At 44.9% G+C, this 110,559-nt stretch overlaps 1 protein-coding gene across 3 annotated transcripts; it reads right to left on the bottom strand.

Moving 5' to 3' along the window:
- Window positions 1-10,872: 10,872 nt before the first annotated feature.
- Window positions 10,873-98,702, bottom strand: CCDC88C (coiled-coil domain containing 88C). 3 transcript variants are annotated; one of them, XM_069736801.1, is made up of 31 exons: window positions 98,327-98,702; window positions 94,112-94,212; window positions 89,540-89,648; window positions 67,961-68,030; window positions 65,834-65,892; window positions 65,346-65,429; window positions 64,908-65,048; window positions 63,230-63,414; window positions 63,051-63,132; window positions 62,641-62,799; window positions 61,868-62,014; window positions 61,614-61,758; window positions 60,297-60,478; window positions 59,998-60,135; window positions 58,225-59,295; window positions 57,495-57,622; window positions 57,097-57,238; window positions 56,475-56,645; window positions 55,724-55,885; window positions 55,346-55,623; window positions 54,571-54,714; window positions 51,252-51,438; window positions 50,408-50,553; window positions 50,226-50,315; window positions 39,277-39,509; window positions 36,373-36,561; window positions 34,650-34,718; window positions 34,302-34,355; window positions 15,204-15,502; window positions 14,509-14,730; window positions 10,873-13,143 (listed from the first exon to the last, which is right to left on the bottom strand). In XM_069736801.1, the coding sequence occupies exons 1-31, from the start codon at window positions 98,384-98,386 to the stop codon at window positions 12,238-12,240; spliced, it is 6,153 nt and encodes a 2,050-aa protein (XP_069592902.1). In that variant the 5' UTR covers window positions 98,387-98,702; the 3' UTR covers window positions 10,873-12,237. The 3 variants fall into 3 exon arrangements, with proteins under 3 accessions (XP_069592902.1, XP_069592913.1, XP_069592921.1); XM_069736812.1 differs by lacking the exon at window positions 14,509-14,730; XM_069736820.1 differs by lacking the exons at window positions 10,873-13,143; window positions 14,509-14,730; window positions 15,204-15,502; ... (1 more) ...; window positions 34,650-34,718; window positions 36,373-36,561 and adding an exon at window positions 38,255-38,552.
- Between the last annotated feature and the right edge of the window lie 11,857 nt (window positions 98,703-110,559).

Here is a 110,559-nt window from a genome sequence, read left to right on the forward strand (position 1 = left end):
TTTGGATGGTTGGATGTAATCTGTAATAGACATGAATGTATATATCACAAATATATGGACACTATGCTGGATCTATGGTGCATGTTACATCAGCCTTGGACATACTGTAGTTGGTCCAAGGAAAAACGTTGCAGCATGCACAAGTTTGATCCGATATTCATGCAAGTTAGTGAGTGCATGGAAACCATCGGACTGAACTCAGCCCAATTTTCACAGACTGACAGAATGGAGAATTTTTTTCTCCATCTTCTCCTCATCCGAGACAGTCGGATCACACTCTGATCAGAGTGTGATTAGCATAATCGCACCTGATTCTCTCAGGTGAGAGAATATATGAGCATGTAATCCTAGCCTAAATCTAAGTTTCTGCGTCACTAGTCTAGAGGGGTTGATAGTTTTATGTTCCATTGATTGATTTTGGGAATAAACACTGATACTGTGGGTACACGATAATGACGCTGACAATGGGGGTACAGGTTAATGATAACGATTTTGGTCCTGAAAAGTCTGACGAGTGTCATGCGATTCTCATGCGAGTACAATCCAATTTTAACACCTAGCATCCAGTTTTCCAATTAAATAGTTTTCAAGATATATATATATAGATATAAATACAAGTGCTTCTCACAAAATTAGAATATCATCAAAACGTTAATTTCAGTATTCATATTATATAAAGTCATTACAGAGTGATCTATTTCAAGTGTTTATTTATGTTAATGTTGATGATTATGGCTTACAGCCAATGGAAACCCAAAAGTCAGTATCTCAGTAAATTAGAATAATTAACAAAAAACACCTGCAAAGACTTCCTAAGCGTTTAAAAAGGTCCTTTATTCTGTTTCAGTAGGCACCACAATCATGGGGAAGACTGCTGACTTGACAGATGTCCAGGAGTCAGTCATTGACACACTCCACAAGGAGGGTAAGCCACAAAAGGTCATTGCTAAAGAAGCTGGCTGTTCACAGAGTGCTGTATCCAAGCATATTAATGGAAAGTTTAGTGGAAGGAAAAAGTGTGGTAGAAAAAGGTGCACAAGCAACTACGTTAACCTCAATCTTGAAAGCATTGTTAAGATAAGGCTATTCAAAAATTTGGGGGAGATCCACAAGTAGTGCACTGCTGCTGGAGTCATTGCTTCAAGAGTAACCACACACAGACATATCTAGGACATGGGCTACAAGTGTCGCATTCCTTGTGTCAAGCCACTCATGACCAATAGACAACCCCATATGTGTCTTACCTGGGCCAAGGAGAAGAACTGGACTGTTGCTCAGTGGTCCAAGGTATTGTTTTCAGATGAAAGTAAATTTTGCATTTTATTTGGAAATCAAGGTCCCAGAGTCTGGAGGAAGAGTGGAGAGACCACAATCCAAGCTGCATGAGGTATAGTGTGAAGTTTCCACAATCTGCGATGGTTTGGGGATCCATGTCATCTGCTGTGGTAGGTCCACTGTGTTTTATCAAGACCAAAGTCCGCACAGCAGTCTACCAGGACATTTTAGAGCACTTCATACTTCCTTCTGCCAACAAACTTTTTGGAGATGGAAATTTAATTCTCCCACAGGACTTGGCACCTGTCCACACTGCCAAAAGTACCAATACCTGGTTTACAAACAACAGTATCACTGTGCTTGATTGACCAGCAAACTCGCCTGACCTTACCCCCGTAGAGAAACTATGGGGTATTGTCAAGAGGAAGATGAGAGACACCAGACCCAACAATGCAGGCGAGCTAAAAGCTGCAAAAAGCAACATTTTGGATTTTAAAATAATTTTTCAAGCTGGTGTCAAAGTATTTTAACCCCTTAGTGACTGAGCCAAATTTTTGAAATCTGACCAGTGTTACTTTATATGGTAATAACTCTGTGGTGCTTCAACAAATCCCAGTGATTTTGAGACTGTTTTTTCGTGACACATTATACTTTATGATAATAGTAAATTTAGGTCAATATGTTTTGTGTTTATTTATACAGAATATCAAAAATTTTAGAAAAATGTAAAAAAAATGTGCAATTTTCAATGTTTGAATGATTATCCCTTTAATCCAGATGGTCATACCACAGCAAACCATTAATAAATAACATTTCCCTCATGTCGGCCTTACATCAGGACCATTTGTAAAATGTTCTTTTATTTTGTCAGCATTTTAGGAGGTTTAAAAATGTAGCAGCAATTTTTAATTTTTTGCAAGGAAATTTACAACATTTATTTTTTTTAGGGAACTATCTATGTTTGAAGTGACTTTAGGGGTCCCATATATTGGGAAACCTCCAAACGTGATACCATTTTAAAAACAGAACCCCTTGACATATTGAAAGCTGCTTTCAGGTAGTTTATTAACCCTTCAGGTGCTTTACAGGAATTAATGCAAAGTGGTATGACAGAAATGAAAATGTGTATTTTTACCACCTAAATGCCTCTAACTTCTGAACAGATTACTACAGCCAACAGACTCTAAGGCCGCTATTTGGCCGTGAATTATCATCGCAAACATCAGGACCACACAATCATGATGTGAGGGCACCGATTGGTATAAAGTGGAAGCCCCCACACTCTGTTAACCATTTATAATGATGTAGTCACTATTGACAGCAGCATCTAAAGGGTTAAACAGGTATGGACGGTGCAAACACTGATCGTGGCTGATACAGCAAGTTGTCAGCTATAGTGTACAGCTGACGGCTGCTGGATTGTCACCTGTATGGGGAGGCTATTCTCTTATATCTCAGGTCAGTTAAAATACGTATTGGCTGTCATTAAGGGGTTAATTTACTGAGATGACTTTTGGGTTTTCATTGGCTGTAAGCCATAATCATCAACATTAACAGAAATAAACACTTGAAATAGATCACTCTCTTTGTAACGACTCTATATAATATAGAAGTTTCACTTTTTGTATTGAAGAACTGAAATAACTTAACTTTTTCATGATATTCTAATTGTGTGAGAAGCACCTGTATGTGAGTGAAAAATATGCTTTTTGTGTGTAGTTAAACCCCTTCACCCCGAAGCCTGTTTTCACTTTCCTGACCAGGCCAATTTTTACAATTCTGTCCACTGTCACTTCATGAGGTCACAACTCTGGAAAGTTTCAATAGATCTCAGTGATTCTGTTTGTACTTCTTAATAGTGGTAACATTTCTATGAAATAACTTGTTTATTTGTGAAAAAAAAAATTGGCAATTTTCAAACCTTCAATTTTTTATGCCCTTAAGTCAGAGAGTCATATTGCACAAAATAGTTAATAAATAACATTTACCACATATATGACAAACCACTCCATAACACTCTGCTCCCTATAATAGGGGAAGTGAACGGAAAAAGCACATATAATTACAAATAAAATTAAAATAATATTTTTATTACAAATTTCTTAAAGTAAATCCAAAAGTTAAAATACAAATCAAGACCTCAGATGTGAGAGACACCTGGCTAAAGAATCCATTATACACATAAAATCGAATATCCTTTTGCTGTATAGCATTACAGAAAGTCACTGAGAGAAAAGAAACCAAATGACTCCCTAAAGCCCCTTAGCTGATAATATGTCTAGAACCTTCCTGTATAGTTAGGCTATGTATCAGAGCAACTTGTGAATGAGTTTGGTCAATAGATGTCCTTATCACGCCTGATATGCCTCTATCAATGATCACTGACTTGGCTAATACATGAACAATTTCTAAATATGCAAAAATCCCTCCTCAATGACTGACTGGATGTGTGGATTCGATGCCATGTCCCTCCACCCCGACGCGCGTTTCGTACACACTTCTTCGGGGGCGTGTGTCACATGTCTACTTTACATCTGCACAAATTTTGAAACACATTTTTTTTTTGTTAGAAAGTTATAAGGGTTAAAAGTTGACCGTCGATTTCTCATTTTTACAACAAAATTTGCAAAACCATTTTTTTTAGAGACCACCTCACATTTGAAGTGACTTTGAGGAGCCTATATGACAGAAAAATACCCAAAATTGACACATTCTAAAAACTGCACCCCTTAAGGTGCTCAAAACCACATTCAAGAAGTTTATTAACCCTTCAGGTGCTTCACAGGAATTTTTGTAATGTGGAAGGAAAAAATAAACATTTACTTTTCGTTCACGAAAATTTTCCTTTTGACCTATTTTTTTAGTTTTACAAGGGTAACAATAGAAAATAAACCAATTTGTTGTGCAATTTCTACTGAGCATGCAGATACCCCATATGTGGGGGAAATCTTCTGTTTGCGCACACAGCAGGGCTTGGAAGGGAAGAAGAGCCATTTCACTTTTTGAATGTAACATTTTTTGTAATAATTCGCGGATGGCATGTCGCATTTGGAGAGCCCCTAATTTGCCTAAACAGACCCCTTAGGAAACTTATCTAGATGTGTATTGAGCACTTTGAAAGAAGAGGTTTCACAGGTACCCATTCAGATGAAGACGTTTATTCTCAGCTAGGAAAGGCAAGTTTAGGACCTGGTATAAGAGAGATGCCGTAAAGTGGCTACCAGGTACACATAAAATTGGCCATTTTTATGCGCTAAACGCTCTCATTTTTCATATTTCTAGTGCAGTAATGCAGTTCAATTTTCGTGTTTCATGTTTGCATGTTTTAGCGCTGCAGTGTGCTGCCTTATTTATTTGACTATATATGAGTTGGCGACACTAGGTTCAGCACCTGTTCACACTTAGTCTATGTTTGGATGTGACGGTCAGTCTTTTGAAAGCTATACAGAGAGACTTGGGATGGCCGAAGGGCTATTTGCTTCCTGGAACACAGATTTTCCTAGACTAGTTAGAAAAGCAGAATCCCCCCTCGTGTGACCCCATTTTGGAAATTATACCCCTTTGGGAATTATCTACAGATGTAGTGACGATTTTGACTCCATGGGTGTTTTCCAGAAACAAACAGCAGTGGATATTGCGGAGTGAAAATTGCAAACTACGGCTGTAGTGACCAATATGTTGTAGTTACCAGTACATTATGCCTAGCTCGTGCTCCTGGAGACACGCACCTGTAAATTAGGACAGTTCTCCTCACTACAGAAATGCAAAATGTGGGCACTAAGTGTGGTTTAGGCACACTGGGGCCCAGTAGGGAAGGGGGGGGGATTTGGAAGCATAGAATTTCTTTTGGAGGGCGAGGAGCCATTTCGCTTTTCCAGTGCCTTTGTGCTACCAGTAACATGGAGGCCCCCTATATTTCCGTTAACAGATTACACACCTGAGTGGGGACTTGCTTTTTTCTGTGGATTGTCTGTGACATCTTTATATCAATTATATATGTATATTTCTATTCTATCTATTCTGTCTGGTCACACTGTGGTTTTACTGTGTACAGCAGATGAATTGTTGGCTTTTCAAAGGACATTGGTGTGTAAAAATAGGACAGCATTTGCATGGTCCGAGTGCTGTACGATTGTTATATTTATCACACCCATTGACTTGCATTGGAGAGTCCAAGATATAAGGACAATCGCAGCATGGTGCAATTTTTTTTTTCTCAGTCTGATTTCAGCTGAGAAAAAAAATTGTAGAAGAGCTATGATTCATAAATCACCATTTGTCATAGTGCAATCTGATTTTTTTTAATCAGATTTCACTCGTTTTCTCGCAGATGAGTATGAGCCCAAATTCTTGGAGTACTGGATACTGATGTTGACACTTGTGGTATGGAACAGTGTCATGATACCATCCCATGCCAAGATAATGGCACACGGACAAGTTAGGTGGCAATATATTGACACTGGCACTCGGGGTACAATTACAACTTTTGTCTGGTGACAAAGATGAGGCTATTCCCACTTTGAATGTTTTGAAGGTTTATGTAAGAAGTTTAATGTCGACTGATTGGTCGTTCATAGAGATGGGCGAACCCGAACAGTTACGTTCGACGTCCGTACCGAACACCTACTGTTAGGTACATCACCGCCGGTCACACAACCGCACTTCTCATGCTGTCAAATAACATTGTGAGCCCGCAGCTGTGAACGGAGGGATAAAGTTTACCTCCGGTCACTGGTGTCAGCTGATGGGACTACTGCTCCCATCAGCAGACGCCTGCTGCCTCTAATAACAACGAGCGCAGGAGCGGTTGATGTGAGTATTCATCAGCTGGCTCCTGCGCTGTAAATAAGTAAATAATTTAAAAAAAATGGCATGGTTTCATCTGTATTTTGATAACCAGCCAGTCAAAACTCACAGCTGGAGGCTGCAACCTTCAGCTGTCAGCTTCAGCAAGGTTGGTCCTCAAGAATAGAGGAGTCCCCTCCTGTATTTTTTTAATTATTTAAATAAATAATAATAAAAAAATGGCGTGGGGTCTCTCCCATTTTTGACAACCAGCCTTGCTAAAGCAGACAGCTGGGGGCTGGTATTCTCAGGCTGGTAAGGGGCCATGGATATTGTGTCCCCAGCCTAAAATTAGCAGCCCACAGCAACCCAGAAAAGGCGCATCTGTCATCTGACTCTTTGCCCTGCTCTTCCCACTTGCCCTGTAGCGGTGGCAAGTGGGGTTCATATATATGGTGTTGATGTCATCTTTGTACTGTCCGGTGCTATCAAGCCCACGGCATGTCTTTAATACACTTATCAATTGCTAATCCCATAGTTACATGGTAAATAAAGACACAGCCATAATAAGGTATTTTATTTGAAATAAAACAAAACTTATTTAAATTAAAAAAGTAAAAAACAATTATACTCACCTAACGCCCATTCCATTTAATCCCTCATCTCCTGTAATAATACAAAAATAAAAAACAACAATATCCCTCACCTTACCATCGTTCTGTCCCACGCTGTAATCCATGTCTGGGGGATAAACAGTTTTCAACCTGTACGGTGCCAAGATGTGACCGTCCAGGCTGAGAACCACTGAGGAATGAGCGCAGCTTCTGTGACTATCAGTGACGTCATCAAGGTTACCGCTGGTCATGGAGTCTGTATTCCCAGCCGGGCTGAACTGCGGTGACCTCGGTGAGAGCCCCGCTTGAACTTTTATATTTTTTTTTACTTTTTATATTTTTAAAAACATTTTAGGAGACTAGAAGTTGCCATTGCCCGATCGGCTCTGCTATATACAGGCGAAGTTCAGATCGCCTCTATATAGTAGATATACTGACTCGCTATGAGCGTCGACCACTCGGTGGCGCTCACAGCAAGCCGGCACTGACAACCATAGAGGTCTCCAGGAGACCTCAGGTTGTCATGCCAACACACCGTGACCCGCGATCACATGACGCGGGTCACTGGTGTGCGTATTTCTAGCCCGATGGCTGGAAGCACGATTTAAATGCCGCTGCTAGAGTTTGACAGCGGTATTTAACTGGTTAATATCCACGGGTGGATCGCGATTCCACCCACAGCTATTGTGGGCACACGCCAGCTGTTCAAAACAGCTGATCTGTCCCCGGAAAGGTGTGGGCTCACCGCCGGAGCTCACATCAAAGGGAGGGAAACCGACATCGGCGTACTGTTACACCCGATGTCGGTAAGGGGTTAAAAAATATGGTGTGGGAACCCGTCTATTCAGCCTTGCTGAAGCTGACAGCTGAGGGTTGCAGCCCCCATTTATGAGTTTTGCCTGATTGGTTATCAAAAATACAGGGGAACCCACGCCATTGTTTTTTAAATTATTTATTTACAGTACAGGAGCCGACTGATGAATACTCCCGTCCGCTGCTCCTGCTCTCACTGTTGTTAGCGGCAGCAGGCGTCGGCTGATCAGCAGTAGTCCCATCAGCTGACACCAGTGAGCGGAGGTAAACTTTATACCTCAGATCACAGCTGCACTCAACGCTGTCTTTTGACAACGTGGGAACCGCAGCTGTCTGACGGTGATTATTTTACTGCCATTCAGAAGCGGTGTTTGCCACGCTGTCATACCCATGGCAACATGGCAAACACTGGCTGTTCGGGGCCCCCATTCAAGGGTATGAGGACTGGGTACAGTTCTGGTACCCAAACCCGCCAGACCCGAACATCCAAGTATCTCTAGTCGTTCACCAGGCAATAAATTGTCATTGAATTCCCACCAGCTGACCTCTATGTAATGTGCATCTGCATTGTCCTATAAAATAAAAAAATCTTCTTTCTAAAGTTTGGCAGAAAGCGATGTTTATGTGACACAACCCGGAATAAGAGCAGATAAAATATACAAAGACATCCCTCAGGAAGTCCAATTGTTTATTCCTCCTGGAACGTCCCCCCATTATTGGCTTTTGTAGGCTACTGAATCATCGCATGGAATTTAGACATTTGTGGAGATTTCAGCATCAGTTTCTAAATTCCAGCATTTCACATCACCGGGGATTACAGTTCTGTTATTGTTAAAGGTATTGAATGACCAATAATAAAGTTATTACTTGTAACAGCCAGCTTTCCCCACCCCAATGAACTTTGTATTTTAGGGAGATTAGTGCCTTGTAATAGGTCTTTTGGACTGAGTGATTTCCCTACTCAGGGACAGTGAAAGTAGAGCAAAAGGACGCTAGCAAAATTTCAATTTTACTCACTAGAGCAGGGGTGGGGAATCTTTTTTCTACCAAGGGCCATTTGGATATTTATACCATCCTTCGGGGGCTGTAGAAACTCCGCCCACAAAGTACATCCTGACTGGCAGTGGTGTCAGGACATCTTTCATTGCATGCCCTTCAGTGTCCAGTAGTGAACAAAGCGCGTGCGTGTGTTTGCGCACGCGCTAACAGAGCAAGAAGAAATTAATGACCTGGTGGCAATCAAAACACAGTTCCCTGCCCAAGAATGCGGTCCCTGAGAATCTGCCCGGGGGCTTGATAAAAGGTCATCGAGGGCCATAAATGGCCCGGGGGCCTGAGATTTCCCACCCCTGCACTAGAAGGAAATGAACTTGATGATTACAATATATATTTTAGAGATAGTAGGGTCGTCTTAGGTTTATAGTGCTGTGCTAATAGTGAAAACACTTTGGTGACAAATACTTCAGCAGCACTTCCTTCACAATGCTCCACAGTGCTGGTCATGTCTCAGCAGATGTGCTCTTGCCTACTCATTCAGTTACTGCTCAGAGAAAACTAATATTCATGGGTGTAGGAGTGAGAGTAAGGTGGATGGGCACCTTAAAGGGTTAGTGAATGGAGCAGGTGAAGCCACGTCTACTGCTATCTTCCAGGACACATCTGTACTTGGCTGTTTAAGATGCACCAGTCCCATTCTCATGACTTACACCAGTGCATGATAGCTGACGATCATGTCTGCTTCCAGGCAAATACAGAGGTGAGTTGACCAGTAATTACTGTTAAGGCTGGATGTCTCACAAACAAAATTCTATTTAATGGGAACCCTGGCATGTGATTCACGCTGCCGAATCCCTGGACAGCTTGAATGGGAGTTTGCTTTGGTCATCTCAGCCAGGCGAGTTTTGCTCTGGATTTCTGCAGCGTTTGATAGAAAACATACTTTTAGAAGCAGCCAGGGACACTGTGATTTAGATGCATAGTCCAAGAGGCCAATTCCTGACTTCTTTTCCCCGTCCTGTGAATCTATGATAGTGGTATAGATAAACCGCTAAGGACCAGCCTCATGAGCTAGGTCAGCCAATATGCATAGTTTCCGGATTGGGTTTATAACTGTCCTTTTTCTAAAATGCTTTAGTGTTTCAGAGTCAAACGTACTTTGCTGAAATAACCAAGACAAAGAGCGGTCCAGGCAGAATGAACCAGGTGTCAGGTGACCATAAAATGTGTTTTCTGACTTGTCAGCAGCATGTTATAGAGAAGGAGCAGATATCCATGACGGTGGGAAAAGATTCAATATAACTTGGATTAAAATGGTTGAAATATCTGCTCATTCTAGACTTGGCAGTCAAGGAGGCAGTCCTAATCTGATTGACAGCTATGTATGCACAGTTATACAGGGCAGGCGACTTCTTTGGAGTCCAGTGGGCGGTTCCAAGCAAAGAATGAGCAGAGAGTTAATTTGTAAAATACAGGTTCTCCTGAATCGTTCCCCACACATCAGTCCTTCCATAACCTGCTCTACGGCATTTTGGAGCTGATCGGTTGAATGGCCATCTTTCCTAGAAACTCTTGCCTCCACATTTGATTTGCTCTCCTCTGAAGTGCAGTTCTTCTTTACTCCCTGCTCCTGTCTGGCTGTTCCATGCTTTGTGCTGCCGACAACTGCATTATGTAGGATTTGTGTATTAAGCCGGGTATTAAGTGAGCTCTGCTCGGCAGCCTCCTCCTCAGTGATGTGACCTAATGAGGTAACCTGCGGATTACACTATACAGAGGATTCTATTGCACATCTTTTTTTTTTCTTTGGTTTTCAATGCACAAAAAGTTTGGAAACATTCAATGTCACTGATGGTCACTCATGAACCATGACCCGTACACCCCATTCAGACTGATCCTAAGTGTGGGTTGGCAGTAAAGATGAATGGAGGCTTCAGATCCCAGATCTAGTGTTCGGTGGGGTTTCAGGGACCACCCCAATCACCTATACTGACACTGTGATTGAAGGAAGTTCTGCTTCTGAAATCGCTGGTGATCGGAGAGGAAACCTGAGCGCAAACCTTAAAATTTTACTGCAGCACCACCACTGGTGAAAGGAAGCATTACATAGATTCAACTGAGCTCATCTGCTGTCAATGTAATGTGCGGATGGGATGAGTCTTCTCTATTTGTAGATTATGTGACCTGACATAAACCCCAAATTCAAGGTGGAAGTGAGGAGTTTCTGCTGACAATATTCACTATACGGGTGCACGTAATTTCGACTGTTACGCTAACCACAAGACTAGTAGAATCGGGCGTCACCGATGCATTTAGCGGCCCACCTTGTGAGAGCCAGTGTGTCCTTAAGAGATGGGTTAACCGTCACAAAGGAAATAAACACCAAATATCAGAAACCACACTTTTATTTCCATGTTACAAAGACTGAGGCGGTTTCTATACTTTCGGCTGTAGGAACATACAGTGATTAGTTGGCGAACATTCATATACTGGCTATGAAGACACGAAATAGGTTGCAGCATTACATTGTGACAAAACACCTGCAGCGCTCATCGCAATTCAATAAGGCCACACTTAGCACCACATGGTTTTAGCTCGGGACGATCCTGGCGTGTCTTGGTGACCGGTCAGCGAACAGAATCCAAAAATTAATGAAATGCGGTATTTACAGAGCGAAGCTCTACAGTCCCATCATTTACATGCTATGTACATGGGGAGGCAGCAGGATGGAGACAAAGTGCACACGTGTCCGGGGCAGAGGGGGCGCTCGTAAATGAGGCCTGTTTAGTGAGTGTCTTGTAGATACTTCAACTTTATGTAATCATCTTGATGATGAATTTACAAAAAAAATATACTCTAGTCACAGCTAGAGCTGCTGTCACAAAACTATTTGAGAACTGCATTGTATCCACAAGTGAAATGCACTTCACCCCTAAGTTAGTGGAAAAATGTTGAATGCAGCTATGAGTGTGACTGGAGTGGATGGCATAACCTAGGTACAAGATAATTAATACACAGTGGTATTAAGCTTTGTAGATTGACACCAGCACCTCATGTAATGAGCCGCTCCTAAGCAGATCATCAGTCCGCTATTTGCTTCCACTTGGGTCTGTTTTGGGCATTGACCCGTTTTGTTTGCTTTTGCTCCTATTTCTGATCCAGTACTAAGAATATATTAGCACACCTCCTGAAGAATGACAGAAATAATGTACAAGTCGTTATTACACAGTCATAGACCAGGGAGCTATTGTACACTGCAGACATTCTCCCAATATCTCTATATACAAGAGGGCGGCCAGTGACTGATCCTAGCCCCACAGAATATTCAGTAGTAAATGCATCCAATAAATTAACAATAGTTTCTTTTATGTTAAAATTCAGAATTAATTAATTTGTAGACTAGAAGAAAGTAGATGGAGAAAGTGCAAGATCAGGATGAAGCACGCAGACCTGAGCCGTCATCTCTTCATTCACAATTACTGTCTAATAATGAAGTAGGGAATAAATAAGAGGCGGCTCCTGTAAAAAGAAAGGCGACTGTCCCCACTGACCACGGTGTAGGCACATTAGGACCTGTGCTGCCAATAGTCCCTACCAGCTGCTAATCACAGCTTGGCGATTACACAGGTACCAGCAGCAGCTATGACATGTGCAGCTATTAAGAAGCCCACACTCCAGTGTTTGCTCAGATTTCATACCGTACATAAGAACGATTATAGTCCTATATCCTAATGCCCAGCGTTGTTTCTGCCAGTCACACGCAACCATATTCATACCAGACTGTTTGTGGGTCAACGGTGGAGTCTGGGGAGGCAGGGGTACTCTTTGGGGAGGTTTTGTTGGGGTCATCTTCAGTAGTCACTAAGGGGTGGCAGTCAGACGAACTTGGCGGTGTAGGGTGAACAGTTCCCGTCTGACCTTCCAGCTCAGGGATACTAGATATGGGTCGCACTGGTGAGACCATGGCCACTTCTCCATATCGAGAGCTGGGTCTTGGCCTGCTTCTACTTGCAGTTTGGGCTGAAGTGTACAACTGCTGCAAGGAGCTGCTGGATAAAGCAGGTTGTAGTGTCTTGTTTTCTCTGGAGACCGCCATTGACAGGCGTCGTGTATCTAGTGATCGGGTGCGCAAATCTTCACTTTTTGCTGGGTTGGGTATCCTGTTGGAGTGCTGTCTGTCACTTGTGGAGCCAGTGGGTGTAGATGTTCGTAGGATATGGCTACTAAAGTCTTTTAGCAGAGGCGTTTCGAGCTCTGGTTTCTCCATATTTGTCTGGTCTGAACCATTGGCTTTTAGAAGATCTGCAGTAGCCAAGCTGAAAGCCCTACTCAGAGAGCTGCTCCTGCTGGCTATGGACCCTGGCTGCTGAGGCTCAGGAACTTGCTTGGATGTGGTGACAGGCTGCTGGATTTGGGTCCGTCTAAGAGATGCCAATTGGTTAGTTGCAGGATCGGTCGGTCGCAGGTTCGGCTTCACATATTGGCCTGGCCTCCCAGGTTTGGCCTCTCCGGATAATTTGGCTGATAGATTAACATAGTTTGGCGCTGTGCATTGAAAGTCGGTATAACCAGCCTGGGCAATTGGGCCTCCAAAGTCAGAAGAGTCACCTATCTTCTTGAGATAATTGGCCACCATATCATCCCGACCACTGGTCGCATCCTACACCAAAAAAGAAGAAAAAAAAAAGATAAGTCAGTTGTGTTACAAAGATGGTTATTGCTGGAGCCGGCACCCGAGTACACACCAACTGGAAGTCAAAATATTGCAAAGATATTCTAGTCTACATAAATTATCACTTATCCACTGTCAAGCTCATGGGGAAGCTTTAATGATGTGCAAAGTCTGATCTGAAGCTCCTTGTATGTTGAGAGCATCCTTTTAGTTTTTTTTTTTGTTCTGAACTCTGTACTCGGTTATCTCCAGACAATGACTGGTGGTGTGCGTGCTTGAACTCCGCTACATTGAGACATAGACCTGGCAGAGGCCTGTTCCTGGTGTCGATCTGACCCCCCCATCGATCAGTACGTTATACCTCATCCTATGGATTTGGAATAGCTTACAATCGTGGTGCAGAGTTTACCCTTCCCATTGCAAAGGATGAAATCCGCTCTCATTCTGCACAAAGTATTGTCCTAATGTGATTGTGAAAATGCACTGAAGAGGATAAATTTTAGGTGCAGGCTGAATCTGGACCAAGTCCAGAGATCTATATTCTCTATTTGCAATCATAGCAAGACTTTTGGAGCGCGGCTGTTTTCTTTTGGCATTGTGAGAATGCAAGCAGCAGATTGTGTGAACCCCCTCCAAAAAACCCAATAAGCTGCATTGTACTGGCCCTATATGAAAAATCCGTGACGTGAACATTAACGCTAAGTTGCATTTTGAAATCTCTGTTCACAAAGTCTAGTGCAAGTTCCATCTTTTCTATTTTTCTATTGCCGGTTCCTGCAAAAAACAATAATTGGGCCCTTATTGCACATCCCCTATGAGAATTCAATTCTGGCCACAGAAAATATGCCGTATTCTGAACCCATTGCATAAAGTTGGAGGGCCAGGAAGTTCCGTTCTGCAGTGTGGTTTGTACAACTGAAAGTCGTGTAAAAAAAAAAAAACACGCACATTCACTCCAAAAGTGAACTAAGTTGCAGGCAATATAACCGTCCTATGTGGAGCAGAAGCATCCATGTACCTTGTCCCACAAAATAAAAATTGTCTGTACCACCCTGCAGATCAGGTTCCCTGTAATTCCACTCTTCTTACAATCCCAAATAGTATGGGCAGAACATAAACCAGTCAGGAATGCTAAAACAATTAGAGATTAATAGATTAGTAGATGCCGCATCGCCCAGGGCGAAGAATAGATCGTCCACCTCATACCAACATGTTAATGTGCACACAGAGCTGAGAGAGACCCCCACAGAGGAGTGTCCCAGCAGGTTAATAAAGACCCCTTCACTAGTGAATGTTAGACATGCAGACTTGGTGTGGTGAGGAGATGGAGGACATATAACTGCAGCGGAGTACCCTGGGGATATAAAGCGAGGTCGCTCTTCTGTCGAGGTGTTCCACGTGAGGCCTCCAAGTGCTGTTTTCGATGGATGGCGACGAGGTTCTCGAAGATGACTCTGACGGTTCCTTGAAGTGAAATGTGGGAGATGGGGAAGAAGAGGAAGGGTGTAGGGACTCTGCCTCTAACAGAAACTCCTGAAGGGTGATGAGCTCGCTGTCAATTATATTGTGCTGGCGCTGGAGGAGAGACGGGGGCGTAAGAGCAAGCATTATCAACTTCCCATAGAAAAGCAAACAACGTGGCATCTGCACTTCTGTATTTACAGTTTATCGATGTAGAACATGGAGGAACTCCTATCTTATAACAGAGCTGCTTTCCAGCTAAGTGTCAGGATCCAGGAGCTCCCATCGCCCCTCGCTGGCTCCCATCTGCATAACGCGCAGGCAATGAGGCCGGAACAGGCAAAAGCTGTACCTCCGACTGTAGGACAACAGCGATGGGAAGTGAGAGGCAGTATGATTGTGAATGCAGCTCTGGATGTGACTGCTCTTCTTTTATTTTACACCAAAGTACTATATTTCAGGCTGAAAATCAACATAATATGTACCGTAAGTATTTAAATACTCATAAGTGAAGCATTTAATTCCAGCTCCAGGGGAGTAGCCTGACCATAGCATTTCCATGGTCAGTGTAGTATATAGACACTTACCGTGGGAGGAGACAGCTGATTACTTTCCTCCAGAAACTCTTCTAATGTCACCATTTCACTGCTCGGAGACCCTGATCGCGGCCTCAGCTGTGAGCGGCTCGGCGGTCTCCTCTCAGGATTGGTGCCAGACACCAGACTATTTGGTGTAGAAGTGGTGTCTAGTTTATGGCCAGAACCCAGCATGGTGGAGCTAGTCTGCCCAACATAGCTATCTCGATGTAATGTAGCAGCTTCCCGGGTGGGGACAAAATCATCGCTGCTCATACTGTCTGGTCGTCCTGGAGGGAAACTTGCAGAACCTAGGAGGAAAAATAACAGATTCACCAATAATCCTGTGTCTTGCTCACACTGATAATTTCTGGCTCCTGATAGAAATTCTTATTACATTCTTACAATACAGGCTTGACTCAAAATTTTGTTTTTTTGGCTATTTTAATAAAATATAATCATTGTACAGTTGTCCAAACAATTAAAGTTATAGCCAGCTCATCCAGTCTGCCGTCTTTAGGAGATCTGCTCACTGCCAGGAAGCCGCACGGAGTAGAAATGGGAAAGGCACATCCATGATGCAATAGCCACAGGAAACAAACAAATAATTTCAGCAGATTTTTCCTACTTGGAAATTAAAATCCATTATATTGTATCCTCTCTAAAATATTCCATTTGGCAGAAATCTTTGGTATACACAGGGGGGTCTAAAAAAGGGCATACTGCTGCTTTATGCGTGCAGACAACTTGTTTTGACCTTTTTAGGTCTTCTAGGTCTCAAATATGAGCTAAGCAGTGTCCAAGATAGTAATATACCCTGCTCTTAGGAACTTAGTCCAATTAGGAATCTAGTCATTTACATAATTAAAATAGGGTGTATACCCTTATACTGCAGGGGTAAAACTTTGTTATATGCGGAGTGTGCTGGAATTTAATAAGCATATTGCCCTTTATTTTGTACATATAATATCATATACCGTATTTTTCGGCATAATTTGGGGTGAAAATTGCAGAAAAAAAAGAGTTTTATAAGATGGGGGTCCGTCTTATTGTCCGAATTTAAGGTATCTTACCTGAGGGCTGGCAGTGGCAGAACAGGGTCACAGGAGGCATGGTGGTGGCAGAGGTGAGGTGATGCTGAGGTGCGGAACGGCGTGCACTTGAGCAGGGTCCCTGCCTGCTTGGGTGGGCAACGCCACAGCCTGCTGTCCATGGGGGGGGGGGTTTGCGGCAGTGGTGTGGAGGCGGCAGAGGTGCGGTCACCTCCTCAGGTGAGGTGACGCAGCGGCCTGGTATCCAAGGCCAGCAGCAGAGCCAGGTTAATCACCGGTTTCTCGGTGGTGGTGGCCATCGTCCTGAGGCAGCACATGCGCAGATTGTGTGCTCTGCTTCCCAGGGCTTCAGGAAAATGGCCGCGGGAAGCAGCGCATGCGCAGATGGAAATCTCAGTCTGCGCACGCGCGGCCATTTTCCTGAAGTTCCGAGAAGCAGAGAACTCAATCTGTGCACTCGCGGCCTAAGGAAGATGGCCGCTGCCCCCGAGCAAGCCGTGATTCACCCGGCTCTACTACTCGCCTTGGATACCGGGCCGCGGCGTCACCTCACCTGTGGAAGGGACTCTGCTCACGCCATACCGCTCACCGCGCCTCATCATCCCTGCACCTCTGCCGCTGCCACACCACTGCCACAACCAACTGGGAAAGCCTGCATTCGAACTATAAGACGCACCCCCCATTTTCCTCACAATTTTTTTGGGGAAAAAGTGCGTCTTATAGTCCGAAAAATACGTAATATCAAAATCTGTTGGGTCTGCTAATTTTCACAGACATACTATTAATAAAATTATTCACAAACAGATGAAGACAAAAATTTTCTTTTGACCATCATTTTTAAAATTTTGCCTGTGGTGTTCAATAGAAATAGATATTTGTTAAACAAAATTTATAGTTTACATATTATTATTATTGCATCTATAATATATTAATAACTCATTATGAAAAATAAGATGTATTTGTATCAATCCATTATAGTTCTTATTTTGTAATATTGCATGCTCACATCTCCAATATTGAAGTAGAATATATAAACAAATAAAAATAAATTAATTAACAATTATTAATGGATCTTAGAAGATGCATATTTCATGTGACAAACCTTTAAATATTATTCATTGTTGCCTTCATATAGGCAGGAGTTTTTATATTTTCTACAGCCTTATATCTATCTCTTTATGTCTCCACATTGGAGAGCCGGCTATTCAATATTGGCTAATTAGATCTTGCCTGCTGTTCAGATAATTTGGTACACTGCGTTTCAGTGTGAAGATCCAATAACTGTTCGCTGCCTCGGATTAACCCATGACTCTGCCCTGACCTTCAAACTGCACATCAAAGCCCTTTCCACCTCCTGTTGTCTCCAGCTCAAAAATATCTACAGAACAGTGGCATATCCAGGGGGGGAGGTGGGGTTACAGCTCATTACAGTAATGAATATGCGGCTCCACCTCCCATGGGGGTGGAGCCGCATATTCATTACTGTAATGAGTGGTAACGGTGACCGCTCAGTACAGGAAGAAGTTACCAGTGCCGGGAAGCAGGGACTGCACTGTGCCAGGAGCAGGTGAGTATAATGGGGAGGGGGAGCGCAGCGCTGCGCGATATTCACCTGCTCCTCGTTCCGGCGCCGCTCCGTCAGCATCTTTTGCAGTGACGCTGAGGTCAGAGGGCACGGTGATGTGGTTAGTGCGCGCCCTCTGCCTGAACGTCAGTGCAGAAGACGCTGAAGAAGATGGAGCGGCGGCTGGAACGAGGACAGGTGAATATTGAAAGTGCCGGGGGCCTGAGCGACGGAGAGGTGAGTATGTTATTTTTTTTTTTATTGCAGCAACAGCAAATGGGGCAAGTGTCTGTATGGAGCATCTATGGGGCTATAACGTTTATGCAGCACTATAATGGGGCAAGTGTCTGTATGGAGCATCTTATGGGGCCATAACGTTTGTGCAGCACTATACGGGGCAAGTGTCTGTATGGGGCCATAATCAACGTTTGTGCAGCACTATATGGGGCAAGTGTCTTCATGGAGTATCTTATGGGGCCACTATTAACCTTTATGCAGGATTATATGGGGCTCCTGATTCAATATGGATATTCAAAAACACTTAACTTACTGATGTCTCAATTAATTTTACTTTTATTGGTATCTATTTTTTAACATTATGGGGAATCAGGAATGTACCTTGGCTGGGTCATACAGTTTCAATAGAGTTAAGGTTCAAACGGGTGAGGCTTGGTGATGGCGCCAAACTGATCCTTTGCCCCGGGTGCAGGAAAGGCTAGATACACCTCTGCTACAGAATCTGTCCTTTCCTCAACGCTCAATCTACTAAAATGCTTGTGCATGCCTTCATCATCTCCCGCCTCGACTACTGCAACATCCTTTTCTGTGGCCTCCCTGCTAACACCCTTGCACCTCTCCAGTCCATCATTAACTCTGCTGCCCGACTAATTCATCTCTCTCCTCGCTACTCCACCGCTTCTCTCCTCTGCAAATCTCTTCACTGGCTCCAATTCCATCAGTGTATCCAGTTCAAATTACTAATACTGACCTACAAAGCCATCAATAATCTGTCTCCTCCATATATCTCTGAACTAATCTCCCAATATCTTCCTCACAAAATCTCCGGTCCTCCCAAGACCTCCTACTCTCCTCCACACTTATTCGCTCCTTACCTAATCGCCTGCAAGACTTCTCCCGAATATCCCCCATCCTCTGGAATTCTTTTCCCCAACATGTCTGACTATCAACCACATTCGGATCCTTCAGATGGAACCTGAAAACCCACTTCTTCAGGAAAGCCTACAGCCTGCACTGACCCCACTGCCTCCTCACCACCACTGGAGCTACCGCCTCCCCACCACTGGAGCTGCCACAAGCCCCGACCTACTGTCTCCTTTCCCACCATCCTGTAGAATGTAAGCCCGCAAGGGCAGGGTCCTCTCCTCTCTGTATCAGTCTGTCATTGTTAGATTGCTTACTGCAAGTGATATTTGTATTTTGATGTAACCCCTTCTCATGTACAGCACCATGGAATCAATGGTGCTATAGAAATAAATAATAATAATAATAATGATTGAGTAAAATCCTCCTGCTGTTTCCTCCCCGTGAAGGTTTCTTTATCTTCTCTAAGCCATAAAAAGACAAGTCACTCAGATCCCCTTTATGTTTGTACCAGAAATGTTTGGACACTGTGGAACTACCAATTGCACTCTTTTACTGCATCTGACAGATGTTTACGGATCCTATTTTTTAGCGGACACGTAGTACATCCAATATATTGCAGTTCACAACTATTACATTCAATAGAATAAACTACCGTACATTCGTAGTGTTACAATTGATGAAATTACTGATATGATATTCATTACCATTTTTACTGAAACCATTTTATCTGTTTTTTTGGGGGGTAAACCTACAACACTTACATTTCCTAGCTCCACATTTACAAAAGCCTTTCAGCTCTAACCAAGTTTGAAATTTCTGTTGCCCGACAACATTGTGTACACTAGGTGACAAAATTAACTGGATAGATCCTGCTTTTTTAGCAACAAATCTAATGTTGTTGCTTTTTAGAATCTTCTGTAGATCTTTTTCTTGATTTAGGATAGGTAAATATTTCATAATGATTTTAATTATATTTGCATATTGTGGTGTATATTCTGTACTAACGGTAATGTTTTGTGCATTATTGCTAATAAATAATTTTTTATTATTCTCATTATTTTGCAATAGTTTTTTTCCTATCCACGATCGTAGCTGCTCTATCTAAACTCCAATTTGGGTAATGTCTGGCCTGTATGTAGTCTCTGATATATTTTGGTTGTTTTTTTTCAATCTTATTGGTTTATTTTTTTTTTGCTGTTTCTGCGGGCTCTAATTAATTCTCCCACAGGTATGCTTTTAATAGTGTGGGCTGGATGGCATGAATCAGCATGCAATATTGTATTGGATGCAGTCGGTTTTCTAAATGGAGCAGTGTCTACCTTCTTGGTCTCCAAATTCCCTGAAGGAGAAATGTCCAAGAAATCTATTTTTATGACTATCATGGGCACAAGTAAATTTCAAACTGAAATCATTGATATTAATATATTTTTTGAAGTCTTCTATTAATTCTTTTGGACCTTCTCAAACAAATAATAGGTCATCAATATAATGCCCCATCCACATGATGCGATTTTTAACAGGATTATTTTTATGTGAGGGAAGTTATTGAGAGATTAGTTCAGAGATATATGGAGGAGACAGGTTATGGATGGCTTTGTAGGTCATTATTAGTAATTTGAACTGGATACGCTGAGGTAATGGGAGCCAGTGAAGAGATTTGAAGAGGGGAGAAGCGGAGGAGTAGCGAGGAGAGAGATGAATTAGTCTGGAAGCAGAGTTAATGATGGACTGGAGAAGTGCAAGAGTGTTAGCAGGGAGGCCACAGAGTAGGATGTTGCAGTAGTCGAGGCGGGAGATGATGAGGGCATGCACAAGCATTTTAGTAGATTGAGCGTTGAGGAAAGGACAGATTCTGGAGATATTTTTGAGCTGGAGGCAACAGGAGGTGGAAAGAGCTTGGATGTGCGGTTTGAAGGACAGGGCTGAGTCAAGCAAGGGTTACTCCGAGGCAGCGGACAGTTATTGGATCTTCAAACTGGAAAGCCATGTACCAAAACTGTCTGAATAGCAGGCAAGATCTAATTAGCCAATATTGCATTGCCAGCTCTCCAATGTAGAGACATAAAGAGATAGATAGAAGGCTGTAGAAAATATAAAAACTCCTGCCTCTATGAAGGCAACAATGAATAATATTTTTTTTTTTTTAAATCAGATATTTTTAATTGAACCATAAATATTGCACATAAACAATAAAAGGAATACTTTGTTATCAGCAATATACCAGTGTACAATACTTGTTTTTTTAAAAAAAAGGAAAACATATTTAGTCCCAAACCAAACTCCCACCCCCCTTCCCCCCCCCTCTAGAGACCTGTCAAGAGTCGACCCCCCCTACTTTGTCATATATAAAAGTACAAGAAAAGGAAGATGATTTGTCAATAAACCTCCCAATGGAGCACAAGGTCTTTTAAATCACATTGATTCAAGCCACGGGTTCCACAGCCTGTCAAAGAGGTCCGCCTTGCTCCTCCTAACGTAGATACTCCTCTCCAAAGCAATGATATGGTCCACTTGCTTCATAAAGTCTCTCCTTGTTGGTGGCTCTTCTCTAATCCAGAATTTGGCAATCAACTTTCGCGCGATAAATAACAGTCTGGCAATAACCACTTTATACATCTCATCAGTTATGATCTCCTCAACATAGCCCAAAACACATACCAGGGGATCACGCGGCACAGTGCAACCATATGCCAGTCCCACTTTATTCAGCACCACCACCCAGAAGGAGGACAACCTGGGGCACTGCCATAACATATGAAGGATGCCCGCATCGGACTGCGAGCATCTGGGGCATTCTGAACTAGATCTCAATCCGGCTTTGAATAACATATCCGGAGTTCTATATGCCCTATGAATAACAAATAATTGTGATAGCCTCCCAGGCTCGCTCATTGATATTTTGGGCACATAGTCCAGTACTGATTCCCAATGATCATTATCAATTGCCCCAAGGTCCGCCTCCCATTTCGCCCTTGCTCTAATAGGGTGTTCCTCCAAGAAAGAGAACAAAAGGAATTCGTATATTCCCGAGATCACCCCCTTCGTGCCACCCCCTACAAGGATAAAATCTAGCATTAGGTCCACCTGTATTTCAACGGGTCCTCTCCTACACTGTGCCCGATGCGCATGTGAAAGACGGCGGTATTGAAACAACTCAGAGTCCGGTAGTAAAAACTCCTCCTGCAATGCCTCAAAATCTCTAATTCTGCCCTGATGTAGAATCTGGCCCATCCGAGAGATGCCTGCCTCCCTCCAATTATGAAATCCCTCCATCTGTCTAAACTCCTGTAGGACACAGTTATTCCAAATGGGTGAGAATCTAGTGAGTGCGTGCACAACCCTAATCCCCTTAACTTTGTCCCAAACCTTATGGATGAGCCTAATAGTACAAAATTTAGAGCCCTTCTCTCGGAAATGTCCCCCCTCCAGACCCTCACTCAACACCTTCGTCCCAATCAGTGATCTCAGGCTGCAAGGTGCCCGCGTCCCACCTACCACATCTCCCCATCCCTTGAAATGCTGGCACTGTGAAGCCAAAAAATACAACCACGGATTAGGCAATGCCACCCCTCCCTCCGTCTTTGGTCTCTGTAGAGTTTCCTGTTTAAATCTGGGGCTCTTTCCACCCCAAATCAATTCCCCAAACAAAGATCTAATCCTCCGAAACCTATTCTGCGATATCCATATAGGGGAGTTGTGCAGCACATAAAGTAGTTGTGGCATCACAATCATCTTTATCAAGTTTATCCTGCCGATTACTGATAAATGTAACTTCCTCCACGCCTGGACCTTAGTACGTATCCTCCGCAGAAGAGGTGCCAAATTCAGTTCCTCAAAGCTAGTCAAAGGGAGAGTGATCTGAATCCCCAGGTATTTAAATTTATCAACTAGCTTCAACCTTGTAGAAGAAACCTCCCCACCACCGTCCCCGCTATCCCCATCTATCAACATCATATTCGATTTGTCCCAATTGATCCTTAGGCCCGAGTAACTACCAAATTCCTCAATAATGGCTTCCGTCTTAACCAGGGTCTCCTCAGAATCCTCCAAGAATAGCAGAATATCATCAGCGTACAACGCTACTTTTTCCTCTGCCTCCCCGTATATAAAACCCCTCACCTCCCGGGAACCTCTGATCTTCGCAGCAAGGGGTTCCACCGCCAACGCAAAGAGCAGCGGGGACAAAGGGCAGCCCTGTCTAGTACCTCTAGACAATGAAAAGGTCTCAGAGAGAGCGTTATTCACTCTAATTTTGGCTACCGGAGAAGAGTACAACAGCTGCACCCATGAAATAAATTTAGGTCCAAACCCCATTCGTTCCAGTACTGACCACAAATAGCTCCACTCCACGCAATCAAAAGCCTTATGGGCGTCTAAGGATACCACAACCCGTCTTCCGACATTGTCAGAGGGGATTTGCAAATTTAAAAATAACCTTCTCAGATTGAGTGCCGTTGATTTGTTGGGCATAAAGCCTGACTGATCAGGGTGAACCAGTCTGTCAATCACCCTGGATAACCTATTTGCCAGAGCTTTTGCCAGAATCTTGATGTCGGCCGTCAAAAGTGAGATTGGTCTATAGGATTCTGGTAGTTGTGGGTCCTTATCGGCCTTAGGTATAACGACCACAATAGCCTCTCTCATTGATGAAGGTAGCTCCCCTCTTTCCAGTGAACTATTATACACCTCCGACAATCTGGCCAACAATGTTTCTTTCAGTACCTTGTACACCTCGGCTGGAATACCGTCCGCCCCCAGAGCCTTACCCCCAGCAACCCCCGCCAAAGCAGCTCCCAATTTTTCCTCCCCAATCGGCTCCTCCAACTCCTCACATTCTTCTCTGCTCAACCTAGGCAGGTCAATCCCCTCCAAGTAACCCATCATGTCCTCAGCCCCCCTCTCCACACTAGAAGTATATAGTTTATCATAGAATTTCCCAAACACTTCCAGAATCTGCTCCCCCCGAGTAGCCAATGTTCCATCCTCCCTCTTAATGGAGTAGACGTGCGAGGAATCCCTTTGTGCGGATGCCACTACCGACAGTAAATGCCCCACCTTTTCCCCCTCCGAATAGAAAGATGCTCTTTGAAAAGCCCGCAATCTCTCCGCCTTTCTCAGATACAATTGATTGACCTCCTGTTGAGCCTTCCTCATCCGACTCTGAGACTCCCTAGAGCAATGGGCCCCCAATGCCGCCTCAGCTTCCTTCAGTTCCTCCAGGACAGCTTGATCCTGTGTTCTAGTCCTAGTCTTGTGTCGTGATATGTCCCGAAACAAAATACCCCTCAAATACGCCTTCATAGTGTCCCATACTACATGGCATTCCGCACTACCCTCATTGAAACAATGAATAATATTTAAAGGGAACCTGTCACCAGTTTTTTTGCCTATTAACTAAAAATATCATCTAATAGAGTGTGAGCTATACATTCCCAAACTACTTGTGAAACCCCCCCGACTCCCCATGAATCCCCCATAAGAACCTTTTATATTTCTCCCACACTGTATGGAAATATCCTCGGTCCGGTCCGATGGGCGTTTGTTCTGGACCCTCTCCCCACCCCAAAGCGGGCAGATTCAGAATGAACCCAGAAAAATTCCCAACCATAGTCATGATGGGGAAAGTTTGGCAGAAAATTAAACAGTGGAGGGGGGTAAGAGAATTTATACGATATGCATCAATTTGGTTTGACCATAGAATGGCGGAGCTCATGAGATTGTGGGGATTTGGTCAGTGGAGGCATATTGGCATTTGGTTCCTGTCTCAGTTGTTCGATGGTGGTATTATCAAAACATTTGAAATGCTCAGGAATGAGATTCCTTTGAGCCAGAAGATGTTTTTCCAGTAGCTGCAGCTGAGACATGACCTAAATAAACAAGACGAAGTGTCGCGTGTGGTTCTGCAGTCAGATAGTTTGTTGAACCTCATAGGACCTCAGAGTAACACGAGGGGTTCATCACTAATGTACAGGGGCCTGTTGGACACTTTTTATCGAGACATCGGTTAATGTTGAGGGAAAAATGGATGGCGGACCTGGGTCCTTTATCAGAGTCCTTTATGGGATTCCATATTACAATATATTCCCAAGGTTTTTTTAAGTGAGGCTAAACGGGTGTCACAGTTATATTTAGTTTATAGAGTGTACTGGACCCCGTTATGGATGATGAAGGCAGGACTGAGAGGAGACTCAAAGAGCCCAAGCTGTTCTGAGGAAGGAGCCGACCTTCTACACATGATGTGGTTGTGTTCTCGCCTTCAGCCCTTTTGGGTGAAAGCGCTCAATCTGATTCAAGAAGTGATGGGGTAAATATTGTGCGTTCTCCGCTGACTTGCCTCTTTTAATGTGAGGTTCATATCGCTACGGATGAATGTGGGAGGCTGGCTATTGCAAGATTGCTATATGCGGCTAGGAAGCTTATTGCGATGCATTGGCTAGATGAAAAACCACCAGTCAAAAAAGAATTTGTGAACAAAATAAGCTTTATCGTCCTCATGGAAAGGAATATCTACATTAAGAGAGGTCAACGTACAAAATTCGAAAATGTGTGGGGCGGATGGATGGATTATCCGGTTGTGGCGTCTGCTGAGCTATTGCAGAGTAGGTTGGGAGTCGTTTAATTGCTTCTGTAAAGCTGTGTATAAATTGATCAAGAGGAGATGTATCAGTTTGATAATAAAGAATATTGGGGTGGAGATCGGGGGAGGTAGGGAGGGAGTTACCGGGTAAGGGTGTTAGTTCTGGTTAAAGAAAAACAGGATTTTTTGGTTGCTTACCATAAAGGCCATGTTCACACGTTCCTGATTTCCCTGCTGTTTTTTCTGCACTAAAAACCGCAGCTCTTGGCAGAAAACGCAGGTGCGTTTTTTGGTGCTTTTTGGTGCGTTTTTTGATGCGGTTTTTAGTGCAGTTTTTTATGCAGTTTTCTCTGCAGAGTCTGTGTGTTTTCTAGGAAGTTTTTTTAGGGTTAAAATGGCTGAAAATACCCTAACCCTACCCCTAACTGTAGTGGGGGAAAAAAAAAATAAAAAAAATTCTTTATTTTATTATTGTTACTACCTATGGGGGTGATAAAGAGGGGGGGGGGGGCATTTACCTTTTTTTATTTTGATCACTGTGAGGTTATCACAGTGATCAAAATGTGCCTGGAACGAATCTGCCGGCCGGCAGATTCGGCGGGCGCACTGCGCATGCGCCCGCCATTTTGGAAGATGGCGGCGCCCAGGGAGAAGACGGCCGGACGGACACCGGGAGGCCCGGTAAGTATAAGGGGGGGGGAGATTAGGGCACGGGGGGGGGGGGGGGGGGGGGAGTCGGAGCACGGGGGGTGGCATCGGAGCATGGGGGGTGGGATTGGGGCACGGGGGGACAGCCACACTCCGCCCACGCACTTCCTGCTGCAGCGGTTCTGCATAACAAACCGCAGAAAACCCGCAGATATTTTTTTCGTCTGCGGGTTTTACTGCGGGTTTGACCTCACAATGGAGGTCAATGGGTGCAGAACCGCTGCAGTTCCGCAAAAAGAAGTGACATGTAACTTCTTTTTTACCGCAGCTATTCAGCGCGGCTTTTTTCGGGATTTTCCGCAATGTGGGCACAGCAGTTCCTGTTTTCCATAGGGTACATTGTAATGTACCCTGCATGGAAAACAGCTGCGGACCCGCAGCGGCAAAATCGCGGCGGTTCCGCATTAAAAAAAGGATTGTGTGAACATGGCCAAAATCTGTTTCTCGGAGCCTTCACTGGGGGACACAGGAACCATGGGTGTGTGCTGCTGCCACTAGGAGGCTGACACTATGCATAAAAAAGTTAGCTCCTCCTCTGCAGTGTACACCCCACTGACTGGCATTATGAACTTCAGTTAGTGAGAAAGCAGTAGAAGAAAAAACAATAAAGGTTGAAATAACATAACCACCAACATGAGAACATGAGGGAAGTTTGCAGTTACAAGATGAACACGCAAAGTGTTTGACTAAGGCCGAGGAAGAAGTAGGAGGGCGAGAGCGACATCCCTTAGAATTCGACATGATGAATGGGTCCCTGACGAATGCCAGACGGTTAGGGGACAGGAGGGCAGAGGAGAGTGTCAGTCTGCTGAGCAGAGCTACTCACGGCGGGCGAAGCGTTTTCCAGATGGAAGGCTGCATGACTTTGAAGATGTTATCCAGGAACGATGGTGCTTCACTACGGGCTTGTGAGAAACTCTCCTGTTCGGTGCTGCAGAGCTGACAGAAGACCGCCAAGAACACGGACGCAAGGATTCGCGCTCTTTGAAGGAGGCGGAGCAAGCGTTGCTGGCGCCGAAAAGAAAACTACAGCGGCGCAGGAGAAAGTGGACGGGGCTAACCGCCAGGTCAGTAGCGACAAGATGGCGCCGGTGGGCGTAGCTCGCCAAAATAAACCAGGTTTTTCTCCCGCCCGAGGAGAAAAGGAAGTGGGCGGAGTCGCAGCCGAAAGTAGGCCCCGGGAGAAGCCGGGGCCTAAATTAGAAGCCGACAATCGCCGGAGTAGGCCGCGGTACCAGAAAAGGTGCAGCCGCTGGGGAAAGCGGCGCAACTGCCTGCAAGGCTGCCGCGCCAGGAAAGAGGAAGGTGCGGATGCAGTAACAGCAGCACGGCTGCCTGTAGGGTCGCCACGCCGCTCAGAGCAAGGTGCGTCCGCAGGAAAAAAAGGCAGTGCGGCCGCCTGTAACAGTGCGGCCGCCTGTAACAGTGCGGCCGCCTAGAGGAAAACAGCGCGGCCGCCCACAAGGGCCGTCGTGCGAATGGAGCCATAACTCTCGCCCCATATATCCCCGCACGTAGAAAAGGACAATAAAAGAGGCATATTTCCCCGCCCTGCGACAAGGAATCCCCCGGAAACCCCCCATGACCATCCCGACTTGAGGAGGGATCCAGGTACCTGAGGGAAGGGTAAAGTGGAATACTCACCTAAACATCCCACACAGTGCCGTTACTAGCCTCAAACCGGTGAAGGTATCAGACGTCCGGGGAGCTGGTGATGGACGTCCTGGTCTCCTCCAACTGACAGGCTCTGGTGGGCGAGTGGGTGGGGGACGGAGCTACGACCGGTCTTCTGAGCACAATTGTGTGCTAGGGGTCTTTAGTCCTGCTGTCGGATCTATGAGGATACGGGGTAGCAGTACATGCCGTACTCATAGTCCGCATTGTGGGACTACAGTTGTGACTATTCACACTGTATCCCTCCGGAAAACTGAAAGAAAACGACGCACGTTGAGGTAGATAAGGGTCTAATAAAAGACCCGTGTCCACCTCCTACCGACACTAAGCTAAACTGAAGTTCATAATGCCAGTCGGTGGGGTGTACACTGCAGAAGAGGAGCTGCATAGTGTCAGCCTCCTAGTGGCAGCAGCATACAAGCATGGTTCCTGTGTCCCCAATGAGGCGGTAGGGAAAATGTATTAATCTGCTTTGAATTTTTGTATATGTCTGGATTTGTGTCAGACTGTGTTAGAATCTGGATACATGCTTTAATAAAAAAAAAAGAATAAAAACCACAAACGTGTGAACCCCAAAATTATAACTTTTAGTTAGAACGTTAAAACAGAAGACATTGTAAGTCTATACAACCCCTGGCAAAAATTATGAAATCACCCTGTAAATTTTTATACCCAAAACTAGCACCTTCATCAAATTTGATCTGCTTGTTAGTCTGCATGAAAAAAAAAAGAGTGATCACGCCTTGGAGAGCTGTTGCACCAAGTGGACTGATGTGAATCATGGCTCTAACATGAGAGATGTCAAATGAAACAAAGGAGAGGATTATCAAACTCTTTAGGCTACTTTCACACTAGCGTCGGTATGGGGCCGTCGCCATGCGTCGGCCCAACGTACGTTGTCAAAGAAATGAACAACGGGGGCAGGGATTTCAATGCATCCGCTGCCCCATTGTAAAGTCCGGGGAGGAGGAGGCGGAGTTTTTTTGTGCCGAAGGTCCGCCAAAACCCTCGGCACATTGGAACGACCCTCGGTAGTTGGAAAGACATCATTGGTTGTGTACTTGAAAACGGGAAAAAAATTCCAAGTGCGGTGAAATTGCAAAAAAAGGGCAATCCCACACTGTTTTTTTGTTTGGCTTTTTTGCTAGGTTCACTAAATGCTAAAACTGACCTGCTATTATGATTCTACATTACATTACGAATTCATTCACACCAAACATGTCTAGGTTCTTTTTTTATCTAAGTAGTGATAAAAAATTCCAAAATCTGCTTTTAAAAAAAATAAAATGATCTTGACGTTTTCAATGATACCACTTATGTGCAGATACGTTCTTTTGATCGCCCGTTATTGCATTTTAATGCAATGTCACAACGACCAAAAAAACAATTCTGGCATTTCGATTTTTTTTTCTCGCTACGCCGTTTAGCGATCAGGTTAATCCCTTTTTATTAATAGATCGGGCGATTCTGAATGCAGCGATATCAAATATGTGTATGTTTGATTGAATTTTGGCATGCTTCAATAGCCTCCACGGGAGGCTAGAAGCTGCAACAACTTGATTGGCTCTGCTACATAGAGGCGATGCTCAGATCGCCTCTATGTAGCAGAATTACTGCATTGCTATGAGTATGAGCGCCGACCACAGGGTGGCGCTCATAGCAATCCGGCATCAACAACCATAGAGGTCTCAAGGAGACCTCTGGTTGTTATGCCGAGGACCGATGACCCCCAATCATGTGACGGGAGTCAGCGGTGCGCGTATTTCCGGCCCGATGGCCGGAAACGCGTATTAGAGCTTGACAGTGGCATTTAACTAGTTAATGGCCGTGGGCGGATCGCGATTCCGCCCGTGCATATTGCGGGCACATGTCAGCTGTTCAAAACAGCTGACATGTCCCGGCTTTGATGCGGGCTCACCGCCGGAGCCCACATCAAAGCGGGGGTACTGCCATTGGACGTACTATCCCATCCAATGGCAGTAAAGGGTTAAGGGAAGGTAACAAACCGGGGGGCAGCCTCTCTAATGGCAGCAATATCCATGATACCGAAACCAAGCTCAGACCACTTACTGTGGTCTAACTACAGACCAATATTCCTTATCAATATAGACCTCAGCTCTTAAGGTACCTTCACACACAGCGATGCTGCAGCGATACCGACAACGATGTCGATCGCTGCAGCGTCGCTGTTTGGTCGCTGGAGAGCTGTCACACAGACCGCTCTCCAGCGACCAACGATGCCGGTAACCAGGGTAAACACCGGGTTACTAAGCGCAGGGCCGCGCTTAGTAACCCGATGTTTACCCTGGTTACCAGCGTAAAAGTTAAAAAAACAAACACTACATACTTACCTACCGCTGTCTGTCCCCGGCGCTCTGCTTCTCTGCTCTGGCTGTGAGCGCCGGGCAGCCGGACAGCACAGCGGTGACGTCACCGCTCTGCTTTCCGGCCGCTGTGCTCACAGCCAGAGCAGAGAAGCAGAGCGCCGGGGACAGACAGCGGTAGGTAAGTATGTAGTGTTTGTTTTTTTAACTTTTACGCTGGTAACCAGGGTAAACATCGGGTTACTAAGCGCGGCCCTGCGCTTAGTAACCCGATGTTTACCCTGGTTACCAGCGAAGACATCGCTGAATCAGCGTCACACACGCTGATTCAGCGATGTCAGCGGGACGTCCAGCGACGAAATAAAGTTCTGGACTTCTAGCCCCGACCAGCGACATCACAGCAGGGGCCTGATCGCTGCTGCGTGTCACACTGAACGATATCGCTAGCCAGGACGCTGCAACGTCACGGATCGCTAGCGATATCGTTTAGTGTGAAGGTACCTTTAGCTAAAATTCTGTCTCAGCGCCTAAACTCGGGCCTAGGATTCCCAATACACAGAGACCAGGTTGGCTTTGTTCCCTGTAGACAAGCCTCAGACAACATACGAATAATCTCCCACCTACTGCACCTCTGCAAGCAGCGTAACCTAGCGAGTATGCTATTATCGCTTGATATTAACAAAGCCTTCGACTATCTCTTGGCAATACCCATTTGCAGTCTTACATAAATGGAAGTTCCCTGATCATTTTTTTTCATGGATCCATGCTCTATATAGTTCCCCTTCGGCTGAGGTTCGATATAATGGCTTCTCCTCGGCGTTTTTTTCTATTAGAAGAGGCACTCGCCCCCATCACCTCTATCATTCCTTCTTGCAATTGAACCATTAGCTATCCATCTTCGAATAGCGCTAATATACAAGGTATAGAAATTGCATCAGTTTCACACAAGCTTTTTATGTTTGCAGATGATATATTACTTCTCCTATCAGCTCCACAGACATCTTTGCCAGCCCTACTCCTATCCCTTAGTAATTTTGAATGAATTTCCAGCCTACAGATTAACCAATCAAAATCGTATGCCATGAACATCTCTTCCTGCAACTATTATCCCACAGCTCCAACCAGACTTCCTTTTCAATGGGCACTAACCACCTTCAATAGTTGGGAGTGAATCTGACAGCCAATCTTGACTCCCTCTTTTCAGCCAACTATCCTCAATTGTTTCGCAAAATTGGCTCGCTACTTCAAACATGGGAGAAGTTACATCTTTCCTGGCTAGGCCATGTACGTGCACTTAAGATGACTATACTCCCCAAATTGCTTTACTTATTTAGAGTTTGGCCAATCCCTGTCCCTTCGCACTACCTCAAAACAGCCCAATGATTAGTTAATACTTTTATTTGGAGGGTTGGCCCCCCTAGGGCTAACAGAGCCACTCTTTATCGACATTGTTTAAAGGGAGGTCTGGGAGTTCCCCGATCTCTCTAAATACTACCAAGCAGACCAACTAGCCCAATTAACCTTATACTATGCCTATTCGGAACCACCCCTGTGGCGTTCACTGGACGCTCCTGAATGTCACCCATGTACCCTCGATGCCTTGATATGGATCCTCCCAGCTCAACGTAGGCAAATTTCGAATCCCATCATAGCACATTCCCTTAAAATTTGGGACTCACTGAAATATTCTTCACAGTCAATTTCTCTTTTTTGCCCTTCGCCCCCCTCTGAGGTAATACTCAATTTCCCCCTTGGGAACTTCTGTTCATGGGTTGTAGCAGGGATGACTAGAGTCCACCAACTCTTCAATGTTGATGGAATTATTCCATTTCTAGCCCTGCAGGAAAAATATAATTTCCCCCTCAGAGAAGTGTTTCGTTATCTACAACTTAAGAACTTTGTCACTTCACTGTTAAGGAACTCTATTCCACCTTATAAATTTACTCCTTTTGAGCAAAGATGCCACCAAAATCCACACGCCCCAGGCACTATATCACTTTTTTATTCCCACATTAACTCCCCCTCACATAGGTGTTGCTTAAACTTCTCTTCCTGTTGGGAGTCAGATATTGGTTCCACTCTAACCGACTCAGAATGGTCTCAAATTTGGTCCTCCTCTACTGGAGGAATACTAAACACCTTAATGTTGGAAACAAATTATAAGGTGCTGACTAGGTGGTCCCTCACCCCAGCTAGAGTGGCCAAGGCAGTCGCTAACTACTCCCCCAACTAGTTTAAAGGGTGCGACTCCACAGAAGATCTGTTCCATATATGGTGGTTATGTCCGATAGTATGTAGATTTTGGTTCGGCGTATACCACCTTATCTTCTCTATTACAAATGTTGACCTAAAAAAAAAAACCTTGGGAAGCTTTACTTAATAAATGTATTCTCAATGCCCCTATTCACACTAAAACACTTATTGCATTTATATTTCTAGCAGCCAAACAAACCATAGCATTGGCCTGGAAAAACACAGTCCTAGACCTATGATTAATGAAAAATTATCTGCCATACTTACAGACAAAGTTCACAAATTTGAGAAACTATGGCTTCCCTGGGTGGAATATGCCAATTATACCCCCTTTGCCACACTCGTATTTTGTCTAACCGCTCCAGATTCCCCTGACTCTAGTTGAGTCACTTAACTGGAATTGGACAGAATACACACTCCTCTTTGGGCTTCTTTTCCCCCTTCCTTACCCTCTTAGCTAATTGCTTGTTTTCCCCTTTATAACTATCCTTTTAAAATATGTCTGTATTAAGGTTTTCAATATTTACCTTGTTTATAAAATTCAATTTATTGCTGAAAAAAAAAAAAATATTGCAAACTGCCGTTGTAGTGACCATTGCGCTACAGTCACCAGTACATTATACCCAGCCCGTGCTTCTGGAGGGATGCACCCGTTAGTTAGGCGGGCTCTCATCGCTTCAGAAATGCCAAACGTGGGCACAATATGTGGTTTAGGCACACTGCGGCTCAGAAGGGAGGGGGCATTTGGATTTGAGAGCAGAGAATTTGTTGAATTTCTTTTGGCGGGTGAGGAGCCATTTCTCTTTTCCAGAGCCTTTGTACTACCAGTAACATGGAAGCCCCTATATTTCCGTTAACAGATGACAGACCTGAGTGAGGACTTGCTTTTTTTGTGGATTGAGTTGAAGCTTTTATTGGTAACATTTTACACAACGTTTGGGATCACATTTATCTGGTGCTCTACGCTGGACACTTTATTAATTTTTTTTTTAACTTTTTTACTTTATCCCACTATGGAACTATCATTTTTTTGAAGGCTGATTGCTGGTATAGCATGAGGATGCAGGAGCATCCCTATGCTATGCAAACTGTCAGCACAGCACTGACAGGCAAACTTGCTGATCATGCCATGAAAATGATCAACAACTAGCTCTGGTGACCCGGATGTCGTCGGGTCACCATGACAATGATCGGGACCCTGCGGGGGTCTCCGATCCAAGGACAGAGGGGGCTTGCTTCCCTCTGCCTGCTCCTGAAACGCTGCGATCGAGTTTGGTCACAGCATTTAGGGGGTTAAAGTGCTGGGAGCTGTGCGGTACGGCTCCTGGCACTGAATGCCAGGTGTCAGCTGTCAGAATCGGCTGACACCCAGCGGCGATCACGCGCACACAGAGGCTCTCAGTTCAGTAAGTACCAGGTCACAAGGACGTATGGATACGTCTCGGGTGAGAAAGGGGATATAATTATTACACCTACTACATATTGGGATAGGATCTTGAAGATGGGAATACACATTTAAGTTTCAACATTTTAAATATCCACCTGCAATAAGTGAAAGGAAAGATTTGTGAATAAGGCTCAGTGTAGCTGCCACGGACAGTATCTAATGCAGTTAGAAAAAAAATGCAGATTTGGGACACATTTTGAATAAGGGTGAATTTTTTGTTAACATTGACAGCATCAATTAGCAGGCTGCTGATGTCATATTGTCAGCGCAGATTACTGCACGTGTTCAGAGATACGTGAAAATCCCAGTCACAAGGTTGCTGCAGTAATACACACATTAATTGGACTTGTTACTACTTCATCTAGTCTGGACAGTTTGCAATTCAGGAGTCATTAGTGTTCACTCACCTTTCAGCGTCAGCGGGGAGCTGCCTGTGGAAGTGCTACTGTTGGGCCGAGGGACTAGAAAGAAAAATCTAGTTTTAATAAGGATACGATAGTAGTAACATGTTTCATATGAACTTCTAAACACAGAAACCACATCAGGAAGCCACACCGAATCCACAGCAGAAACCTGAGGCCGTGCCGTGACTTTCTGCTGCTGTTCCATGTAAACTTCAGTCCTTTTTGCAAACAAAGATTTTTTTTGGTCAACATCAGAAATTTAGATCCAACATGTCCCCAAAGATCGGCAACAACTTATTATTTTACTGAAACCACAAGTCTACAAAAATTAGCATAAAAAAATAACATTACCACAAAGTCCTCCAGGGCTGCGCTCATTATCCGGAAACTGTTCAAATGGGTTCTCATCAGAATTGTTACCTAAATATAAAAAAAATCAGATATTTTACAAAGAAAGCCAAAAAAGTAATCACCAAAATTTAAAGGGAATCTGTCTTCTCATTTTGCTGCTACAAACTGCGACCACCGGCATCAGGGGCTTATCTACAGCATTCTGTAATGCTGTAGATAAGCCCCGATGTTACCTGAAAGATGAGAAAAAGAGGCAAGATTATACTCCCCCAGGGGCGGTCGCGATGCGGTCCGGTCCGATGGGTGTTGCAGGTCTTGGTCCAGCAAATCCCATCTTCATATGATGACGTCGTCTTCCTTGCTTCTGTAGCGGCTCCTGCGCAGGTGTACCGATTTGCCCTGTTGAGGGCAGAGCAAAGTACTGCAGTGCGCATGCGCTGGGCCTCTCTGACCTTTCCTGGCGCCTGCACACTGCAGTACTTTACGCTGCCATCAACAGGGCAGACAAAGTACGCCGGAACCGAGACAGCAGCAAAGAAGAGGACGTCATTGTATGAAGATGAGAGGCGCCGGACCCAGACCATGACGCCCATCGGGCCGCCCCTGGGGGAGTATAATCAAACTTGTTTTTCTTATCTTTCAGGTTAAAGTACCTTCACACATAACGATATCGTTAACGATATCGTTGCTTTTTGTGACGTAGCAACGATATCGTTAAGGAAATCGTTCTGTGTGACAGCGACCAACGATGAGGCCCCTGCTGGGAGATCGTTGGTCGCTGAGGAAAGTCCAGAACTTTATTTCGTCGCTGGACTCCCTGCAGACATCGCTGGATCGGCGTGTGCGACACCGATCCAGCGAGGTCTTCACTGGTAACCAGGGTAAACATCGGGTTACTAAGCGCAGGGCCGCGCTTAGTAACCCGATGTTTACCCTGGTTACCAGCGTAAAAGTAAAAAAAAACAAACACTACATACTTACCTACCGCTGTCTGTCCCCGGCGCTGTGCTTCTCTGGTCTGGCTGTGAGCGTTGGTCAGCCGGAAAGCAGAGCGGTGACGTCACCGCTCTGCTTTCCGGCCGCTGTGCTCACAGCCAGTGCAGGAGGAGTGCAGAGAAGCAGAGCGCCGGGGACAGACAGTGGTAGGTAAGTATGTAGTGTTTGGTTTTTTTACTTTTACGCTGGTAACCAGGGTAAACATCGGGTTACTAAGCGCGGCCCTGCGCTTAGTAACCCGATGTTTACCCTGGTTACCCGGGGACCTCGGGATCGTTGGTCGCTGGAGAGCTGTCTGTGTGACAGCTCTCCAGCGACCAAACAGTGACGCTGCAGCGATCGACATCGTTGTCGGTATCGCTGCAGCGTCACTGAGTGTGAAGGTACCTTTACATCGGGGGCTTATCTACAGCATTACAGAGTGCTACAGATAAGCTCCTAATGGTGGTGGCCGAAGATAATAGCAGCAAAATGAGGTGACAGATTCCCTTTAAGTGAAATGGTAGTTTACATGAGTCGTCAACCCTACACATTTCAGTGAGATTTGCATATGACATTATGTGCATGTGGGTCCTTCTTCCACCACCAAGAGCAGTATGAGTTAGTCTATGGGGAGCCATTACCATTGAGCCTTAGGAAAATGTCGCACATAACCCAACCCCAACAGTACCCTCCCCATTATTAATGCACACTTGCCTATCTCTACAGGAGCTGCTCCAATACTCACCCTTCCATCTACCTGGCTGCTGAGACCTCAGACTTGTCGCCGGGCTCAAGTGAATTGCAGATGTGGAGAAGGCCCTGGAGCCAGCTTCTATCCTCCGTGAGCGAGAAGTCCGCTCTGAGCCCTCCATCTCCTCACTGCTGCAGCCATGATAAGATTTACGATGCTCCTTATGACCAACATCAACCAGGACTAAAGAACCAAAGAGCACACGATCTAGTGAGCAGATGGTATACAGTATACAAGGAGGCCTGACGCAGCGCACGGCGGCAGATACTGACACATAAGTGCATCATGCTGGAAACCATGTATCCAAGAGATTTAGACAATGTAACAAGTGGAATAAAATTTTCTCTTCAATGTATTTGTAACTTCTCATTGTATGTCAGCCAATTACAGAACAATATAACCCCCCATATGTTACCACTCTAAAGAAGGGAGATACTGCAAAGTCTACAGCTGCACTTATGTCCATAGAGGACGTGCACACAGGAGATAGATCTACAGTGGTGTCTATTCACACTCTGAAGAAACATTTCCACAATGTACTGGGAGTCAGATCCGTGCCGCGCTGCGCCAGACTAAGCTATAAGTAAAGCAATGCGTTATCCCCATTGGGGAGGCGATATAAGGGACAGAACAGGGGCAACAACATGTGGGAAAAAAAACAAGCAATCTCGCAGGCTACACTACCATGACCCCCTGCTCTGGACCACGGGGAACAACTCCCCCAAATCCTCAAATATAAACACATGGAGCTGTGTTCTTGCTCCCGACAAATCATATCAATTACATTTAAGCATTAGCCATTGCAGGGTGCTTGCCCAGACCACCAATTGTAAACCCACCCTATAAGTAGGTGACACTAACTCTCTAGGACGACATGTTGTATGATCGCCTCCACATGTCGGATGATGCGTCCATTTCAGATGCTCGCACAGTGAACAGAGGGTTAATCGGCAAAGCGCAAACGACAGGTTAGAGGAGAGAAAGCTGAAACTGGACATGCAGAACAATGTCTGGACAATGGAGGTCACTGGTCTGACAAGAGGGGAAGCCGCCGTGACCAGGGAAGTATTCATTCATTTCAATGTATAGTGTATATATATAGGAGATTTCACATTTGCTATGTTACCTGCCCTATATCTATATAAATATGTAAAGTGAAATTAGTTTTTTATTCAAGTTTTCAACATTTCCTCAGTCCTGTACTACAGCCTCCACCCAAAATAATACAAAAACCGCCGCACTTTAGGCTGCAGCTACATTAGATCTAAGGGCTAAGTCGTCTGCAAAGAGAGATGTCTATGTAGTTAACACCACAAGTCTTCAGCTGCCGTCAAACTACTACTCCCAACATGAGCAGACACAGGTTTCAAGGAATACTGGGAGTTGGGAGTTTGACAACTGCTGGAGCTGCTGATCCTCTAAGTGCAGAGATTAAAAGGAGGCGAGGAGGAGTAACCTCAGCTAATCTACATATACAGACAATTGCTAGGAAGCCAATCGCAGTATATTCATCGGATACGTTACCACTTAAAACAATGCCAATATCTGAATTACTTTCATTTGTTCTGTTTGATACTTCCAGTCATAGCTACAAAAATATTATAGGCTCAAAAGAAGTTCTGCAGCAGCTACCCAATGTAATTAAGAGCACAGTTCTGCTATACTTCTAACATCATGAAAAGATACTTCCCTGCGCCACATTTGATGACGGACAGTAACACAGCAGCGCAACATCTTGCAGACAAAAATATCATGGCTGCAGGAAACGCTGAGACTTACGCTGCCAGGACAATTACTTTGTGGTGAGTGACGATTGGGTGAAACTTCAGTTTTAAGAAGGGAGAGGTGTCTGATCAGCTTCACACCATTACTTCTGGGTAAACATACAACTTAGACAATACAGATAATGTGCGGAGAGTCAATTTTGGTCCTTGAGGTAAATGTATAAAAATGGCGAGTAATAAATTAAGGATAGGGGTGCGCTCTAGAAAGAGACTACACAGAGCATCAGAAGTCCCTGATCTCTGGGAGGGAGACAGAGCTCTTATGGGTAGTGGGCGAGAGATCTACAGATGACCAGAACCGCAGGCGCTCCGAGAAACGGCGCTGACTCTGTGACGCCTTCTTTTCTTGACTCTTGCTTTTCAAAAATGGAAACTTTTTGCGAGGAGCGGCTACGGATAGATAGAGAAGTCACCAGGCAGGACAGGAGAGAAGTGAGAGTTATACGGGTTAAACAGAGATAAATGTGGAATAGACGGAGACAGATAAAATGCATCTTAGATTATGGTCCAGTTTTTAGTCTACAAAGCCTTAGTTCCCCAAATGTCCTCATCTGCCTGTTGCTACCAGTAGGTGGCGCTCTCTACATGACTTCTCCAATCTGGAAGCTGGACACAGACTGCCACCTAGTGTTGGCAACAAGCTGCGCAAATAGTGGACAAATCAGAGGGCGCCTGAAGTCTCCTTTTGGGACAGATTTTTGGACTTGACCCATAATTCTAGTTGTTGACTGCAAATGACTGAAAGCCACAAATAAAAACATCCCTAGACTTTCTCCTGTGAATGACAGATTTATAGGTATTCATTCCACAATCTGCAGCAAGCAGAGGCAGGAAGTGAGGACATGCTGCAGCCATTGGGATAATAGAGGTGAAATCAGACACTTTGCAATTCTTCAGATTAGCTAAATAGTGACCTTTGGAGATGTATTGGCCTCATATAAATCAATAGGTGGATACAGATTCACACTTTATGCTCAAAGGTCTGAAAATTGGAAATAAGCAAAGTTCATTGGATCTGAAAACCAGCAAACAGTTTAGGACGCACCTAGAACTGGAGGAGATTCCAGATCGCTCTGACCAGGAATCATTACGAGTGTTCACGCACACAACGCACCTTTACTGGTGAAGGACTTGGCCACGTCCCTCTCATCAGACCCCAGAGAACAGTTATCCGTATTCTCTTGCTGCACTCTTAGGGGCCGCGTACAAGATGGCGACGCAGCAATCTCCACGTTCTCCACGGTTTGGTTGGTGACATCACCCACTGACTTGGGTCTCTCTCGGGAGCTCTCTTTTCTTGGTTTGATGAGCTTGGCAAGAGCTCGAGCACCGGACCATTGGTTCTTCCTGCGGACACAAAATCCCAATAAGAATAGTCAGGGATAGGTGAAAAAGACAGAAATTACGGTACTTTTGTGTACTTCTGCTTTAAACTACAATAATACAACGCGTTTCACTTTTTGGTCCCATTTTGCGGTCAGCGCATTTGCGGCTCAGTAAAGTAGCAGCAGAGTAGATGATAGATAGTTTACAGATTCTCAGGCACACGCTGCACAAAACAATCAGCAGCCAAAAATCAGCCTTCGGTGCAGAGATGAAATCAGGCGAATTGTCAAAACAAAGAGCAAAGACCAAGATCCACAGCAAATTCAGCATAAAGTATGCCACATGTGGATCTGCAGCGATAACAGTACACAATAGCATGGAACTATACACCAATAACATTACACAGGGTCTACACGCAGCCCCATGCTGTGCACATCTAATACCACAATACTGTGCCTGTATCATACCATCATTTCGCATCTACTGTAAAAAATTGTACAATGCAAACACTACTCGATATCAACAGAATACACTCTTATGCAGTCCACACCGAATTCTGCCATACTGTCACCAGTACATAATACTGCCCCCAAAGGATAAAGATACCCTCAGCCATCAGCGATCACACTTACAGCTCTGCTGCATATCGATGAATTACAACTACACTCATGTAACTGTACAGACTTTAGAGAACAGTGGAGACCCCAAAATAATAATAAGATGGTCGGCACTCCGTGTGAACGTGGTGAATGTGGAGAGAAACCGCAAAATGGAAAAAAATCCTGGCACTCACGTGTAGGATAATTGCTTATTTAATCCAGTGAAATCCAAACAGTCCTACATTTGAGCCCATCCCAGGTTTTTGTCAATAGTGGAACAAACATGAAATGGGATTATTTATGCAGTAACACCAAGTAAATTACATCACCACAAATGAACATAAAAACATGCAAAACAAATATATGTATACACACACACACATAAAATGATATAAAAAAAAATAAAAAAAGTTGTGATTCAATAACATAATATTCATCCTACCCTATCCATACATCAATTATGTATAAGATATATCAGACATAATATACGGTAATTCATTTTTATAAGGACGTTATTCTCTCGATGGATGCAAAACAATCCTTTTATATGCATATATGGAATAATGAGTGTAAAAAAAATCTGATTTTTTTTATTTTTTCACGTATCTCAAATGAATATATCAAAAATCAATACTTTGTCATGTGTTTTTTTCCGCTCTTTATTTAAATTATTACATTTGTTTACTATTGCATGCAAGGAAAAATGTGAATTTTTTTTTCCATTTTTTTGGACGCCATCATCATAAGTCCATCATGAGGTGTAATGACATTTCATTGCAGCTTCCTTCTCTTTTTAAAAAAAAGAAAATTGCCCAATTAAAATATCAGGTATTAAAACAAGTTAAAATTCTCAGGTGAGGAGAGGATATTAAAAATAATTACTTCTTTGCAGAGAAGCTTACTGGATGCACACTTTGAACATGCCATCACGGCATGGTCTGAACAAGGACTATAAAATCGGTCGTATTAGGTCAGGTAACTTCATTCTGTCTGCTTCTCTAAATCTTATCTTTTTTTATACTTTAGACATCCCAAGCGCAATGATTCAATAATGAATTATTCTCTACACGGACATGCACATAATTAATACAAAAATAGGGATTTTTGTGTACTCACTGTAAAATCCTTTTCTCCGAGCCATTCATTGGGGGACACAGACCGTGGGTGTATGCTGCTGCCACTAGGAGGCTGACACTAAGTGATACAAAGAAAGTTAGCTCCTCCCCTGCAGTATACACCCTCCTGCTGGCTCTCAGCTAACCAGTTCGGTGCAAAAGCAGTAGGAGATCAATAACAATATATGAGCGTATAGCATGTCATATTATATATGAGAGTATAGCATGTCAGATTATAAAAAACAATCATAAGCTAATAACAGGGTGGGAGCTGTGTCCCCCAATGAATGGCTCGGAGAAAAGGATTTTACGGTGAGTACACAAAAATCCCTATTTCTCCTTCGCCTCATTGGGGGACACAGACCGTGGGACGTCCCAAAGCAGTCCCTGGGTGGGGACAACCCAATAGATCAGGCCCTGTGTAACCGCTACTTACAAGTGCGCCACCGCGGCCTGCAGAGTCCGCCTGCCCAGATTCACATCTGTGGAAGTGTTGGAATTATAGTGCTTCAAGAATGCATGCGGACTGGACGAATCTGCAAGCTTGCAGGCGTGCCTTGCCGACGCCTGGTGCCTAGAACCCTTGATAGACAGGGAGATAGGCTGACATCTAGCACGGAAGGACTCCTGGATGGTGAAAAGAATTCACCATGTTATCATGGTCGATGAAACGGCTAAACCCTTCCTGAAAATGTCAGAAAGCCTTCCTCTACCGTCAGGAAGCCCAAATAAAGCGTCCAACCTTCGGAAGGACGCCGTCCTCAAGACGTACCTACTCAGAGCACTCACTTCGTCCAGAATATGGGGGAACTCATTCCATTTTGTGGACTGGTGCCAAAAGAGATGAGGGAAGAACTATGCCCTCATAACAGTGGTAACACAGTACCACCTTGGTAACAAGGGATGGGGATGGCCTGAGGACAACCTTGCCTCGAAGGTAATAAGGGAAAAAAGTCTGAAAGAGCAGAGCAGCTAACTCCGAAGACTCGTCAGAGTGAGAATATTGCAGAGGAAAAAGGGGTGACTTTCCCTGATAGTAAAGTCTGCCCTGATGAAAAGGAGCCTACTGTAAGGCTCCTAGGAATAATAAGGTCCCAATGAGCTAACGGTATGCGATAGAGAAGGATTACGTGTGAAAACTCCCTGTGAGAAAGTCCCTACTTGCAGTTTTGCTGCAATAAGGCAAGAAGATACTAGCTCCGCAAACAAAAAACGGACGTGGTCAGTGCGGATCTCTGAGGATCACTGGGGCCCCTTTCTGCTTCCGAAAGGCTTTTGGAAGTAGTGGAAGGGGAGTTATGGAAACTGGTACCACGGCAGAACCAGAGCATGGAGTGCGATGGCTCTTGGATCTCGAGGCCGAACCACGAACTCGAGTACATTTCCTTCAGTCTGGAGGTCATCCCACCTACAACTGGAGAGCTCCAGTAAGGGCAGATCTGATGGAAGACTTCGGGGTGAAGTTCCCACTGACTTGAGGCGGAACCCTGACGGCTGAATTTGTTTGCCGTTCAGAGTTCTACTCCTGGGATATATACTACCGAGATCACCGAATAATAGACTTTGGCCCATCAGAGAAAGTGAGGTACCTCGGTCATGGCGCCTGACCGTGGGTACCTGCTAGATTACTGACGTATGGCACCGCCGTGGCATTATCCAATTGAATTCGGAAAGGGTGACCTGCCAGAAGGCAGTGGACCTGCTGTAGGACTACCGTTCGGATCTCCAGAACAATGATAGGGAGAAAAAGATTGGCATTGGTAGTTATTAATAACCATTGAACCGGGAGAAAGGCCCTGGATGAAGAAGGAGCTCAGAGACTATTGTCTGAAAGTCTGTTTGACTTGCTGAAAATGAGCGGAGCAAAGGAAACCGCTTCCATTGTCGTCACCATTTTTCCTCAGAACTCTCCTAGTAAATCGAATTAAATGAGGGGGTGAGTAACCAAGTCCTCAGAACTCTCCTTGCGCGAGCTCCCTGTTGAAGGGCCATGACCTTGTCTCGAGGAAGAATTACCATCCTTCTAGAAGTGTGCAGGATCATCCTCAAAAAGGATATCTGCTGGGCTGGAAATGAGGAGAACTTGTCTAAGTGTAGCTGCCAGCCCAGGAGAGAAGGTATCGCAAGAGATATAGACGACTCAGCGTAGTCCTGGAAGGGCGGCTAGACAGTCGACCACACAGGGCAGGACGAGCACGCCTCTAGAGTGCAAGAGAAACATAACATCTGCCATGACCCGTGCGAACACTCTGGGTGCAGAAGCAAGGCCGAAGGACAAGGTTGTGACTTGAAAATGCTGTTGACGAATGGAAAGGCGAAGGAATTTTTGCAGAGGGTAAGCACCCCGAATATCAATGGATGCCGGAAACTGCACCTTTTTCTGTTGAAGTAATGGCTGAGCGGAGGGACTCCATCCAAAGAAGGAGGACCATGTCAAAGGTTGTTAGAAGTTTGAGGTCCAGGGTCGATCTTACTTTTCGTTCCCCTGTTTGGAACCAAGATCCCTTAGATCTAGACTGTGCTGGACAATCCTTATACAATCCTTTGTCAGTCTCCCGCTCAAAGGATTTGATTGGCCAGTTGTTACTGGTGTGAATCAAGGTAGTTAAGGTCTCCAGCCAGGAGACCATTGCTCTAGGAATCCATGTGGCCGCTAGGGAGGATAGAGCGCCGAACCCGAAGACGGAACGAACCAGATTTGCTATCTGACAGTCCGTGGTATTTTTAATTGATGACCCATCGGGTAGGGATACTGGTAGGTATACCACAGGAGATTCTACCCTTTTAATCTGCCCCATGGCAGAATGTGCAGCTGCATCCAGCAAGTCATAGTCTCTTGCCATCACCGCTCTCTTTTCACGGTGCAGAGATAAAAATTAGGAACCCTCGATCCACCAACCTCTTAACAGGGAAGTGGAGAGGAACTGTCCGCCTTCTTGCATCTTCCGCTAAATAGTGGTGATGCAGAGGGGGGTGCTCGTACGCCAAAAAGGGTGCCTCTGTATGTCCACAGAGTCCAGGTCTCCGGGTGGACAGGACAGGTTGTCTGGCGTTAGGCCTGGATGCAGAAGAGGAAACCTGGATGCAGAAGAGGAAACATGGAGGCGACACTCGTGTCTCGTCTGTTGATGGTGTGGGGAGATCGGTGCCCTTTAAAGGACCCGTCGCCCTTAAAAAAAAAGGCCAGGCATGGCATCCCACGTAGAGGCTTCTGTCCAGTGAATCGCTTATCCGAAATGAATGGCAAATGCTCTCGAGGGAGTTTAGTCTCTGAAGCTCTGGCAAGTTCAGGCAATATCCAATCCATATTCAGAGCCTTGTTGTCTTCAAATCATTAGTGAGGGAGCAGGAAACAAAAAACTTCCGTTTTCTAGATGCCTGTATGTTTCTAGACGCCTGCACGTTTCTAGAATACTTGCGGCCCCTGTTAGCCGACGGCTCCCATGTAGGATAGGGACCATGTATATTGGTCCTGCGAGCACTCCAAATACAGAGGGTACACAGAGGGGTTCAATCTCTTGGTGAGAGAACCATGGATTGTGGTCAGTGAAGAAGTCCACTGAGGGGAACTAGAGGATAAAGCTGGGGTCGGCGGCGGAGGGCTCCTCGGATTGATCAAGCTCCTTTAAGACCAGAGAATACTGGTCATGCGCCTTTAAGACCAGGGAATACTGGTCATGCGCCTTTAAGACCAGGGAATACTGGTCATGCGCCTTTAAGACCAGGGAATACTGGTCATGCGCCTTTAAGAACAGGGAATACTGGTCATGCGCCTTTAAGAACAGGGAATACTGGTCACGCGCCTTTAAGACCAGAGAATACTGGACATGCGCTTTAAAAGATCAAGGAACACATGTCATACGCCTTTAAGACTGGGAATACTGGCCATATGCCTTTAAGACCAGGGACTACTAATCGTGTGCCTTTAAGACCAGGTACTTCCTTACCCGGGTACTGATGTAGAGTCGATGTGCCCCATTAATGCAAAAAAACTGTCACCCCAGTGTGAGCTGGCCGGGTTGACCAAGATGGCCACCGGGAGTTGCAGAGTTGATAAAATCTCGCAGAGAGCGAGAAGCGCCAATTTGGGGGGCGGAGCCACAGACACGATGTTGAATAGGCCCAAGCCGGGGCCTAAATTTCTGTAGCCGGCGGACGTCACCAGTTCCAGGCAAGACTTCCAGGATGCGGCCTACAAATCGGCCGAAGCCAGGGGCTAAATTTTTGCAGCCATCCAGAGCGTTACCTCAGAGAGGTGGGCCACAGGGAAGTGGCTGAGGCTGCCTGTCAGCATGTGAATATCCCTCTGAAGATGGATCCACTCACCATTGGTGCGCGTCCTGGCATGGAGCCGCCGCGGATGTGGGTTTCAGCGCTGTTCTGTGCAGCGTGGACGGTGCAGGGATAAGCCTCAATCCATCATCCCTTTGTTAGGGAGGTGGAGAGGAACCGTCCGCCTCCTTGTGCCATCCGCTTTCACAGTGGTGGGACAGTGGGGGCTGCTCGGACGCCATAGAGAGGGGCCTCTGTACAGCCACGGAGTTCAGTCCGGGTGGACAGGGTCAGTTGTCCGGCATTAGGCCTGGCTCCAGGAGAGGATACATGGAGGCGACACTCCATGTGGTCGCCTGCTGCTGGTGTGGGGAGATCGGGACCATGAAAGGAACAGTCGCCCCTGAAGTGAGCTCAGGCATGGCTTCCCACGTCGCAGGAAAGGGTACGGGGAGGAGTACTCGCCGTGCTCGCCTGTTGATGGTTCGAGGGAGATCGGAACCTTGAAAGGAACCGTCGCCCACTTCACTCCGTTAATTAAAAAATAAAAATTTACAGAAAATTAAACAATAAAATAAAAACGTTGGGGTCTGAAACAGACCCATGTGCCTCCTACAGACACTAAGCAAGAACTGGTTAGCTGAGAGCCAGCAGGAGGGTGTATACTGCAGGGGAGGAGCCGAGAGCCAGCAGGAGGGTGTATACTGCAGGGGAGGAGCTGAGAGCCAGCAGGAGGGTGTATACTGCAGGGGAGGAGCTGAGAGCCAGCAGGAGGGTGTATACTGCAGGGGAGGAGCCGAGAGCCAGCAGGAGGGTGTATACTGCAGGGGAGGAGCCGAGAGCCAGCAGGAGGGTGTATACTGCAGGGGAGGAGCTGAGAGCCAGCAGGAGGGTGTATACTGCAGGGGGGGAGCCGAGAGCCAGCAGGAGGGTGTATACTGCAGGGGAGGAGCCGAGAGTCAGCAGGAGGGTGTATACTGCAGGGGAGGAGCTGAGAGCCAGCAGGAGGGTGTATACTGCAGGGGAGGAGATCACTTTCTTTGTATCACTTAGTGTCAGCCTCCTAGTGGCAGCAGCATACACCCACGGTCTGTGTCCCCCAATGAGGCGAAGGAGAAATTAATATATTTATTATTATAATACATGAAGCATTGCATGAAAGAATTTTGTTGATAACTGTTCTCTATATGTGAATAGAAATATCTCTATGACAGTTTTTTAAAGTGCGCTTTTTACCTTTTTTTTTTTTGTAAAGTTTTTATATGTGAAACTAAAAACAAAACTTACACTAAATATTATTCCAAATATGCATATAAAAGGATTGTTTTGCATCCACTGATTGAATAACATCCTTATAAAAATGTATTATGTCGGATATACCTTATAAATAATTGATGTATGGATCAGTTTGGATTTTGGGTAGGATGATTATTATGTTATGGAATCACAACATTTTTGTATAATTTTATGTATATATATTAGGTTTATGTATCACGGTGGCGCAGTGGTTAGCACAGCAGCCTTGCAGCGCTGGGGTCCAGGGTTCTAATCCCACCAAGGACAACATCTGCAAAGAGTTTGTATGTTCTCTCCGTGTTTGCGTGGGTTTCCTCCGGGTTCTCCGGTTTCCTCCCACATTCCAAAGACATACTGGTAGGGAATTTAGATTGTGAGCCCCAACGGGGACAGCGATGATAATGTGTGCAAACTGTAAAGCGCTGCGGAATATGTTAGCGCTATATAAAAATAAAGATTATTTATTATTATTATATATATTAGGTTTATGTATATATATTTGGTTTGCATTTTTTTATATGTGAATTTAGGTTACTGCATAAATAATCCCATTTCAGGTTTGCTCCACTATTGACAAAAGCCTGGGATGGGCTGAAAAGTAGGACTGTTTGGATTTCACTGGATTAACCCCTTAACGACCGCCGATACGCCTTTTAATGGCGGCCGCTAAGGGTACTTAAACCACAGCGCCGTTAATTAACGGCGCTGTGGAAAAAGTAAATAGCGCCCCCAGAGTCGGATTTTCTCCGGGGTCGGCCGGCACCGGGAGAATCTTTGGGGTCTCGGCTGCCGGGGGTAGCCGAGACCCCAAAGAACAAGACCGGGGTCGGTTTTACCGATCCCTGTTTTGCGATCGCCGGTAATTAACTGTTTACCAGCGACCGCAAAAAAAAAAAAAAAAAAAAATCAAAGTGTAATTCTCTGTCCTGTGATGTGATCGCACATCAGAGGACAGAGAAATAGGGGGATTCGGGGACCCTATTCTACTCACCAGTGTCCATGGGTCCTCCTTCTGCTCCTCCTGGTCTTCTTGGCAAAAGAAAATGGCGGGCGCATGCGCAGTGCGCCCGCCATCTGTCGCCATCTGCCGGCCGGCAGGAGAAGAGCAGTTGGGGCTAAAATTAGGGTAAGGGCTAGGGCTAGGGTTGGGGCTAAATTTAAGGTTAGGGTTGGGGCTAAATTTAGGGTTAGGGTTGGGGCTAAATTTAGGGTTAGGGTTGGGGCTAAATTTAGGGTTAGGGTTCTTTCACACTTGCGTCGGTATGGGGCCGTCGCAATGCATCGGCCCAACATACCGACGCACGTTGTGAAAATTGTGCACAACGTGGGCAGCGGATGTAGTTTTTCAACGCATCCGCTGCCCAATCTATGTCCTGGGGAGGAGGGGGCGGAGTTACGGCCACGCATGCACGGTCAGAAATGGCGGACGCGACGTACAAAAAAAGTTACATTGAACGTTTTTTGTGCCGACAGTCCGCCAAAACACAACTGATCCAGTGCACGACGGACGCGACGTGTGGCCATCCGTCACGATCCGTCGGCAATACAAGTCTATGGGCAAAAAATGCATCCTGCTGGCACATTTGCAGGATCCGTTTTTTGTTCAAAACGACGGATTGCGACGGATGCCAAACGACGCAAGTGTGAAAGTAGCCTTAGGGCTAGGGTTAGGGTTGGGGCAAAAGTTAGGGCTAGGGTTGGGGCTAAAGTTAGGGTTAGAGTTGGGATTAGGGTTAGGGTTTGGATTAGGGTTGGTATTAGGGTTAGGGTTGGCATTAGGGTTACGCTTGGGATTAGGGTTAGGTTTGGGATTAGGGTTAAGGTTAGGGTTGTGATTAGGGGTGTATTGGGATTAGGGTTAGGTTTGAGGTTAGGGTTGAGATTAGGATTAGGGGTGTGTTGGATTTAGGGTTTTGATTAGGGTTATGATTATCGTTAGGGTTGACATTAGGGTTGTTTTGGGGTAAAAGTTGTGATTATCGTTAGGGTTAGTGATTAGGATTATGGATCGGGTTGGGATTAGGGTTAGGGGTGTGTTGGGGTTAGGGTTGGAGCTAGAATTGGGGCGTTTCCACTGTTTAGGTACATCAGGGGGTCTCCAAACACGACAGCCAATTTTGCGCTCAAAAAGTCAAATGGTGCTCCCTACCTTCTGAGCTCTGCCGTGCGCCCAAACAGTGGGTTACCCCCACATATGGGGCATCAGCATACTCGGGATAAATTGGACAACAACTTTAGTGGTCCAATTTCTCCTGTTACCATTGTGAAAATAAAAACTTGGGGGCTAAAAAATCTATTTTGTGGAAAAAAAAAAATTATTTTCACGACTCTCCATTCTAAACTTCTGTGAAGCACTTGGGCATTCAAAGTTCTCACCACACATCTAGATAAGTTCCATGGGGGGTCTAGTTTCCAAAATGGGGTCACTTGTGGGGGGTTTCCACTGTTTAGGCACATCAGGGGCTCTCTAAACGTGACATGGCGTCCGATCTCAATTCCAGCCAATTCTGCATTGAAAAAGTCAAACGGCACTCCTTCACTTCCAAGTTCTGCGGTACGCCCAAACAGTGGTTTACCCCCACATATGGGGTATTAGCGTATTCAGGAGAAATTGCATAACAAAATTTATGGTTACATTTCTGTTTTTACACTTGTGAAAATAAAAAAAATTGTTCTGAATTAAAATGTTTGCAAAAAAAAGTTAAATGTTCATTTTTTCCTTCCACATTGTTTCAGTTCCTGTGAAGCACGTAAAGGATTAATAAACTTCTTGAATGTGGTTTTGAGAACCTTGAGGGGTGTAGTTTTTAGAATGGTTTCACACTTCATTATTTTCTATCATATAGACCCCTCAAAATGACTTCAAATGTGATGCGGTCCCTAAAAAAAAAAAGGTGTTGTAAAAATGAGAAATTGCTGGTCAACTTTTAACCCTTATAACTCCCTAACAAAAAAAAATATTGTTTCCAAAATTGTGCTGATGTAAAGTAGACATGTGTGAAATGTTATTTATTAACTATTTTTCGTGACATATCTCTCTGATTTAAGGGCATAAAAATACAAAGTTTGAAAATTGCAAAATATTAAAATTTTTTGCCATATTTCCGTTTTTTTTATAAATAATCGCAAGTAATATCGAAGAAATGTTACCACTAACATGAAGTACAATATGTGTCGAAAAAACAATCTCCGAATCAGCGGGATCCGTTGAAGCGCTCCAGAGTTATAACCTCATAAAGTGACAGTGGTCAGAATTGCAAAAATTGGCTCGGTCATTAAGTACCAAATTGGCTCTGTCACTAAGGGGTTAAATAAGCAATTATTCTACACGTGAGTGCTGGGATTTTTTTCCATTTAACAATGTCACCAGATTACAGATATCTATATATCTCAGCTTGCTGTTATGTGGTCCGGGACTGTGACTTAAGTGTCTTAGGACAAGGAATAACACCTACTTCTTGGGTGCAGGGTCATAGAATTTATACTGGTCCATTATTTTCTCCTCCAGCTTCTCCTTCTGTCTTCTTAGGTCGTTCAATTTATCTCTAAAAGGAAGGGAAAAATAAACATTAAGTAACTAGAAACCAAAAATCTGATAGATTTGGTTGACCCATGACCTCCAGGCCCTGCACCTTACATGTACTGCTTCTGTTCCTCGTAATAATGCTCTTTACTCTCCATACTCGACTCCAGCAACATCTGGTTCTGCTGATTCAGCATCTGGATCTGGCTGAGAAGATGATGGTTCTCCTCCTCCAGATTTCGCTTCAGGCGGCTCATTAGCTGCAACACAAAGTCACATAGATCCAGCTCCACTTCATGTAACGTCTGCTCAGAAATGATGCATTAATCGTACAATAACTCCCAGCTGTCCTGGGACACTCAGGACTGTCACCAATTTGGTGAGTTGGCCCGGGAGGTCGGGGGATGACCAATTTAAACTCTGCCCTCAGTTGAATACAGTGGTGCAGCAGGGAGTCCACAGATCCCAAGTCCACCATTCCATATGGTAGCAGACCAGAGCAGCACACATAGGCAAGTGGGAAGTTTGCGTGTGTGTCTGGGGTGGGATGAAGGGGACTACAGGGAGCATCATACTATATGTGGGGGCTTCACTAGCAGCACATTTCAGGGTGCATGCATATATAGAACTAGGTGTGTATCTAGAGGGTGTGTTTGTTGTTTTTAAAGGACATAATGAATGTACGGAAAAACTGTAGTTTCACTAGGCTGACACTAGGTGGCGCCCTTTTAGAAGCATGGAAACAAACAGCAGAGAAGATTAGATCACATTGGTTTCTGTCTGTGGCCCATAGACCGTAGATAATGGTCATCCTTTATATCTGTCTTCCTACTTCCATCATCAGTTGGGGGTCTTTATGGTGACGATGTGACTTCCAGCACACTGAGGTTTGCACACTGAAAGTTGCAATGGAGGAAAGTTTTCCACCATGGAGAAACGAGTATGCCCCTGGTCCTACCTCGCAGCGGTTGTCCAGCTTGGTGAGAGTTATGTCCATGTTCTGGTGCTGCTCCTTTAACTCATCGAACTTTGCCTGCCATCGGTTCAGCTCCATCTGGGCGTTATTCAGCGAGCTCTTCGTGTCCTTGGTGTGTTTGTGTAAAGTGTTATATTCCACCTGGAGCTCATTGTGCAGGAACTTCAGCCTGAAACACACAGGAGTCGCAATGTGAACATCCCACTGGTCAAAACTAAAAAGGTTATTCATTTCAACGGGTGGTCTGGGATTTTCATGTATCACATTTTATCTGGATTGATGGTGATGTGACACCCGGCCACTCCTGAGGATCAGATGTTCCCGTGCCGGCAGCGGCCAGATATGTTGAGTTGCGCAGTTGCACAACACATATTCCTCAACTGAACGTATACCGTACACCTGCCCCCTATGGATTCAATGAGGGGCGGATGTGCAGTACCCGGCCGCAGGCACTATGCCAATGACTGAGCTCAGCACACCAAGTAATTGCCGGCACCAGGAACAGCTAATCCACAGGAGGGACAGAGTGTCGAACCCCCACCAATCAGAAAGGCCATCAATGTAGAAGTCCTGGACATCCCCTTTAATGAAACCATATTAGATGTTAAAGGGGTTGTCCAGGGCTGACGTATTAATGCCATTATATGTAAGATCAGTAGGGGTCCAACATACTCAGATGTCCTCTGTGTACCATCCAGTAAAGAGAAATTAGACTCTGCTGTCAGCGCAATTTAGTACAAAAACAGAAGATGCTTCTGTACATATATAGTAATAAAGTATTGAAAAACAATTTTAAGCATGAAAAGACAAGACGATCTTGGTCCCAGCCAAAAAAATCTCTCTGAGGACTCTCTCCACACATTACTAGTTCCACACAGATAATCAGATGCAGGCACAGTACAGACACAGAATTGTACAAGGAGGCAGGTAATAGCAATGCAAAGAAATAGGACAGGGCAAAGCCATTATCGTCTCAACGAGTAGTTGTGTCAATCAGAAAATGGGGGGAGGGAGGGGGGAGTAAAAAAAACCTACAGGCTGTGTGTCGCCATTGCAAGATGACGATCGAGTCATGTGAATAGTGTCATGCATTTTGTACATGCATTGTGATGTGTGAACTAGGTCATGCGGTGAATGCAATGTAAGTAATGCATAGTGTTATAGGTACAGATGCTGCTGAGTAGATACTGCAAAGGTAACGCCTAAGGCGACACTGGTACTCTAAGCTCAGGTGTAGGGAAAGTATAGGAAGAGACATAGGATCCAATACAGGGTAGGATGTAGTTAATACTTGGGACCAGCCCATACTGGAGGGAAGCTAGAGGTGAGAAAAGGGGAATTGCTTCCTGATTGGGGAGTTAGTGAAAGTAAAGTGTTCGTTGGAGGCAAGGTCAAGTTCAGGATGCAGTGCACTGCAAGCACGATGTCAACAAAACGTTGAGGCGGTACGAAGTTGTACAAAACTCTCTGGAGACATTCCTGAAACATCCGAAGCCTACTGCTCAATATAAGTGGTAGGAAGAGAACCTTAACCCCTTCCATACGGAGGAAGATGGATGTGGAACCGCGTGAGGGAAATGTAACAGATCTCAGGAATACTGCGGTGCTGGGGCTGACAGGATGAGCAAGTATAGGGATTGTCCGAGCTGAACTTATGGAAATGTATGGTGTTAATGAAGCAAGTGGAGAAGGGTGCTGTGTAGAGATGGGCGGACACCTGGATGTTCGGGTCTGGCGGGTTCGGCTGAACAGTTACAAAAAATTCGATTTCGGGTACCAGAACAGTACCTAGACCCAAACCCAAACCCCATTCACTTGAATAGGGGTCCCCAACATTCAGTGTTTGAATCATAGAATGGTAGAGTTGGAAGGGACCTCCTGGGTCATCTGGTTCAACCCCCTGCTCAAAGCAGGAACAGCGCAGCAAACACTGCTTCTGATCGGCGGTGAAACAGTAGACTGTATTAGATGCGGTAAATCTGCATGATTCCATGAACACATGCGGATTTACCGATGCTCAATGGACAGCAACATTTTAGATGCAGCTAATATATGCTGGGTCAAAATCGCTGCCATTTCCGGATTGTGGACACATAGCCTTATTGTGCTGTGCCCACTGATTTCTACTGTGAGACATTCACAGTGATGGAGGGATAACAGCATCACTCCATACACTGTAGCGGTCGCAGCTCAGCAACTATCGAAGACAATGTGATCTGATCTGCAGTACAGAGAATGGCCACTAGATGGTGCCCTTATAAGCGCTGCTCTGGCTCCGCGCACCGTGTACATCTGGTGGTCTTTCCACCCAGTAACAGCTCATCAGTTGGAGTTTTGGTTGTAGGACCCTCAATGCTCTAATACTGATCACCTATCCTAACGATAAGGTATAAAATAATTTAAAGGGAACCTGTCACCCCGAAAATCCCGGGTGAGGTAAGCCCACCGGCATCAGGGGCTTATCTACAGCATTCTGTAATGCTGTAGATAAGCCCCCGATGTAACCTGAAAAGGGAGAAAAAGACGTTATATTATACTCACCCAGGGGCGGTCCCGCTGCTGGTCAGGTCGGATGGGCGTCTCCGGTCCGCTCCGGCGCCTCCTATCTTCTTTCCATGACGTCCTCTTCTGATCTTCAGCCACGGCTCCGGCGTACTTTGCTCTGCCCTCTTGAGGGCAGAGGATAGTACTGCAGTGCGCAGGCGCCGGAAAGGTCAGAGGCCCGGTGCCTGCGCACTGCAGTACTTTGTCTGCCCTCAACAGGGCAGAGCAAAGTACGCCTGCGCCGGAGCCGTGGCTGAAGAGCAGAAGAGGACGTCATGGAAAGAAGATAGGAGGCGCCGCAGCGGACCGGAGACGCCCATCCGACCTGACCAGCAGCGGGACCGCCCCTGGGTGTGTATAATATAACGTCTTTTTCTCCCTTTTCAGGTTACATCGGGGGCTTATCTACAGCATTACAGAATGCTGTAGATAAGCTCCTGATGCCGGTGGGCTTACCTCACTCGGGATTTTCGGGGTGACAGGTTCCCTTTAAGTTCCAGACAACACCTTTTAATTTTCCAGATGTCCTATTGCAAACAGAGCAGTGAGGGTAGGATCGTGCTGCCTCTTAGCTACAGATTGGTCTGAAATTTGAGACTAATGAAAGAATAACAATGAAATAATGACTACATCTAGATCTGCACGATACTGGAAGAGAAGGATTTCATAGTCATCGTGGTTAAGACCACCAATGACAAGTGACCATTTTTGCATCTAAGTGTCGTGTTCATTCCAGAAAACCTCCTGCGGCTCTCACCTCTGCAGCTCCTCCTGTAGCTTCTCCTTCTCACCGGCAGCCTGGACGTTCTTCCTCTTTTCCTGCTGCAATTCTTTATTCTCGCAGTTTAATGCTCGGTCCCGCTCCTCCAGCTCCGCTTTATGGCGCAGTAGGTTGTTGTAGCTGTAACAAAAAGGCAGCGGCTCATTATAGAAAAACTAGATGTTGGCCCGATTCTAACGCATCGGGTATTCTAGAATATGCATGTCCACGCAGTATATTGCTCAGCCACGTAGTATATTGCCCAGCCACGTAGTATATTGCCCAGTCACGTAGTATATTGCCCAGCCACGTAGTATATTGCCCAGCCACGTAGTATATTGCCCAGTCACGTAGTATATTGCACAGCCACGTAGTATATTGCCCAGCCACGTACTATATTGCCCAGTCACGTAGTATATTGCCCAGCCACGTACTATATTGCCCAGTCACGTAGTATATTGCCCAGTCATGTAGTATATTGCCCAGCCACGTACTATATTGCCCAGTCACGTACTATATTGCCCAGCTACGTAGTATATTGCCCAGCCACTTAGTATATTGCCCAGTCACGTAGTATATTGCCCAGCCACGTACTATATTGCCCAGTCACGTACTATATTGTTTATAGGCTCTAATGAAATGAATGGGACTGAGCTGCAATAAAAAGACACAACAAAAATGTTTACAATCCCTTAAAAGTGTGTAACAGATTATGTAGCAACTCCAGCACCCTAAAATCCTTCCAACCCTATGCCCACCATTTAGCACTTACCTATCCTCCAGGATGCAGTTTGTCTGCTCCAGGTTCTTGTGCTGCGCCTTCAGGGCGCTGTGCTGATTGATGAGACCCTCGTACTCTGCAGACTGGCGTTCATACAGGGAGACCAAGTGATTGTGATCTCTTAGCAGTGCGTCATGGCTGGCGATGGCCTCCTCTCGCTGGCGTGCCACCCTGTCGTTCTCGCCCTCCAGGGTGGACAGCTGGCTCTGCAGCTGAGCGATCTGGGATGTTAAGGAAACACTTTGGGAAGCAGCGGCCGAGCTCTCAACCTGAACAAGATTAATATAAAATGGTTAAAGTTCGGCATATAAATCTCCACCACCTTGCCATCCTCCACCCCCTCATTGTTGGGTCCCTGTAGCTTCTCACCTGCAGGTTGGCAGTTTGCGTCTGCAGTGTAGTGTTGTTTTCTTGAAGGAAACTGATCTGTTTCTGCAGCGCCCCCATCTGGTTGTTGAGAGCATGGTTCTGAGTCCCCAGATGCCGCACTTGCTCTTTCATCAACTTATTCTCTGCTTGTAAAGCTGCATTCTACAAAAAACAGAAATGAACAAAAATACATAACATTTTCTTAAAATCCAACAAACATTACTTCAAGAGAATGGCCAACTGATGCCAATCATTCCCAGGCCTTCTCCGATTAATGAACATTGAAAAATGTGTCTGTGTGCAGCCACCACTAGGGGGGGCCTGTGGGAGACAGATTTAAAGGTGTTTGAAAAAACAAACAAACAGAACAGTGCTTTACTCTGGTTTCTCAGGTCGAGCACTGAGTCTGCGCTGCGGATCACAGTGTTTGTTATAGTCTGCATCACTGACGTAACGTCAATATCTCTGCAGCCAATCATTGAGCTCATTGACTCGTGTCGTCTACTCGGGAAGAGCCGCAGAGCTGATTGACTGCCATCAATGTGATCAGCGCTGCAGACAATAACAGACTCCTGAAGCAGAACTGTACCATACAAATATAAACAGATAGGGGTAAACCGAGGTTTCAGAACTCTGTATCAGAACAAATATAAAGATATAGTCTAATATGCTATACATTTTGATGACTATTTACCCTAAGGCGTTAGAATAGAAATGAAACTAGAGAAACTTTTCAAAGACAAGAACTTACATCCCGCTCCACTTCGATGACTCGGTCCTTTGCCCTCCACAGATCCCGTGTGCTCTCCGGCTGTCCGTTCTCCAGGGTCTCTGTGCCATGGTTTTTTTGGATGCTCCGACACCGAAAATTTGGAACAATCGAATCTACGGTCTCATTTTGCATCTCGAGGTCTTGTTTCACCTGAAATATTGGACAAGACATATATAGTAGCCATAGCAGTAAAGGACAAGATCGGGACAGAAGAATTAGATCGCCTGGCATTTTAAGACACTGCTCCCCAAGAGCTGACCATCTAAATCTACAATCCGACTTTCTTCTTTTGATGCCACTCTCTCACGCTCCGCTGGCACCTTCTGCCCCTGCTGGTGATGACCGGACCCTTCCTGGTGCGGATTAGGTTTCCTGTTCAGACTGTATATACATGAAGAATGTGTATTCATCACGGTAGGAGATTAATATCACCATTCTGCTTTGATCTGCAGAATTTAATGGTTTTAAAGGGCCCCTCCATTCTCAAATAAAATAAATCAGAAAATACTTAGAACACCAGTTCCTGACCAGTTATGCTTTTGACACACATTGAATGGCTAAGATGAGTTTACCCATACAGTCCCAATCCCCTGCATCTTACCGAATTTAGCTCGTTTTGAAGCTGCTGGTTAAGATTCCGGACTTCGTCCACTTGACCTTCGAGCGAAAGGATTTTACTTTCTTTTACGGCCAAAGTTGTCTTTAGTGTTGATTCGATCTTACTTTCCAGAATCTTGTATTTCCTGTAATTACGGTACAGTGTGTCAAGAAATATGACGAAGGGTGTAGAATTGAGGACTCAGCACCGAAACTTAGCCCAATTCATAACTATTACAGTCATCTCCCCCCCCAGCCGCAAATGGCCGGAAACAGTGAGCAATAAATTGCATCCATCTACTTCTTCCCCCTCCTCAGGTCACACATCTTTAGATGCCGTATTATTATACCGCCAGGGACAGAGGCTGAACTGAAGCTTCTTTGTACATGGGGATCACTTACTTTTCAGCAATACTGTTCTCATCTTGCAGCATTAACTCTTTATTTAACCCAATCTTCTCAAGTTCCAGGCTGAGTTTGTCCAATTCGCTTGACATTTGTTGGGTTTTTAACTTTTCTAAGACCAGATCCTGTAGACGGGGGTCCAAGTTAGTAACATAGATGGGTGTACAAGGAATCAACATCTGATCTACACACAAATATTTTACAGGAAAACTCCACTTTTAATGCAGATTATTATATGCCAATTTCCATTCAGCTGAGCAAGATGGAGTCGTGCAGTGACAAAGACAGCCAAACAGGTAATCTGCGCCAAAATGTAAAATACAGTACACATCCTCCCTTCGGTTTTTGTGTATAGACTGCGCCAGTGACATCCCGACAATAGTGCACATCACAGTGCAGCAAATGTCTGAGCTTGGCGGATGTAGACAGCACAAGCCACAAGGATCAGCGATTGGCTGCAGCGGTGATGTGCACTCTAACCATGATGTAACTCCTGCAGCCAATATACAGAGGCCAGAGCAGTGGTGATAAACCTAGACTTCAATGAGGACAACCACTTTAAAAGTGTCCCCACTTAAGACAATTCATACTTCTTAGAAAGGATATTTTCCACCACTTGAACCCACAAATGAGGATCCAGAACCAAGTACTATCCTCTATTAACTCATCATCTTCACAGAGAGACAATAGATTTCCCACTAACATTAGTAATGTGCTGAGCTCGTACCTCCCTTAGTGTCGCCAGTGTCCTCTTATCAACAGTCATCTGTTGCACCAGGTCTTTATTCTCCTTTTCTAGCTCTCTGGTTCTAGAAGACGACTCCCTTAGCCGAGAAACCTCCTTCTCTAGTGTTTTACTCTCCTTCTCCAGGTCAGCTAGCTTCACTGTGTTGTCATCCAATATGGCGTCCTTCAGCTCTACCTGCTGCCAAAGCCTCTTCGATTCCTTCTCCAACATCTTCTTGTCCTTCTCCAGTTGCGACATCTCTTGCTCCGCTATCTTCTTTTCTTGTTCCAACCGTTCCAGCCTCTTGCTGGAAATCTTCATCTCCTCCAGGGTTTTTTGCATTTCTTTATTTTCCTTCTCCGTGTCCTTAAGCTCAGTCTCCAGCTCCGTCACTTTCTTCTTTCCAGTCTCAACCATCTGCTGAAGCCTCCAGTTTTCCTCGCTCAAGCCTTGGTAGCTCACTTCCAGACGCTCAGACTTTTTCCCCAGCACCTTCAGCACTTCCACGTCCTTCTGCAGATCTTCCTTCTCCTTCTGGAGCTTGGTATTCTCTCTTTCAATCTGGTTGATCCTGGCACAGGAGAACCTCATGGCTTCCACCGCTCTCCTGAGCTCTACGTTCTCTTCATCCAGCTGCTTGTTTTCCTTCTCCAGAACCTCCAGCCGAATGGACACATTCTGCAAAGTATCCAGAGACTTCTTGAATATTCTATTTTCACTTTCCAGCTTTCCATTCTCCTTCTCCAAAATCTCCACCTTTTCTTCAATGATCCTCATGGAGGACAACTTCTTAGCCAACCCTTCATTCTGCTTCTCGACCCGTCGGACTTCCTTCTCCAACTCCTCCATTCGTTCAGCCTTGTCCTTCACATGATCATGTGCCTTCTGCAGTTGCTTCTTTTCATGCTCCAGCTCGTTCAGTTTACTGCTGGTGTCTGTGATGGTTTCATGGAGCATCTTGTTTTCCATCTCGACTTCTTTGACTCTAGAATCAGTGCTTTCTTGGGCTCTTTGTCTTAAAGCCGCCATCGCCTGGGACAAGTGTTTGCTTTCCTGTTCCAGCTCCTTAATCTGAGAAAACAAAATATCCATCTAGGATTATTGTCTGGCTACAATGATTAAATAAACAAGACTCCTCTCAGTTCAGGTGACCTTTCAGAATAAGATGATTTGTCTTTGCGAGGGATAACACGATTTCTGGCCATTATATCACCATTATATCCTGCACTTTCCACCAGTTTCTCCCCTGCACACTCTCTCTAATTACGGTTCTCTGAGCTGTTGTATGGAGACAAGCTGCTATTAAGTCTCCCATACACAGCACACACAGAGACATGAGTGATTCCTGCACTCCTGTCTCCATGCAGCACATTACCTAAAGCAGCCTAGTGGCTATTATATAGTAGTACTGAGCAGTGTAGCTGTGAATCTACATCTAGCGTGAGATAGAAGAAAAAACATTCTAGAATACAGCAACATTATATAGCAGTAATGAACAGTGTAGCTGTGAATGCAGCACTCATGTTTGTGCCTTTGCCTCTCACTCTGTTCCTCCCTTCTGCCTTCTCCATAATGAGATCGCAGTCAAACTTGTCTCAAGATAGATTCAAGCAGTATTTCAGAGTAAATGATGAAGGAGCAGAAATAGTGGCTCAAATCTGAATCTTTCTTCACTTATATCAGGCAAGATTTATTACACCGCTTCTTGTATTCGCTTGTACTATTGATTTATGCCAAGTTTGATTAAATGACAGTGACCATCTCATTACCTACCTGCTTTTCCTTCTCAGATTTTACATTCTCTAGAATTCGAGAGAGATTATCCTTCTCCTTAAGTAAATCTTCGCTGAGACTCTCCAAGTCGAAGCTGCTCTGTTTTTCCTTCTCAATCTGAATGTGCAGGTTTTCAATCTAAAAATAAATTAATAAGTTCTATAATTGGTCACATATTTGCCTCCACATTTCACACACACATATAACCAATATCCTTTATTGGGATCTGCGTAAGACCACCAAATGAGGGAAGCCACATGGGAGGAGGAAGTAAGTCACCTCGTCCACCCGGTGCCCACCTTCTTGTTGAGCTGCTGGTTCTCCTTCTCCAGTTCCAGGCTCTTCAAGCTGCTTTCCTCCAGATTGATGGAGGCTTCTCGTAACTCTTGGATGATCTGCTGAAGACCCTGGTTCTCTTTCTCCAGCTTCAGGATGCGACTGGACGCAGATTCGTTCAGCTCAAACACAAATGATTTCCTGGCTGTCAAGGAATAAGTTGTAAGTATCTGACCGGGAGACAGAGTGAAGAGAGCCAGACCCTCTGTATATAATGTGCCCATTTTCAGCACTAAAGCCATGCACTTGGATTCTGCACTGTAAATGATGACCTCTGATCACGCGGATTCTAGATTGTGGCCGACATAATCTGTAGATTTATGCCAAAGCCACCAAGAGGGGGCGCTCCTCTGCTACATTTGTCAATTGTAGGAAATTCGTTGGTGACTCACTGAGTAAACGGTAAAGAGCAGGTAACACGACCTGAGCCCTGGAGCCAAGAAACAATCACACTCTACTAATCGCATCCTAGGATCACCTGAGCTGGCAGCAAAGGTTTTCTTTCTGGTATAGCTAGTATATACAAGATCTACTATATAATTGTCTAAGGGTCACTTCCATCTGTCTGTCCTTCTGTCTGTTACGGATATTCATTGGTCAAGGCCTCTGTCTGTCATGGAATCAAGTCGCTGATTGGTCTCGCCAGCTGCCTGTCATGGCTGCCGCGACCAATCAGCGACAGCCACAGTCCGATTAGTCCCTCCCCTGCAGTCAGCTCCCGGCGCCCGCTCCATACTCCCCGCAGTCACCGATCACACAGGGTTAATGCCAGCGGTAACAGAGTGAGTAACCCGCGGCATAACCCTGTGTGACCAAGTTTTTACCATTGATGCTGCCTATGCAGCGTCAATAGTAAAAACATCTTATGTTAAAAATAATTTAAAAAAATAAAAAATCATTATATACTCACCTTTCGCGACGCTCCGGTGACCGCTCCATGCAAGCGGCAGGTTCCAGTGCCAAGGATGGTATGGTAGAAGGACCTGCCATGATGTCATGGTCATGTGACCGAACTACAAGGGGCCCTCGGAAGGTGAGTATATGTTTATTTTTTAACCTGTGACATACGTGGCTGGGCAATATACTACGTGGCTCTGTGCTGTAGGGGCTGGGCAATATACTACGTGGGCTGGGCAATATACTACGTGGGCTGGGCAATATACTACGTGGGCTGGGCCATATACTACGTGGACATGCATATTCTAGAATAGCCGATGCGTTAGAATCGGGCCACTATCTAGTTATTACTATAAATAACAAGGTCACCCCGCCATTCTTACCATCAGACAGCTCACTGCTCTTGGACACCTGCTCCAGCTCCCAACCCAGCTGCGTTGACTCGTTCATGCTTTGCTTGTGAGCGATTTCCAGCACCATGTTCTCCTCTAGTAGCTCCTCGATCCGGTTCTTGTCCGAGAATCGGTCCTGGCAACACAGAAGCAGCACGTTATGAGCTATGACTGTCCCATTACCCAGAGTAACCCATTGTGGTGCGGCTTACTGCAGCAGGTACTAAAAGCGTTTTCCCCCTCACCAGCTCCAGGTCGTGGATCTTGGATTTCAGCTGCAGATTGTCCTTCTCGAGCTCGTGCACTTTGTCGGTCCGCGCCCGCGCCGCCTCCAGCTGCTCCTCCAGCAGAGCCTTGGTCTCGATGAGAATCACATTATCTTCTCTCAGCTCCTACACAGCGATGACAGCCGATAAATTATCATAAAGACTGTGTGATATGAAAAGTCCGAAACTCCAGAATTGGCCGCTGCAGGGTCAGTTTACACTCAGTTTCTGGCATTGTATTCAGCTTAAGAACTACAACTCCCCTGCTCCTTCTAGATGGATGCGGCAGACAAACAATCTGATGGCAGATTTTACATTACCATTTTACATTTGTCTTTCATTTGACAATCCAGAACACATTCCTGCCGGTCAAATGGAATTTATACCCCACATGTGCCGTAATAGGCGGTAATATAATAAATGTATGTATTAATCTATACAAAGAATACAGGGAGTCGTCCTGGGTCAGCGCTCCTGCACATAATGTCACATGGGATCAGCGTCGTCTCAGTTTCGCCGCAGCTCTCTACATGTAAAGTTAATGAGTTCACATTTCTCCTCCAAAGAGAAACTGGAAATGTAATCTTTTCCAGCAAAGTTCATTCTCCAGGTGTCACGAAACCTGGCACAGGGCATCAGAAAATGATGCCGGCCCTGAATGAAAAGAGGGATCTACATAGTATGTGACCCCCTCACCACCATAAGCTTATGTAATCGCCTAGAGTTCCCAGACGCAGATATATGTCACCTACGTCCATCCGCGCCTTGTAGAATTCCACGTCGTGAAGTTTCTCTTTGCAGCGGATGAGTTCACTTTCTAGGCGGTCGACTTTGCTGGCCGCTTCCTTCATTGAATCCACCTCATCCCGGTACGTGCGCGCAGTCCGAGCCTCAGCCGCCAACTGGATGTTCTAAGAAATGTCAAAAGGTTAGAGGAAAAAATGTTTTATTTGTGACTTCATGGCTGAGATTTCTGATTGAGTACGGGTTCAAATTAAAGGTGATGTGGTCGCCCACAAGTCGCGGTAAATCGCAGAATTGGGGTTTCCACATGGAAAGAAAGTAGCGCAACTCGCTCGATAATCCCTTATAAATCTGAAGGACCGGATGTCACCAGGAAGCCCCAGTCCAAGCAGATGAAAAAACGTCATTTCTATTTTACCTCCTGTTTGAGCCTCTGAAGCTCCAGGTTCAATCTTTCAACTTCATGTTTAGTGTCCAAGAGAATCTCTGACTTTTCTTCTCTGAGCAGGTAAAGAAAAAAAAAAAGAAAAGATACCTATTTCTTAGAAACCAGAAGATAAAGCAAATGTTCTGCTCAATATAATAAAAATAACTCACAATTCCTGCCGTAGCCGTCGTAATTTCGCTTTGCTGTCTGCGAGTTCCACTGCCAGATGTTGCTTGTCCTCTGTAGAAAAATGGTTGACCACATTTGACGACACATCTGAACTTGAAGACTTGACCGGAGCAGGCGGATTCAGAGACTGGAGATAATCCCTTTCCTGGGTGAGATCGACAATCACCTGAAAGAACAACCATGATATTAATCAGCCATTTCTCCATGACCCTCGACATTGTACCTTGGCACCGGGGCAGATTTCATATTGTCTTTGCTCTCAGTGAAGCTTTTCATGTGCCCAGCGTCACCCCCTTTGTTTAATGTTTTTATCAGCTACCATGAGGAACGAGGCAGGAACCAAAAGGCATTGTCAATTTTCAAGTTGGTTCGGTGACTGTCCTGACAATCTAAACCAGCTAAAGTTGTCAGTCAAGCAGGTACATGCCGTACCTATTAAAATGTTCTGCCAAGCAGAGACAAGCGGCGACATATGCATCAGGCAGACGCTTATCTCCTTAGTGAAAAATAAGGGGCAACCAGTACTTGCTGTAATGAACAGGTGACTACAAATGCAAAATCTGTAATATTGGTCCCCACCTTCTATATAACCGGTGCTCCAAATACAGACAGACTTTTTGAGCCCCCATCATTTACCAGGGCTGGGATGCCCCCCTATATCATTATGACCCTGCTCAAAAGTCTGTGGATCCCATAAAAAAAAAAAAAAAAATCAACACATCTATAAAATATCGAATATACATGGCGACAGCTAAAACTTTTTACTCTGCCAGAAAAGCAAAAAAGTAACTCAGGACTCGAGGAACAGTTTTGCTCTGAGCCCTGGAGACCTGATAATTTCTTGCTCAACTATAAAAAGTCCCCCCCAAAAAAATCTACTTTATTCGCCACCCAGAGACATTTAAATAAACAGACCCCAGGGCGGCTGGCAGAACATCCCATCATGGATCCAATGTCAGATAACGCATTATGAGCTCAGTCTATGGAGCAGAGAATGACCCCCCCCCCATAGCCCAGATTCATTTTGGCTGCTGTTCAAAGAGGACACGTGAGCATCGAGTCCTGCGCCAGAGGTCACCGCCACCAGCGGGAAGAGGTGACGACTGCTCCCTTCCTCCCCAATCACCGGGTGGAAAAAATCAAATCACAGGACGAGCGCATCGTTAGTCCCATGACCCCCTGGAGACAAACATGATATTACACCATCAAAATATGGAGAAAAGGGAACCCCAGGCTGGAAGAAACATGACCTTGACCCAAGAAAAACAACTTGTCGCCCTCAGTGTAGGAATGTGTCCAGCTTTGAGGGACTTGGCTTGTCTGTGGACGCCCATTCAATATCTGTTGTTTGCTGAGGGTGAAGGGCACCATCAATGGAACTTATATCAAACCAAAACTTTCAGGCGTCTGTGTGACCCTCCCCACTAATAAAAATGCCAAAACCTCATCCCTGGCGCCTCACAAATATGGAAGCGCTGCAAAAAAAATCATTAAAGTACGAGTAATGATCTGTTTGGTTCTTATGGACCAGGCTGACACTTGTTTTTAGGATGGAAGTGGGGTTATGCGACTTGTGGATTTATGAGGGGAAGGCGCTAACATCTCGCACCATGAGACACTGCTTCATGGCTATGATTGCACCCGCCACAGGCATCATACCTCTTTATATTCATCCCTCTCATCGAGCAGCCTCCTGAGGTGCAGTGCCATGCTTCGGGACAGCGAGTCCAGCTCCTCAGGGGCCACGTCCGGTACATCCAGCCATTGTAGATCAAACACATTCTCCTGGTTATGGGTCACCTGTCACACAGCGAGATCCACCATTATGAAAAGAAGCACAACTGGCTTCACTTATTGATCTGAGAAAGATGGGCGACAGCGGTACGGTCGCCATGACGGCTCCAACAACAGAGGTCATCCAGCTTTACCGGGCCCTTGAACATTAACCAGTCACCTATATGTCATATTTATTATCGATTACTCAGAGTCTCGTGATCAGTGACCGCTATCATCTGTGTCCATGCTGCGCACATCATAGGCCCGTCTCCAGGACGACTCAATAACCCAATGAATAATAGATGCGGCAGCGAGCGTTACCTCCTGGATGTGCGATACGATTCCCTCCTGTGTCTCGATATCCAGCTGCTTGATCTTCTCAATGTACTCCTCTTTCCTGTCACACTGGAAAGAAAAACAAAAATAATTACATAAAGGCTTTTCTCTCATCTCTTCCAGACTTAAATCTGACAAATGTAACCAGACAGAGGAAACTAGGAAAGCTGTGTGACAGGATGGCGGCCATATTGATTATCACACAACTTTGCTAGAGATGATGCCGGTGGCAGCAGTAACAGGAAGGAACACGATTCAGGTAAGGCAGCCATACTGATTGTAATCCCCCTCATTGTTGTGATCTCAGCTAATTATTGACCCTGACAATACGGATTTTCCCAGCGCTGGAGGCGACACATCCGCTCTGCTGGGACATGTCGATTCTAATCCCACAACGTCTTCCCTCATTATAACACGCCGATAACACGACAGTAATCTCAGCCAAGAGCTGACAACACTGCCCGGAAACCCACCTGTACGGCGCAGCCCAACATCAGCAGCAGAATCTTCTTCACCTCCTCCATACTTCTCCCTGAATGAAACACAAACGTATAGAAATAGATGTGTGTAAAAAATTCTACATCTATGTATGAACCATAAGTGTGTATACTTATGTGTATGGATGTTTGTACAGTCCTGCTCATCATTATTGGCACCTATGAAGTGCAAGTACATCATGTGGAATATCTCCTGACAAAAATGAATCAAGTGAAACGGTTTTCTGTAACGAGCACTCATGTTATATACATAGCATCATAAATGGTAGAGTTGGAAGGGACCTCCTGGGTCAACTGGTACAACCCCCTGCTCAAAGCAGGATTCACTAAATCATCTCAGACAGATGTACAAGATATACAAGAGAGCAAACAAGAATTAAAAACAAACAATGAGGCAAAAAATAGAAAACCCTGACTCTTGCTGTGATCCTGGTATTGGCCCCTTTACATTACAATAGTATGGATACACATTTTGAGTCGCCTGTGGTAATTCACAAATGAGAATCACCTGTTATTAATTGTCAGTGCCCATGTGACATGAATTAGCCAATGAATGATGACTTCAGTCTTTTAAAAAGCCACATGGTCGTCCTTGTTACTTTGTCACAATGGTAAAGACAAAGGAGCTGAGGACATCAAAACTGCAATTATCAGCAATCACAAGACTTCCAAGGGTTATAAGGCCATCTCCAAAGACCTTGGTATTCCAGTTTCAACACTGTGCAATGTTTTTACGAAGTTTGCCAAGAATCGAACCGTCAATAATCTCCCTGGACTTGGGGAAAGAGGAAAATTGACAAGAGAGGTCTTCGAAGATTGGTGCGAATGGTGAAAAAAACAAAACAAAACACCACATCAAACATCTAAGACCTGAAAGCCAACCTAGAACAGTCTGGGGTTATGGTTTCAACAAGTACCATATGCTGCACACTAAACCAGGCAGAGCTGAATGGGCGAAGGCCAAGGAAGAAACCATTGCGGAAGAAAAGACATAAAAAGAAACGACTGCTATTTGTCAAAGAGTACCTTGACAAACCACAATCCTTCTGGGAAAATGTTCTGTGGACAGATGAAAAAAAAATAGAGCTTTTTGGCAATGCAAAGCAACAGTTAGTTCACAGACGGCGCAATGAAGCTTACAAGGGAAAGAACACTCTACCAACAGTTAAGCATGGTGGAGAATCCATGATGCTGTGGAGTTGCATTGCTGTGTCTGGTACTGGAGGCCTTGACCGTATTGCAGGAATCATGAAATCGGAGAATTATCAAGAGATTTTAGAGCTAAAAATCTTGGTTTCAGTCAAAGATCATGGGTCCTCCAACAAAACAATGACCCAGAGCACACATCCAAAAGGTACACAGGAATGGTTGAAAAATAAAAAATGGACTGTTTTAAAATGGCCAGCAATGAGTCCTGACCTCAATCCCATTGAAAATCTTTGGGATGAGCTGAAATTTGCCATTGGGAAAAAGAACCCTGCAAACATTCAAGAGCTTCAACAAACTGCAAAGGAAGAGTGGGAGAAAATACCAGCGGAGAAGTGCAAGAAGCTTATAGATGGCTACAAGAAATGTTTGGAAGCTGTCATCAATGTAAAAGGGCATGCAACCAAGTACTAATTCGGGGCGCCTTTATGCTGCACATGCTGTTTATTCTGTTTCTGCTATGAAGTTGCAACATGTAAGTTGAGAAACAATGTTTTATTGGTGCATTACTGTGGACTAATAATCAAAAATCCTGAGGATGTAACTATGTAACACTTCCATTTATTTCTGAAGATATTGTACAGTCTATGAAAAAAATTAAGGGGTGACAATAATGGTGAGCAGCATGGATACTTGGAAAAAAGTTTTAGGCAGGTGTGAAATAATGATGCAGAGTAAGAATCTTTCACAAATAAAAAAAAATAACCCATCATCATTTCTATCAATTACCAAAATGCAACGTGAAAAAAACAAACCAAAGAGAAATGTGAATCTCATCTATATTGTAATTTACTAAGTATTTCACCTTTGCAAACAAATTTCCACACCTGCCCAAAACGTTTGCACAGTGTTCCACAAACATACGAGATAATGGCACTTCTGAAAAAGATTCTGCACCTGTCAGAGGGTCTTTACCAATCAGCAGAACATTGGGCAAAGTCATCACGATCAGCTGCTGCAGAACTTCCTGGAAAAAAATAAATATAAATATACATATAAAAAACCCCACCTCTTTATTTCCTTTCATTCAGTGGAAATTATAAGAAAAGTCCACTACAAAGTCAGCATGTAATTTGTGCAGATTTTGTAATGAAATGCATTTCTGGTAACTTATGGCGTGCAGTGCAGTTTTCAGGCAGTTAGTTTAGCAAATCTTTGGCGGTTTTTACAAAGATGGTTGCAAAAAAAGAAACAAAAATGATATACTACATACACACACACACTGTCCATCACCAGCAATGCCCCTACCCCTTGAATGCGGGATCGGACCACTATAGGTAAATAGAGCGCTGTGTAATTCACTAATGATGCGGATTCTAGGTGCAGCGAGCGCTGATATCGGGGGGTCTATATGAGGATGAATACACATGGATGTTGCCCGAGGGGTCTAGGCCCCAGTTCTGATCATCAGTCGCACATTCCAGCGTCCCCTCAAGCCTCTGAAGGAATTAGTCACAGCCAATGGAGACGCCTGAATATAAAGAAACAATACAAAAAAAGCAACGGCGAGGAAAGAGCGCTAAATAAACTCCAAAAAGAACAAAACCAGTATGAGCTCATCCGCCCGCATGTTTAACCCATTCACAGCCGAAACGGTAGACCCATCAGCACTGGGATTCAAAACCCTTACACCACCTGGTTCATGAGAAGAGTGACAGAAACTATGTGGAACCATGCATACAGACATTAGCCTTCGGTAAGTGTTCACATTTGGACAGGGAGGTCAGGGACAATCAGATTAATGAGACCACCTTGACGATGGTTGATGGGCTCACACTATTTGGCCAAATTCTGTGCAAAGCGTCTCTCAAATATTTTTCCTAATGTTCAAAAAGCCATTTTGCTATTCATATTTCATGTATTTCAACGTGTTTTGACACGATAGAGTGCAACCTTTCTTTGTATATGTGGAACCAGACGCCACTTTGGTTCTTGTCAGAAGCCCCCTATAGGCACTGTACTGGCAAACATGGGTGCCTAACATCCAGGGAACATGTGTTATTCTAGAAGGATAGATGAAGACCCACCTCTTCCGACAAGCCTACAACCTGCAGTAACCACTGATCGACCAAACCGCTGCATGACCATCTCTATCCTCACCTACTGTATTCTCACCCATCCCTTGTAGATTGTGAGCCCTCGCGGGCAGGGTCCTCATTCCTCCTGTACCAGTTATGACTTGTATTGTTTAAGATTATTGTACTTGTTTTTATTATGTATACCCCTCCTCACATGTAAAGCACCATGGAATAAATGGCGCTATAACAATAAATAATAATAATAATAATAATAATAAAAAAGGATAGAGACTATCCTTTTATTAGTTGTGAGATCGGTCATACATTCTGGATTATCAGTCAGATGTGCGCCGGATTATCAGATGCCAGATGAAACGCATATATACACCGAGGTAGCAGAGCTGAGGACACACGGAGTGTCCCCTTCTTCTGCGGTCCAGTCTGGGTCACTTGGCGAGGATGTCCACCATGCTGTACACTACAGTCACGTGACCCACAGCGCAGTCTTTGTTGCGCTTGACAGGAACCAGTTTTACAACATTAACTCACATTTTTCTTTGTAAGCCGATCCCCCTAAAATAAACAGAAGATATCGACGTCCCAAAGTCCATATCCATAAAAAGACAGCACAGGAAAAACGCACACGACAGCCCCCTGCCCCATAAAGCTGCACCACGCGTTCCCAATCTGTAAACATCCCATAATGCACCACTGACAGGCCGATAGAACGGTGAGGATCCCAGGAAAGCTGGGTGACCACCCCTGCAGGTGGCGCCCGTTAATGGGGCGTTTTTTTGCCTACGGATTTAAGAGGGAGGGAACACAAACAATAATGTAAGTCGGTCCTGGTTCCCACTATAGTGTAAAATTCCCCTAATCCAGCATGTTAGGTGACTTTCACACGTCGTGCATTTTAGAGCAGACTTTCCGCACTTTTGCAGCATTATTATACCAACCGTATGTTGCATTTTTGTTCTTTTTGGTACAACCTGTGTAAATTCACTTTTGTTAGGATTTTTAACTTGCAGCAAACGCCACATGTTGAGGCGGATTTTACCCATTGGGGATCCCAGATCTGCAGGATAAACCGCCATTTTGTTTCATTTTTGTGTGTTTCCATAAAACCAAAAGCAATTATTAAAGTTCAAACATTATGTGCATGAATATTAAATGAATACAATTCCTCCAATCTGGCACTAAATGTGCTGGATTATGATAAATTACAGAATTCCAGAAGAAAGAAGAGTCCCTGTATGCAATTCTGTGATGACAGGACACAATATGGCGGATACACGGCCGGTGGTTTAGTATTGAGGAGACAACCCTGGATTTCAATCTTTCGCCCACAGGAGAACGAGCAGCGAAGAGTTAAATGGATTTATAAATCGCGAGTAAATAATCCGAGTGTTCATCGGCCTCAATAATAGGAGTCAACATGACGCGGACCGGCCAGGGGTGGAGGAGAGTGGTAATGCAGAGGATGATCTCACAGGAAACTGCATAACTAGCAATTCCCTGAATATATTATGGGGCAATTTATAAAGGTACTCAGGATTGCTGTTCCAGAAATAGCGCCACCAACTAACTACAGGTTGTCTCTGGTATTGCAATTCAGCTTCACTGAAGGGGGTTGAGCAGCAGTACCGCACATGACCTGAGGATAAGGGTGGCGCTGCTTTTACTACCCTGTATGAGCCCATAAACTCACAGGATATCCAGAGTTCAAAACTCTCCAGGACCAGGATAGGCGTGCAGGTTATGGCAGACTGTATAGACACAGGGTCCCAAAATCTCCCAGAGCTTTGAATCGCCATTACCTGACACACGAAGGGTTAAAAAAAAAAAAAAAGACTCCAGGTTAAGTTGTGGATCTGATGCCAAGAAAGTACAAAAGGGCAGCTCTTAGAGACGCCTTAAGGACATTTGTTTAATATTACAGCATCATAAAAACTCAACATAATTTATAGAGAGAGCAAACACTGCATAACGAACAGGTCCCACAGCAGCACAGAGTATTTCAGGAGAAAAGCCTACAGATCTGTAGTGGCTGTTATCTAACTAGAAGCACAATTCTTTCAGCAGCACAGGAAAGATATATATCTTGGTACCGTTTTAGCCAGTGGATAGAAAAATATAGAATTGAGAGTCCTCAGTGGTTGATACCTTTTAATGGCTAACTGAAAAGATGGTAACAAATTGCAAGCTTTCGAGACTACGCAGGTCTCTTCATCAGGCAAAGACTAAAGGTACCTTCACACATAACGATATTGTTAACGATATCGTTGCTTTTGGTGACGTTGCAACGATATCGTTAAGGAAATCGCTATGTGTGACAGCGACCAACGATCAGGCCCCTGCTGGGAGATCGTTGGTCGCTGAACAAAGTCCAGAACTTCATTTCGTCGCTGGATCTCCCGTGGACATCGCTGGATCGGCGTGTGTGACACCGATCCAGCGATGTCTTCACTGGTAACCAGGGTAAACATCGGGTAACTAAGCGCAGGGCCGCGCTTAGTAACCCGATGTTTACCCTGGTTACCAGCGTAAAAGTAAACACTACATACTTACCTACCGCTGTCTGTCCCCGGCGCTGTGCTCTGCACTCCTCCTGTACTGGCTGTGAGCGTCGGTCAGCCGGAAAGCAGAGCGGTGACGTCACTGCTCTGCTATCCGGCCGCTGTGCTCACAGCCAGTACAGGAGGAGTGCAGAGAAGCAGAGCGCCGGGGACAGACAGCGTTAGGTAAGTATGTACTGTTTGTTTTTTTTTACTTTTAGGATGGTAACCAGGGTAAACATCGGGTTACTAAGCGCGGCCCTGCGCTTAGTTACCCGATGTTTACCCTGGTTACCGGCATCGTTGGTCGCTGGAGAGCGGTCTGTGTGACAGCTCTCCAGCGACCAAACAGCGACGCTGCAGCGATCCGGATCGTTGTCGGTATCGCTGCAGCGTCGCTTAATGTGAAGGGGCCTTAAAAACAAAATTCTGAAAAAAACACATTTATGCAAAATGCAATAGATAAGACAGGTGACGTGAAGCAGAATTACCATTATGTGAGTGATAAATAGTTATGTCCATAAATATTGGAACAGTTCATAGATAAGGAATGTTTTTATTGTCCTCTGATTGGGGTCTGGTTCTATGTTATGGTAACCCCATACGGCCTGAGAAGCAAATTCCTTAGTTGATGTAAAAAGACATAAATCCATGGGACACATTTATTCCTGCACGGACAGTGTCAAAGGTCATCATCAGCTTATATTCCCAAACTCTTCTGTCTCTCTGAGATTTGAAGTTACCTTTTAATACAAGTAATTTATGTCCATAATGCTATGATCAGGGAGACAAAAATGTATTGCCACAGGTAGATCCATTCTTTTTTCTCCTATTGTATGGAGCGATGAGAGTTCATCCTTGTTCACAGTCTCTGCCCTGTCTCCCCTACATACAGACCCCCAGTTGGACATTTAATACAAATAATTAGGTACACCACATTAGATGTGATGCAGCTGAAAGTACCTGGGATCTTGTAGTCCTGATGTGAATTGGGGATCTTTATCTTGTCAGTGGTCATTATAAATGAACAGGTTTCACATTTTTTCTGATGGCAAGTAAAGGTTCCTGCAGCTGTTGGAGAGGACAGTGAGCTTGTTTTACTTGCATTAAAAGGTAACTTCAAATCTCAGAGAGATAGAAGGGTCTGGGAATATAAGCTGCTGATGACCTTTGAAACTCTCAGTGCAGGAATGAATGTGTTGCATGGATTTATGTCTTTTTACATCAACTAAGGAATTTGCTCCTCAGACCATGTGGGGTCACTATAACAAAGAATCAGACCCCAATCAGAGGACAATAAAACATTCCCACTCCTTATCTTTGAACTGTTCCAATATTTATGGACATAACTGTTTATCACTCACATAATAAGTGATTCAGGATGGGTTTGTAAATAATAAGTCATGTCAGACCAACTTAATTTCCTTCTATAACAGAATCACTGACTGGGTGGATCAAGGAAATGCTGTAGGTATAGTATATCTTGACTTCAGCAAAGCATTTGACAAAGTATCTCACACAATCCTTATCGAAAAAATGACTAAGTATGGAATGGACAAGGCAACTGTTGGGTGGATTCATAACTGGCTCAGTGATCGGACCCAAAGAGTGGTCGTAAATGGCTGCACATCCAGTTGGAAGAATGTCTCAAGTGGGGTACCACAGGGCTCTGTCCTGGGCCCTGTATGGTAAACATCTTTATCAATGATTTAGATGAAGAAATTGAGGGTAAACCGATTACGTTTGGTGATGACATAAAGCTAGGAGGGATAGCTAATACTACAGAAGAGAGAGAGAGGATTAAAAAAAAGATATAAATAAGCTGGAGCAGCAGGCAGCAACTAAAAGAATGGTTTTTAACAGTGAAAAATGCAAAGTACTACATCCTGGCAATACAAATGAAAAAAGCATATACAGAATGGGAGGAATAGGGCTAAACAGCACTAGTGATGAGCGAGTGTACTCGTTGCTCGGGTTTTCCCGACTAGGCTCAGGTGATCTCTGAGTATTTGTTAGTGTTTGGAGATTTAGTTTTCAACGCCTCAGCTGAATGATTTACAGCTACTAGACAGCTTGATTACATGTGGGGATTCCCTAGCAACCAATCATCTAGAGCTACAGGAAGATTCAAAGTAGATTCCCATTTGCTCATGTATGGGGATTTTATAATTTTGAAATAGTTATTAAACCACTGGTAGATATATTGAGTAGACCAAAATATGCTATGACCGGAGTTGCATAAAATATTAATTGCTGGCTCTGATAAAGGAGGGCGACCAGTCACCAGTGGCGAAACAACAAAAAACAATATTAAAGGGGTATGTTTAACCCCTTTACCCCCAAGGGTGGTTTGCACGTTAATGACCAGGCCAATTTTTACAATTCTGACCACTGTCCCTTTATGAGGTTATAACTCCGAAACGCTTCAACGGATCCTGGTGATTCTGACATTGTTTTCTCGTGACATATTGTACTTCATGATAGTGGTAAAATTTCTTTGATAGTACCTGCGTTTGTTTGTGAAAAAAACGGAAATTTGGCGAAAATTTTGAAAATTTCGCAATTTTCAAACTTTGAATTTTTATGCAATTAAATCACAGAGATATGTCACACAAAATACTTAATAAGTAACATTTCCCACATGTCTCCTTTACATCAGCATAATTTTGGAACCAATTTTTTTTTTTGTTAGGGAGTTCTAAGGGTTAAAAGTTGACCAGCAATTTCTCATTTTTACAACACCATTTTTTTTTAGGGACCACGTCTCATTTGAAGTCATTTTGAGGGGTCTATATGATAGAAAATGCCCAAGTGTGACACCATTCTAAAAACTGCACCCCTCAAGGTGCTCAAAACCACATTCAAGAAGTTTATTAACCCTTCAGGTGTTTAATAGGAATTTTTGGAATGTTTAAATAAAAATGAACATTTAACTTTTTTACACAAAAAATTTACTTCAGCTCCAATTTGTTTTATTTTACCAAGGGTAACAGGAGAAATTGGACCCAAAAAGTTGTTGTCCAATTTGTCCTGAGTACGCTGATACCCCATATGTGGCAGTAAACCACTGTTTGGGCGCATGGGAGAGCTCGGAAGGGAAGGAGCGCTATTTGACTTTTCAATGCAAAATTGACAGGAATTGAGATGGGACGCCATGTTGCGTTTGGAGAGCCACTGATGTGCCTAAACATTGAAACCCCCCACAAGTGACACCATTTTGGAAAGTAGACCCCCTAAGGAACTTATCTGGATGTGTGGTGAGCACTTTGACCCACCAAGTGCTTCACAGAAGTTTATAATGCAGAACCGTAAAAATAAAAAATCATATTTTTTCACAAAAATTATATTTTTGCCCCCAATTTTTTATTTTTCCAAGGGTAAGAGAAGAAATTGTACCTCAAAAGTTGTTGTCCAATTTGTCCTGAGTACGCTGATACCCCATATGTGGCAGTAAACCACTGTTTGGGCGCATGGGAGAGCTCGGAAGGGAAGGAGCGCAGTTTGACTTTTCAATGCAAAATTGACAGGAATTGAGATGGGACGCCATGTTGCGTTTGGAGAGCCACTGATGTGCCTAAACATTGAAACCCCCCACAAGTGACACCATTTTGGAAAGTAGACCCCCTAAGGAACTTATCTGGATGTGTGGTGAGCACTTTGACCCACCAAGGGCTTCACAGAAGTTTATAATGCAGAGCCATAAAAATAAAACAACATTTTTTTCCCACAAAAATTATTTTTTAGCCCCCAGTTTTGTATTTTCCCTAGGGTAACAGGAGAAATTGGACCCCAAAAGTTGTTGTCCAATTTGTCCTGAGTACGCTGATACCCCATATGTGGGGGGGAACCACCGTTTGGGCGCATGGGAGGGTTCGGAAGGGAAGGAGCGCCATTTGGAATGCAGGCTTAGATGGAATGGTCTGCAGGCGTCACATTGCGTTTGCAGAGCCCCTAATGTACCTAAACAGTAGAAACCCCCCACAAGTGACACCATTTTGGAAAGTAGACCCCCTAAGGAACTCATCTTGATGTGTTGTGAGAGCTTTGAACCCCCAAGTATTTCACTACAGTTTATAACGCAGAGCCATGCAAATAAAAAATATTTTTTTTTCCACAAAAATTATATTTTAGCCCCCAGTTTTGTATTTTTCCAAGGTTAGCAGGAGAAATTGGACCCTAAATGTTGTTGTCCAATTTGTCCTGAGTATGCTGATACCCGATATGTGGGGGGGGAACCACCGTTTGGGCGCATGGGAGGGCTCGGAAGGGAAGGAGCATCATTTGGAATGCAGGCTTAGATGGATTGGTCTGCAGGCGTCACATTGCGTTTGCAGAGCCCCTAATGTACCTAAACAGTAGAAACCCCCCACAAGTGACCCCATATTGGAAACTAGACCACTCAATGAACTTATCTAGATGTGTTGTGAGAACTTTGAACCCCCAAGTGTTTCACTACAGTTTATAACGCAGAGCCGTGAAAATAAAAAATCTTTTTGTTTTCCCACAAAAATTATTTTTTAGCCCCCAGTTTTGTATTTTCCCAAGGGTAACAGGAGAAATTGGTCCACAAAAGTTGTTGTCCAATTTGTCCTGAGTACGCTGATACCCCATATGTTGGGGTAAACCCCTGTTTGGGCACACAGGAGAGCTCGGAAGGGAAGGAGCACTGTTTTACTTTTTCAACGCAGAATTGGCTGGAATTGAGATCGGACGCCATGTCGTGTTTGGAGAGCCCCTGATGTGCCGAAACAGTGGAAACCCCCCAATTATAACTGAAACCCTAATCTAAACACACCCCTAACCCTAATTCCAACGGTAACCCTAACCACACCTCTAACCCTGACACACCCCTAACCCTAATCCCAACCCTATTTCCAACTGTAAATGTAATCTAAACCCTAACCCTAACTTTAGCCCCAACCCTAACTGTAGCCCCAACCCTAACCCTAACCCTAGCCCTAACCCTAGCCCTAACCCTAGCCCTAACCCTAGCCCTAACCCTAACCCTAGCCCTAACCCTAACCCTAGCCCTAACCCTAGCCCTAACCCTAGCCCTAACCCTAGCCCTAACCCTAATCCTAGCCCTAACCCTAGCCCTAATGGGAAAATGGAAATAAATACATTTTTTTTTATTTTTCCCTAACTAAGGGGGTGATGAAGGGGGGTTTGATTTACTTTTATAGCGAGTTTTTTAGCGGATTTTTATGATTGGCAGCCGTCACACACTGAAAGACCCTTTTTATTGCAAAAAATATTTTTTGCAATACCACATTTTGAGAGCTATAATTTTTCCATATTTTGGTCCACAGAGTCATGTGAGGTCTTGTTTTTTGCGGGACGAGTTGACGTTTTTATTGAAAACATTTTTGGGCACGTGACATTTTTTTATCGCTTTTTATTCCGATTTTTGTGAGGAAGAATGACCAAAAGCCAGCTATTCATGAATTTCTATTGGGGGAGGCGTTTATACCGTTCCGCGTTTGGTAAAATTGATAAATCAGTTTTATTCTTCGGGTCAGTACGATTACAGCGATACCTCATTTATATCATTTTTTTATGGTTTGGTGCTTTTATACGATAAAAACTATTTTACAGAAAAAATAATTATTTTTGCATCGCTTTATTCTCAGGACTATAACTTTTTTATTTTTTTGCTGATGATGCTGTATGGCGGCTCTTTTTTTGCGGGACAATATGACGCTTTCAGCGGTACCATGGTTATTTATATCTGTCCTTTTGATCGCGTGTTATTCCACTTTTTGTTCGGCGGTATGATAATAAAGCGTTGTTTTTTGCCTCTTTTTTTTTTTTTCTTACGGTGTTTACTGAAGGGGTTAACTAGTGGGACAGTTTTATAGGTCGGGTCGTTACGGACGCGGCGATACTAAATATGTGTACTTTTATTGGTTTTTTTTTGTTTTATTTAGATGAAGAAATGTATTTATGGGAATAATATTTTTTTTTTTTTTTCATTATTTTGGAATATTTTTTTTAATTTTTTTTACACATTTGGAAATTTTTTTTTTAACTTTTTTACTTTGTCCCAGGGGGGGACATCACAGATCAGTGATCTGACAGTTTGCACAGCACTCTGTCAGATCACTGATCTGACATGCAGCGCTGCAGCCTTCACAGTGCCTGCTCTAAGCAGGCTCTGTGAAGCCACCTCCCTCCCTGCAGGACCCGGATCCGCGGCCATCTTGGATCCGGGGCTGGAGGGAGCAGGGAGGGAGGTGAGGAGACCCTCGCCGCAACGCGATCACATCGCGTTGCTGCGGGGGGCTCAGGGAAGCCCGCAGGGAGCCCCCTCCCTGCGCGGTGCTTCCCTGCACCGCCGGCACATCGCGATCATCTTTGATCGCGGTGTGCCAGGGGTTAATGTGCCGGGGGCGGTCCGTGACCGCTCCTGGCACATAGTGCCGGATGTCAGCTGCGATAAGCAGCTGACACCCGGCCGCGATCGGCCGCGCTCCCCCCCGTGAGCGCGGCCGATCGGCTATGACGTACTATCCCGTCCAGGGTCAGATAAGCCCAGGGCACCTCGACGGGATAGTACGTCTAAGGTCACAGAGGGGTTAATATGACAACCAAAAAAACGCAATACCCTAAAAAATAGCTTTTAATAAATAATGTTAAGATCTGATAGATAATTAAGCAACTAATGACCACCAACACCAACAACCCTGGGTCTCTACGGGGTAGATAAAGCAGCCGAGATATGGGAGGACCTCTTTTAATAAAGAGAATATTTATTCCAGACCAGGTCCCTAATGTTAGCCCTAATAGAGCTCACACCTTCCTAACAGCGGAGGTTGGCACCCTAAAATTCAATATGGCGTCCTCGCTCAGTGTCTATCCCTTCTTGCCCTATTCCGGGCCCTAACAACTACCCACGCCCAAGACCCAAACACCATACATACAATATAAACCTAGGTCACGCGAATGTGAAATGAGTAAAACCAATGCAGCATAAGTGATCTTACTGCACCAAATATATTATATCTACAAAAAAGCTGCACATAAATGTGTACCCTATGAATTGAATCTAGGCGTTTAGAGGCCAAAAGGTCTGACCTACTAAATCTAGGGCAGGAAATACCTTCTCGGATCTATACAGTACAAAAGGGGGGGGGGGGGGGGCAGAGGAGCGTGGATCTCCTAAAGTGCTATTGTGCAACCAGCATATACCCGCTGCCTAGATTACCATATACAATAAATTCGCTATGACCTAGTCTTGACCATAGCAGACATAGATTGAAATTTCCCAATGGATAAAGGCATTCCTGGTTGTTAATAACAAAGAGGATAATATTATTTAAAGGGTACAGACGAGCATAGGTCTCCACATTTAGTAGTCCGAGACCATCAAGATATAAAGTGCTCTTGTGCATATAGCTTTATATCGCTGCCATTCGTTAACATATACAGTAGATTCACTGTGACCTAATAGTAACCATAGCAGACAAATACAGGCTTCTTTTTTTCTAGATATCCATAATCATCATATTGTACATTATCACATTTCTAACACCTGTCGAAAAGATCACATAGTGTATATCATGTCTGTATATCAATGTAACAAACATACATAGAAGCCCATACAGATAGAGCCATGTCACTAGTCTCTCATGGCACTCGTGCGGCACATTTAAGCACTTCACATATTGTTGTCATAAAAAGCTATACACAGTCTGCTACGATTAAGATAGACTTATCTGAATAAATGTGACGTAATATGTCCCATCTCTCCATCCCTACGCGTTTCGCCCCTTCCCAGCACAGGGGCTCATCAGGGGATCATTTGGGATCTAGCAGCAATGGCTTGAGAAATAGATGTGAACAGATGGAGGTAGTAGGTGTGAGCTCTATTAGGGCTAACATTAGGGACCTAGTCAGGAATAAATATTCTCTTTATTAAAAGAGGTCCTGCTATATCTCGGCTGCTTTATCTACCCCGTAGAGACCCAGGGTTGTTGGTGTTGGTGGTCATTATTTGCTTAATTATCTATCAGATCTTAACATTATTTATTAAAAGCTATTTTTTACAGTCACCAGTGGCCTCAGAAAATCCTTTAAAATAGTAAACTGCATAAAAGCCGATGAGGGAACACCAAACCTATCTTTAAGGTGGGTAAATGAAACAAACTTGTTACCATCAAAGATGTCATGTAGTTTAGAGATTCCCCAGTCAGCCCAACTTGAAAGCAGATCAAACGAGAAAACAGTAACCAAAAAAAGAGAGGGGACGTCTCAGCATAAGTTCCATCCTAGTGAAACCACTTTTAATTTTGCAGAAATTTCCGCCATGCCACAAGAACAGCTGCAAATATCGGATGATCAGACTGAAGCAAAGACTTAGAGGTGAATAAATTCATAATAATATTACAAGGTGGAGAATTTCTATTAAAATATAATTCCAATTCCACCCATGTAGGCGTATCATCTGCAGACCACCAATATAGACTCTGTTTAATTAAATTAGAGAAATAATAGGCAGAAACATTAGGAAGTCCCATACCCCCACGCAATTTATGTTTATACAGTTAACTAGAGGCTATATGAGCTCTCTGGTTGCCCCAAACAAACAGATTGAGGTGTGCCTGCGAACTGGTCAAATAGGAAGTAGGAACAAGTAAAGGAAGGGACCTGAAGATATAGAGGATCTTGGGAAGAATTATTGATTTTACAATAAGGCACTTTCTCCACCACGATAATACTTTATCATCATAAAATCTAAGCTCTTTAGAAATGGAAGCAATAAGAGAATCCAAATTGATGGGAATCAAGGAGCTACGTTTGCTAGAAAACCTCAGACCCAAATAAACAATATCCCTCTCCGACCAATTCCAGGGCGAAATATCCTCTATACTTCGGATTTGAGAATCAGTGAGATTAAATTGAAAATTTTTCGACTTGGACTTGCAGCATCAATAGTAAAAAGATATGTTAAAAACAATAATTATTAAAAAATTGTGATATTCTCACCTTCCGGCGTCCCCGGCAGCTTATCCGGCTCCTTGCGATGCTCCGGTCCCAGTAATGCTTTGTGGTAATGACCCCAGATGACGTAGCGGTCTCACGAGACCGCTACATCATCACGGGTTATTGCCGCAAAGCATTACTTTGAACGGACCTGGCGAGAGCATCGCTAAAAGCATGGGCTGGATCCGGGGGCCGCCGAAAGGTGAGTATATAACTATTTTTTATTTTAATTCTTTTTTAACAGGGATATGGTGCCCACACTGCTATATACTACGTGGCTGTGTTATATACTACGTGGATTGTGCTATGTACTACGTGGACTGTACTATATACTACTTGGGCTGTGCTATATACTGCATGGGCTGTGCTATATACTGCGTGGGCTGTGCTATATACTGCGTGGGCTGTGCTATATACTGCGTGGGCTGTGCTATATGCTACGTGGGCTGTGCAATATACTACGTTGGTGTGTTATATACTGCGTGGGCTGTGTTATATACTGCGTGGGCTGTGTTATATACTGCGTGGGCTGTGTTATATACTGCGTGGGCTGTGTTATATTTCTCTGCTGTATCTGTGCATCATGAATCGTGGCATGTGTTAAAGGGGGGGCCAACTGAGACTCTTTCGCCCAGGGCCCTCAAAAACCTGGAGCCGGCCCTGGCTTCACTGATTGTCTGGCCGCGAATTGGTGAGGGATTTGAACCACGCTTCGCTGATTGGTCACGCCCAGCCATCCAAATCCTGTGTAGTCATTGCATTATTCTTAAATCTTCATAAATAAAACTACATACATATTCTAGAATACCCAATGCGTTAGAATCGGGCCACCATCTAGTCTATATACATAATTGTCTAAGGGGTACTTCCGTCTGTCTGTCCTTCTGTCACGGATATTCATTGGTCCTGGCCTCTGTCTATCATGGAAATCCAAGTCGCTGATTGGTCGCCGCAAAACAGTCACGACCAATCAGCGACGGCCACAGTCCGGAAGAATATGGCCGCTTCATACTCCCCGCAGTCAGTGGCCGCCGCCTGCTCCCCGCAGTCACTGTCCCCGGCCCTCCTCTCCCCGCACTCACTGTCCCCAGCGCTCCGCTCCTCGTACTGGGTCCCCGGCGCTCCGCTCCCCGTGCTCACTGTCCCCTGCGTTCCGCTCCCCGCACTGGGTCCCCGGCGCTCCGCTCCAGCCCCCCCCCCCCCCCCGTCTCCCCGGCGCTCCGCTTCCCGCATGCTCCATACTCCCCTCCGGTCACCGCTAACACAGGGTTAATGCCGGCGGTAACGCATTCCGTTACCGCCGCTATTAACCCTGTGTATCCCCAACCTTTTACTATTGATGCTGCCTATGCGGCATTAATAGTAAACGAAAGTCATGCTAACAATAGTAAAAAACAAAACAAAAAAAAACTGCTATACTCACCTCCGTTGTCCGCTGAGCCGCTGGCGGCCGCCGCCATCTTGCGTTCCCACGATGCTTTGCGAAACTACCCATAAGACCTAGCAGTCTCGCGAGACCGCTAAGTCATATGGGTACTTTCGCAAAGCATCCTGGGAACGCAAGATGGCGGACGCGCGCCCATCTGCACAGGATCCCAGGAAGCGGCGACACAGGACGCAAAGGAGCAGCGCCGAGAATGGTGAGTATGTTACACTACAAGGGGCCCTCGGATCGTTAGGGGAGTATGTTTATTTTTGGAACCTGTGACATACGTGGCTCGGTAATATCGTACGTCACTGGGCAATATCCTACGTGGCTATGTGCTGTATACTAAAAGGCTGGGCAATATACTACGTCGCTGTGCAATATACTACGTGGCTCTGTGCTGTATACTACTTGGCTGGGCAATATACTACGTGGCTGAGCAATATACTACGTGGCTGGGCAATATACTACGTGGCTCTGGGCAATATACTACGTGGCTCTGGGCAATATACTACGTGGCTGGGCAATATACTACGTGGCTGGGCAATATACTACGTGGCTGGGCAATATACTACGTGGCTGGGCAATATACTACGTGGCTCTGCTGTATACTACACGTGGCTCTGCTGTATACTATGTGCCTCAGCAATATACTACGTAAATGGGCAATATACTACGTGGCTGAGCAATATACTACGTGGACATGCATACTCTAGAATACCCGATGCATTTGCATCGGGCCACCATCTAGTTATATAATAACCAAATCTAATAAATACAAAAATCTCCTGCAAATGGAGGCAAATATTCCCAGCAGTCATTTTGGAGTTATATCTGGTCCTGGTCATCAATATACCGTCATGTGGGAGTTATTCCTTCAACTTTCCTACAGCACCAAATGGCAAATCTGCTGTGGTATCAGGGGACATGTTATATGTAGGGGTCTACGAGAGCCAGGCAGTCATACTCCTTATCGCCACCCAGTGATATGAGGTAGATAACTTGTCAGCAACCCCAAGACTGGCACTGGCAGGGATTATTCACACACTCTGGTCAAATCAGAGGTGGAGGTTTTGGGGCTGTTTTTTTTTTTTTTTTAATTTTTGGATTTTTAAAAAAGCAGGTCAGCAGCATCTCCTGTTACCTGCGCCCCTGATGAGGAGTGACACATGACAGCTGCACCCCCCAATCAGCTCATCTCTGGCACCATCTGTCACGGGGAGCAGCTGTGATCTGACGGCTGCTATTACCAGTATTCTCAGACGATTACCCCACTACCACCGTCCTGGCAATTATCAGCTTTCAACCCCATGCCGCAGAGGGGCGACAGGCAGCGCTGCCAGGGGAGATGATGAAATGACAGCTCTGATCAGACCGACCGTCACGAGGCAGCCACATATTCAGAGAACGGTGACAGGAAGAAGCCATGGGACACATGGAGGCAGCCAGAGACTAGATACATATTGTCACACATGACAGGATTAGATACACAGCTCAGCAGACAGTATCACAGGATTGGATTAGATCCACAGCTTCTGTATAACCATCGCAGCTGCATCCCACCGTCCGTACAGTACATCCTTTAATCTGGCTGCAGGTTTATCAGTTAGATTCGCCACTGTACGAGGATCGGCTGCATGACCTGTATGGATGTCCCAGGATATTATCAACCTCCCGGCAGTGACTCCTATAATAACAGAACTGTGTGGAATTGTTAATTGAGCAATTCTCTAACATATATCCATTCACACTGCAGCTTCCAGCTAAACCGTCTTATGGGACCAGTATATAGCCATTACATGTGTGTTATATGTACAGCACTGCAGGCTCAGCCACAGGTGGAGGGGGATGTTGTGTAATCCACAGATAGAGGCTACAACAATCCATGAAGAACGTGTAATAACAATCACGCTGCGCCCAGTGTGTACAATACACAGAAGTTACTATAGGGACCCGGGGCCAAGAATCTGCCTACATGGCGGATAAACCACATGCCCGGCCCACTATGGCTAATCACGTGTAATTATGAGATGCCCATTGTTTACAAGACCAGACACGGGGCGGCAATCACACCCCAAGTACAGTATGTACTGACACAGGGAATATGTGCCGTCCTTGGCCACAAGCAATGTGGCGACCACAGGCCATATAGTGCACCGAGCCCAGCACGTACGAGGCGGAGGACGCGGAGCTGCCATCCAACTCCATCTGTAATCACTCCGACTAATTAATGTTTCCAGCACAGAAGTAATCAGTAAATGTGGATCAATGTTAATAATAGATGGGCCCCCGGGGGCCGCTGCCTGTCTGAGTCCTCGGCAAACATAGCTGGATTTAAAATAATAAGGCGTTATTAACCATTGTGAGCCCAGCTTTACACGAAAGATCCCTCAATGGGAAGGTTTGTTAAAGACACCTCAAAAATTAGATTTCACAGTCTACAATTTATGAGCAGTGAAAGGTTATTTTCCATCTAAGTGGTGCGATTATTTTCAGCGCCCATCTTTCCTGCCCAGAGCATGTGTGCCATAGAGGCAAACAATGCGGCTCCTACAGGGCCCCAACCCATATTGTAGAGTCCCTATATAAATCCCCTTTCACCCAAGAATCATGGGAAGGAGATGGGGTGATTAGGGGTATGGTGGGGGTAACCTGCCCCAGAATATGGGAGGTGGCATTTTAATCTTAGCAATTGTTCCCGTCTTCCATGTGCGACCCCCCCAAACAATTCAGAGACATCCCACCTACTCTTTGAGCTTTAGATTAGATGGCAGAGGCTCATCTGGGGACTACTGGGAGCGACTGGATCCAGTGATCTCCTCCTGATCGGATGGAGGTATCACTAGCTGATACGTTTTGCTACAAAGAGAATATTTCATATCTGAAACACGCTGCGTGGAGGAAATCAGAGGGAAGTCGTCTCCCCAGGATTTTGCTGAGTGTCTAAAATACCAGGATTTCATTTTTTTTTTCCTAGGCAACGGTTTGGCGAGAAATTGCTGATGTCTGGTGATCCCTGCGGGGAGGGAGAGGCGGGTGTCAGTGACTGACAGATGTGTGATGGTCGCCACATTTATGCGACAGGTTTTATCATCTTCTCGCCAATATGATGCACTGGACTTTCCAGCAGAAACTGACAGCTTATCAAAATGATCACTGGGAGCCACTGGTCAGACACAGAGCAGCATGTGGGGGGAAATCCATGAACATGACGTCTGCACTGTGCTGCTCCACCAGTAGAGAAAGCTGCAACTTCCCGGATTCATTCATGTGGAAATGTGGCTCCAATTGTCTATGTGACAGACAGACAATCCCATAGAGTAAAGAGAAAGACCAGCCCCTGCACACTAGCTCAGCAGACCCTGTATACATCAACCTGTAGTCATGACAACTAATTTAACAACTTCCCTTTTTTTATACTGCAGGTAGCCTGAAGGATGACCCTTGTGCTCAGAGCACAGTGATCAGCCCATGTAAAGCTGTGGGGTGATTAGTACACCATGGCCACCGATAGAGCAGGCTGTATTGTAACCTGCAGCACACAATTCCTATGAGCAGGACTTGCTGTATGAATTAATGACCAACCGAGGCAATAAAGTCGGCCCCATCTGTGCTCAGGCCATTTTTATCCAACAGAACCCCCAAGACTCCTCCACTTTATTATTATTACTATTATTATTTATTGTTATAGCGCCATTTATTCCATGGCGCTTTACATGTGAGGAGGGGTATACATAATAAAAACAAGTACAATAATCTTAAACAATACAAGTCATAACTGGTACAGGAGGAATGAGGACCCTGCCTGCGAGGGCTCACAATCACTTCTGCTTTTTGACACAAAAGAGTTAAAAAAAAAGCTTCGGAGCCCTCCCTGGGGACTGTGCTAAGAAGGTGTCTCTGGGGACCCCCAAGTGTTTACTGCAATGAGGAGAAAGAGGAGGAGGATGGTACAAAGTCTAAGCAGGGCTGAAATCCAGGAGAGTCTATATTAGGCTACGTTCACACTAGCATTGTGCGCCGCTGCGTCGGCGACGCGACGCACAACGCACCGAAAAACGCGTGCAAACGCACGCAAAAACGCTGCGTTTTTCGACGCGTGCGTCGTTTTTTGACGAAAATCGGACGCAAGAAAAATGCAACTTGTTGCGTTTTCTTGGTCCGATGCTAGCGTCAAAAAAGACGCACGTGTCGGAAAACGCAACAAGCAAAAACGCATGCGTCCCCCATGTTAAACATAGGGGCGCATGACGCGTGCGTCGCCGCTGCGTCGCCCGACGCTAGCGCGACGCACACTAGCCGAACGCTAGTGTGAACGTAGCCTAACAGAGTTGCAGGGCCACTAACAAGTCAGACTATGCATGACATATGCCGAGAAGACAGATTAATTAGTTAGTGTCACTTTAAGATACTGCAGAACCTAGAATGAGAAGCGGTTGATAAAATAATAATGATAGGCTTATCGGCATGGCAACAAATAATAAACAATTCACTAGTGTAGCCAGATGGAGCTGCATACACCCCAAGGAGGGATCATCCACACACAAGGTGAGAGGTGACTTCGCCAATGTAACTCTATGGGGATCACCGCGGCTTTGTCCTCACTGTTTACTTACAACCCACAAAGTCACTGTACTCCTGCAGCTCTGAATACCACCATTGATATGTCGCCATCAATCCAGTAACAGCAGGTAAACAGAGCAGGCAGTTTCTGTCATCACCGGGGGATGGCGGCGCAGAGGATGGGCATTTATCTGCAGAGTTGTCAAAAAGTACCAAGAAGCACAAGATGTTTAATCCGGTGCCAAATGATCAAATTGGCGAACGCAAAAACACATCGTACTGGAAGGGTTCACAGAACCGACGACATTATGACCCCGGGGTACATCTCTGCTTACTGTCAGTGACAGGAAAATTCAAGATTACATTCAGGAACAGAAAAACAGATCTTAAGGGGTTATTTGGACTTTGGCATCAGAGACAATCATGAATGCTTCTCGGCAAGTGTGCAGGGTCCTAACGGCCCCAGATAATCTCATCATTCAAAGTTATCACCTATGCACAGGACCACTGAGACCCCGGCTAATCCCGAGATGAAGTCTCTGAAATGCCTTATCGGAACAGAGCGGTGGTCACACGTATTCATTTCTCTATGGAGTCCCCTAATTAATTAAAGGGGTTGTCCAATCTCAGGAAAGTGGACGTCAAACTTTGAAAAATACCTAAAATAAACTCAGTAGATACTGGCCCCCCAACGTTTCGGCTGCAGCAGTGATGTCGCATCAATATCACAAGTCACTACTCTAGGTAATCACGGAACTCCACGGCTGGACCGACGGTGACAGCTCAAGCTGCCTAGCTCAGTGATTGGCTAGAACGGTGACGCTGGCACTTCCCTGTAAGTGTATATTGTATATGTAAAGTAGTGAATGACTTCCAAACAGAAGCCGCCTGAAGAAGGGTCAGGTCATTTTTTACCAAATTCTTGGCTTTCTGAGATTGAAACGGTTAAAGGGAACCCGTCACCTGAATTTGGCGGGACCAGTTTTGGGTCATATGGGCGGAGTTTTCAGGTGTTTGAATCACCCTTTCCTTACCCGCTGGCTGCATGCTGGCCGCAATATTGAATTGAAGTTCATTCTATGTCCTCCGTAGTACACACCTGCGAAAGGTAATCTTGCATTGCGCAGGCGTGTACTACGGAGTACAGAGAATGAACTTCAATCCAATATTTCGGCCAGCATGCAGCCAGCGGGTAAGGAAAGGGTGAATCAAACACCTGAAAACTCCGCCCATATGACCCAAAACTGGTCCCGCCAAATTCAGGTGACAGATTCCCTTTAACAAAAAAGCTCCAAAAGTCTGGATATATTAACAGATGTCGGGTGGAACAGATGTCGCGTGCACATACACTGGGACTAGGTCCCGGTCCTGCTCACATTGCTGCGGGGTTGGTCACAACGTATCTCTGCTCACAAAGCCGCAGAACACAATCACAATAGGCTTTTAGCTCTTCACGCATTATAAGGGCGCATTTTTGCAAAAAGTCCACTCAGATGACCCAAACTAGCATCCCTGCTCACCTGGTTGGCCCGTTTCCTATGGCCCAGCACACAATGGAGGAATACGGGTACAATTATATCTTAAGGGTTAATATGTGGCTTCCATTGTGCGCAATCACAGTCCTGATATAAAGCGCGACAGGGAGAGCCATGAAATATACAATGATCCCTCCACACAGCAGGAAGCGTCAGCGCAGAATGTTCCTGTTATTGCTTTCTAACAAAATACCTATTAACAATATGGAAACATTGAATCATGTAAGTAAACAGACACGACACTGCAGCTGCACCCGGACCTGACCATCACAAAAATACACGAATGAAACCAAAATGGTTTGCCACAGTGACCCCAAAACTGTACTGAATATACTGCGCTCCACCACCAGGGGGCTCCTGCTAATGAGGGAGAAGGGACAACTGCTTAAGGGTATGTGCACACGTCTTTTTGAGGTCTGTGGCTTTTTCCGCAGCAGATTTGTGAAAACCGCAGGTAAAAGGCACTGAGTTTTACCTGTTGAATTACTGCGGAATTTGTGCGGATTCCCCTGCAGTTTTCCACCTGCGGATTGCTATTGAGGAGCAGGTGTAAACCGCTGAGGAATCCGCACAAAGAATTGACATGCTGCGGAATGTAAATCACTGCGTTTCCGCACGTTTTTTTCTGCAGCATGAGCACTGCGGATTGCTTTTCCCATAGGTTTACATTGTACTGTAAACGCATGGAAAACTGCTGCGGATCCGCAGCGTGTGAACATAGCCTTAGTTATACAGAACTTTCACCAAACCGGTTGTTACTTTCCTTTCTATGCTCATTATCACTAGTGATGAGCGAATATACTCGTTACTCGAGATTTCTCGAGCACGCTCGGGGGTCCTCCGGAGTATTTTTTAGTGCTCGGAGATTTAGTTTTCATCGCGCAGCTGAACAATTTATATCTGATAGCCAGCATAAGTACATGTGGGGGTTCCCTAGCAACCAGGCAACCCCCACATGTACTTATGCTGGAAAACAGATGTAAATCATTCAGCTGCGGCAAAAAAAAAAACAATCTCCGAGCACTAAAAAATACTTGGAGGACCCCCGAGCGTGCTCGAGAAATCTCGAGTAACGAGTATATTCGCTCATCACTAATTATAACAGCTCACACACAGTACACTGACATTTTGCTTCGCTAGACGTCCATGACTGAGACCCCCAGAGATGACAATCAGTGCAGTGAGATGTACAGCAAGTGATTTGTGCTAACCAACAATGAAGAAATGGCGCAAAATATAAAGAACACACAGAGATCTAAAAAACAAAATAAATAAAATAAAAATTCAGGGAATGAGGGGTTAAAGGCACAGTCGCCATCAAATTAATACTAGAATACGAGAGGTTAATCACGCTGAGGATTTCCTGTCAGTATCTGAACAGGAAACTGTTGTCATACCTGATAGTAGGTCTTGATGTGTCGCACCAGGATAGTGAGGTTCTGAATCCGCAGGTTCACGTCGTTATTCACGTTTTTGTTGATTCGCTGATTAGATGGCCGCGGATCACTGTGTGGAGAAAGATCATGGATTACAGAGCGCAGTGTCAGCATAAGGGGGGACAGGTTACCAGCACCCCCTGGTTTAAAGATCCCCATTCTTATGAAACGATTGTTTGGCTCATCCGAGTGTGGATGTGTTCTCAGTGAGAAGAAAGATAAAGGCGATGCTGGACCACTTAGTAGCCTCCAAAATCCGGCGTCACTTTCACTCCACCCTCCTCGGACCATCCCTGCGCAGAGCCCCTTCGGACCATCCCTGCGCAGAGCCCCTTCGGACCATCCCTGCGCAGAGCCCCTTCGGACCATCCCTGCGCAGAGCCCCTTCGGACCATCCCTGCGCAGAGCCCCTTCGGACCATCCCTGCGCAGAGCCCCTTCGGACCATCCCTGCGCAGAGCCCCTTCGGACCATCCCTGCGCAGAGCCCCTTCGGACCATCCCTGCGCAGAGCCCCTTCGGACCATCCCTGCGCAGAGCCCCTTCGGATCATCCCTGTGCAGAGCCCCTCTGTACCCTCCCTGTGCAGAGCCCCTTTGTACCCTCCCTGTGCAGAGCCCCTTCGGACCATCCTTGTGCAGAGCCCCTTCGGACCATACCTGTGCAGAGCCCCTCTGTACTCTCCCTGTGCAGAGCCCTTATGGATCATCCCTGTGCAGAGCCCCTTTGGACCATCCCTGTGCAGAGCCCCTTTGGACCATCCCTGTGCAGAGCCCCTTTGGACCATCCCTGTGCAGAGCCCCTACGAACCCCCCCTCTGCATAGCCCCTACAAATCCCCCTGTAGAGCCTCTTTGAACCCTCTCTCTCTGAAGAGACCCTCCAGATCCCCCCTATAGAGCCCCTATGAACCCTCCCTCTGCAGAACCCCTCCAGATCCCCCTGTAGAGCCTCTTTGAACCCTCTCTCTCTCTGCAGATACCCTCCAGATCCCCCCTGTAGAGCCCCTCTGACCCCTCCAACCTGTTTCCTCCAAACCACCTCTGTAACTTCTGCTCCAGACCCCTCCATATACCTCTAGACCCTTCAGGCAGCAGCTTACCTTAAAGTAGAACAAAAGTATCCAGCAATATAAATTCTACAGCCCTGATCCTTCCCTCCCCCGAAAAAACAAACATATTTCGGGGGGGATAGTCGGGAGGCTTCCACATACTATAGATGCTGCACTGGTCTTACTAACATCACAGAACTTATTGATTTTAATGGCTGTGGGGGTCTCAAGAGAACTGGAGGACTATAAATTGTAGAGGGGAAAACATTATTTTGAACAGATTTACACTTATGCTCTAGTCACATCCAAAGCTGCATCACAGAGCTTGAGCTTTCCATCTATATTCTGCAACCTGAGCTCAAAAGACACAAGCAGAAAACATCCACAATTAACCCCAGATCTGAGTATTAATAACACTAATTCCTGACCCCACAAGTAAAATCTGAGGCTCCAGCACAGACTTCACGAATTGGCCGCACAGATGTGAACGTCTTGGCGCCTTTAGCAGCAAATCCTATAACAAGCTGATTATAGGGCGCAGGATCTCGTGTGTCCGGCACATGTAACTATAGCGCTCAGCTGTCCGCAGCTCGTGGAAATATCTGAGCAACTGACAACTATTCCTCTGCATAACAGGAGGCCGTCATCCCGGGGGCCGCGGGTGACAGCTGCGCAGTCTGGAGGTCAAAGGGTATAAAACTTAGTAACATTGACAAGTGCCAGTGTCGGAGAAGAACTCATTCTCCATCCCTGGTCTGGACTGTCCATCACGTGGGGACCAGATCTGTCATCTATTTAGAAAACATTGGAGGTGTAAGGTGAAGCTCCAAAGAAAATCCTTAAACAGGACCCCCCCCCCCCAACCATGTGCCATTTTTAATATTAAGCTCTTATGTGGTCGACTGATCCTTGGGCAATACCTGAGGTGACTGTGAGCTATGCACCCCTATAGCAAACACAGAATAGCCCTGCTGTCCCCTTATATGATAAACTGACCATTGGCCACTGAGACCTGGTGGTAAATAAGAGTTTGGTCCCCTAAAAATGCTGCAGACCCCCCAGTCAGGAGTCATGTAGCACATCTATTGTGGCCACTTTCGTGGTTTTTAGGGGCTGCACAGCCAAAAATTACAACATCCCATAATGTAAGTGAAGGTGGATGCGTCCTTTTACTACTTGCGTGCCGTGGTCATGGCATCATGCATTTAAAGCAGGCAGTGATGCGGCATCAGGACAGCGCCAAATTCCCCTGGACCTCTTCCTAACCTTGTATCCTTTCAAATCAAGTCATGAGCAAAGACCCTCAGGAACCAATTCTGATTGTCTCCAAAGCAGTATATCCTAATGTTCAATGCTTTGGTCACCTGTAATGTCTTCGCCATCCTGGACACCATCAGCAAGCAGGTTAGCAGTTTTTTTAAGGATGCTCTTATGGCTGCATCTTAATACTCTTTTTTCCTTAACCCTCACAGCTCGCCCTATGGACACCCAAACAGTCTCAGAATATGGATCCTCAAAGGACTGTAAATATAGATGTCAAAAATGGGGGGGGGGATCTCCAAACCCTTTCATGAGCCAGAACCGAGAATTGCAACGCAAAAGTGGCAGCTGTAACATAAGCGCGTCCTGTTCACACATGACTTGCTCTGAGCTGGAAAGGAAGTGGTTGAGAAGCCGATAAGCAGTTTTCGTGATGAAAACTCACATTCATCTGCGGACAGTAGTTTATACTATATATGGATTAGTCATAGGTCTGCACTTCACACATCCACCTAGGACTCAGTGAAACAACCAACCATTAATGTGTAGGAGAACAAAAAGTTGCAGTCCCAAAGCCCGATCTGTATATATACACGTGGTCAAAATTGTTTGTACCCCTCGTTTCATGACAGAAAAACCCACAATGGTCACAGAAATAAATTGAGTCTGACAAAAGTAATAAGAAATAAAAGATCTATGAAAATGAACAAATGAAAGTCAGACATTGCATTTCAACCATGCTTCCACAGAATTTAGAAAAAATAAAGCTCATGAAATAGGCCTGGACAGAAATGATTGTACCCTTAACTTAATATTTTGTTACACAACCTTTTGAGGCAATCACTGCAATCAAACGATTCCTGTAGCTGTCAATGAGACTTCTGTACCTCTCGATAGGTATTTTGGCCCCTCCTCAAGAGAAAACTGCTCCAGTTGTCTCGTGTGTGAAGGTTGCCTTTTCCAGACGGCATGTTTCAGCTCTATCCAAAGATGCTCAATAGGATTTAGGTAAGGGCTCATAGAAGGCCACTTCAGAATTGTCCAATGTTCTCCTCTTAGCCATTCTTGGGTGTTTTTAGCTGTGTGTTTTGGGTCATTATCCTGTTGCAAGACCTGTGACTGAGACCAAGCTTTCTGACACTGCGCAGCATATTTCTCTCTAGAATCCCTTGATAGTCTTGAGATTTCATTGTACCCTTGCACAGATTCTAGACACCCTGTGCCAGATGCAGCAAAGCAGCCCCAGAACATAACAGAGCCTCCTCCATGTTTCACAGTAGGGACAGTGTTCTTTTCTTGATATGCTTCATTTTTCCGCCTGTGAATATAGAGCTGATGTGCCTTGCCAAAAATTTCCATTTTTGTCTCATCTGTCCATAGGACATTCTCTGAGAAGCTTTGTGGCTTGTCAACATGTAGTTTTTTCCAACAATGGTGTCCTCCTTGGTCGTCTCCCATGAAGTCCACTTTGGCTCATACAACGACGGATGGTGCGATCTGCACTGATGTTCCTTGAGCTTGAAGTTCACCTTTAATCTGTTCAGAAGTTTTTCTGGGCTCTTTTGTTGCCATTCGTATTATCCTTCTCTTTGACTTGCCATCAATTTTCCTCCTGCGGCCACGTCCAGGCTGGTTGGCTACAGTCCAATGGATCTTAAATTTCTGAATAATATGTGCAACTGTAGTCACAGGATCATCAATCTGCTTGGAGATAGTCTTATAACTTTTACCTTTAACATGTTTGTCTGTAATTTTCTTTCTAATCTCCTGAGACAACCCTTTCCTTCACTTTCTCTGGTCCATGTTGAGTATGATACACACCATGTCACCAAACAGCACAATGAGTATCTGTAGTCCTATATACAGGCCACTCACTGATTCCAAGATTGTAAACACCTGTGATGCTAGCTAGTTGGCACACCACGATTTAACATGTCCCTTTTGTCACATTATTTTCAGGGTACATAATTTCTGTCCAGGCCTATTTCATGAGTTTTATTATTTAAGAATTCTGTGGAAGCATGGTTGAAAAGCAATGTCGACTTTCATTTGTTCATTTTCATAGACTTTTTATTTATTATTACTTTTGTCAGATTCACGTTATTTCTGTGACCATTGTGGTTTTTTCTGTCATTACCAACAATTTTGACCACGTGTGTATATTGCTGGACTTAGCTTTAGAGATTCACCCCTCAGAACACAGAATCTTCTCCCCCTGTACTCACATCTGCAGCATTATCTTGTTGAGGAACACGCCATCCACTAGATCCATGTAAGTTGCCAATTTACTCTCATTCTCGTTACCACACGGCCCAACAGTTTTCACCTACAGAAGAAAAATGAAAGAGAGCAGAGAAGTGAGGATTAGGAGGAATATAATAGGTTATTGAGGAGATTACTACCCGACCTCAGGCACTGCACATTCCTGGGAGAGCATGTAATGTAATGCCCAGAATCTGCACCAAGATGATTAACGGCTCATAAGTATCAGTCACAGCCTCCTCCATATACAGCACCCTGCTGTGTGTAAGAGCAGAGCACCCAAAGATATCCCCGGCCCCTGCACCGTGACAGATGTAGTGTATGTACACAGGGACTGCACCAGCAGAATAGTGAGTGCAGCTCTGGGGTATAATACAGGATGTAACTCAGGATCAGTAATGTAACGTATGTATACAGTGACTGCACCAGCAGAATAGTGAGTGCAGCTCTGGGGTATAATACAGGATGTAACTCAGGATCAGTAATGTAACGTATGTACACAGTGACTGCACCAGCAGAATAGTGAGTGTAGCTCTGGAGTATAATACAGGATGTAACTCAGGATCAGTAATGTAACGTATGTATACAGTGACTGCACCAGCAGAATAGTGAGATGCAGCTCTGGAGTATAATACAGGATGTAACTCAGGATCAGTACTGTAATGTATGTACACAGTGACTGCACCAGCAGAATAGTGAGTGCAGCTCTGGGGTATAATACAGGATGTAACTCAGGATCAGTAATGTAACGTATGCATACAGTGACTGCACCAGCAGAATAGTGAGTGCAGCTCTGGGGTATAATACAGGATGTAACTCAGGATCAGTAATGTAACGTATGTACACAGTGACTGCACCAGCAGAATAGTGAGTGTAGCTCTGGAGTATAATACAGGATGTAACACAGGATCAGTAATATATGTACAGTGACTGCACCAGCAGAATAGTGAGTGTAGCTCTGGAGTATAATACAGGATGTAACTCAGTATCAGTAATGTAACGTATGTATACAGTGACTGCACCAGCAGAATAGTGAGATGCTAGTAGAAGTAAATGAACGAGTCAAAGCACGAATACCAGCACGTCTCTTGCCTGCAACAATTAGCATTGGCAATTATATGTTAGGTTTCTTTCCTGCCTCCTCAGAATCAGGCCGGTAGAATTCATTATGGCACACATCCCTCACTCTGCAGTCAGGACACAACGCTCCCAGCTCTGCTCTGCAGACAAACAAAAGCCTTGGAACTGAGAAGGATGTTATTGTTAATGTGACCCAAAGCAGAGACAAAAGCATCAGCCACAGATCCCCCCTCCCCCATGAGACTCCACAGAAGTCACTGCAGTCTCTGGAGAACCGTTAACCTCACAACACCTGTCTCATGAGAGTGACGACCTGTCTGACAGAGCTGGAGAGACCTGACCCGCTAACAGTCATATCCCCAACCCCCCGAGCACCTGTGATGACAGATTTACACCCTGTGTGGTCATGGCACCAAAATTAGCCAAACATGGACCCAGTTGGTGACTCAGTCAATAGAAGGCATGAAAGTCGGTGACAAATGGGTGGAAGGTGAAGCTTTGGACTATTGCTCTCTAGGCCAGCGAGAAACCACCACCCCCCATCCCTGAGAACTTGAAAAGGTGAAAGTTGATCCCGTAGTTTTGTTGCGTGTAATGAAGTGTTTCATATTACAGTCCACATAGAGTTACTGCACCCAGAGATGGACGCAGCAGGTGGGAAGAAAACCGCATGTACTCTGTCTATGGAGGGCGAGCACGAAACACATCCAAACTCACCATATAACGGCCCTAAGCAGATGGTGACCTGACCTGATAAAGTGAGTACAGACAGGGCAAAGATGGCAGCCAATGCTCCGTCCACCTGCAGTGGGCCAATGGATGAATTATTTTGCAGCTGGTCCTGCTTTCATTATGGAGGCATGCACCATAACTACTTTTGCAGCCTGCTCTTGCGTGACTATTTGAGAGTTGCAATTTTCACAAAAACAGTCCAGCCACAGTCAGGTTACACGATACTTGCGGTTTACGTCAATGGGAGTAAAGTTGTATGCAATTAATTGTCAAAACATATAACGCAACAGTTTAAAGAAAAAAAAATCCTCAAACTTTACACACCTTTCAGAGGTCTAGCACGAAGCCTCCACCACTGCTCTGTGTCTGAGATTGTCTGCAGCACTGACATCACGTCTACAGCGCTGCAGCCAATCAATGAGTTCACCAGCTCTGCGCTATCCATTCCACTAACTGCGTCAGACCTGCCGAGCTCACCAATTGGCTGGAGACAATAACTACAGTCAACAGACGCAGCAGTGGAGACTCCGTGCTGGACCTGGGGAGGGGGAGAGAAGCTCACTTTATTTTTTATATACTTACCTCCTGGACAGGCGTAACGCCTGAGATGTCGGTGCTGTGATTCTCAGTGGTCAAGTAATATTGCAATTAGTAGCCACTGATCAAATGCAGCCTCTCTCCACTTCGTTAGAGCAGACATCTTTTGGAAATAACAGTATCACCAATGCAGGAACAGTGCCGCTCTGGGAGTTAAGTAAATGATTGATTTATTCCATATAGGACCATTATTTAAGAAAGGGTTGTCCAGTAGTCGACAACCCCTAAGAGGCCTCATTCAGATGTCTGGGAATCACGTAGGTGTTTTATCCAAGATTTTCCCAGATAGAACAATTACCTATTATACTCTATGCGGCTATTCACATGTTTTCTCCACAAAAAAGTAAGTTAATAAATAAACAAGACGAAACATGTCCAAATTAGATCTAAGTCAAGGACCAAAATTACCGACACACATCTATAAGTCTGCAAAATGGGTCACAGACCACACACATCTGTATGAAGCCTGTTACAACTCCGTAATGTATTGGAGAAGATTTGCAATTTATTTAGGGGGTTTTTTCATATGAAAAAAAAAAAAAAAAAAATTACTGAATGAAATAGTAATATCTGTTTCAGGCAAAGTTGGGTGACAATCAATAGGACCCCAATACAGCTTCAAGTGGTGACACCATGTTTATATGTCAGCCAACCTCTAAAACAATTGATCCTCCTCCTGTACTAACTGGACAGTCACAGCCCCGGTCCATAGATCAGTTGGGGGTACGCCTGGTGACTGTGTTCTGGGTAGTGCCCCTTTAAACGGTTTTATTACGGTACTTTAGAGGGGTCTCAACATCCTACTTAAAGAGCTTGCAATCTAGTGGCCGAGAAGCTCATCAGCTGATCACTCGGTATCTTAGGGCCTCGTTCCCACTTGTGCAAACTCTGAAGGGGTTTTTTTTTTGCCGGTATTAACGGAAAAACACACTAAAGCATATTTGCTGATTATTGCTCTTTCACCCTTTTTAAGCGATTTGTTGGTGCGGATTTTATGCATTGGAAAACAAAGGCAGCATTTTTATTTTACTGCATAAATGCTGGGATTGTGAACTTAAAAACGCTGACTGTAAAAAAAAAAAAAAACGAAAACAACGCAATTGTGATCTTCACAAGTTTAGATTTTTTATTGCCCTCCAAAATCCTCATAGTAGATTAAATAAAGGGAAAAAAGCACAAAGGACATGAGTTTGAGTTTTCACTAAATCAAATCAAAATCTGCGCACACAAAAAAAATGCAGCTGAAATAAACAAACAAAAAAAATACTGCAGCATTTACATACTCTACGTGGGAACATGCCCTAGGGCGCCAAGTGGTGTCCCAGGTAGAAAAACTATTGTCACCATACTGGGTCTACAGGAAGTGGCCATCTTGTCCTTAGAGGGGAATTATCACCTGCTTGTGACCCCCCAGATCTTCAGGAATGCTGCCATTCAGTTAGGATGGGGGCAGGGCTGGGGGAGATCAGGGGCTGCTGGATGCATTCAGCTGAGGACAGGTCAATACAAACAGAAGAAATATAGCAGCAGCAGGTGGTCTGTGCTGAGGGGGAGGATTAAAGTAGAGTTTGCATACAGGGAACTTCCTGAAACAGAAAAACACTGATACATTGTAATAAAAGAAAAATAAATAAAAGAGAAAAAGTTATAAGTAAGTAAACACTAAGATCAAACTTGAAACAAAGTATGTGAACTTCAGCAGATGAGATACAACGTTGCCATGCAGTAGTAATGTAACCACCATTCCCACAGAAATGCAGACCACTCACCCATGTCACCAGTGGGCTCTCCAGGAACAGGTCCAGGAGCTGAGAGATGGTAATATCCATTATTTCCCAGGAGTTTGAGCCCTAATTGCAGAAAAGTGTAAGAGAGAAGTCCATGCTGCTGTCTGGAGGGAGCGGAGTGCTATCCACTGAACAATGAGTCTGATCTCTGCAGGGGGCAGAGGCACAACCCTCACTCTCCTCCTCCTCCTGCCCAGCTCCTCTGTGCCCTCAGTCACTGCCCTCCATGCAGGGAGTCCATGCAGGATACAGGGAGTTTTCCAGCAGACAACTCACCTCACTGCATGTATGATGTATGCAACTAAGTACAGGTAGTAAATGTGCAGGCAGCATGGAGGTGGATGGGCACCAGGGGCAGTGCAGTCAGGGAGCACAGGGGGTGGAGTGGGCTGTGCATTAACCAATGGGAGGGTGAGTGCAGTTGGAAGGGGCTGGCTGGGGGTTTGAACAATGCTGGGGTCTGGTGAGCTGCACCTGTGCCCTGCATGTCTGAGGTCCAGAGTACTGAGCTGCCACAGCAATAATATTATGCCCTAGCAAATTCACCATTTCATTGCAATGCCTGGTCTAGTAGTGGCCATAGCTGAAGCTGCTTTAAATAACTCTTGTGTGATTTTAGTTGCTTGGAGGAACTTTATTATTCACCCCCTTTGAAGTCCATGGAGAAGTTGCAATGATGTGACCAATCTGCAGCGACTTGTATCAGTGCCCATGTCCTGATGCCCTTTGTGCCTTTACAGCTGACTGGATCGGCCATATTGTGCAGGGTGAATTTACATGAATTTTTTTTTTTTTTTTACCACAGCATAAAAACTGAAATAAAAATTCATGCAGTTTATAATGTGATTCACACAAGTGTTTTTGGCTTTTTTTTTCCCCAGGCAGAACACTTACTGTAATTTTTCCTGGAGGAGGAAAGAAAAAAAAAAGAGGAAATTCATATTGAAATCTTGTGCTGATTTGGTGCAGTTTTGACCACACAATGTAACTTAAAGTCCAGCCAAAGGCTGTATTCTATCATACACAATTCCTGTAGAGGCACACTTTATAGATGTTGGGGGGGTCTATGCTGAGGACCCCTGTTATGAGCCAGAGAGGAGAAATGGTCACCATATATTGCCACATTTAGGCCGGGGTCACACTTAACGTATGGAAAAATCGGTCCGAATCTCCCTGCCGAGAGTCACACGAGTGTTCTCCGTGTGTAATGCGATGATGCGATTTCCTCACACCTATGTATCCGCATGGATTTACATTTCTCACTAATTTTCCCCATTGAAATTTAATGGCTCAATGGGCTGAGATGAGGAAAATGTGTGCGTATTTGTCGCAAGCTAGACAAATGGTCCATGTGGTGTCCGAGTTTTTCTCGCACTCATAGGGTTCCATTGGCGCAACTCAGGCGATATACGAGTACAATCGCAGCATCTCCTTTATTTCTTTTATATAGCGCTAACATATTCCACAGCGCTTTACAGTTTGCACACATTATCATCACTGTCCCCGATGGGGCTCACAATCTAAATTTCCTATCAGTCTTTAGAATGTAGGAGGAAACTCACGCAAACACGGGGAGGACATACAAACTCCTTGCAGATGTTGTCCTTGGTGGGATTTGAACCCAGGATGCCAGCGCTGCAAGGCTGCTGTGCTATCCACTGAGCCACCGTGCAGCATGCTGCAATTTCACTCGCACGTAGAATACGTCCTAGAAAAAATACATTGCTGTGAGCTGCCCCATAGATTAACACTGGGCCGAGTGCTATGGGATGTTCTCTCACATAGCACTCATCCGTATTCTACGCTAGTGTGACCACGGCCTTACCCTGCAGGTATTGGTCGCTTGCTATCACAGCTTCTTAAGGGGTGATCTTCATGAGACAGCCTCTTCCAGGAATTGCTATTTAAGCAGTTTTGTTAATCTAATCAGACTTTGAGAGTCCTGTAAATGCTGACGCCTATTTGATATTCTCTCTATTTACATTGTATACTAATAAGCAGCACCTTCCGTGCAGAAGTGAACGTAGTACAATGAATCTGTATTCTCATCCTCCGGAGGGAGCGCTTGTCTGTTTAGCATTGTAAAGTCTCAGCGATGCAGAGAACACATACTCATAATAGAGACAGGTCGTCAGCAAAAAAAAAAATTAAGACGTGTACCCTTCATTATGTGATTTACAGATCCCCAAAAAAGGTCTATCACTTGGATGCCGTCGACGTGTCACACGAGTACTGGCCATTTTATGATGTTTCGGTTGAGACACATGTATGGTAATTTGAGTTTGTGTAGAAAATAGACCACTCACTGACCCAATATTGGCCTACGTGCTAGTTCACACAGAGCCCAGGTCTGCATAGGCAGAAAGCAAATTCGCTAGTCTGGCCTGACAGCAGCACGTAAAGAGCATTTCTCATATGAGAAAAAAAGAATGCCAACCTGATGGTAAAAAAACAGACGGACTGAAAATGGATGAAAATCGGTGAAAAATGGTAAAATGGATGACTGAATGAGGCCTAAGGTGCATGAGAAGAGCAGCGATCAGGATCCAGGATACCCGATCACAGTGTTGGTAAATGAAGGGCGGCAGGCTGGAGACCCCTGTGAGGAGGGCTGCAGAAGTCGCTCTACACCTGTCCCTCGCGCCATAAAAGGCCTAGGATGACTGGTAACTAATTTATACAATTAGCATCATGCCGGATTTAAACAGGGTTTTGAAAATCCATAGATTTCATCATCCTTATTACCACCCATTTATTATACATCAACAGTTCAAAAAGCATACAGGGACAAACTAATTTTCCTATATAATAATTTTTATAGACCCATAGAGTTTAATGGGCGAGTTTGATCTGAAAACCTGATGCTGCAATTTTTTCATACGTGGACCATTAGTCTACATGTGAAGCTGTTCATCTGAACTATTCATTTGCATTGATCCAGCTGCCGTCTGTGTGTGTGGTCTATTTAGAACAGAGGTGAGGAACCTTTTTTCTGCCAAGGGCCATTTGGATATTTAAGTCATCCTTCGGGGGCCGTACAAATTGTGTGCCAGCAGCATGAACACTGTGTGCCCGTGCTCACGGAGCAACAAGAAATCAAGACACAGCTGCCGGCCCAAGTACTGTGGTCCCCAGGAATATGTCCGGGGGCCGGAGAAAAGGTTGTCACGGGCCGTAAATGGCCCTCAGGCCTGAGGTTTCCCACCCCTGCTTTAGAATAAGAACCAAATATATGCTCGTCTGAAGGAGCCTTTAGGACCAGACAAGAGGAGTCAAGGTATTACTGATCCAAGGAAACACTCCTACAAGACAGGAAGTCAGCCATCTGTGACAGAGAGGATAGTGAGGAGACAGAGGTTCATGTAGGGGTAGAGAATGGATGTTTGGGGGAGTTGCTCCTACTGTGTAAACATAGAGGACATACAAAAGGAGGGGAACTAAGATTTCTGGCTGGATGTTATCTCAGCAGCCAGACATGTACACTGGGCATTTGTATCACTGTTGTTGAGGCAGTCTGGTTTTATACACAGAGCCACACACCTGACATTATATGTGATTATCAGGTATCTCGTCTTCTCTCCATTTCCAGCAGCTGCATGAAGTCGCCATTCGGAGCAGGAGAATCTGGCATGGTCTTGCATCACTAGCGGTGTCCATCTGCATCCATGATTTTAATGTCCCGTTTTAGAAGAATATTCTAAAAATGAAACACATCTCAAAGAAAGAGAGCAATTGAGACACATGCATACATAGTGTTACATTACACATTTAACCAAAATGTGCACTTTTTTGTGCTCTGGACTCTGCGTGATCTTTGTGATCTTTGTGAGGACCAAGTGCACGACGGACCAAACACAGACTGCATAACAAGGATATAATGAATGTGCACTATTCTGGGCCATTTTATGGAAAGGTTTGTTGGTAGCAATACATTGCATCCTTACGCACTTTTTTGTGTGTCCTCCCCCGACATTGAGGCTATGTGCCCACGTTGCGGTTTTCTGTGCAGATTTTTCAGCTCAGTTTTTGAAAAATCCATTTCACCTGCATTTTTACACCTGCAGATTCCTATTGAGGAGCAGGTGTAAAATGCTGCAGAATCCGCACAAAGAATTGGCAAGCTGCGGAAAATAAACCCCAGCTTTTCCGCGCGTATTTTCCGCAGCATGTGCACTGCGGATTTTGTTTTCCATAGGTTTACATGGTACTGAAAACATGGATCCGCAGCCAAATCCGCAACGTGTGCACACACCCTGAATGACAATAAGTGAAACTTCCCTCTCCCATTTCTCTCCATGTACAGACATGGTTCAGTAAATCTCCACCTAAAGAATCAGACCCAACAATCAGACTTTTCCAGTTTGTGAAGTACAGAGCAATCCGTTGTATCAATACCATGGCGCCATCTAGTGACTGTATGGGGGATTCTCAATTAAACAATGCTTTCAAAACAATTATCAAACGCATGTTACAGAAACGTCAGGAGAAAAAGGGAACACTGGGTGAATCCCAAAAGTTATAAGATCTAAAAAAAAAAAATCTGATTAGTAATGCGGGAAGAGTTGGGGATTGAGTCACATCTTTATATGATTGTTGTTATAGGGATACATTGTAATAACAACTGTCTCTTCTTTGAGTCAGCGAGTCTCAGACAGCAGTCTGTATCACATTATTCAGGTCCTTAGCCTAAGATTACAAAACTAATTGTGGCAGGGCAACTTTAGGAAAGCAAATGTCACACCGATAGTTACAACTGATGCTAATATATGTGATAGCGCAGAAATGCAGTAGTGTTGGGTCAGGAATACGTCACAATACGACCACATTCAACAGTATTAGCTGCAATGTAGTACAACAAATATGGCGTTACATCGCACGAGTACAAGCCGCAGGCATCATTCACACGAGCATAGATGCAGTCCACGCACACCACGGTCCATTACAGAAAGCACACAATGGCGTTAGGCTGATCTAGATCCAGCAGGATGGAGGAATATTGGTTCTCCCTTTATATTTCCTATTCTCGCTAAACCCACTTTTAATTTAGATTTTGAAGTAGTTGTTTTACATAAAATGGCGTATTTTGTGGCCTCTTTCTGGTGGCAGATCATAAATGGCAGTTGTTTGTGAACATTCTGGTTTTTTTTTCTATGCTGACTTTTCCCATGTAAAATAAAAGGCACAATAAACTTGGAAAAGCATATAAAAATTGTGCAGTGTTTTACAACATAACACCACAATAAAGAAAAAAAAAAGTTAGACTGGATTCCTATTGTTTCATCACACATTTGGGACTCAGTCAGGGGCGCCAATCCGTAGCCATGAAAACCGGAATTAAGACAAACTCTTGACTGAGCCAAACTCATTTCGAATGGATCCTTCAAGGGTTCTGTCCAAATCCTATTTTTCGGAGCTACAGTAATACACCCCCTTGCAGAGTCTTGACCTTGGGATCAAACATAATGTGAACATAGTTTTATGGAAGCCAAGCAAAATGCTCACTCGTTGGGAGAAATTTTGCTTTAGTGTGAAAAGAACAGCATTACTCTCAGCAGCACATCTTCTGTCATTATGCTGCCGAGAACAATGGCAGCTTATGAGTAGAGTTGAGTGAATTTGATCGGGTCCCTGCATATTCGGCAAGTTATAGTACTTGCCGAATAAGCTGCAGTGGGAACCTGGCTACATGGAGCACGCTGGCTCATCGGCTGTCCGGCTCCGCAACTGCATGTGTCGCGGCCGTGTCACGGTCATAGCACATGCATGGAGAGCCCAACACACAGGCTCTCCATACATGTGCTGTGACTGTCACACATGCAGCTGCGGCGCGCGGACAGCTGATCAGCTGGCGCGCTCCATGTATCCGGGTTCCCTCTGCAGCTTATTTGGCAAGCGCTAATAGCTTTCCGAATAAGCATCAAATTCGCTCAACTCTACTTATGAGCTCTGAAACATCTATTAGGGCAGTCTCACACGTCCAGATAATTCCGGTACCGGAAAAATCGGTACCGGAATTATCTGTGTCCGTGTGCCGGTGCGTTTCTGTGGCACATCAGTGTGGCACACGTGCGGCACACATGTGCCGCCCATGTGCCCACTGGGTACCACATGCACCGTGCCGGAGACAGCGCTAAAGTTTAGCACTGTCCCCTGCATCGTGCTGAAAACCCATTCATATCCTCCCTGCAGCAGCGTTTGCTGTAGAGAAGATATGAATAATAGTGTGTAAAATCCAGATCCAGGTCCCTGCCCCCCGCTGTGATTAAAATACTCATCCAGCTCCCGGCTCCCTCGCAGCGTCCTGTCCTGGCCGCACCTTGTACTGTATGAGCGGTCACGTGGGGCCGCTCATTTACAGTAATGAATATGCGGCTCCACCCCTATGGGAGGTGGAGCCGCATATTCATGACTGTAATCGGCGGCCCCACGTGACCGCTCATACAGTACAAGGTGCGGCCAGGACAGGAAGCAGTGCCAGCGAGGGAGCCGGGTGAGTATTTTAAGAACAGCGGGCGGGCGCACAGGGGGTGGGAGGGGGTTGGGGACATGGATCTTTATTTTAAACACGAGAAACAAAAAAAAAGAGGAATATTCATATCTTCTCTACAGCAAACGCTGCTGCAGAGAAGATATGATGGGGCTTCAGCACCAGTGGGGGGGGACAGCGCTTACTGTAGCGCTGTCTCCTGCACGGCACACGGACAACGTCCGTGTGCGGTACGTGTTTTACACGGACTCATTGACTTTAATGGGTCCGTGTAATCCGTGCGCTCCCACGAACACTGACATGTCTCCGTGTTTGGCACACGGAGACACGGTCCGCAAAAAATCAATGACATCTGCACAGATGCATTGATTTCAATGTGTCTACGTGTGTCAGTGGCTCCGGTACGTGAGGAAACTGTCACCTCATGTACCGGAGCCACTGACGTGTGAAACCGGCTTAAAATGGTTCATTTAAACTAGCTGATCAAAGGCATTAAATGGCTGCCAAATAGTTACAGTATTGGTAAAAATAGCAGTTTTGGTATAAATTATATCACCACGTGTCACACAATTTACCAGTTGGTGCAGTAGATTCTAAAACCCCCCCACCAGACTCCACATTTATGATCTGCAGGTTTCTGGCTGTGTATTAGGCCTCTTTCCCATTTGCGAGAAACACGTCCGTGTCTCGCATGTGAAAACCAAGCTCTGGCGCCGGAAATTCAGAGTGGAGCGTGCAGCCGCATAGCAACACATGCAGCTGCACGCTCCGCTCCCAAGTGCCGGCACCAGAGCTTGGTTTTCACATGCGAGGCACGGACGTGTTTCTCGCAAATGGAAAAGAGCCCATAGGGTATGTGTCCACGTTCAGGATTGCATCAGGATTTGGTCAGGATTTTTCATCAGTATTTGTAAGCCAAAACCAGGAATGGGTGATAAATGCAAAAGTGGAGCATATGTTTATATTATACTTTTCCTCTAATTGTTCCACTCCTGGTTTTGGCTTACAAATACTGATGAAAAATCCTGACCAAATCCTGATGCAATCCTGAACGTGGACACATACCCTTAGGCTATGTTCACACTTTGCGGATTCCACTGCGGATTTTTCCGCAGCAGAATTCCAAAATCCGCAGTGAAAACCCGTTGCGGTTTTTACTGCGGATTTATCGCGGTTTTTACTGCGTTTTCTTCTGCGGATTTTCATCTGTAGTTTTCTATTGGAGCAGGTGAAAATCCGCAGAAGTGACATGCTGCGGAATGTAATCCGCAGCGTTTCCGCGCGGATTTTTCTGCAGCATGTGCACAGCGTTTTTTGTTTCCCATAGGTTTACATTGTAATGTAAACTCATGGGAAACTGCTGCGGATCCGCAGCGGTCAAATCCGCTGCGGATCCGCAGCAAAATCCGCAAAGTGTGAACATAGCCTTAGAATAATGAATTGAAGGGGAAAGTGTTCAGAATAATAGCAGTGAGATCAATTAGTGCGGTCAATCATTCTGTGAGGAACCAGGTGTGAATCAGGTGGCCCTTATATAAGGGTGAAGCCAGGACATGATGTACATGCATTTCACCTTGAAAGGCCGGAGTCACGCTACAGTGAGATACGGCCGATTCTCGCAGGTTAAAACCAACCTCTGGCAGCGGCACTCCGGAGCGGAGCATGTGGCTGCATAGCAATACATGGAGCCGCACGCTCCGCAGTGCCGGTGCCAGAGATTGGTTTTAACCTGCGAGACTCGGCTGTATCTCGCGCATGTGTGATCCCGGCCAAAGCCTGAGAAATATGGGTCATTCCAGACATTGTACAGAAGAGCAGCGTACTTTGATTAAAAAGTTGATCGGGCGTTTTTCCCATCAGCTTCAACCTTCCCCCTTCTCCCCGAGGGCACACGGCTTCTTACCATGTCCTGCCTACCTTGAGGGACCTGCTCGCTGGGACAGGACCCGAGAGATCCAGAAGCAAATATTTCCGATAATCAAGATGCCCAGAGCTGGAGTGGGATGAGTACCGCATCCACACAAATTACACCAATACATACACAACCACATACATTCATTTCTTGGAACGTGGCGGGATTGAACTCCCCGGTGAAGCGCAAACGCGTTTTAACCCATTTGAATAGATTTAAACCCGATGTTGTTTTCCTTCAGGAAACCCATTGGAAACAGGGAGAAGGTAATTCTCTACGAGCTTCTTGGATTCAAGGGTGCTACACGGCCACACATACCACCAAATCGAGGGGCGTGGCCATTTTGCTGGGGACTTCGTTATCTTACACGTTGCTAGAGGAATACTCTGACGCAGAGGGAAGATTTCTATATCTCCTACTCCAGATTGGAGACACTGTTTACACACTGCTTAATATCTACGCTCCAAACAGCCCTAACAGCACTTTTTTCTCTAATCTATATCAATTTTTATTATCTAAACGTATAGACAACCTTATTCTGGGTGGAGATTTCAATGCCGCTCTTTCCCCACATCTGGACAGGTCATCCAACTCGCCTCATGACAATCAGACTGCCCAAATTATTGTAAAAATAATGCAGCACATTGGTTTGTGCGATCCTTGGCGCGTGCTCCACACCACGGAGAAAGACTATACATTCTATTCACGGGTGCATGATGTGCATTCAAGAATAGATTATTTTCTACTTACTGATACCCTGTTTGAAAAGGTGGAAAATACAACAATAGAAACCATCGAGGTGTCGGATCATGCGCCAATTACATTACGGCTCTTTCTGAACCCACCAAGATATCCCTTGAGGCATTGGAGATTTCCATCATATTTGTTTAATTCAGAGGATTTTAGGGGATTTCTTCAGACACACTGGAACAACTTCCTAGATGATAACATGTCATCTTCCTCAGACACGTCCCTATTGTGGCGCACCTCTAAGGCAGTGATGAGAGGCCATATTACTTCCTACCTGATACATCAAAAGAGGGAAAAAAGGGCAAAATACCAACTTTTACACATGGACCTATTGACTGCTCACCAAGCCTATCTGATTGATCCCACAGACACACTTAAAAAACAAAATTATCTAGAAGCCAAACGACTCATCGATACTTTCACTATTGCCCAGGCTACAAGAAGTATAGATTTCACAAAGAACCATTATTATAGGTGGGGCGGAAGGACTGGCAGCTTATTGGCACGTCTAACTAAGCCGTTCCACTCTAGACGCACAATTGTACAGGTGAGACACCCAGAGAACCATCAAGTGGTCACATCAGAAAGGGACAAACAACAGGCCTTCCTAAAATATTACACTGAACTATACAGAGAACGACCATATAGCTCACAGGACACGTGGGATCTTATATCCTCGACCGCACTTCCAAAAATAACGAGAGACCAAAGGGAGCAGTTGTCAGCTCCAATAACTACTGAGGAGGTGCGGTCGACGATTGAGTCCCTACACAATAACAAATCACCAGGACCTGATGGTCTAACTGCTGAGTATTACAAGATGCTGCAGCCAAATATCATCCCCACGATGGTGGACTTACTTAATACCATATACACACAGGGGGAACAAGTGGAAGGCTTTCATGAAGCCCACACAATTCTTCTACCCAAACCAAATAAAGACCCTCTTGAGGTAGGCTCATATCGTCCGATATCCCTACTAAATGTAGACTATAAAATACTCACTAAAATCCTGGCGGATCGCTTGCAAGAGTTTCTGCCAGATTTACTCATACCTTCACAACTGGGTTTTACAAGAGGCCGTCACTCTGCTCTGGGGGTTAGGACGGCTGTAGCCGCAACAGTTCTTGCTAAACAACAAAATTGTCCTCCCACACTGCTACTCAGCCTTGATGCTGAGAAGGCATTTGACTCAATATCATGGAGCTTTCTGAACACGGTTTTAAGGTACAGAGGCTTTGGCGACATCTTTCTTAGACTTTTATACATCATACAACATAACGCAACCACTAAATTATCCATAAATAATTTATTATCTCCTCCAATCACTTTGGAAAGGGGAGCAAGACAGGGATGCCCAATCTCACCGATACTTTTTAATTTGGCATTAGACCCACTATTAAGGTACCTGCAGGAGTGGCCAGGCCTTCAGGGATTACAATTTGGGAACACAGAAATTAAAATGATGGCTTTCGCAGATGATATTTTAATCTTTATGTCAAGACCTCGGGTCAATCTGGGCCCTTTGCTTTCAATAGTAGAGCAAAAGGGAGCACTAGTGGGTTTCTCAATAAATGTGACAAAATCTGAAGCTTTGATGCTCTCGGGACCCGCAAAACCTACGTGGGCTCAAAAGTACCCTATTCAGTGGAAAACCCAATCTATTACATATCTAGGTGTTCAAATTACTAGATCTCCAGTAGAACTACAGCGGACCAACCTGCAGGCATTTATCAGGTCATTGCAAGATGACTTGAATGCATGGAGCAGGTTCACCCTATCTTTTATAGGTCGGGCAAACCTAATAAAAATGATCTCTTTCCCGCGGTTGTTATACCTGTTTAATGTCCTGCCGTTCTATTTAAGACCTGTAGATGAACGCAACATCAATAGACTATTCCGCAATTTCATATGGCAGGGAAGGAGACCTAGAATTGGACTGTACATCCTCCAGCAGCCTAAGACTAATGGGGGAATCAATTTCCCAGATGTTAAATTATATAATCTGGCAGCCAATATGCGGATCCTTAGGGACTGGCTGAACGGTACATCCACGTATTCATCCACTACCGTAGAATCATCTCTGATAGGTAATGGGTCCCTGGTAAGCTTATTACATTCCCCTTATCCCTCATTATCATCAGACCACGAAAATAACCCCTTATTCATGTCAATGTGGAGGACGTGGGTGGTGGTGCGTAGGAGGCTACACTTGTCCAGTGGTGTTTCGCTTGCACAATCATTTTCCAATAATCCTAGTTTTCAGGATGGAAAGGCACACCCCATCTTCTCTAGATGGCAGAGAGGGGGTTTACAGTCCATTAGGGACATAGTTGACACACAGACAAGAACCGTCATTTCATTTGCTCAGGCATGCACTTTGTTCGACTATATACGCGCACACCCTTTTCACTACATGCAGCTGCAAAGCTACGCACATAGTGTCATACATGCTTTCAACGACAATGACTGGCAGGACGAGTTACTGAGCAAGTTAAATACATGCACTCAGAACAAGGGTCTGGTCTCGGGGTACTATACATTCCTTCGTCCTCTGATGCAGTATGATGCCGTAGGGGTGGGAATTACAAAATGGCAGGTGGATGATGTCTCCTTTACACCATCTTTTATCTTGCGGGCATTACAGAAAGCACTCAAATATATACCTTCTGTCTCTTATTGGGAAATGGCGTTACAGATCCTGCACAAAACCTATGTTTCACCAAAACGTAGTTATCTGATGGGGAATCTGGCGAGCCCGGCCTGTTCTAGATGTGGGGAATTTGAAGCGGACCACTATCACTGCTTTTGGGCTTGTCCACAAATTAAATTGTTCTGGCAGCGTATACATACCTTCGTGTTGACGCACACCTCATATAACATCACACTTACTTCAGCCTGGGCTCTCTTTGGTCATATTACAGATAGTGATGTCCATATACCATATCATGGTAAAAAATTCCTTTTTATTATCTCAGCTGCAGCTCGTAAAACAGTTCTGCAAAACTGGTTGGCGCCTAAAGTGCCCACATTGCGACTTTTCCTAGAGAAACTTGCTTTTTTGTT

Source organism: Ranitomeya imitator, chromosome 1 (assembly GCF_032444005.1).
Source record: "Ranitomeya imitator isolate aRanImi1 chromosome 1, aRanImi1.pri, whole genome shotgun sequence".
Taxonomy (NCBI): Eukaryota; Metazoa; Chordata; class Amphibia; order Anura; family Dendrobatidae; genus Ranitomeya; species Ranitomeya imitator.

Bases quoted from the DNA above. Each gene is read 5' to 3' on its own strand.
- CCDC88C (XM_069736801.1), bottom strand. From the start codon at position 98,386: ATGGATATTACCATCTCTCAGCTCCTGGACCTGTTCCTGGAGAGCCCA. The intron at 61,759-61,867 runs GTGAGGGGGAAA...CTGTGTTGCCAG, and splicing joins AGATCCACGACCTGGAGCTG to GACCGATTCTCGGACAAGAA. The intron at 60,136-60,296 runs GTGGGCACCGGG...ATTTATTTTTAG, and splicing joins ACCAGCAGCTCAACAAGAAG to ATTGAAAACCTGCACATTCA.